A 144,179-nucleotide genomic window follows, 5' to 3' on the forward strand; every position below is an offset into this window, starting at 1 on the left:
GGGCTAGTTAAGCAGAGAATCCAGTTAAGCCATGGAGAACTTCCATAATGATATTTCTCAACCCATTTCAGACCCCGGACAATCTGAGAATTAGTGGTTTTACCTGGGAAGAGGAAATCCTGGTTCTAGACTCCCAGAAGGGATGTTTCTCAAGGAGATGAGCAAGGCCTACTGAGATCTGCAGAGGAGAGAGGAGATCTGCTGAAGCAGAGATGAGGATCAGGAATCTTGTGAGTGGCCATAATCCCATGAAGAAAAACCATACGCTCATTAAAGAGAACATTCCTTAATGCTCACATGAGTGAATTGGGAAGCATCATTTAGAATTAATAGCTTGAAGCTAGAGCAAACTTTTGAGAAGATAGAGGGGACTGGATGGGAGAAGAAGGCAGAAAAGTTAGGGGTGGTACAGTATTCCAGTTGGGAGGTGGTTGTGGCCTGGAATGGCGGTGGAAAACCAAAAAAAAAAAAGAAGGAGAAGGAGAAGGAGAGGGGGAAGGAGAGGGAGAGGGAAAGGGAGAGGGAGAGAGAGAGGAAGAAGAAGAAGAAGCAGAAGGAAGAGGAGGAGGAGGAGGAGGGACTACAGTTAAGATAAAAAATAATTAATTGGAAACTTCATAATCTGAAGAGCTCAGTGTCTAATAGAGATGGAAATAGTGTGGCAGATTGAAATGTCAGCTTCAGCATCTAGAGTCAGCCAGGTCTTACATAACATCTTTGATTTCTGTTAGCCTTGTAGGCTTGGGTGAGTCACCATATCTCCTTAAGCCTCAGAGTCCGCATATCTAAAATGAAATTAACAAAAATACATCTATCATGATGGCTGTTGGCATCCTTACACAATAACCCAAGCAAGTTATTTCACACAGTAAACAACATTTATAATTCTAATTATACTTCATATATCTAATATACAATATAATGCTTTATATACCTAGTATAGTACTATGCAAGGGGAATACAGTAGTTGTTACTTTGTTTCTAACAAAGTTTGAACCAAGAAGGTCTTGAAGTCACCCCTAATTAACTGTATAGTACACCTAATCCCTAATTGAAGATTGCCAGCCCCAGATCTCATGCGGCATACCCAAAAGTTGAGAAAAATAGGTACCCATGACTCATCATGCGTCAAAGAGAATTAGATTAATATCTGCAAGGAAAGAAAGAAGGCACATGGTATGGATCTGAAATGCCAGTAATCAACTAATAATTACAACCCTACTGACAATGAAAACCAAAGGAGTTTTCCTTGATACCTTCTGATTTCACCTAGTAGAAATCAGGAAGTAGAGATGCACTGTGGCCTGGCTGCAGGGGCTGGCATGGAACAAGATTGTCTAGGCCCCAGAGAATCTTCTGTCAACAATTTCAGAGAATTCACAGCACTGCTGAACACACCCAAGGGAACAGGGCTCTCTGAGCATCTGTAGAGTCCCTGCAGGGTCTTACCGCCTGTCAGTTTCCGGGGTTAAATATACTTAATTGGCCCTTCTTGACCCTCCGTGGAGACAAAAATCGGTCCTCTCTGTTCACTCTTGCTTAAGATTCAAGTAAACCCCTGCCTACTTCAAGGAGTTGCAGATGTTGAGAGATGGTCTGGCATAACCTTCCCGATTTACAGAGAATAACTTTTTCCCGAGGCTCACAGTTTGCAAAGTCCTTGCCATATATAACATCTCATTTGTTCCTTGTATGGATTCTGGCTGGCAAATGTAATCGGTCAAAAAGGTGGGGAGGGAGTTTGCACAGTACTGCTATGTGTCCCATTCTTGTGTCACCACTTTGAAGATGTGTGCCCCAGGGTGAATTAATTCATTTCTCCTAGCCTCAGTTCCCATATCACTGCCCTAGGCACTGGGTGTGTGATGGAGAGTGAAACAGCCATGGTTCTTTCCCACATGAAGTTTATAATCTCATGAGGGCCACTGAGCATAAATAAGTAAAACAATGCATATATATGTAACTACAAACTGCCAAAGCCCTAAAAATATAATCAACACATTGCTCTGACGGAGTATAAAGGGGAAACATCTATTTTGTTAAGGCCTCCCAGCATAAAGGGCAATATTAATGCTGAGGCTTGAGGAGGAAACAGAGCCTGTCAGAGAAACTGTTCAGTGATCCTAGCTGGCCACAGGTCAGAGGGGAGAATGGCCTTACACAGGGTAATACACAAACCAGGGACCCAGGAGGGGTCCTGAGCACCCCTCCTGACATGTGGGATCTGCTCAATAAATGGAGGCTTAGATCTGGAATTTGTTTTACAGCGGATCAAACTGAGATTCAAAACCAACTGAGAAAATCGTCCAGGCCCAATAGCTCATAGAGGGGGTGGAGAAAGGGTGCCAGCCTCCTTCTCCTCCAGTCCTATCCCAACTTCTTGCTGTCAGAGCCAGATGCCAGTGAAAATGTTACCATGATTGACAAAGGCAGAGTCACAAAGGGGATGGGAGGAATGGGACCCCACCCTGCCTGCATTTTTTTCCAGCTGCTGTGTCCCAGGGAATAAATCTGTGAGGCAGCTTACCTTCCTGGAGCAGATGCCCTCACCCGTTCTAAAAATAAGGCTTCTTTTTATTTATTATCTTTGACTCTTTCAACCTAAATTTAATTTGGCTTGACTAAGTCCACGCTGCCCTGAAGACCTCTGAGCTGGGTTTGGTTTAGGGCCTGTGCAGTGGAATGTGGGAGAGGAAGGCTTTCTAGTGCAGGAGTAGGAGGCCCTCCAGGGTGCCAGGCCTGGGGGTCTGGTATGTGGGGGGGCAGCTACATTGCAGATGTCTGGGTGCCCAGTGCGATGCTGAGTCAACCAGAAAGAAGTTTCTGCAGGAATGAAATATGTGTCTGTGATTTCATGAAGGCACTGTAAACCGAACAACACCCAACGGTGTTATGGAGCCCCTTTAAATTTACAGCCGGCGCTCTGTGGAGGGGTCCACCAGGTCAGGATGCAGGAAGGGAAAGAGTGGAAAGTGTGTGTGTGTGTGTGTGTGTGTGTGTGTGTGTGTGATGTGTTTTCTGAGAGGGGAGAGAAAAATGAGACATAGTAAAACCGTGAGAAACATAAGGAACCAGAGAGAGAGGCAGAGGAAGAGAGAAAAAAAGAAAAACATACAGTGAGCAAGGGACAAGGGGGAGAGAGAGAGTGAAAAGGAAAAAAAGCCTGAAACAGAAATAGAAACACAGAAAGAGGAAAGTAGAAAGAACGAGATGTTGAAAGAAATGAAGACGGAGGGTTGAAGACAGAAAGAGAACAGATAAATGAGGAAGAAACAAAAACCAGCAAGTACAGTTAAAGAGAAAAAAAGAGAAAGGTTGAAAAGCAGAAAGGAAAATGACATTGGCAGAGAAAGAACAGGGGAGAGAAAGAAAACAGGAGAAAAAAGAAAGACGACACCCAGGAGAGACAGAGAAACAGAATGGTTAACAGAGAAACAGAATGAGGTAGAGACGTGGAGCCTGTCAGAGACTGGGATGGAAGCAACGGAAGCAGAGACGCTCAAGGAGAGAGGGAAGGGCAGGTGGACGACAGTGAGACAGATAGGAACAGAAAAGTCAGAGACAACGGGAAACAGGCAGGGCAGGGGGACAGAGACACACAGCAGAGCCACGTGCAGGGAGGGACCCCTGATCACCCCGCGTGCCTGGGGTAGCCAGTGATGACAGCAGGCCCTCTGGGCGGGCAGCCGCTGAGACCCCGAGTCTGTTCTGGTTTCTGCTCCGGCTAGGAATGACCCGGTGTGGGTTTGTAGTAACAGGATTCACTTAATGAAAAATCTCCAACCCATAAATGATAGCTGCTAAAAGGGTCTCTTTTGCTTTCTTGGAAATGGAAGTGGGAGTTACTTAATATTGCTTTTCTGAGAAACAGGTATATATGTCAAAAAATGGCCCTTTCTATCCTCTCAAAGAAAACCCCCAACATCTCCAACCTCAGTTGGGGATTTTTATTACAACTTGCTACTCTCTGAGTGGACGTGTTCCGAATGTCTGCTGCAATCCTTTTCCCATTAGATTTTTGGATGACACTTACCGCAAGGGAAATACAATTTCTTGGTCTGTGAATTGTTTATGTCCTCATCAAAATATATCTTTAACGACACCCTGGGAGATGATTTTCAAAAGAACTTTCCAGTCTGCAGACTTTTAAAAATCCCCTTCTAAACTTTCCACAGTCCATAGAGGGGGCAAATAACGCTGACTGTGGAGCATTTAGCTTATAGCATTTTATGTTTTGTTTAATACTTAAAATTATCTTTACTATTTATTGAACTCCAGTTGTGGCTAGATGCCTTACAGAGAGTACCAAATTTAATCTTTCTCACAACCCTGCAGGAGGGATTATTATCCCCACTTCACAGATAAGGAGATTGAGGTTCAGAGAGGTTAAATAACTTGCTTGAGGTGATGTTGTTAATAATAATGACATTGTACTTTATGCAACACATACTATGAGGCAGATACTGTGCATCAGCTTATTGCCTAAAACAGCTCACATACCTTTCCTAATAGCCTTTTTTGAGAGGTCTGAGACTCAGAGAATGAAGGTAAGTTAACCAAGACCAGTGAGCAAATAACTGGCAGATCCAAGCTTAAACCATGTCTGTTTAATTCCAAAACCAGTGCCCTCGATCAAGATCATTCCTGTCTCTCCTTGTTCTTGCTAGAAAACTCAACATCTCTGAAGCTTTGAACTCAAGGAAGGCAAGGACTACGTTTTTTGAAGTTTATTTCTTTGTTTATTTTGAGACAGAGAGAGAGGGAGGGAGGGAGAGAGAGACAGAGAGAGAGAGAGAGAAAGAGAGAGAGAAAGAGAGAGAGAGAGAGAACAAGCAGAAGATGGGCAGAGAGAGAGGGAGAGAGAGAATCCCAAACAGGTTCTGCACTGTCCACACAGAGCCCAATGCAGGGCTCGAACTCACAAACTGTGAGATCATGACCTGAGCTGAAATCAAGAGTCAGATGCTTAACCAACTGAGCCACCCAAGCACCCCAAGGGCTACATTTTAATCACTAGTATGTTTCCCCCAAAGAATGGAAGTTCCATGAGAGCAAAGATCTGCATCCCACTATGGGTATCAATGCCTGGCATCTTGAAGAGGACCAATAAATAGGTTTTGAATCACTGAATCGTTGAACCCAGCACCTGCTATGTTTGACACACTATTAGTGTTCCTGGCCTGTTAGCCCACCATCCTTCAAATCCAACAGTTGCCCTAAAGATGCAAATCAATTGCCTTTCTGGAACAATGGCCAAGACAGAAGCCCTTAAGAAGACCCTCACTTGAGAAATTCCTGATTTAGAAAAATGGTTCTGTGCTTCCTCATCCATTCCTTCAGCCCGCTCAGACTTCAGCATCACTTTTAAGTTTTGATACGAAGAAAGGTCTTTGATTCATGTTCACCACTACACAAAGGAGGCAGGGACACAATTGTTGTTTTCATTAGAAGGCAGCTCTGATCAAGCCTTTGACCTTGTTCTTTCTTTGATTTGCAGGGCAAGAGTCAATCTCATTTAATTATATGAGGGCTTTTGCAAACTGGTACCTAAGAACTTTATAGTGAATTTTGGTTCAGTATTAAATATGAACACTGAGTCTAAGGCTCTGGGAACAGAGTGTGTGGTGTGGTAGACTTGTTGAACCACAGGTACTTTCTCCTGAGTCTCTAATTCTTAGAGCAACTTCTCCCATAGCTGGGCGCCAGATTCTCATTGTTCACAGTCTTCTGTGAAAATGTATGTAGTCTTCTAACCACGAGTCACCTAAACGTAGGGTCTCCGATACAAGATTAATGGAGAAGAGGGTTCTTCTAGTAACTGAGGCTGCAGGCATCCTGATAGTGTAATGGGGACAATACTAACTACCAGTTATTATGCATTTACTCTGTGTCAGGCCCTTTACTTAGTGCATGACCTATATAACCTCATTTTGCAACAACAGAACCCTGTGGGAAAGGCACTTTCATTATCTGGACTTTACACATAAGAGAACTAAGCCTTGGAGGGGTTGAGTAAATCTAATGTCAACAAGTTGGTATGTAATAGCAGCAAGATTTAACCTGGTCTGGTAACCAATGCCCTTGACCACTCTCCTACTCTGCTTCAAAATATACTAACCCTATGACCAAAATAAGCAAGTTCATTTTCTGAGCCTCAGTTTCTTCATTTTTAAGATGGTCTTTATAAAATTTATTTTGGGCATTATTTGCTGGGATTAAATGAACTAATGGCCATAAAAGTCATTGCATTGGGTCATGCACATAGCATGAATTAAAAAAAAAAAATGGAGATCATTGGAAATACTTTACCTTTCCCCTAAAAGGAAGATTTGACTCCAGCTGCTCAGGTAGGAAAAACTTATTTATTGAATATCTGTATGTGTTACACATTGTCATATACATGCAGAAAGATCCTGGGGTAAATGCTGTATTCATCAAAGGAAATTGAGATTCAAAACCACATTTCTTGACTCTGCTCTTCCCCCCACAAAATATGGCTTTTGTACGTTAAAAAGAAAAATGACCAACAAAAGCTGTCTATGAAAAATCTCTCTCTCTATCATCTCTCCAATCATCCCATTTATCCTAATGCCTTTGCTCAAATTTTCCTGCCCAGTGCCTACAATGCAAAGTAACCAGCCTTCTTTGTTCTAACACCATATCTAGATGTTGGGGTTTCTTTTGGGCAATTTGAAGATGGCAAATGATGATGGAATGTTCAATCACACACTGAACTGCCCTCCTGGAGTGAAATACACCACAGAATGCTTAACTGTTTCCCTGCTGGTGTTTACTGGGGAGGCATTATTACCTTAGGTATAGAACAAGCAACAGAAGGCAGGCTGCAAAGACTAAGGTTTCCTGCTGCCTCAGGAAGCAGTGCGATCACTTTACCTTTTGATGGGTTGTTTTGTGCATCAATTAACAGGGTCACCATAAACCCCTGCAACCCAGAGCAATCAGCCAGCTGTTGTAGTGGAAAGAAAGGTGAATATAATATAGGCTCCTGGTTCACCTGGACTAGGTCCAGCTGTCTCTTCAGAGAACTGGAAACAAGTGTTGGAGGAAAAGGGGAGGGAGACAGAAATGTGCCCTGTTGCCTTTCAGAATTTCTGGCAAAGGAGTATGATTGCAGCCACCCTGAATGCCACCAGCAGTCAAGAGGCCTTGCACCTCTTAATTCTGACCTTCCTGGCCTTGCATCTGTTCCCCCAAATTTCCCATCTGTTCACTTGTAAGACCCTCAATCTGTTATTTGTCCCTAAAGGATGACACTCACTGGTCTCCCCCGAAGCTGAGCAGACCACTTTAGCACAGACTCTGTATGCAGGCATTCATTTATAGTTCATTCATTTGTTCACTAAACCATTTATTTACAGTGAGTGTATTGTTCGAATGGGGAAAGGGACATTACCAGGGAGGAACCCTTCATTAAAGCTCTTAGTGTTGAAGACTACTTGTGAAACCTCAGACAACAACCAAACATCCAGGAGTTTTTTAATCATCTCAGGCTACCTTAGGAATAGATCATCAGGTCAGCTTATGGAGGCAGCCCCCTTTACCAAAGAGATTGGCAGAACCATGGAAAAATGGGGAACCAAGATCCCAGTAGGTCACGGGCACTGTCCTTAGTGCAGGAGATGCAATGATGAGTCTGTCAATGTTCCTGCCCTTAAGTAGTTCTCAGTCCAACCTATGCTATTCTTTGAACAATTTGAGCACAGAGATGTCGACAGGGAGGAGGAAGAGACTAGATCCTTGAAGACACTCAACATACATTAATGCATTTCACCTTCCCATCTCAAATCAACTTTTGAACATGGAAGGAGAGCTAATGAGGACCCAGAATTTGAGGAGTGAAGTGGTGGGAACCAACAAAGACATAGCATGGAGGGATTGACCCAGGGCCAAGTATGGATGCTTCTATTTAAAGTAGTAGCTTATTCCCACTGGCATGAAAATGACAAAGTAAGTGGGGGGGGGGGGCATCCTCCATGGTGAAATCTTAGAAAATCAGTCTGGGTGAGGAGGATGTGGATGTGGACTACAGTGAGACATCTTGAAAGAGAACAAACTAAGCCAGACAAAAACTAGATAGAGGAAAATCAGGCCTCATTTAAGAGTGAATTCTTTGTCACTCAATAAGTATTGCTTCTTCCTCATCCAGATCTGAATAAAACAGAGAGGAAGCAAGTGAGTTTGTCTGCTGTTTGATGTGGGGCTACATTGACACTGAAGTCGGAAGCTGTACAGTGAGGGGCCACAATAGGCCCTGTTTATGGTGGCCCATGAAGCTTGGTGATCTTGGGCCCTATTCTTGGGCCCTATCAGGCCATTCCCCATCCAGGGGGCTCCAGTGCAGTACATGTAGGGACAAGTAACAAGACAGATGCTAGTGCTGTAACTTCAGGCCATTGGAAACAAGATCCAAGACATAAATTTGGCTTTGATATATAAGGCCAAGAATCCTACCATCACAGCGAGGGGGCTAAGATCTGAAACAGATCTAAGCTAAAGAGGGAAACTGAGGCAGAAGGCCAGAGATGATGCCAGCTCTGAGGAGCAAGGAGAAGGATAAGAGATAATTTGATGTCCAGAGTTCTCCCAAGGCCAAGGAGAGCTAGGACCCTTAGCAATAATATACATCTTGGTGTGGCAGTGATAATGGATCTGGTCAGGATTATCTCAGGGTAAGAGCATAATTGAGGGCTGAGGTAAATATCATCAGTGGTGGCAGTGGACACAAAAAAAGGACATGGTGGAAGGAAGGCTAGCATAAGTGGCTATAATAATAACTTCTGGCTGTCTTACTGGCCTAAATGGAATACTTGAAATGGGCAGCAGAGATTAGTATGGGAGAAAGAGCAAATGCAGGCTCTGCAATCAGTCAGACCTGGGTTTGCTTTCTACCTCTCAGAATGAGGTAGGTGGTGGTAATGATGTTAGTGGTGGTGGTGGTGATATCTGTATCTTTGGTTACTCTGAGTGTCAAATGAGATAATGAACAACAGATCCTTTGAACATGGTAAGCAGTCAATACATGTCAACTCCTATGAGTAAAAAGACCTGGAATGTTCCTGCAATCAACCACATTCCTACCTCTTCACATGGCAGCTATTACATAACACTTCAGTCCAAGCCCCAGCTTCCTCCAAAATCACCACCACCACCACCACAATAACAACAATAAAAATAGCTAAATATTATAGTGCTAATTATATGTCCATCATTCTAAGTTTTTTTTTTTCATTCTAAGTATCTTAAAATATTATCTCATTATATTCCCAAAAATAATCCTGTGAGGCTGGTACTAGTATTATCTCTATTATATAGGTTTGGAAATCCAAAGAACAGAGAGGTTCACTGACTTATCCAAAGTCACAAATCCAGCTCTCCACCGTTTCTGAAGCTTCCTCTGAGGAAATCTTATCTTCTAGTCTGTCACGGTTTGAAGCTCCAAAAGAGCCCCTCTGTGTGGGCCAGCAAGTCATATGATTCATCTCAATGGCTCTGCCTTAGAATGGGTAGGGAATGCTGCATAAATCTCAACCTCATAATTGGGAGCCTCTTGTCCAAAGCCATCACTCCACATCCGTCAGGCTGAGGCCTGGGTGTGTTAGTAGGGAAAGCACTGGGGACAATTCCTTCCAGAAAAGGGCTCTTTGCTCTGAGATTCATTAAGACTTCCCCCTCTCAAAGCTGCCTCTTGCTGAGGTGCCAGCGGCTCATTTTCACAGCAGTGTGAGAACATTTCTTTGTCCTCCAACAACAGGGAGGCCAATGAAGATTTTGATTTCCATTTTCCCCTCAAGAGAAAGGCTCAGAAGCAAAATTCTCATTAAATATTTATTTCTTTCTCCACACCCTTTTCTCAGTATGTTAGACCCCAACAAACCTCCTTAATCACAGGGCAATCAAACTCTTAACAGCTGGAAGTGCTGACTGAGAAGGAAGGGTACCAGACCTACTTCGGAGAAGGGTGGAAGATAAAGAGTTTCCTCTGGAATGGGAAAGAATTGTACACTGGCCAAGTGACCATGAATGCTGCTTGGAATTGAGCAGGTGACAAATTCGGGGGAGTAGAACAAAATTCCCTTCCAATAGTTGGAGCCTACCAATGCCATGTTAATGTATATGCTACCTCTCCCTGCATGACTCCCTTGAGTCATTTGCACATTTTATTCCATGGTTCTGCTTGATCACATCTCTCATGGGGTTATCCAAGTTCCAGTTCTTGACTACCCAGACAGTCCTACCAGTGTCTGTTCCATATTAGGTTCTGGGAGCTCAGTGACCCATCCACGTCTACTACGCTGACCACAACAGAAACAACATCATCAGCGCACAAGAATGTTCTAAAGGTTGCTCCCTCCTGATACTAATTGGGTGTGCCTACTCTCTTCACCTTGGACATCCTCACTGTGGCCTTTGAAGTCTATACATTACTTTAGCCTCTGTGGTGTGATGGTCTGTGTAAATGCTGGGTCTTTTACCTATTTGATTCTGGCTTCCCAATTGAACCTAAAATCTGTATCTTCTCTACCTCCCTTAATTATAGGGAAAAGATATCTCCTCTGCCAGTAGAGGATTCATTCAATTCCCCCAATATATATGTACCTGAAACAATATGAGAAACGATCCCAACCATTGGGTCTGAGAAAAAGTTGATTTTTGTTGAGGGAGTTGGAGGTCTGGGGCTATATCCCCAAGGTTGAGGAGACAGTGATTAGACCAGGAAACCCATATCCCTTGATTAGGACTTTCATCATCTCTTACTCTTCCTAGCTGACACTTGATCCTGCTCCCAAGGGCCTCATCTCTACATTGAGCCCTTTACGAGTGAACTGGTCTTCCACTGTTGCTGAGCCCTCCCAGGACACATTTTGCCTAGCCTCTTTGGAATTATATTGAGAAATGGGCACTTATAAGATTGTATTTTGGTTTGGAGTATGGAGTTTAATGTTCTTTTTGGCTCTAAAAGTTAATTATTTTAACCTTAACAAAAGCCTGTCAAGAATCTCCAATATTGACAGAAACATGGAAACTCAGAGAGGCCACTTTTCTTATCCATTGAAACAGCCAGTCAGCACAAGCCTAGAAATGGACTGAAGCCTTCTGTAGCCCTGAAAAGTCTTTTAAAAATTATTCTGTCTTGCGTTTCTCTCCCATATCCTGTGTTTTTGTCTCGTATCAACACTTTTGGAAAGGGTATCTAGAAGAAGCTATTTAAGGTTGTGAAATTCATCATGACTGCACCCACCCTGGTCAGATGGGGATGGAGGAGACTTAGAGGAAAAAAGAGGCCTAGACACCAATTTATCACTTGTCTTGGAATTTAGGGCTACTGGAACCTCAGTGATTTAGGAATTAGTTCCCCAGAAGAGCATCACTAGGCAAAGTTAAATGTTAAATAAATAAAATTTGCACATCAAATGATCACCTGTGACTTCTCCCATTCTGTGTGTGTGTTTTTAACCAGTCTCAACCTTAACTAGGTAAATGAAGGACACAAAAGCTACAGCATTTGGGATATAGCACTAATATTTACAATCTTGGAATTTAAGGCAGCAGCAAGACAGAATGGAGAAATTTAGCAAGACAGAATGGAACAGCACTAGAGAATATCCCCCAGAGTGCCTCTTTAGTATGGGTAGCACTGGCTGGAAAGCCCCACTATATTTCAGTCTGATGAATCACAACAGACTAGTTGTGTGGGCTGGCAAATTCTGCCCCAAAGTGTTGTTAGTTTGTTGGGGCTATCTCATTCCAAACAGTGCTCACAAAGGCAGAAGAATAAAAGGTGGTTATAATGTTTAATGGCTAAGTCTTATTTCAAAGGGTTGTAATAAGAGGTGATAATACTCCTAGACCAATAACCCAAGACAGTGACACTAAACTGTGCAGCTGCATTTGCAGAAGCCAATGGAGATTCTCTCTTTACCAAATTAACAAAAGAGTATGTAAGAGATAGAAAGACAAAATTACCCTAGATCTACCACAGACTCCCTGTGTGTGCCCTTGAGGAACTCACCTTCTTATTTGGGAACCCCAGCTCCCACCTCTGAACAGTGAGAATAGTTGATTAATAGTATTCTTTCATCTCTCTCACCTGGAAAATTTTATCAGTTTGTGAGAATGTAAGCTACCCCTTGTTGACATGTGCAGTCAAGTTCTCTCTCCTTGGAACATCTTCTAATAAGTTCTTCTGAGTTATGTAACTAGTGAAGCTTTCCAGCTTTTACTGAAAATTAAAGTTCCCACAGTCAACAGTAAGCCATGGTACCAGAAACCAGAAAGCCCCTGAGGTTTGGATCATGTGCTGGAAACTGTTCCAGAAGAGCCCCGTTGAATGATGTCAAGACAAACCTGAGGTACCCAGGGGTTGACTCCATTCATAACCAACTGCCTAAAAAATGCCTAGATCTTGCCAAAGACATAAGGAAATTATTGGGTTTCCCTTTAAAATTCTTTCTCCAACTGGGGTGCCTTGGTGGCTCAGGCGGTTAAGCGTCTGACTTTGACTCAGGCCATGATCTCGCAGTTTGTGAGTTCGAGCCCCGTGTCGGGCTCTGTGCTGACAACTCAGAGCCTGGAGCCTGCTTCAGATTCTGTCTCCTCCTCTCTCTGCCCCTTCCCTGCTCATGCTCTGTCTCTCTCTGTCTCTCAATAATAAATAAACATTAAAAAAAATTTTAATTCTTTCTCCAACTCATGGTGAGCCCGTAAAGGTAGATGAATTGGGTTCTGAGTGGATACAAGAATTTATAATTTTTTTAAATAAAACTTTCTGATTATATAAAAAGATTCTGAAAAAACTCAAAATACTGTGTTTCCAATAATTGTAATGTGTGTGGTACATTTTCTGGATGTATGGAGTCTTCAGCAGTGACCATTTTGCATTCTGAATAACACAGAAATAATTAGAAAATACTTCCCATACAACTATTACTCTTTTCTTAAAATACAAGGGGAATATGACATTTGATAAGAACATTATACTGGAAAGAAGGAGACTGCATCCTGGTTCTGTCTCTACGTTGACTTTGGCCAAGCCAGTGATTTGCATATTCCTAGATATAAAATGAAGAAATTGAAAGTCAATGTATCTTAACTTTATTTCCTTCATGTATCTTAGATTAGTTAGGGCTCTTCTGATGGTGAATGACAGAACCCAACCCACTTAGTGAAACATAAAATCATTGGTTTAATGAACTGAAGGGTTCAGGGTAGATTTATATTCAGGCAGGGCTGATCCAGGGAACAAAGATGATGTCATCAGAACCCAGCATCTCCCACTCACCCGTAAGTCCTTTGTTAAGGTGTGTAAATTTATTTTCTAAATGCCATAAAAGGGTCAAATGAACATATAAAGTCAAGAGCTTCCATCTAGGAAAACAGGCTTGTCTCTCAACAGTTTAACAGGGATTTTGTGCATGAATCTCATTATCTTGAATTGGGTCACATGGCCAGTCTGATCCAATTACTGGGTCTAGGAATATCTAAAAAACCAATAGTCTTGTGCCAATCAGGAGAGGTCAACTCCATTCAAACCAAAGTGCTAAGTGTAGGGAATGGTCATTTCTCAAGGAAGATTGAGTACGCTTTTACTAGAAGAATGTTGAATCATAGACAGCAAAAGCAACAATGGTTTAACCACAGATATTCCCAAGAATCTGATGAAACTCTGAGCATTTCCTGGGAAAGCAGCAAATCAGCACAAAACCAAAACCAAATGTTATACAAGGAATCAGAGGAGTCAAAGTCTCCATGAAACTTGTCCATGAATCCCATTGCTGTTATAAAATACTTCCTTTAGGAATTATTCTAAAATAATGCTTGTTTTGCTGAGAACTCACCTGGCTTGAAAATGGAAATTCTGGTGTTGTGTTTGGGGCAAGACCTGTGAGGAGCCCTTCATATAATCCCCTTTAACTGTGATGTCCTCCATTGTATGTTTTCACGTGTTCTGTAGGCACTTCCTTACATTGTAGCAAGCATAGAAATAGCTATGGTCTTTTTGGAAGACAGATTTGCTATATATATTAGGAGCATTAAGCTGCCCTTTGACCCAAAAAGTCCACTTCTGGGAATCTAGCCTAAGGAAATCACCAAAAATACAAAACAGCTTTATGCACAAATATGCTAGTTGCCTCATTTGTATAAAAACATGAAAGTGTACATACTCAGCAATGGTTAGTGGTTAAATCAGTGGTTAAATAAATTGTGCAATACACATTTGCTGAGCTATCATACAATTATCAAGAACAGTGTTTAAAGAGTTTGATAGACCATAGAAAATAATAATATTCCAGTGTTGAGAGATAAAATTAAGATATGAGGTTAAATAAACAATATATGTAATATTATATTTGTATAGTATTGTGCAATATAGTGGCTTATAAAGATATATTAAAATATTTATTAGAAAGAATGGAATTAAACTATTCTTGAGCTAAGGTACCGAGGTCATGCTTCTTTTCCATCTCTATTTTCTCATAATTGTGTGAGCACAATTTACTTTATAATGAAAAATACTTTCTTGAAATTAACAAATTAATGATAAATGAGTACATAAATTAATATATAAATGAAGGTCTATGGATCCAGGACCTGCCAGGTATTGGGGAAGAAGGCATGTAAATGAGATTATCAGGGCCATTGGTGACATTTGAATATGGACTTCAGGTTAGAGAATAGTATCACATCAGTGTTGAATGTCATTGTTATTAGGAAATCCCCATTAAATGTTTAAACATAAAAAAAGCAGGTTGTCTCCAAGTGACTCAAAATATTTACTGGAAAATATATACATTATAACTTAGAAAGAGGGAGGCAAGGTGGTAGTCAGGGGAGAGGGAGAGAGAGAGTGTACAAGTGGAACAATATAAGGTAAAGATAACCCTTCATTGAGTTGTTCAGTGTTGAGTAAAGACAAAAGATCTATCACATTTGGTACTTCCACAACAGTAATTATCGATGAAATAAATGAATTAAATGTCCCCTTCTAAATGTCCTCATCTGATACTAGCTAGGGACTGGACTGAGGCAGTCATGATAGAGTTTAATGAAATCATGAGGTGGGGTGTAATTTGTATCAGATGGAAGAATTTCGTCCATTAAAGGTCCAGGTCTCAGATTTTTTTTTTTTTTTTGAGAGATCCTGCCTTTGGAGACATGCCTCTAGGCTTAGAGGAGGCAGAATATGAGAGCTAAGAGGGGACTTGAAGGACATTTTGTCCAGCAGGCTACATCTAACATGTGGGTTCATCATACATGCTTTTCTATATAAAACACTTAACTTCGCAAACTACAGAGTATTCAGAATGATCCTTCTGTACCCAGAAACACAAATATCATCACTGACGTTTTCCTCTAGGATGACCAACCATCACAGTTTCCTAGGACTAAAGGGTTTTCCAGGATGCAGGACCTTCAGTGCTAAGACTGGGACTATTGGTTGGTCACCCTACTTGTCAGTCCGTCACCTGGTGCTTCTATCCTTATGGTGCATCTCCCTATCTGCCTTACCACTCACTGTCTTAGTCACCTCTTCTCTGCTCTACTTGACAGACCATTCTCCCCACACCCTCTAATATATGCTCACACCTTCACTGCAGAGCTGGTTTTGGAAAGCATGTCTGATCATGACAAAACTTTGCTTCAACCTCCTGAAAAACTTCACACTACTTGTAGGAAAAAAGCACATATCAATTACATGGCCCATAAGGCCCTGTATGGCCATCCCCCTGTCTGCTCTAGCTCTCATCTCCCATCATCCTTGCTTCAAGCATTGCCCACAGCTACCCTGGCCTTCTTTTCCCCCCTTTCCTGTGTGCTCTGTAATGATTCATTTTATATACCAACTTAGTGAGGGCGTGGTTCTCAAATATTTGGTCAATACCAGTTGTGATGTTACTGTGAAGGTACTTTTTAAATGAGATTAACATTTAAATTACTAGACATCTGGGTAAAGCAGATTGCTCTTCATAATGTAGGTGGGCCTCACCCAATCAGTTGAAGGCTTTAAGATAAAAGATTAAAGCCTCCTGAGGAAGAGAGAATTCTGTCTCCAGACTGCCAGAACTCATCAGTTCTCTGGGTCTCTAGCCTACCAGCCTGCCCTTCAGATTTTGGACTTGCCAGCCCCCACAATCTCATGAGCCATTTCCTTAAATAAGTCTCTTTTTCTCACACAACCATTTGGTTCTGTTTCTTTGGAGAACCCTGACTAATAACATTACCATTCTCCAGGAAAAGGTTTTTCCATTTTGTTAGTAATTCCTGACTTCTCTGACTAGCTCAAACTTTAATATTATACTCTGTTAAAAACTTTTATCTCTTTGACATAGAAATAGTACAGATATTTATACGATTATTGACAAATGCCTATCTCCTCCACTAGAAAATGTTTTTGGCTTATCATAATAGATGATCATTAAATATTCACCTCATGAATGTGTGAACTTTGAATGAGTTATGTGTGTCTTAGGGGAATAAACACTGAGAAACACTGATCTATTCCTTTTATTTTAAGGATGGAGAAACTGAGGCCCATAAACTTGAGAATGTGCTGAGACTATATTAATTGGTTTTGCAGTTATATCCAATTATTATTTCTGTGTTGTGAATTATTTTGAAAATACACACTACCTTGGTTAATCAGTAGTTGTCAATCCTAACCACTAAGCAATGTGAAAAATGTTAATTATCCAAATTCATCCAGAATCACTGTCTTATTTCCATTCTCTCTTCTAGTAAAAGGAAAAAAAAAAAATTAGAGTGTGGTCTAAAAAGGAAAAGAGAAAAGAAGGCTGATTAGTAATTTTTTTTTCTAGACTAAGTCCTTGGAATACATATGAGCCTAAAAATCTATGTGATTGTCCTTTTGCTTGAGTTTGAAAAATGAATGCAGAAGTCTATTGCCCATTTACCCATGATATTTGCTCATTCATTCAGACAGGCATTAAAGCAAATAATTATAGAATACCCACTATGTGTCAGGCACTTCACTGGGCACTGAGCAGGGAAGGGCAAACATGAATTAGGCAGTTACTACCTCTAAATTGCTTATAATCCTTTGAAAGTGGAAAATATTACCCAAAACAGTATAGAGTGGCATGCCAATTAGGATTCCAAGTTTGTAGAGAAGAGGGAATTCACTTCCTGTGGGATGATTTGGGAAAGCATGATGCAGAGGGAGGTTTTGGAATGAGGCTTTGAAAGATGAGTGGGGTTTTGAAATGCAGATATGGGAGAGGCTATTTAATATTGAAATGCTGAGAAAACAGAAACAAAAGCCTGGAGGCTAGAAAAAAAAAAACAACAAAAATGACTAGATTTGACCAGGTTTTGTTTTGTGGCTTGGAGTGTAATCCCTTCCCTTCCTTATTCATTCATTTATCCATTCATTCATCAATTCATTCATTCAACAAATATCTATTGACTGCTCCCTCTGTGCTAGTCACTGAGCTAGGTCCTGATTATGGACAGAGGAAATCACCATTGTTATGGTCCCTGTTTCTGGAAGTTTTCAGTCTAGTGGGAAAAATGGACTTCATTCAATATTTTACCCTCTTGGTTTCTGTACAATTACAGGCTGAGGTAAAGGCTGTGAAGTAAAGAAACATGTCCTTTGAGGACAGATGACAAAGGAACTTGGCTGATAGCTTCCATTGGGGAAAGGATCCCAAAGGTAGCAGAATGAAGGGTTAATTAAATGGGGAAGGATGGTGTTTGCCAGAGGGCAGGTGGGTGGGGGGATGGATGAAATAAAAAGGATTAAGAGTGCACTCATCTCGATGAGCACTGAGAAATGCATGGAATTATTGAATATTTATGGTGTACACCTGAAACTAATATAATACTGTATGCTGATTGTACTACAGTTTAAATAAATAAATGGAAAAGGATGGGTGGAAATGGTGAATGATGAGCCAATCAGAACTAAGAGGTTGCACAAAGGCCCCATGGAGAAAGAGGTGGCCAAACAATGGTCATTACCTACCTCATTTATCTTAGGGACTTTTTTTAGGCCTATCTATGGCTTTAGGGCTGCCAAAACTGGGTGTTTTTGCACCCAGTATATTCTTTCTAAAGCTACCAATGTGTGACTCCTATCCAAACAATTCTGATTTAATTGGTGGTCTGAAGTGTGGCCTGAGTATTGCTATTTTTTAGAAGCTCCCCAGAAGCTTCCAGCATAGAGCTAAGTTTGAACCTACTCAGCTACTAGGTGATCAGTCCATGTGGCCTCTGAATAGTTTAGCTGCTGAAAATTAGGGGAGAGCTCTTGAAAATGTAGAGGCTGCCAACAGTCACTTATTAAAACTCACCAGTTGGACCCTGCTTTGCATATCCTGATTCTGTGTTCACCAGGAGGACTTGATTACTATTCTGAAGTTAAATCTGTAAAAGTTGGCCATTTACAAATAAGCAGTCATGATAGGATTTGCCTCCCAGACCTATCTAAGAAAAGTGCCTCACTTCCTTTTATATTTCCCACAGTACTTTGGGGTATCTCTCTTGGTATATCTGCCTTTTAATTGTTCTGTCTCTCCCGCTCTTCTCCCTCGCCTTTTCCCTCGCCTTCTCCCTCTCTTTCTTAGGACTGTTGGCCCGTTATCAATTAGAGACCTTCTTGGTGTCCTTCATATCTATTTCTAGAGCCCAGCACCAATTTGTACACATGTCTGATGCTCAGTAACTATGGGAAAGGCAGATATTTTGGTGAAATATGTGAATGGCAATTCTTCCACACCTAGAGCACATTTTCAAAATAACCCATGATAGACTGGGAGGTGCAGAGTTATACAGAGAGCAGACCTAGGTCCATAATCTGACTTTACCCTTTCCTAGCTGAGGGACTTTATTATTACTTATCTGCCTCGAGCCTCAGTCTTGTCATCTGTTAAATGGGATTGATCAAACTTAACTTTCAGAGAAACTGGGGGGATTTAAAAAGACAAAGTATATAAAACACTCTGTATAGGCCTGGTAGTTAATATGTCCTAGCGAGTGAGTAGGAAGAAATAGTCATTACTAAATCCAGGAGGGGGTCACACTAATGGAAATTGTGAATCCCCCACAGCCTGAATCTCCCCCCAGGAAAACATCGATTCCCCAGCTCCAGGTTCAGTGACCCTCCTTCATACATATATTTTGGTTTATTCAGCTGTCTCCCCTCCTACCCAGACTGTAAACACTGGAGCACAGGGATCTTGTTTGTTTTCTTTCCCACTGGATCCCAGTGGGATCCAACATAAGGGCCTGGCCCATCATAGACACTCAGTAATATACTTGCTTCAAATAATGGTGGCAACACTACCATCCTGATTGATGGCATTGGACTAGGCTGATGCCTACTTGAAAATCTTTCATCCCGGAGATGAATGGTAATTGGAGAGTCACCTGACCTCCCCAAACCTCATTTTCCCGGGTGGACAATGTAGAATTGGATCATCTCTGTGGACCCTCCTAGACTCATGGTTATATAAGAGCTATTCTATCTGTACCTGATACCATGGATCCAGCCCACAGAGGAAACATAAAAGACGAATTATTTTTGGCTCCATCTACTAGACCAGAATTTCTTTTATGAAATTAATTTGAGCTCATCAGTTTATTCATTTCTACATTCATATATTCATTCATGCAGTATTTATTGAGAATGTAATGTTTATTTTACTACATCTTGTAAATACAGCATATTCCTGCTTTCCAAAAGGCAGCAGGCTACAGAGGAACACAAAAACATGAACTTGCAATTTTCATATAATATGGGAAGTGTTCTGATACAGATATTCCCAAGGTACTATGACAGCCCTTAAGAGGAACTCAGTTATTCTCATTTGAAATGAGGGGAGTGTTATTGATCATGGAATATGGAGGACTTCCTAGATAAGGTGCCATATTGAATCAATCTTGGAGAATGAATAGACATTTTCAAATTTAAAAACCGGAAAGAGAAGATAGCAATAGAAAGACACATATCCAGTACCATAAAGCTAATAAATGGCACAGGGTATTCTGGCGCCTACAAATACAGCTCTTTGTGGCTGAAAATAGAATGAACATTTTGGAAGAACAAGATTTAAGTGAGAGAGTCAGCCAGGGGCCAAATCCAAAAGGGCTCCTGGCCACTCCTAACCCTGAGTGGTTGGCTTTACAAAGACCAAGCCTCCATCAGGAATCAGGAGCCCTTTGGAAAGGAAAACATAATTTGCACCCTGGGATCTGTGCCTGCTCTCCCATACTGTGTGAGTTCCAGGGCTGATTTTGGTCTGTGTCCACAGTCTAATTTGGGTGTAGCCTTCTTTGTAACAGATTTTCCCAGCTCCTTATCATAGCTCCTGCTTTTGTTATGGCAACGGCTGTGAATGTCTCCAGTGGGGTGGGTCATGCCCCTAGATTAGTTATCACTGCTCCATTTCTCAGTATTGTTTCAGTTGGCTGGACAGTGCTGTCATCACAGGGAGAAGAGAATGGGAATGCTATTGAGTATCAGCTAACCTTGTTCTCCCCTTACTAAGACTCCCTATGAACGAACATTAGCCAGCTTTAAGCTGAGGTCCAAGACTTGTGTTTGATTCCTCCTATCCTGGGTATCCAGGACAAATCAACAGGCAGACTAGAAGGATTTGAGAATCGGACAGACCTGAGTTCATATCCTGCCTCTGCTACTTCCTAGCTTTGTGTCTTTACAAAGTAATTATAATTGACCCTTGAACAGCATGAGCACTGGGTGCATATAAGTTTTGACACCCCCAAAACGTAACTACTATATAGCCTACTGTTGGCTGGAAGTCTTATCATAATGTGAACAGTGAATTAACATATATTTTGCATATGTATTATGTACTGTATTCTTACAATGAAGTAAATTAGAGAAAATAGAATGTTAGGAAAAGCATAAGGATGAGACAATACATTTACAGTACTGTACTGTAAAAAATATGCATATAAGTGGACCTGCACTATTCCAACGCATGTTGATTAAAGCTCAACTGTAATTTATTTGTTCTTTAGTTTCCTTAACTATAAAATGAAGACCATAACACCTATCTCCTAAGCTTATTTTGCAGATGCAACAGGGCAAGCACTTAAAGCATTTTGAAAGTAGGTTGATTAGTACAAAGTGATTAGTGAAAGTGATTAGTGCATATATGCTCATCATCATCATCACCATCACCATCATCATCATCATCATCATCTAAAATGAAGCACATTAAATCAAGCTGACATGATCCAAGCCTGACCAACCCAAGCAGTTGATTCCAGCCTTGGGTCCCAAAAAATCACAGTGAGACTTTAAACAGATTACTAGAGTTCCTCTGGCCTCAGTTTTTCACTGTGATACAGGAGGGGAGTATATTTGATGATCTATGAACATTTTTAGTTCTGATAACCTATTTTTTTAATAAGACTGATGCCCACATATACATTTGGAAACCACCCAAAGACCGTTCTATAGAAACACAAAAATACTGTGTAGAAACATGGTAGCAATGAACTTTATTAAATATTTGGAAGGTTTCAATTAGATAGCAAATGCTTTTTCTTAAATTACATTTTTGGAAACCTTTACCACTAGCAACTTTTCTCTCCATCTGGCAGAGTGCATATATATGTGGGTTCTTAGCTATTAGAGCACTTGTTGTATCATGCCATTGAGTATCCCTATGACCTCTTCGAGGGAGGGAGGATAATTTTTTTTCTTTTTTTTCTCACCCCTATCACATGGCATGGCCCATGGTGAATTATGTGCACATATTTATTATTTGAATAAATAAAAGGGTGAGTGAAAAAGTCAATGAATGAATGAAAACATACCTCTAATTTCTTCCAAGTTTAAATGGACTCAAAGAATACCAAGGTAAAAATTTTCAGGACTCTATAGGATCTCAGAGACAAAAAGGATTTACAGTCTATCCCTCTTAATGATGTGGAAAATATTTCTAGAGAATTATTTTTTGTTGTTGTTAAAGTTTTATTTATTTATTTATTTATTTATTCACTCATTCATTCATTCATTCATTCAGAGAGAATCCCAAGCTTACAGGGCAGAGCCCAATGTGGGGCTTGAACTCACAAACTGTGAGGTCATGACCTGAGCTGAAATGAGGAATGGGTTGCTCCACCATCTGAGGCACCCAGGCGCCCCTCTACCGTATTCTAACACTGCATGTCTGTGTGAAGGGGATGGAGAACCCAGTACCTCCCAAGACAATGCATTTCACTTTGGGGACAACTATGACTGTGAGAATATTCTTCATTCTATTATTGAGCCTGAATCTGTCTGCTGCTCAAATTAGAAGAAGCAACACGCATACAGACCTATTATCTAGGGAGATTAATTGACCATACAGACAAAACCACTGAGTGCGTGTGTGTGTATGCACACACACACACACACACACACGCATGAGATGTCATAGGATGAGGTCAGCAAGATCCAAGGAACTGTGTTTAGCCTTCTGATGGCATTCAGAGCTGGCCAGACCTAGGAAAAAAATTCATACCAACCAAATTTATAGGATATCAATGTATAAATTTGATTACAGTTTATTCACTTTAACTATAAAATCTTCCTTTTACATTGCCAAAATGCACCTGTCTGCTATTCCAGGCTTGTGAGATTTCAACTTGAACTTCAGAAGATAGCTAAGTGTGATGATTTTGAGATCTGTTTATCCTAGGCTCTTGAGAGAGGTAGATGAAATAACCTTCTACCACATCAGGGGATACCTCTCAGAAGAAGGAATAAGATGGGAGCTTTGGATCAACTTCATTTCTGAAAAGGAAACCTACTGCATAAACTGCCTTTAGTGTCCCTTTGCTGTTCTTAGTGCAGACCCCATGTTGTCTGTTGTAGAATACAGGAATTTTGTGCATTCAGTGTAACCGGGAATAAACCAGGTCAATGTTTTCTGCCCCTTATTGTCAGTGATTGAGTTAGGCATCTGTTTCCAGTGGCTTGTATTAAGGTTTTGAATGTGCCAACACAATTATGTCATTCTCAGATACACCCTAGTCGTCTTGATAAAGTCATATCTTCCCACATTCCCTTAGCTTCCCACTTCCTGCCTTTTCCTTGGGTTGGACATAATATGCATGATACCATTCATTATTTGATGATTTTATCAGGATAACTGTCAAAGAGAGGGCAGGAACTGTAGGATGGTTCTTTCAATACTCTTTCTGGCTCCCTTCTTTCTATTGACTTTGTCTACTGCAGAGACATTTCTCAGCCTCTACTGGAGCTAGGGATGGCCAATGACTCATGAGTGGAAATCTTCCACCCTTCCTCCTTGTCCTCCTCTTAATTGTGTAGGCTGATATGGTACTAGATCCATTAATAAATCAAGCCTCTATGATTTGGATCCATTTTGTGACCTGGGACATTCCAGGCTTATCCCTTCTACCTTTGGGATCCTCCTGGCCTCTCAGCTGTGTCTCAGCCTCTTGAAGCTCTGAGCTTCTGCCTCACCAGCTGCTGAAGTTGTCATCCTGGATGATCTGGCCCCACCCTCTGAGAGACTAACTTGGCAGGTATTTCTCTTGCTTAGTTAGTGTTGGAAGAGGCAGATACGTAAAGTCACAGATCAGGAAATATGATGGCTTGCCAACTTGGCCAAAGCAAGTGGAAAGACTCAAAAGATAATTCTGTTCCAATAAGAATAGGCATACCAAAGAGGAGAATACCTTTTTCATCCTAAAGGCATGCAACTTTTAAGGTTGTTTTAAAAGACAGAATGGTTTGGAGAGTGGTCTTTGGAGTCAGGTCAATTCAAGTTTGAATCTTGGCTCTAGCACATCCTAACTGTACTACTCTGGGCTGATTACTTACCTCCTTCAGACTTAGTTTCCTCATATATTGAAGGTGAATCATAAAAGAACCTAATTTCTAAGGTTGGAAAGGACTTAATGAAACAATATGTAAAACATTTGTCTGATATCTAGTAAAGTGCTTAATAAATAATATCTGGTGTTATGATTAGTGAGCTATTAATGATTGTTAAGCAATTTTGATTAGATATTCATGTTTATTAAGCTTTATTTTTTTATTTAGTAGAAAGAGGTAAAATTTGTATCTAGTACTTGATAAATAATGGTGTCAGTGCCCAATAAGGTTAGACCTAGAAGGTTGGTTTATTCATTAATATGTTTTTGTTACAAAACTATAATGGGTAATTTAGTTGTCATTGTAAGTTAATTGGGCAACAATGTCAGGGGCTGCTTTTATTCTTTACCTCAGATCCATAACACTTGGCTATGTCCCCTTGGCTAAAGAGAAAGCACATGACCTGGGTAAAGAAGGAGAGGGAAATGTTCTAGAAATTCAGTGGACAGGCCCCTTATTCTCAGAGGTGCCAAGTGTCCACAGCCACCTAAGTTCCTGGCTACCCCACTGAGATGCTATGGAGCTCATCCTTTCCTGTTCTCAGTCATAGAGAGGATTCAAGATGGCTGGAAACAGAAAGATCCTTAGACATCATCGCATCAAACTTCCCCTTCTTCTACATGGGTAGACTGTCACCCAGAGAGGAGACATGATGAATAAAGGCCATCCAGTTACTCTATTTGTGTTCTATTTTTTTAAATTTTCTGAGTATTTTTTATCTCACATACTAAATGCTTACCTACTGATATGACCATTATCTGCTATCAAATGAGAAAATAGCTATTCCCAGGTAGGGGATGATTAAACTTGAGCCCCAATATCCCGATAAAAGAATCAAAACAGTATAGGGAACTGGGTGTCTACACCAAAAATCACTCACTCATATACTAGGACCAGAGATCCTAGAATTTCCCATCACTCACTCATATACTAGGACCAGAGATCCTAGAATTTCCCATATGGTCCCTCAATACCAGAGAGGTAAAGAGCTACACTTGTATGAGGAGAAAATCTATGGCAACAATAAATGAGATCTGTCCCCAGTCTAAGAAGGGCAGAGGTATCAGGCAGACATTCTTATAGTACCCATCACTGGAGAGATGCATCACACAGTAAGAACACAGATTTTGGAGTCAGAATGACCAGGGTTTGGATACTTCCTCCTGGCTCTGTGAACTTGGATATGTTATCTCACCTTCCTGTGCTTTGATTTTGAGAAATGAGTGTGTAGTTCCAGCTGTTTCCTAAGATAGCTTGTTGCTCATGGGACCTGATTCTGGTGTTTTGTTTTTGTTGTTATTGTTGTTAGTGAGTGATCCTTTTTCTTCAAAGAGCAGCCATGTTAATGTAAAGGGAGGGATCTTGCCCCAACATTCTACCCTTGTGACCACAAACTCTTGGGTGGATCCTGGCTCAGTCTTAGTAGGAAGAGGTGTGCCTGAGGCCTGGTTTCTATCCCATTTGCTTCTGGAGAAAATTCAGCTCTTATTTTTGGCATTCCTTGGGCAAGTGTAGAGAAAACTCAGAGGGTGGGGAAAAACCCAAGTTTCTTAATCACTGGTTTCCCAGGCAATGCATCCAAACATTCCTTTTCAGTACTAGTGTTTTTTTCTCAAATTGTCTACTGCATGTTGTTCTCTGATGTCTCTAGTTCATCTCGAGATCTTGTCTTTTTTTTTTTAATTTTTTTTAACGTTTATTTATTTTTGAGACAAAGATAGACAGAGCATGAATGGGGGAGGGTCAGAGAGAGGGAGACACAGAATCTGAAACAGGCTCCAGGCTCTGAGCTGTCAGCACAGAGCCCGACGCGGGGCTCAAACTCATGGACCGCGAAATCATGACCTGAGCCGAAGTCGGCCGCTTACCCGACTGAGCCACCCAGGCGCCCCGAGATCTTGTCTTCTCAACAACATGGAAATGATTTTATCATTTCTTTTTTTTTATTTTTTATTTATTTTTGAGAGAAAGACAGCACAAGCAGGGGAGGGACAGAGAGAGAGCGAAACACAGAATCCAAAACAGGCTCTAGGCTCTGAGCTAGCTGTCAGCACGGAGTCCGATGCAGGGCTCAAATCCACAAACCGTGAGATTGTGACCTGAGCTGAAGTTGGACGCTTAACCAACTGAGCCACCCAGGTGGCCCCGATTTTATCATTGCTTTATGGAACACAAGAAGTGCACAGAGATCAGTATCCAAAACCTAACATTACAGATGAGGCAACCAAGTTATGGAGGCCTGGCTTATCTTAAAACTCACAGTTCATTTCATAGCAGAGGTAGACCTGACTTCTGGGAGTCCTACCTAGACCTGTTTTCTCCATGCACAGATGAAGAGACGTCTCTGTTCTTGATATCACTTATACTTTACCAGGCTTCCTGAGAAGTGACTTTGTGTGACACAAAAAGAATAATCTGTGGATTTGTGACTGAGCCATGATTGAGGTTGCAGCCTTGGCCACATTAAATTCTTTGCCCATGTTTCTATCTGTACCTTATCTAGGGCTAGAGTGAGTCAGTAAGGTGACATGGGTCATATGGCAAACATTTATCCATGGAGTGTTTTAAGGAGAATAGGTCTAACTGATTATTCGGGCTATAGCGGAAAATGCATCAGAGAAGGCAAGGAGAGAAGGCCTACAGAAAGATGCTGAACTAGTCCAGGTGAGAGGTAATGGTCTGGACCATTGCAGGTTCTCAGGACTTGAACAGTAGAGAGGCCTAGATAGGAACCAAGGGAGAATGATTATGGTGGTTGGTGAGTTCCTTCAGGGCTGATCTCAGTGAACTTTCTGCAAACTGCCTTTTGTTCCCTGAACTATAACATCTTAGCATAATTTTTGTTCTTCCTTCTAATGCACAGTGAAGCCCATCTCTTCTGTTGCTAATAAGCGTATCAGTTCTACTTCCACAAAGTTCATAAGTTCTTATTGGGGAATCTATGTGTTAAGCACAGTGTGAGAAGATGAAGTCCAATAAACAAGATTTCATGATGGATTAGATTTGAAGGATGAGGCAGGGTGTTGTTACCAAAAAAATTTTTAAAAAGGCTCTTTAGATTCTGGCTTATAAATGTTTGGTGGAGAAAAACTTCAGGTGGCAAAACTGGGTCTGCTGAATGGACCTTGAGTTTGGTTTTGTCATGTTCCAATGTTCAAAGGGAGATTTCAAGCAGGTAGTTACACAGTCTGATTAGAACCATGTACTCTCAGCATGGCTTTGAATGGGTTTTTAAATCTTTCTAAAACTCAGTATCTCCACCTATACAATATGTAGACTAATACTTCTTTTTAATTAATTAATTAATTAAGTTGAAGTATGGTTAGCATACAATGTTGTATTAGTTTCAAGTGTACAACATAGTGATTTGACAATTATATACATGAAGCTGTGTTTATCAGGGTAAGTGTTGTTACCATCTATTACCATATAATATTATTACAATATTATTGACCATATTTCCCATGCCATACTCTTCATACCCATTATCATACCTCTTAGCACTGCAATTGGACTTAAATGATCTCTCTATAAAAGCATTTAGAACAATGACTAGAATCCTATAAATGCTCCATAGTTGGTACTACAGTATTAGTTTGCTAAAGCTGCCATACCAAGGTACCATAGATTGGGTATCAACAACATAGTTGGGTTTAAACAACAGAGATTTATTTCCTCATACTTATGGGGGCTGGAAGTCCAATATCAAGGTATTGGCAACCCTTGTTTCTTCTGCAGCCTCTCTTCATGGCTTACAGATGACCACCTTACCATGTGTCTTCTCATGGTCTTTTCTCTGCTCACAGGCCCCTAGTGTCCCTTTTTTGTCCAGATTTCCTCTTCTTATAAGGACACCAGTCAGACTGGATTAGGGCCTACTCTAACAGTCACATTTTAACTTGATTGTCTCTTCAAAGGCCTTATCTCCAAATACAGTTACATTCTGAAGTACTGGGGCTTAGGGCTTCAACGTATGAATTTGGAAGGTAAGGAGACACAGTTCAGCCCATCACAGCTGTTTTTTTACACTTGAGCCTTCAACAACAGGAGTTTGAACTGCACAGGTCCACTTCTATGTGGAATTTTTTCAGTAAAGTACAATATTATACATGAATTTTCTCTTCCTTTTTATTTTCTTTTTTTAAAATGTTTATTCATTTTTGAGAGACAGAGTGCATGTGCAGGGAAGAGGCAGGGAGATATGGGGACAGAGGATCTGAAGCAGGCTCTGTGCTGACAGCTGTGAGCCCAATGTGGGGCTCGAACTCATGAACTGTGAGATCACGACCTGAGCCAAAGTCAGATGCTCAACCAACTGAGCCACCCAGGCACCCCCTTTTGATTTTCTTAACATTTTTTTCGAGCTTATTTTATTGTAAGAATACAGTATATAATACATACAACATACAAAATCCACGTTAAGGCTTCTGGTCATCAATAAGGCTTCTGGTCAACATTAGGCTATTTAGAAGATAAGTTTTGATGGCACAGGGGTTCAGCAGCCCGTAACCTCCACATTGTTCAAGGGTCTGGTGTATTTTACTTTTTATTAAGTTACAATAATAAGATTTTGTGCTTGTTTTTGTCTGTCTCCTAAACTTTTAATCACATCACACTTTCCTTGTTTCTCTAATTGAAGAAGTGTGTGTGAAACACAATACCATGTGGTCAGAATGATGTGGCATTGAACTCAGAATCAAGAGGAATCATCACAACCAAGAAAGTCTGCCATATGCCCTGAGTCATTTCTTCAAGTGTTCCTCCATTTCTTCCTTCCTTCTTTGCATGAAGCAATAAGGCTAAGTGATTTTGTCACTCATAGAACTTGCTCTGCCTACCATTTGTTCACTCTTCTTCTGGTAACGGAGCTCCTTTTTTTCCAGTCAGAAACCTCTTCTCCCTCATTATTAATCTATGTGATTTCTGTGGGGCTAACATCACTGCAGCCTGCATGAGTAGAGATGTGATCCAGACATGACCTAAAATGTACAACATCTACCTGGATCCCATACTCAGGGTTTCTCCATGTAACTCAAAACTTTGCTAACACAGGGGAGAGATGCTGTGTCTCTTAAAGAATAGTTAGGGCATGTCCCATCTTGACTGCTTTATAAACAGAGTCCAGCTGGAAATGGAGCTGACAAAGAGGATATCAGAACCAAAAGATGAGTGAGAAATATCACTGAGTGGCTACACCAAACCCTATCTGATACCATATGAAGCCCCTTGACTTCCTAGGTATGTGAGTAAATAAATCCACTTTTTAGTTGAAAACAGTTTGAGTTGTATGGTAATCACTCATAGTAGAAAGATACCTGACTATAGAAATTGGACTATAATCTATTTGTTTGACCCAAAGGCTCAAGCTTCTTCAAATAAGTTGCAAGTGATGAACAAATGCCTCTGCCTCTAGATGTAGGTTATCTTAAGTTAGTTACTCCAGAAACAAACCCTGATGGATAGACTTGGGTACATTCCATGTCAGATGACATGTTTCATATAGGCTTGCAGATATTCAGCCCTACCTCTACAAGAGCTTCCACATCACTAAGGTGCTGGGCAACGATGGTCATGACCACAGTGCCCCAGCTCATCAAAGACATTATTGCTTCCAAGGTCTCATTACAGCCTGAGAGCTTCTTGGCCCCTGGACCTTGGCTTCTGGGTTATATTGTTGAGGATCTCTGTTACCAGAAGAAATTTGTGGCTCTGGGTACATGCTCTGAGTCCTTGAATGAGACTTGGAAGGAGCATCTCTAGCTTCCTCATTTTGTGGTTACCACCTTCTGCTCATCCTCTTAATTTTCCCGACAGTCAAGTCCAGTCTTACATTGTCTCTCTGCAAGTGGTCGACTTGGTGGATGATTCAGGAAGCACTGTTAGAGGAGAAATAACTCAGGAAATGAAAGGAAGACAATAAAGACTAGGTTATCCCCCAGCTTACTGCTGAGAGAAATCAGGACTCATTCTCTCTGGAGAACTTTCAGATACAGTGTTAAATAGCCTTTTGTGTTATGTTCTTAAAGAGCAAGGACGTTGAGATATTTTCCACCATCTCCTATTAGCCATTGGTGTATGGCTGTTCCCTTGGGCCCTTAACTCCCTAGCGCTTCTGGCTTGCTGATCAGGCTTTGTTGGCTGGAGGTAATCTTTGGGCAAAGAGTCGCAACTGCTTGCAGTGGAAGCCATCAAAATGGGGGTCGTGAGTGTTGAGGGGATCTAGGCAGGATAGAGACCATATTAAATAAAGGTAGAGCCCGGTAGTTCTAGCTGCCTTAGACCATGGTGGATCTGTGGGGTTATGGTGGGCATTGGTGGATGGGGGATGTAAAATATAATGAAAGAACAATGAGGCCATGTATGAAATTGCCTGGTGGTAGGATCTGGGAATCATTCTGTAAAAGTGGCCCAAACCAAGTTGCAAAGTGCACAGATACAGCTCAAATCACAGTTTGATTCATACTTACATTACAAGAGATAATTCTGTACACTGATTTGGTGAAAGTTTTACTCTGGAAAAACCCAAAGGAAAATCTCCCCAAAATTTGCCTGTAAGTTTGTATAAAACATACTATGTTTCAATGTAATCTTATAGTGTGGATTGTAGACTTTCTGAAAACAGTGATCCTGACCAAATTCATGTGTGTATACATGGAACCTATTTCAATATCTATTTAACAGACAATGCTTGAAGAACATTTGTGAAATAAAGTAAAGGAACTTGGGTAGGTGATTTACGAGACCCACAATTGTAATCAAAGCAGCCTTTCCTGGAAAGAAACTCCTTTAGACCCTCAGTATGGTGTCTCCATCCACTCACCCGGAGGGAGCTAAGAGAAATTCTCCACAGATTTTGCTCTCAGCCACAATTCTCTTGCAGTTTGAGTAGTCACACTCAGAGTACCTTAGAGTAGGAATAAAGGGTGATGCAGATTTTTTATAGACATATGATGTCGCAAATGAGGAAGAGTTTTGAGGCTGTGATGCTGAAAAAAAAAACCCACAAAGAACACAAAAGGAGGTTTTCAGACATCTTATCTCTGGTAATACTCCTTGTCTTAACGTTTACTTTGACTGGTATTAACACAGTCTGTAATTCAGCTTTTTTAGGATTAGGATTTCTTTCAGCTATTTCTTTTCCATCCTTTTATTTTCAACCTGTCTGGGTTTGTGAGCCCACACAATTCATAGTTGGTTGAGCTGGTGTTTTCCCCAGGTCTGTTACATTCCCAAACCTGGGCTCTTCATTTCTATACACTGTCTTCTGTAACTCTCACATGGATTAGTGGGGATTATGTCAGGCCATATGTAAGAATGGACCCTTCCTGGTGTGAGCCCATCCTCTTCCTGTGTTATTAACCCCTTTCTTCCCACCTGTGCAGAGTTTAGCACAAGAAGACACCCCAAGTTGTGCACGTCATTCTTGTTAATGAATCAGACCTTCAGATGATGGCTTTTGGTCCATTATTACTTTCTCTAATAATGTCTAATTTATAAATTTCTCACAGGTCCTGTAGGTTAATTTACCAGGGGGGAAAAAGTGAGTAAAAACCTATTAGTCTTTTTTTCTGCCTCAGAAATTATAGACTTGGATGTTTCTATGAGGCAACATTAATAATGCATTTATCATTTCAAGCCCTTAACCTCTTAAGTTCTTCAAACAGAATTAAAAGAATCCCGAACTACTAAATAATTGCATTATGTGGCTGAATGGAGAGAGCGAACACCTCTAAAATGACACTAATCTATTTATTCTCCTCCTCAGAGCCTCCCACTCAGAGTGGGGTGGATACTGTCACACACTTTGTGTCTGCCTCACAGCTTTTTTGGAACTTCTTCCCAGTTGGACACGGATGCCTCTTCCCCTAGCCATCCCTGACTACCATCCCACTCCCCATCCCCACCTCCCCCAAGCAGAAGCCTACACAAACTAGTGCAGCTTCTCTTTGTAAACACATCACCCTGGCTTGTTTGTTTTGTTTTTCTGCTTTTCTGGTAGTTGTTTGGGGGTATGAGGACATAGTCATACGGCTTATGCTTCAATATGTATCATGGCACCAATGACTTTGTGGCCCAACCTAGGCCAGCCTACATTCAGGGGCTAAAGACTTTCACCTTGAGGTTCTGTCCCACCCACTGTTTGGACCAGTGCTGACCAAGGATGAGACTGGTCACCACCTTCATGGCAGTCTGGAATTAGTCTTGCTACCCTAGAGTGTGTGGCTGGGGCAGGGTGAGAGAGCATCTTAGCAATCACTCACATGTACTCTAACAAACATTTGTTAGACATTGTCACTCAAAAATTGGTTAAGTAATTGAATGGATGAATGTATGGATGAATGTATGAATGAATGTCACCGTATCCAGATTCCCCACCCAAGGGTGGCTAGGTTCAACTTAAAAAGATAAGTACAACTTTTCCTGAGGTACCCCACTCCAAGAACAGAGCCCTTCCCCATCACCAATATTTAGTTTTATTTTGCTCATCACTTTCTTTTTTTTTAATGTTTCTTTATTTTTGAGAGACAGAGCATGAGTAGGGGAGGGGCAGAGAAAGAGGGAGACACAGGATCCAAAGCAGGCTCCAGGTTCTAAGCTGTCAGCACAGAGCCTGACACGGAGCTCAAACCCACAAACTGTGAGATCATCATGTGAGCTGAAGTCAGATGCTTAACCCACTGAGCCACCCAGGCGCCCCTGCCCATCACTTTCTGAGGAGTCTGCCTTACATTGACCGAGCTCCATGCATCTGCCCTCTCCTGTTCCCCAGGTGTCCACCTGTTTGACTGGTGAGCCAACAGTGGTCATGATAAATCCTGATGAATCCTTTCACAATGACCAAACATTTGGGTGGATGTTCCTGGCATGTTTCATTAGTACAGTGAAAATCTAATGAATAGCTGAAATACATTTTTTTATCCCCTAAGGATCCAAGGAACATCTACAAAATATACCCTTTCATATTTCCCATAAATTAACCTCTCAGTCCATACAAGTTCTCCAAGAAATAAACCCCAAACTCTGTTTCTTTCTCTGAATTTACTCTTTCTTACTCTGCCATTGTTACTCTGGGTATAATTCTGTGCCTCAGTCTAGATCCCAGGCTTATTTTCTCAAGGCCTTCATTCATGCTTCAGGGGCTAAGTCTTTCATAAACTTCAGAATAGCTCCTTGACAGACTCACCTTTCTCTTTTTAATGGTAATGGCCTCTTTGTTTTTTTGGTTTTTTTTTTATCATAACAGTTTCTGCCACTTTATTCTTGCTCACCAACTACTGTCTTCACACATGGCTTGGGAGAGTAAGGATAAAGGCATGGGTAAGGTGTATAAGTAGTCCTATTTTGTTTCCTAGGAATCTCCGCCAGGGGACTTTATGAAATTTGCTTTGAAACGTATTCAAGAATCATAATGCTTTCTGTACATATTTTTCTCATCTTATTTTAGAAAAGCCAAAGTAGGTAGTTGGGAAGGACACAGAGACAGGGACAAAATTCATCTGTGTCCCATAAAAATTTTGTGATTTCAGAATGCCACGATTTCTCTCCCTTTTTTGTGATTTCTCTTTTTCTCTAATAAGCAACCTCTACCTTGGGGCAAAAATGGAGTCCAGTATAATCTTCTCAAGTACTTCTTTCATGGTAGTCTCGAATTGGTGCACACACCTGCACACACACACAGAACTTCTCTTTTATTTTGGTCTCCGGAAGAGTGTTTCATGACCACAAAGCTGAGATCTATCCCACCTTCGCTATTCCTGATTCTTTATCAAGGAGATGAGAAGTTCTAAAATGCATGCTGTTCAGTTCTCGGAGGTCTTACAATCTGAAAATGAACTTTGTTTTAGTTAAGCCTCACATTGTCTGATGCCCTTTCATTCAGTTTAACTGCAAAGTAGTGAAGTCCATATATTTCTTCAGGATCTCTCCAACATTTCCCATCATGTTTGTGATACTGTTTATTCATTATTCTAGTTGTTTCTTGCAAAAACTCTCAGAAGTATCTTCATTTGATGCATGAGGACACTAAGGGCTAGGTACATTTATTGACTAGTTCAAAGTTGTATGTCTAATAAATAATAAATTAGCAATTTAGAATCCAGGCTTATTATTGGACTTCAAAGCCAGCATGTTTCACTGAAATTCTTTAGAAAACAATGCTTTAGTTTTACATATTTCTATTTTTATGTTCTACCTTAATTTCTTGTCATCATTGTGCTACATAAAGAACATGTAGAAAAAAATAGAAGGGGGAAGGAGCAGGTAGAGAGAGAGAGAGAGACAGAGAGAGAGAGAGAGAGAGAGAGAGAGTAGAAGAATTTACCATAGTCTCAACTTCTAAACCAAACCACATTATTATTTTTAGGATAAATTAGAACTGCATGATCGGTGCTAAGTGGGACCACTTCCATTAGAAACCCAAGAGCAGTGATTGCAGGTGATTGGAGAACATTTTCATTGGTTGCTGTGTTTGGATTGCTCTTCTGTCTTAATCATAAAAGATCTGACCATTGAGTGGTGAAATTCTACTCCTAATGTGAGCCGAGTGCCTCTCATATTGGCATATCTTGTGAAGCGAATTAGCCAGCTAATAGCTAACACGATGACATGAAGAGAAGTCAAATGTAGCATTGATTTCCCAGGAGACTTCAAAGTAGATCAAGTAACACTAAAATAAAATTGTCAAACTAGAAAATGGTTCTCATCAGAATATTTTTTCTTCTCTATAAATAAATGGCTTAGACCAGTTCAAGAACTTCACCGGCTGTGCAAGACACAGCTTAGTGGTTTCACAAAGTGCTTGTTACCATTTTTTATGCTTGTCTGTAATATGAGATCAGTCATTTGAAGACTTGGAACTGGTTTCAGCTCAAGAATTTTCCCCAGTCCCTGTCTCTTGCCCTTTCCCTTTGAGAAAGACAGAAATAACATGATAAAATTGATTCCCAGCTTCCTGCGATTCTCCTTCCTGGAAAACGTTTAAGTAGCTTGTCCCCAAAACTTGCAAGGTTCTTTTTGCTTCGCTATTGGAGTTACCATCTGGTTCAGGGATTCCCAATCATAAATAAATGGGAGGAAGAGCAATTGTAATAATTATTAAGAATACACGCTCCTCTATTTCCTATGAGAGAGCTTTTCTAAAACATAATGTTATCACAAAGAATAGACCATTTGGAGTCAGATAGACCTGGGGCTTGAATCCGATGGGCAAGCCATTTCTCCTTTCAAATATCTGTGTCCTCATCCATGTCACGGGACCACAGATCCTTTGTGTTATTACTAAATATTTAGGATTTAAAAATCAATGTTTAGCAAGTGTTCACTCTGCTCAGGCATGAAACTAACTAAGCACTGTATATGTATTATCTCATTTAATCTTCACAAAACTATAGTGTACACATCCTTTCTTTTTGTTGTTATTTTTCCTTTTGCAGATGAGAAACTGAGACTTGGAGTTGTTAAGTCCATTTTCTAAGGTTACTGTCCCATTATATGGCAGAGCCAAGGTTCAAATTTTCATGTTCTTGCTGTGGAATTCTTACTTTACACTATTTCGCTATTAGTTCAATATCATTATTTTGCAAATGGAGGTGCAGTTGTTTAGAGAATTTAGGAGAGGTGTAAGAGACTAGCTAGCAAGTAAGTGACAGAATCATGACTTCTGAAAAGGCTGAGACCAACCAGGGGGGTCTGACCTTTGGGGATCCTTAAAACTAAGTTTTTCCTCTCAGTCTCAAAATAATTGCACACCATCATGACAGACAGGAGTCTGGTGTCATTAACTGGAATGCTGAGCTTTTCAATTTGGGAAAGAAGGATCTGCAACTCTGAATTTCCTAAGATGGTTGGAACATCTGTTCTAAATGCATGTTGACATCACAAGGCATAAAACCTGAAACACAACAGAAATTATTCCCTTTGCAAAACAAATGCTAGAGGGAGAAATAACAGAGTAATTCCGCCAAATTTCTCAGCAATTCTCCCAAGATTGTGCATGTTAATTGCTTGTAGCTGCAGGTTAGTACTGCTAGTCCCTGTGTAGCAGCTAAGTACCAAATGGCAGGCCCTTCAGTCACAGAATTACAGACATTAGGGGCTAGAGACATTAGGAGCAGGTCAGGCTGCCCATTCTCTACCCACATAGGCTATTCCCAAAGACAGTCTTCACCTCTTTTAGTCTAGTTGAGTTTGGGTGACTGAGTGATGGGGCTTCTCTGGGGAAGTCATTATAACAGTGTAGATTTAACTGTGGGACAATGTTTTATTTGGTTCAAATTATCATGTTATTTGTTCAGTTATACTCATCAGTTCTAGCTCTTCTCTGGTATGCTTGGACTCCCATTACATATATTAAAACTCTTGGCTTGTCCCAAGTCTATGACTGATTTTAGGGGTGACTACAGGATGCTTATTTCTCCTCTCTGGTCTTCAGTTTCCCTTTATGCAAAATGGAAGAATTGGAAGCAATGGTATTGAAGGTCTGTGTTTCTTCCTTTTCCTTTCTGTTCTTCCCTGCTTTCTTTCTTTTCTTTTGTTTCGTTTGTTTCCACTTTAACTCTGTTCTTCCCTCCTTCTTGCCTTTCCCCATAAGTGTTTTGAAATGATCACTTCTTTATCTCAGGACCTCTTGGCATACTGAAGCTAGGCCTCACTAGCTTGGGAGAGCCAGATGTGCTTATTTCTTCCCAACTCTGTGATCAATGATATCTCCTTGCTTGCTTGAAATTGGCCATGGTGGAAGTATTTACACTATGAAATTCAGCAGAAGTGACAGATCACCCCTTCCCTCCACAGAGAGCCAATTGTCAAATGTATACCAGCACATCATTGCTGTGATCACTTTATAAATAGAGCATTAGCATAAATAACCTTCTCTTATTGAAAAAAGAATCAGATCATCTAGCTTTCAAAGAGTGCACCTATACTCAGTACTTGGAAAAGAACTCATATTCAAGGAAGCTGTGGGTGTGGGGGGATGAAGATTGGCAGATGTAGGTTATAGAGTAGGTTTTGGGCATCTTCTATTTACCGGAAATATGTTTTCTTAAAGCAATCCTTACCACAACTTTAAAAGATCGAAATTATCCCCATTTTACATATAGGGAAACTGAAGCTCAGCAAGATTAAGTAATTTACCCAAACTCATGGAAATAGTAAGTGGCAGAATCTCACTGCTGCATAACAGTCTGAAACGTCAGCACCATTTGTGTTTTTGCCCTATTCAGCTAATGTTGAAGGTGTAGAATGAAACCAAAAGTCCTTGAATTCAAGCAAAATCCACCAAGAACCCTTCAGATGGAAATAACTCAGAATACACATAGATATAGCTTCAGAGAGGATTTCAAGTAAGCCTCCTTGGGATTTGGATATAACCGTTTTACAGATGAATGTGAAGATTAGAAAAGAAAATTGTGTGGTTTACCTTTGAAGTGTCCAAGCCTGTATGTCTAGAATGGTCAGTTGGTTTTAATATTTTAAAGGAAACTAGACTTGTTTTCTTAATTATTCCTTTCTGTTTTTAAAAATAATGTGAAGTTTACTTAGGGTAGAGATTTTCGCAAATGTCTCTGTGGACCTTGATGTAACTTCTTCACCAGTCCTGAGGCTTAGGGTCACTGACACTTGGTAGAGCTTGAATTCAGACCCTACTCTCTGACTCAAGATCACATGGTTTTGTATCCATCACTCTGGCCTGCTCTGCAGTGATGGAAGAGACATGAGTGCCGTTCTGTATGCAGCCTCAGTACTGTGTCCAACACACTGTTGTCTGCAGCAGCCCTCTCCATACTAGTGTGCTTTAGCACATCTCAGATTAGGATGTTCATTGGCTTCCCCTCTTTAATAGATTGATGTTCTCCCCACTGTTAATAGAGAACAGAGGTGCTGGCCACAATGGGAGACCTCCAGGCAGAACACGGGTGGATTCTTCAAAGGCCTGAAGAAGGGGGGCCTCCGGAACCCAGCTGCCTCACAGATGGGGCTCGTTATCCACACCACTCTCCCACATTGAAGGGAGGCCAGCAGAGAGCCACAGAAAATTAGAGGCTTCTGTTGGAGAGGCCAGATGTCGAGACAACAGGGACATCCTGTCTCCACTGGCCGGGCCAGTGGCTTTGAGTGCTCTTTGCTGTGGTGGACCTGTGGGCTTCTGAAGGTCATGTTAAGAAGTTCTGTTAAGTAAAAAGTCAGGAGAAGTGGTTGTGAAATGAAGTGAGAGCATCATTTCATTGAGCCCTACCTGTGCACGTATGGAGGGATACAAAGAGCCCAGACATGTAGTTTGTGTGCAACTCTACTTTGATACACATTATCTTCTCAATCCCTAAGGACAGAATTTTGAAATAAGGACTCTGTTCAACATTTTATAAACAGCGGTAGCAGCAGTAGCAACAAAAATTCCCTGTAGCGCAAACAGATGAAGTGACTTGACCAAGACCACATGATTATAAGTGGCAACAGTGGGACTTGAGCTTATGCAATCTTGATTCTGAACCTTTTCTTCCCTTAACACCAGTGCTTCTCAGTATGGTCCTTAGACCAGATGTATCAGCCTCTCCTGAGAATTTGTTATAAATGCAGATCCCTGGGTCTCACTCCAGACTTAACTAAATACCCTGGGATTTGAGCTTTAATATGTCCTCCTGTTGATTTGGATGCACACTGAAGTTTGGGAACCATGGCCCTACACCATGCTATTTTTCTTTGAAGTACCTCCTGAGACTATGCTCTGGAGGTTTTTGTAGTCTCTTCTAGTCCCTTTCAATTAAAGCTCTAGATTTAGGAACAGAGGAACAGATCTCTAGGAGTCTTCTGAGCTAGACATTGTGAGATTGGTCTATCTTCAGTGAAAACAAGTACCAGTGAAATAATTTTTTGCATGGCTCAGCTTGACTCTCTCTAGTTCGGTGACTGCAGGTGGTGAGATGCAAAGAGGCAAGAGAGCAAAACATGGCAAAACACTCTGAGGCAACCAAAATCCTGTCTTGACTTGAGAGTTCCTTACCCACTGACCAGGATTCACATACTGGCTTCTCAGCAGGCACCATGGATGACCCTAGGGCTTAAAGAAACCAACCCACCAGTAACCTTTTGCCATTCGAATGCATGTTCTCCCTCCTGGGCGATGATCAGTGAACAAGCACTCACCCACTGGTGGCCCAGGCCATTCCTATCTCTGTGATAGGCCCAGCTTCTGCCAAGGAGTCCTATTTAGGTTGGCGACTTACTTCCTTATAGTTTTGTTAGGCCTTCATTAAAATGCCAACTTCAGGACTTGGAAACTGGCACTTTTCATAACCAAACATGGCAAATTTGACATTAAAAAGGTAATCTCTTCCAGAGTGTTGCAAAAAAAAAAAAAAAAAGGCATCAAATTAGGAAACTAGAAATTTGGGTTAAAAACAGCTCAGGAAGAACCAGGATACTAGCTAGTATCCAAGCAATAACCAGTACCAATTCCTGTGAAAAGCATAAGTTACAATATCATCAAACAGACTGAGGTGTAGGGAGATGATTTAAGGAAGATATGTCATGAGGATAACGAGGCCTTATGGGCGCACTCACAAGAGATGAAGTTACTTTTTTGCCATTGGCATAGGCTTCCAGGGTGGTTGTTACAATAAAGGCTTTATACAGTTTTTACAAGTTATTTATCTGTTGGTTCAACCCATTGGAGTCACAGGATAAGAGAGTTAGGTTGGGGGAAGTATACTCTCCCATATCCTCCTGATTTAGTGCAACGTAGGTAGAAAAATAAAAGTGATAACCTCGGTCAGCTCACAGTTTGACTGTGATGCTGTTTCTGAATTCTGTGTTTTAAAAAGATGTTGATAAGCTGGATGAAATCCAAAGACGGAAATTCTATCTCATGAGAGACAATGGCAGGACTTGGACATGTTTTGACTGAGAAATAAATAGCATAAGAAAGATACGGTGTGAAAAAACCCTATCTTGAAACGCTTCAATCTAAAAAGTATGAGACATTTTGACCAGTTTGAAACATTTGAAAATGGATAACATAAGTCTTCATGGTTTCACCATTTCAACATGAGATCTATTTATGTATTTGCATATTCCCCTTTAGTACTCCAGTACATGTGCTTGCAATAAGAAACTAAGCTTAGTTGCAACCCACATGTACTTCCTTTTCCATGGTTCCAAAACTCAATCTGTAAAAATTACAGGGAGACCATGTGTACCACATTACTAATAAGAAGGTTCGCAATATGTAGCACATTACAATTAAGAGGGACCTGTCAATCAAAGCCATGTAACAGTGGAGTCAGACACCATTCTGGGGAACAGCTTTTTTTTTTCCCCATGGAATTATCTAAGTATGAACTGTAAAGTAATCTATTAATAAGACTGCCAGAGGACTTTTAAGATCAAGTCACTGGTTGGTCAGGATACCTTTCACACTCTCTTCCTGTTCATAAGTGTGCAATGGATCCATGATTCCAATATAGCTGTTGCACTTCCTGTCTTGAAAACAGATTTTTAAATCACCATTTTAGAAAGTAAATGGCAAGAATGGAACTAACATTTTTTTCCCATGCATTCCATGTGTTGGATCTGTGCTTTTGGTCCCTTTATATTAACTCTCATCCGGACAAACTTTGTACCAGTTTATCAAAGTATGTACAAAGTATGTACCAGTTATCTTTGTATTACAGATGGGGAGTCTTAGGATACATTTTCTCTGAAAAATAGATTTATAACCAAACTCATCCAAAACATAAATGATTCCAAAACTGAAGAAAAAGTAAACTACAGAAGTCTTTGACATGGACAGGAGCCAGTGTGCCTTCAGGGACTTCAGAATGAGGAGTTGCTGGGTCCTTACACTTCTATCCCCCATTAGTAGGATTCACCTAGCAACTCTAAGGATGCCCCCTGAGTGCAAGTTTTTGGGAGAGAGAAACTTACTGATTTAGCTTAGAGTGGTTGGCCTTAGATCAAGTCCAGTGAACTGTGATGAAGTTCATCACAGTGATGAAGTGAAGTGTGAAGTGAGTCCCGTGAGGTGCTTTGTTCTACAGTGTGTGCCAGTTGTGCGTGGTGGTGAGCATTGGAGTTATTTTAGGAAAATGTGAGTAGGGGGCAATGGTTGGCATCTCTAGGAGAGTGTGACATTGCTCAAGATCTCACATCTATAGATCCCAGAGCCAACAATTGGAGCAAGGTCTATCTGGATAGAGTCAGTGATCATCCTAACACACCTGGTAACAATAGGATAATGCTGACTCTCAGAGAAGCTAATCCCTTGTCCAAGGTCACAAGGTTAGCAGGAAGAGGACAAGAGTGTGGGTCACAATAAAGAACTCTATCTACCATTGGAACACACTAGAGAAGTGTCCGTTCAGGCACTCCTTTCAGTTTGTAGTATTAGTAGAATCCAGTAGGCAATGGATAAGGGTTTCATGGTTAGACTGATGTGGGTTCAAGTCCAGAATCTGCCTCTTGGCAACTGTGGAGTCTTGGGAAAGCTTACTCGCGGATGAACAAAGTACTGGCTCTGACATCAAAATCCTCAGATTCTAGGAACCTCAATGTAGTAATCCATAAATGAGGGCTTTGAATCGTGTGTTCTCTCAAAGCCTCTCCATATTTCAATTTCTGATGATGGCCTAAAACAGGGATTGGTAGACTCTATCCCATGGGTCAGATTCATCTATTTTTGCAAATAAATTTCGTGGAACACAGCCATGCACATCCATTTACATATTATCCATGGCTGCTTTTATGCTAAAACTACAGAGTAGAGTAGTTGCAGCAGACCCCATATGGCCTGCAAAATATAAAATATTTACTCTCTGACCCTTTACAGAACCAGTTTGCTGACCTCTTGCCCAGAGGAAAGTAATTTTTTTCTGCCTCCAGCATCCATCCTCTTTTGCCAAATTCTTGCCTTCCTCTGATACTGTTCTTCTTCAGTTCTTTTCATGTGAACTTAGAGACCAATCTCTGAACATACTCTTCCTGGGATCAAATCCCAGCTCTTCCACTCACTGCTGGTGTGAGCTTGGGCACATTCCATAAATTATATGAGCTTCAGTTTTCTTCTCTGGAAAAGAAGATTGGATAGAACTACCTCACAGTGTTCTCCTAGGACTTTAATGGGATACTCCATGGAAACTGCTTAGAAAGTGCCCAATGGATGTTAGCTGTTGTTACAATGACTGTTATTTTCTTCATTCATCCGTCTGGGCAAATGTCCATCTCCATGTTTCTTCATTTAGGAATTTGGCACTTAATAGCTGGTAGCTCATACTGCAATAAATGGTCTGGTCCATGGCAAACAAATTAAAGTACAGGAAGATGTCTGGGAAGTGAGAAGGTTGGCAAAATTATACGTGTAGCTCACCCCCTGTTTACATGGTGAAAGCCAGCCATGTGTCACACCCTACTTGGGGCAGGGGCCTGATGGCTGCAAATGCCAGGGAAGATGCCTGAGATGCTTTTGCCCAGTCTTTTCTCATGACAATGAGACCCAGACAATGTACAGAGGTCCAGATTCCTGAGACAGCACAGCCCAGGCAGGGAGTCAGGTTGCCTGGCTGTCCTCCTTCTGTTAATCAGAAACAGATGTATTCTGCTGAATGGGCTGCTCCGGAGGGAATACAAATGCCTGAGCCTGGGGGTTAGAGAGTGGCCTCTGCCAAAATCACACATCCCCTTTCCTTCCATTTCCCCATCACTGGAAGCCTGAGGCTAAAGGCTTAAAAGCCTATAATACATCCATTCCCAGGATCCCCACCCCCTTCCCCAGCCATAGGGGTCTAAGTTTCATTACATATCTCAGGAGGGGTCTTCATTCTTCTTTGAACATCTGGCCCAAGAGATCTCCTAATTAAAACCACAAGCTAATTATTGTCACCTCCTCTTTCCTCTTATTGTTTATGGTCTCTGTACATTCTCTACCCTGCCCCCAATATACATGGATCCTACAGGAATGGCTAGTCTCTCCTAGTTTTCTTTCTCCTTTAATGAATCTTAGGCCCCAGCTATGTTTCTCAGTGGAGTTGGAGGTCTGGGACCCTGATTACTACCAGGGTTTCCAATTGCCTATTCTCCCCCTGGCCTTTCTGAAAGGATCCATTGAGAAAGAGGTCATGATTAAAGCCCTTGGAACAGGCAAAGTGTAATTGAAGCAGTGCCTGGCGCCTCTCGGCTTAACCTCCCTCCCCATAAACCACAGCCAAGCTCAGCAGGCTGCATAGCAAAATGTGAAGTGTGAAGGGGGGTGGGGGACATCTGAAGTCTAGGAAAGCCAGAAATGCAGGGTGCTAAGAGGAAACATCCTTGACGTGTGATGAAGATGTATACGAAAAGCCATACAGAAAGAATTATGTCAGACTTGTCAAAAAGAGAGTGAAACATATATTTATATTACATCAACTACAGATTCTTACATGCGGCACACACATTAGCTGTTTGTTATGGGGGGATTCTCTCAGAAGGATGCTATGATGTCGTGGAAAAAAAGTGGGCTTCTGATACCTGTGTTTGAATTCAGCTTAATACTTCCTGGCTGTATCATCTTTGGGCAATCACTTCATTCTGAGCTCCATTTTCTTCTAAAGCTCTTCCTTGCAAAGTAGTGGTGAGGAGTCAAGAAGTTGATGGGTGCAGTGTCTGATATAGAGGCTGTGCATAAAAGGTGCTTACTCATTGTAAATGTCTATCTTTTCTATCAAGTACTAGGACAAGAGGAATGGAGAGTGGGGAGGCAGGGAGAGCCAGGAGGAGCTTGCTACCTGACTCAGAAAACCATGATCAACGTTGTCATCACAGCAAATGCCAATATTATTATGTGTCAGATGCACACACACACACACGTATGCACACACACATGTGCACACTAGTCCTCCAGCAATTATAAAACATATTAGCTAGGTACTAGTATTTTTCACACTTAAGGAAAAATTACTAAAGATGTGGCTTTTACTAAGAAGGGGATCGGGGGCATCTGTGTGGCTCAGTCGGTTAAGCATCGACTCCTGATTTTGGCTCAGGTCACGATCTCATGCTTTCATGGGTTTGAACCCCATGTCGGGCTCTGCACTGACAGTGTGGAGCCTTCTTGGGATTCTCTGTCTCCCTCTCTTTCTGCCCCTCCACCTATCATGCTATCTCTGTGTCTTTCAAAATAAACTTGAAAGAAAGAAAGAAAGAAAGAAAGAAAGGGATCAGGTCCTGCTTCAAAGTCACTTCAAGGCATTTAACATGTTACTATTTTTGGACTCTGATCAGTGAACTATATTGTATATAAAAAGAAGCTTATTGCCACATTACTTATACCCCCGAAGCAATACAAACAATAAAGGAAATCACCCAAACATGTACCCAAAGCTTATTGGTGTGAATAAACTATGGTATACATATCCATACTATTTATCAATACTATGCACACTGTAAAACCATTTATAGTTGTGGTTACCAGGAGTTTATGATGCTAATATGTTCATGAGACTACATTTTTTAGAAAAAAGTAAGATGTAAAATTCTACTCATGCACAACGTATCAACTATGTAAACACGAATTATGCAAAAAGGAAAAAAAAGATTGGAAAGAAATGCATCACTGTGTTAAGAGTAAATCTCTAGATTATTTCTTCACATCTTCCTTTGCAAACTTTGGCATTTCATTGTAGTGGAGAGCATGGAGTTGACTGAGTTCTGATACCCGATGACCGGGGATGTTGGACAAGGAACTCACTTTCCTAACTCTGATTTTCTTCTTGTATAAAATACAGTGATAATGTCTCCAATGTAAGAAATGCCTTGAAGGGTAAAAGAGAAAACGTGTGTAACCTTTAATATGGTACATAATGTTATAGTGTATTGTGTCTTGATATTAAAAAACAAACAAACAAACAAACAAACAAACAAACAAAAAACAGTGGAATTGGTGGGAGCAAAAGCCCAGAAGACACAAAGAGAGATGGGCTTTCTGGACAAAGCCCCATCTGGTGCTGAATAGGGGGCTGGCAGTCGTGGACGGCCCCTATCTCTTTTCACAAACAAACAGAACAGTCCTGGAGGGAAACTCCCCACTGACCATCTGCGTTCACTCAACATCCACATTCATCCTTTCTACTTCACTAGTTTCCATTTTCAGCTTTTCCTTCTCTTTGATGTAGATAACAATCTAGCTGGAGCAGTCAAATGTTTCTAAGTGTGGGATTTCGACAACAGAAGTGAGGTCAGGGACACCTGGATGAAGGGGCCTCGTTCTGCCCTATGCTAAGCAAACAGCTAAGCAGGACCCTGGCTGGGGAATTTACAATGAAGTAGGGGCTGTGTTCTGGCTTTACTCAAACCCATGTGCTCTCTCTGTCTCTCTTTCTCTCTCTCTCTGTCTCTCTCTGTCTCCATCTCTCTCTCTCTCTCTCTCTCTCTCTCTCTCTCTCTCTCTCTCACACACACACACACACACACACACACACACACACACATACCATTGGAGTAGCAGGTTAAACATCACTCACTCAGAGATCTTTTCCTGGGCCCCAGATAATCGCAAGAATTCACATTACCCCTTACCATTCCCACAACACCATGCATTTCTGGAGAGCAAGATGTGTCTTATTTTACAATTACTACTATAATACCAGCCAAGACAAGGGTTCTATCTGACTTATTTGACATTGTGTCCCCAGCACAATGTCTGGCATGGTAGTTTGATACCCAACTGAATGAAAAAGTGAATATACCAGCATGCAAGCCCTAACTGAGTGTAAGAGGCCCCAGCTAGATACAGTTTTGAGAGTTACAGGTTGAAGGGCACTAACAAAGACAATGCCACTGGGTGGGACCAGATGGGCTAAGGGTTCCAATGCCCATGCACCACTTAGTCTTTCCATCTTGTAAAGAAGTGTGCCAACTCAGGGCTCTGACTTGTTATCATCTTGGGGTATAGGTATGTATGTATGTGTGCTGAGGGAGACCTTTGAGCTTACTACTAAGTATGATGGTGGTAGCTATTGTGATGCTATCAATGAAGCTATTCCCTCTTCCCCAGCACGTAATATGTGTTTCAGCTGTGCTTTGACCAATGCCTGGCATGCAGTATGTGCTCACTTATGTTTGTTGCCTCTTAAAATATCTGAGCATGCAAAGAAAACTTGGAAACTTCAAAACCGAGATTAATTTACTTCCTACTTTTATGAGTTTGGCTGCTTCAGATACTTCATGTAAGTGGAATCATGCCAGGAGCTAGGGGGAGAAAGACGTAGTGAGTTGCTGTTCAAAGGGTATAAAGTTTCAGTCATGCAAGATGAAAAAAGTTCCAGAGATACTGCTGTACAAAATTGTGCTTGTAATTAATAGTACTGTACACATAAAATTTTGCTAAAGAGGGCAGATCTCATGTTGTTTTTTTACCACAATTAAAAAAAAAAAGCAACTAGGTTTTCTTTTTTTTAATTAAAAGAAAAGTCTTGTTTTGTGTGGACCTAGAGAGGTTTAGTGAAGGTACTGTCTATCTACGTGGTCTGCATGGGGAAGACCAGATGGCTCCTTGGTGTGTTATGAGAATACCAGACAACCTTTCAGGTCTCCTGGGGGTTACCATCGTCTTTGACCATGGAGATTAGCTCCATTGCCCTCCAAGATTGGGTTGTCATTATGAAACCAATCAGCATCTCGGAATGTGATCTTGCAGGCTCCAGACACAGCTCTGGGCTCCAGCCACAGCTATGTGACATGAATTCCCATTTCTTTTCTTGCGCTTTTGGCTTTCATTCTCCAGTTTCATGCTAGGAATTGGGATTTTTGTGGAGCTGACTCCCTAGCCCTTCAGAGACTCCTTAGCTTTGCAGTAATGCCTTGGGATTCTGTTGGCTGTGTTTGTAATCAGAGTTACACAATCAAGGAAAAAATTGAACAGAGGAACCGTTGCTTCATATGGAAGAGCAGGAAAGTTATTTGTTGTGCCCAAGAAATGACATTGAACCCTCCAAGAGGGCAGTGGCTTTTCTGCCACCACCTCTTTCTCTGCTGTGCCCCCTTTGGGTTTCCTGCAGAAGCAGCTGCGGTCATTTACAACTCCTCCCCAAAGTTCCGTGCCTAACTATGGGTGTCTATTCAGTTCAACAGGAGGTAACCGTGAAGACAGTGTTAATAATGGATTTGCACAATTTCACTTCTGACTTCTGAATGCATTTTGGCTGCATGACACCGTGGGAGAGGTGAGGTGTGGCGGTGGTCGGCAGCCCCTGAGCTCTCTCTCCCTGTCTTCATTTAAAGAGCACTAGCCTAGTTGCACAGGAGAATGTTAACACTTAGCGGTCTTGCACACACTGGAGGGAGAGATAGGATCACATAATAAGCAATAATGCCTGCGTCCCCCACTCTGAAACCCTTACTCTGAAACCCCCTCCTTTATTTCTCTTCCTAGCCCTTATCCTCTTAACACAACACACATCTTTTCTTGTTGCCTGTCCTCTGCCCCCTCTAAAATGTAAGGCAATACCTTCTCTCTATTGTGTCCTGCTGTATCCCCAGTGCCAGGAACAGTGCTTGGCATGTAACAGGTCCTCAGTAAATATTTACTGAATGAATGAACTGGCAGTGAAGTTTGACATTAAGTACACTACAGCGACAACTCTGTTGCTGCTGGCCGACAACTCTCTAGTCCCAGCACCAGCCCCTCTCTTGGAGCCTCAGTTTCTACATCTATGTAAGGAGGGTTGTACTTAGCAGACTTCGCAGATAGCTGGTGAAGTTTCAAAAGGAGGATGCAGGTGACAGTGCTTATTAAACTGTGATATTCCTCTGACATGTGTGAAGCATGATTTGTTTGGCTTGATTTTCATGTTTTGATTGCACCTTTGTCTTTTGCTGTAAGTTACTTACAATCCTTTTGAAAGCAGATAAAATAAAAATGATATGGGCAGAAAAAGAAAGTGAATGAAGGTATTCCACAAACAAGCATGGAGTATGAACAGGAAATTTACAAAACAAAAAGAAACTGTGCAAGTGGTAAGAATATGTAAGAACAATGAGAATTAGCCCACTGATAAGATATATTAGTGGAAGAACCAAATTAGTAACGTTCTACGGACATGTGCATGCGCGCACGCACACACACACACACACACACACACACACCCAGGATAGGCAAGGGTCCCATGAGATGATACTCATATGTTTCTGATAGAAATTTAAATTTTTGCAAAAAATAATTTAACATTAAGTATCAAGAGCCTTGAAATATCCATACTTTTTGATTGACTAATCTGTTTGGAATTTATCCAAAGAATGAATTGCAGGAAGTCACATGCACAAGACTGTTCAACACGGTGTTGCTGATAGTAAAGAATTGTTGGTAATAATCTAAATCCTTGACAACAGGGAAAAATGTTTCAATAAAGAATAATACATCTAAATTCATCAATTAAAGATATTATGCTCTAAGAATGGTTAATGTCAGAGGAAAATACTCTCAGTATAATGTCAACTGGAAAAAGAAGAAATAAACCATATATATATGACATCCCAAGTTTGCAAATAAAATCATATCTATATATAATAACAATATCAAAAATATAAAAACATGGAAGTAAAATTGTCAGTACCCCATCACATGATAAATATTGTAAATGTCTTATATATGTATACATAGTATATATGTAATTCATTTTTCTGTTAATGTGTTTATGACTTCTTCATGTTGTTCCTGGTAATAATGTATTACTTTTCAAGTAGGAAATGATTGCTATTTTTTCAAAGGTAAAGTTCAATTTAAACTCTGATTTCCAATTTTCATATTATATGCCAGTAAACACATATACTAGTTGTATTATTATTAAGCCTCAGAAGCTAATTATGGGATTTACTGTCAATGAATAAAATAGTTCTCAACTGGAGAAAGACCTGAAATAGGCCAGTGAGGCCCCAGTGAGGCCCCAGTTATCCCAAGGATTCAGGCCAGCTCTGCAGACCCTGCTTTTCACACTCACCTCCAGCCCTGAAGCTGTCTTTCCCCATTTCCTGATAGTGCTGTGTGGCTCTGCCTTTCCCCACCTAGGTCTGTCTCTCTTGGGCTTTTGCTTGCTTCCCCCTACCTCTTCCTTATAAAAGGCAAGTCCTCCCTCTCCCTACTTCAGAAAGCAAATGCATAATCAGGATCAATTTAGAGCTGAAATCACAGACCCCATTTGTGCCCTTTTGTCTGTGTCTGTGTCCTTCCTGTAGAACTGAGACCTCCCTTAGGGTGCCTTCCCCTTTTATGCACCTCAGGCATCCAGGCAGAGCCCTGGCCACCATCTGGGCTTTCTAAGGACATGTCCTAGGTAATTCAGTGTCTCAGCATTCCAGGGACGCACATGTGGATTCTGGAATTGTTTTTCCTGTACCAAAATGAGAATTTTGGAAAGGCTCAAAGGTCACACGGACTAATGCCTAGTATGTTGAGATTATACTCCAGATATCTATGCAAGGGTGTTCCACATCTGTGAAGATGGGAAGCAAAGAAGTAAGAATAACAATGGATTCATGAGAGAGATGAGATTGTGCATTCCCTTGCTATTTTTCAGAATTCTATTTGAAGTTGCTTTTATGTGGCTTACACAATAAAATTCTTTTATTAAAAAAGTAATTCTAAATAAGGAGATGGATGCAGAGAGATTTAGCAGTTTCCCCAAAAGCACACAGGAGGTAAGAGACAGAGCTAGGATTCAAACGAAGGCCCAGGTCCACTGCGCTTTCTAATCTCTACCTCATGGCATTTCTATGAAATGAGATCAACCATCAACAATGTTTGGCACAAATGGTAAAAACAAGCAAACAAATCAAAAACAAACAAACAAACAAAAAAATTACTCAGAACCAGAAGACCAGATCAGGTGAATGGGGATACAATGATATAAAGGGGAAAATATAAAGAAAATGGAGACCATGCAGTGGACTATCAATTTTGCCAAACTATGCCCTAGAAATAGTTCAAAGTTTGGGATCAGAAAATTTACCTCCTTCCACTGCTGTCTCCTCTGGCTAATTTAGAGCCACTCATCCTCTTAATAGTTTAAAAATTAATTTTAGGGCATTTGTCTTAGTTGGAATTTTACATTTAGTTCATTTAGTGCCTGTTTCCCCCACTAGATCAAAAATTGCTAATTGCAAGGGCTATGTCTGCCTTTCTTCACTCTGTACCCCTAGAATCTGGAACCAAGTTTGGCATATAGTAGATGTTCAACTAATGTTTATTGGATGAATGGATGGTTGATGAATTTTCATCTGTCTTGGTGTTTGAAGCGCCTGTTCCATTGTCCATATTTCTCCTTCTCCCATGAGCTGCCAGATGGAGAGAACACCACTCCTCTCCCATCATCCCTTCAACATCCCCGGAGGAGACCTTACAGGAATGATTCAGTCCCTCATCAGCCAAGTGCAGGAATCATCGTCAGGGCTCCCTCTGTACCAAAGCCCTAGATTGAGAGCCAGGATTGAACCCTGAGAACCAACGCAAGGAGAAATGAGAAGGCTTCACAAACCTGCAAGCTCTTTCCAGGGAGGCCTCACCTTTGCCTACCTTGTCTTTGCCTCATTTTTAAAAGCTGCCTTCTCTTTTCCTTTAGACCCAAGGTTCTTCAATTCATGGTCTTTTTGTATACATCACTCCATGCCCAGCATAGACAGAGATCCAGTCACCCATCCATTCTTTAATTTATCCATTTCTTTGACAACTTTTTATCATAGTTTTCCTGGCACTGCGAAACACAGATAACAGTGCCCAGTTTAGTCAGAAAGACAGAGAACACTAAAATTATGTTCCCAAGAACGAATGCCATGTCCTTGAAACCCTCCATGATTCATGCTTGAGGAATATACCAATAGATTAATTTATAGTGTTTTCTTGTGTAAAATCTCATACTTAAGGCAGAAAAGTAAATATAGGTGGCATTAATGATATTTTCCCATTCTGGGTATTTAATTGACATTTATTCTCCATTTATAATCCCTTCCATACGATGTTACTGAGATGCTTTTAAATTTATGTTGCTTTGTTGATAATGGCATGCTTGTTAAAAGGATTAAAGAGTGTGTCTGGTCCATCAGGCAAATATCTATTTTCCTTTGATTGGATGGAACATGCTTGACTACCATAGCCTCGACCAATTACAGAATAATTAGAATACTTTGTAATGTATATTTAACAAATTTCTAGAAGTATTTCTCAAACCTCTTTGCAGAGTTTTATTCATTTAGAACCCCACTCTCCTGATTTCTTTTTCTTTCAGTATGATTACCAGTGAAGGGAATTAAGTCTTGTATTCTCCAGTTTGAGAAATAAGAGAGCGGTGTACGAAGTGCAAGTCCATATGCAGCAGTCCCTTAAAATAGTCCCCATTGGCACGGAGCTATTCCGAATAATCGATGATTATGGTAACATGGAATGTCAAAATAGGAACTTCAGCTGAAATCTCAAGACAAGAGACCTCTTAGAATTGGCAAATTGGGATGATAGTTTTTAAATGGTTCAATTACAGTGAAAGTGATGAGAAATGAAAGGAGGCAGCTCTTGCAGAGAGCTGTTGGTTTACTTTGAGTCTCCCTGGCTTTCCTCAATGAAAAGGGGAGAAGGGTATTTCCTTCCTTCACATCTCCACACTAGGGGGATTTGACAGTGGTAGGCCTCGGCAGGACCACCCTGACATTTTAATATACTGTCTCTTGATTTTTTTTTTTTTTTTTTTGAGAGAGAGCACGAGCTAGGGAAAGGGGCAGTGAGGGAAAGAGAGAGAATTTTAAGCAGGGCCACACCCAGCTCAGAGCCCATCTCAGGGCTTAATCCCAAGGCCCTAGGATCACGACTTGAGCCAATATCAAGAGCCAGGTGCTCAACCGACTGAGCCAACCAGGAACCCCTGTCTCTTGAAATTCTGATGGCATGGCAGCCTGGTGTTTGACACCTGACTTGAAAACAACAGCAACAACAGTAATAATAAAGAAGTGCTCACTATGGAACGAAGATGTGTTGAGGTGTATCGAACCATGTGTTGAGTGGCCTGCACTCTTGAAGCTGACCTCACAAATGCTGTATGAGCATTTACCATGATCTACAAAAGTTGTCCTATGTCCCCCTCATGTGAACACACAAAGGGAGAGAGATCTGGCCTGGGATCTTCTTAGGTTGCTTGCAAACGGGATTGCCCGTAGGGTTGAACAGATCCCAGCAGAGAACCTGGGTACCTAGCGACTGAAAACGAGTCTGAGACCATCCAAAACAGAGATGGATTAGCCATGGCAAGGGAAGGTGGATGAGAGAAGACCACTAATGGAGGCTGTGGGTCTTTCAAGGATCCAAAAAATGCTATTGGAGAGTCTGTTTTAAATAGGATAATCACAGGGGCACCTGGGTGGTTCTGTCAGGCGTCCAACTTCTGCTCAGGTCACGATCTCACAGTTAGTGAGTTCATGCCCTACATCAGGCTCTGTGCTGTCAGCACAGAGCCTGCTTTTGATCCTCTGTCTTCCTCTATCTCTGCCCCTCCCCCACTTGCACTCTCCCTTTCTCTGTCAAAAATAAGTAAACATTAATAAAATGTAAATAGGACATCTCAGGCATGCCACACAAGTACAAGACCACCAACCAGATAACAACTATGCTATGCCCCTTTCCCTTACTACAGTTCCTTCCACCATAGTAAGGCTCAGGAACTTCGATGGATAATTAAGAGTCCAATCCCTGGGTAAGAAGAGAAAGAAGAAACTGGGCACCTGTGCTCCTTCTGAAAGTGCAGTTCTTATGTCTGCACTAGGGCCTGGCTGGGGAGGGAGGAGAAATCCCAACTTTAAAACACAGTTGACATTTGATTATTCCATGGTGCTGGATATTATAATTGCATTGCTGGAGAATGCTTTTTGGGGAATCCAATTGACCTGAGAACTGTTTGCATGACCTAAGACTGACAAAAAAGGTTTGGGTGCTCCTGCTGTATTTATCCAGTGGCAGAGAAAGAGATTGCACTTGGCGGGCAGATTTGGAGAGGGCATGAGAGACAAAGACGGAGGTCCTCTCTAAATTCATCTCATTCAATGTGATGGCTGCAAAGGACACAGAATCAGTACTGGGTCAGCAGGGGTAGGGAAAGAGCTGACCTAAGGGATCAGAGAAAGCATTCTAGAGAGGGAGATGTCTGGGATGATGAGTGAAAATTGATAGATTGTTGAGGCCTGATTGTTCTCAATATAGAAGCATCTAGAGCCCAAGTGTCCCTCTCTCAGAAATCTGAACCTAGAAATTTACAAATTTACTTGGACCCCTGATAGTTACACTCTTGTCATCTCTGCTGGATTCTCTCTCTTTCTGCGTGAAAACACTTCATGTTCTCCATGCCATTCAGCCCTTCTCCATTTTCCCCAAAGGGTCAAGGTGGTCCATTCAAGCTATTAGAGGTAATAAACAAGGCCTGCCACACTGCCTCTGCTAGGCCCTGGTGTGAGACCTAGCAGGAATCTGCATGCATCTAATCTCTCCCAGGTTCACCATTGCTGTTTTCCCCTGCAAACCCCCCATGGCATTCTGTAATTTCCTGATATTACAAGGAAACTGATATTGCAGGAGCCTGTGAGGATTGCCTTGGGACAAACACATCAAAGAGACAACACTCAGCTGTCTTACCTTGCCCCTTAGTGTAGTTATGCAAACCATTCCCCTCAGAAATATGAATCCGTTAAAAGCATGCTCTCTGACCTGCCAGTCACTGAAATGGAGCATAGGAAGAATGGTTACATCCAGATACAATTTATTGAGCACCTGTGAGTCCGATCTTTTGACAAGAAGTACTTTGTGTGTAGTATTTATTTGCCAATCCCACCCTAACATGGCAAAGGAGGGGCTATTAAGTTCCATTTTATGGATGAGGAAGGTGATCCTAGAGAGTTAAGTGGAAATCTGCTGTCAGTGAATGAGAAGTGGAGTATGATTTCCACTAAGTGTTTTCTGGCCCCAGAGCTGGTGTCTGCTGTTCTGTCTATGGTAGGTGAGTTCATCCTTTAACTCAGTTCTCAAAGCATCCCTGTCAGTAGAGCTATCTTTGACTCCTCCAAACAGTACCCTGAAGTTGCTTCCTTCGGTTGTTCCCCAAATCCTTTATCCAAACCTTGAAAATGGCACTTACCTTATTACTGTGAAGATTTATTCATATGCCTATTTCCTGTTAAACTGGAAGGTTCCCAAGTGCTGAGTTGGAGCCTTATATTTTCACTAGGTTTCTACCTTAGCGTTGCACACAATAGGACTTATTCAAGTCATTGAGAGAGGAATGTGTCATCGTTTATAAATGAGAATTAGCAACTCAGAGCAATAATGTAATAAACAGAGGTCATACAACTAGTCAATTTGGAGCCAGAATTTAAAATCCCTATCTCCTGATAGGGCTTTTTTCCTGTATTCAAGTCAGAATTAAAAACATGTTTGTGGTGCCTCTGGATATATTATACTAAGCTACCAAGGCAGAATTAGGAAGGTGTATGCACACATACACATCAATTTATTTGACTCTCAGAAATATAGATCAATTTATTTGACTCTTAGTTGAGATATTGGGACCATTAACATGGCAGTTCTCCAACTAGCCTCACTGGTATCCCTGATTCTATTTTCTTTCTCTTTTCTTTTTCTTTTTCTTTTTTTTTTGAGATAACATTCCATTTCACAACTTTTATTGAACAAATAGTTATTGAATACTTACCATGTTGCAAGCAATGTGACTGAGGTAGAGGTTGCAAAAGCATGTATAGACTTACAACTTACTCATCTGAGTTTCAGTGATATGAAAGAAAAGCTCAGGGAGCTTTGAGGGTGTATAATAGAGAGACAGCCTTGACTGGGACTGATTCTTCAGAGCAAATGTCCCTGGAGGAGTGAAGACAGATTTGAGTCTAAAGGACAGATGATATTTGTGTCAAGAGTAAGTAGATGAAAAGATAGGGTTCCATGAAGTGCTTGAGAAAGTAAAGAGAAGCTGATGTAACTGGAACCCAGAGATCAAAAGGAAGAGTTGTGTGGGCACTCTGGAGACATGGACAGTGGCCAGGTCATGCAGGACCCTGCTACAATTGTTGATATTCTGTTATTTACTCTAAAAAACTATAGGGGTGCCTGAGTGGCTCAGCTGGTTAAGGGTCCAACTCTTGGTTTCAGCTTAGATCATGATCCCAGGGTTTGTGAGTTCAAGCTCTGTGCTTGGCTCTGTACTGACAGTGCACGGAGCCTGCTTGGGATTCTCTCTCTCCCCCCGCAATCCCCCCCCTCAATAAATAAATGTTTAAAATAAATTAAAACACTATAAAGGCAAACACTATAAAGGCACTGAAGTGTTTCAGCTTGAGAATAATATAGTCAGTCTTGAATTTCTCTCCTTGGTGTGAGGGGAATGAGTTGGAAGGAGATAAGAATGAATGTTGGGAGACCCATTATGAAGCACCGCGGTGGTCAGGGAAAAAGTGACCATGGTATGTCTCCAGAGTCTGTAAATCTCCAGAGCTAGCTCTTTTGGACTCTCTTTGTAGACAAGGGAAAGTTCAGTCCTCTGGTTTTTGCCCTAAACCGTTAAAAAATTTCTCCCCAAGAATGTAGCCCTAATGATACCATACCATCCTCCCTCATTTCTCCACAAATGGAGAAAATGTGGAGAAAATGTGTGCTGGATTTTTTGGGTCTGTGTTTGTCGAAGGCGTTTGAGATGCTGCAAATTTCCCTTGTCTACTGATCTTATATTCTGTGTGTGGCTGAGCCTTTCCTCCCTAAAGCTGGTGAAAATCTGATTTGAGAGGCCCACATCTGGGTATAGCCTGAGTGGCCAGTTGAATTAGCTGACCTGATGGAACCTGTCTGGGACCTGATGGAAACTGGCTCTCCACCTTGTTTGTACCTCAGGTGGAGGGCAAGGGTGTCTTCAATTGCAATCTTTCCCTGCTTTGTCTTGCCAGCACTCACACTCATACCTGTAGAGGCTCATCATCATCATTTTTCCCCCTCCTACTCCCCCCTCCAGTCTCCACTACTTCTCCTTCTTCACAATGCTATGGGGGTGGAAGGGTGGGGATTGAAGTTGTGATTAGTGTAGTTGACCTTGCTCTGTAATATTCGAATTGAAGAAAAGGGAAAAAGAAACTAGAGCATCCTCTGGGTTCTTTCCTAAGCAGTAGTTTTGCCTCTCATTTGAAAAGATGAAGATAATGCCAAATTAATGGCTCAGCCAGCCGATTAAGCTTTTTTTTTTTAATCTTCTCCAAAACTTCATAGGAGCAAAAATCACCTCAGCCATCACTGCTCTGAATCAGACCTAATAACAATGGATTCTCATACCCTTTTATCATGTGAGATCTGGAGCTGTTCCCTGGGGCTCACCTAACATACTTCCTTGCATTTCACAGTTGAGAAAATTAATAAATAAAGAACAAATTTTTAAAAAAGAACAAATTCATTCATTCCTCCAAAAATTCATCCAGCATCCATTGTGTGGTAGGCTTTGTGCTAAAATAGGGAATAAGAAAAAAGTGAGTAAATGTCTTTGCTGTTCAGGAGCTCACTGCCTGGTAAACAAGTGAGTTAACCATGACCTGGTGAGGGCTCTAACCTTGCAAGAGACTGATAGTTCATAGTGAGGTAGAACAGAGTGGCGTGGCCCTGAGCCCAAGGCTCCTACAGAGTCTAAATCAAGAGTTCTATCCCTAGTGGAAAGGATTTTTTGTCTGTTTTTTTTTTTTTTTAACACAAAACATCTAACTTGGTCAGTCTTGGAGTAAAACACATGTTTTTCACCGTATCTTGTGTTTTTCAAGCTGGGAGTGTTTCAGCTACTACCTTACCAGACAGATAAATGTATATTTTAATGCTTTGATTTGGGTCCAGGAAAAGATTCAGAATCTTGTAAAATTTATCCAAAGGCCACCAGTATTGCAACCATTTAAGTATTGCAATGTATTAGTGCTGACTATGTGCTGGGATATAATAGACTCTACCCTCTCATTTCTTAGCTAGTTGGGATGTCTTATTAGCTGTATACTAATAAGCATAATGAAACTCAGAATATGCTGTCATAAGAGATACACCAATAATGAGGATTTGGGGTAGTTTAAATGAAGGACAGAACCTTTGCATCAGTCCCACAAGAAGGGGCACAATGTTAACAAGCAGCTGTGTACTGGGGATTGTCCTGCCATGTATGATCCCTGATAAACTATTTCACCCATTTGAGTCTGAATTGCCACAACTATAAAGAAAGGAATGTTAATGACTAAGACCACCTACCTCATGCTGTGAGTGCTGAATGAAATATTTAATGAAAACCCAGTTCCTGATGCGTAGCAATAATGATGGCAGTGGTGGTGGGTCGTGATCATGATCATGATGGTGGCGATGAAGATGATGGGTGGTGATGGGTTATGATGATGGTGATAATGTTGATGGTGGTGGTGGTGGCCGTGGTGTTGGTGATGAAGACAAGGATAATGATTTGGGGTGATGGCAGTGGTGGTAGTGGCAATGGTGGTGGTGATGGTGATGGTAAACTGCACCATTTCCATAAATGTCACTGACAAACTTCAAATATGTTTCTGAGTTCTATAATAACTCTTCCTTTTGGAGACTGATGCACACTAGTTAGAATGGCAGTTTGCCCACGGAATTTTCCAGTCATTTATGAGGCCCCAAATGATGGAATGGCATCTCCCAAATGGCAAACGAAGCTACAAGCCACGTCTACCCAGGGGTATTGCTGCCCAATCACCCGCAGGCAGAAAACAACTAACAGAAGGATTTGACATCTAACACAGGAGTTTCCTCTTATCTTTCAACAGAAAGTTTACTTTCTATGTGGGAGAGTTTGATGGATATTTCTTATTTCTCTGTTTTCTGTACTAGGCAGTAAACAACACATTCCATTTCATTCTTTACAATGTTTTATCAATAACAAGATTGCCTCTATCTGCCTTTCTTGTAAGTACCTGGATTCAGGATCCTGTTGATAGCTTCTCTAATCAGGGAACTCCTTTTAGTCAGAGGAAAATAGCAGAAGGCTTGAGAGGAAGGATTTCTGGGCTTTTAATTTTGGTTTCTCCATATATTTGCAGTGTGGCCTTGAGCAAATTCCTTGAACCCTGAGTTCTTCAATACCTAGTTCATGCTTTCTATCTCCCTTCTTCCACCCTCACCCATTTCCTCCCGCTAGCCCAGTCAGTCTTCCTCATGCTTGATGACAGTGATTTTAAGTCACCCAAGAGGTTTGCAGTGAGCTCCCTCAGACTGCCTGATTCTCTCCTTAGCTGGGTAATGACGGCTGTGGGAAGAAGGCAAAGCCCCAATCCTACATGCTAGATGTATCCTAGCTGTAGAGATGCTGCTCTACTATGTAGAGAGGACCAGGACTCTCCAGGAGCTTTGGGTTCTCTCAGGAAGATACTGAAGATACCATATTGAAAGGGTTTGTGGAGTTGTGCATAGAAGAGTGTTTCTTCCAAAAATAGCCCACAGCTTCCTCCTGCAGCTTGGCCCTTTCCTTATTCTGATTCTGCTGCAGTCTGCAATCAAACGTGAGTGAAAGCAGGTCTACCTAACCTTGAGATAAAAGCTTTCTTAAAAAAATGAAGGTAGTATTAAAAACTGAGTGCTTTCCAGAAAATGGAAATAAGTCATGAAGTAATAATAACAGCAGTGAAAATAAGAATAACAGTGAAGTGGTTGAACATTTACCCTTCACTAAACTGTCTCACTAAACTCTTCATGCAAATTCTCTCACTTAATCCTTTGAAGAACCCCATGCATGAGGTTTGTGCTAGTATTTCCCTAATTCGCGGATGAGGAAACTCGGTCATCAAGAGGGTAAGTCATTCCCCCATGAGGTACAAGCTGTAGGTAGCAGAGTCAGGGTTTGCATTTTGTCCCCCTACCCCATGCTTCTTTCCAATGCACATGCTAACATTACATTTGTCTCCCAGATCGTGGTTAGAATGCTGATCTATATAAAATGACAGGAGTGATAAAATACAGAGGAACATCGGGGTCTTAGATGGAGGAGGGCTTTCTCAGCCTCAGCACTGTTGACAAAAAAGCCAGATGCTTTTTTGTTGGGGAGGGCTCGCTTATAGCATCCCTGGCCTCTACCTGCTATATGCCAGTAGCACCCCACCTCCAGTGTGACAACCAGAAATGTCTCTAGACATGGCCGAGTGTCCCCTGGGAGGGCAAAATGCTCCAGCTGACAACCACTGTTCTAATATAGTTTGTTACTCCAGGCCTTGATTCCAGGGCAAGACTGAACTTAGCATTTTTTTAAAACAATTTTTTAATGCTTATTTATTTTTGAGAAAGAGAGAGACACAGTGTGAGTGGGAGAGGAGCAGAGAGACGGAGACACAGAATCTGAAGCAGACTCCAGGCTCCAAGCTGTCAGCACAGAGCCTGACCCGGGGCTCAGACTCACAAACCATGAGATCATGACCTGAGCCGAAGTCAGACGCCCAACTGACCGAGCCACCTGGGTGCCCCTGAGCTTAGCTTTCGTAATCTACCAGACAACTGGGCCTTTCATGTTTGGGGCCTTGTCTATCTGAGCTTTGCTAGTTGGCAACAGTCACATTTGATTCTCAGCTCCACCAACACATAAAGTGAAAATACTACTTCATAGAAGTGATGTATATTTTAAAGAATGACCTTCTTCATAGAGGACAATGTCAAATAATATTTATAAAAGACCTAGGACATGTAATATCCAATGAATGCTAGTTAACTTCATTTTACCCATCTCACCTAAAATGCTATCGAAAACAAAAGTGAATGTCTTCTTCTGACCCTCCCATAAAATAATCTAAACAAATGCCACTTTCAAGAATCGATGAAATCTTTTGAAACATAAGTTCCCAAATTTGACTCTTTTGTGTTTTTACATTAAGTAGACATTTGGAAACATCTGAATAAAGAATGACTTTCCTTAGTTTTTATCCATATGATTGTGCCTCTCAGATACAACACATACAACAATGATTTTAGTTAACCGTGAAAGCTTAAATGGGCTACCTATGGGAGAGACTCAGTCCATCATGCCTTTTATTTAAAACAAGACCGTGGTGTCATAGATTTACATAACAATGCTTCAGATTTTGATGTGGTGTAGAATGCATTTCACATCCCTGGCACAGACTTTTCATTTTGATTGAAAAAGCAGATTTTCTCCTGAAACGAATACTACACTATATCTTAACTAAGTTGAATTTAAATTAAAAAAAAAGACAAAGCAGATTTTCTGTGTGTATGTATGAATGTTTGTGTATATACACATGTGTGTGAGTGTTTATATGTGTATGTGAATATGTGCGTGTGCATCTACATACACATATATGTACACACGTACATATGTGTATAATTATATACATAAGTATATATGTATATAATTCCATGCATAAGTGAGAAAAATCATGTGGCTGACATTAAGCCATCTGTATCAGAGAAAGAAGTAAAAAAGAAAGTTTAACATATTGGCCAATCTGCATAGAACACACATACACAAATGCAACCCATCTTGGAAGGCAAAAACGGTACTTTTCTGCCTCTAATGGCTTGATAATAGCCATTATCAGCAACAATGCAAATGAAAAGAAAATAAAAAGAGGCATTTTTATGCACTGCCCATTAAGAGCAGCATACATATAAACTCATGAACTTGGAAAATAAATAAACAGACTGGTTGCTAAACAAAAGCTTGATTTCATTTCCAGTCCTGTCGATGGATAGTTTGTCATTAAAAAGATAGAGCTGTTTAAGCGGTCCCAAGGGAAACACTTAAAGTGGGATAAAAAGGAATCCAGTGGAGTATGCAGACCTGAGCCAATTTTAAATAATTGCCATTCCATCGTGAATCTAAAGAGATTGTGTTGAGACATGGCCTGTCAGCCACAAGGAGCAGGGCCTTCCTTTGGAAGAGGGCCATATGCCCGAGTTGCCACATTGTGGAGCCCCACGGAGACAACCCTTAGGCAAAGATGGAGGAGTCCCTGCCTTCATTATGTAATAAAATTGTGCTTAAAGACTTGTAAGTTTTCCTTGATATTTTGCTCATAAATCTTCAGAATACTGTCTGTTACTCAAGAGGTCGTTAGGTATAGCTGCTTGCCTTAACCTCTCCAAATCATCTTAGCTCCATAAGTTCCTCGTATATCAATCCATAAAGAGGTACTAACTTTATTTCTGGGTGCATTAACTCATTACATGACTTATATACATGAAGTATAAAGCACACAGGAGATGCTCAGTGTATGACCATTGCAGTTATTCATATTAGAAAGGCAGCTGATGTAAGAGAAACCTTATTGACTTCCGAATTAGATAGAAGTACTTACAAATTATTGTCGTGTGTTCTTGGTTAAGGATTTAGCATCTATGAGCCTCGCTTATGAAAGCGGATGATGATACTTCGTAGGGTTTCATGACCATTGGAAGAATTAAATGAGGAAATACTTGCAAAAGGAAAGGGGCAGGCTAAATACTCAGGGAAAATCAGCTGTTATGGTCAACCCTGCTGTTATCATTTGCATCTCAATAAACGACAGTTATTTCTGTTACTCAAAGGCAGACATCACTGGGATGGAAAATGAATGGCCCTCTCTTCTATTATTTTTGCCTTGTAGCGAAGTCATGTACTGAGTAATTTTCTTGACTTGCAGCTGACAGGGTTTTATGAGGTAATAGAGAGGAAGGAGGATGAAGAGGAAGAGGATAGACATAAAAACCCAGAGTGTGGACCTTGGGTAAGAAGGAGAGTAAGAGAGATCCAAGATGGTTCATTCAAAACCTCACTTTCATACTGCACATGGACTGTGCTGGGGGCTAGGGGTGACACAGTAAATAAACCTGGCAGCTGGCTAGTTTAGGGAGCCTAAGGTCTAGTGGAGGAGATAGAGATCTCAAGACCCTTAGAATACAAATGGCAGGTACTGGGATAGAGTAGAAACACAGCCATGGTGGCACTTAACCCACACCTGAAGCAATAAGGAGGACTTCCTGGAGAAAAATGCATCTCGGCGGCTCCTAAATGGTTCAAAAGACTAAGGAAAAGATGGCGATTGGTCTGCCATTTATGAATTACCTTGTTTAAACTTTCTGAACTTTAGTCTGTTTTCTATAAAATATGGATACAAGAATAGAAACAGTGATGATCCTTTGCATTATATATTATACATATAAAATGTGCGTTAAAATTATGTGGACATGTTTCACCGATATTTCTTGCTTATTCATTTTTTTCGGCCAATGCCAGTCTTTATTGCCAAGGAACGAGGAGCTCGGACCAGTTCCTCGCTCACTGCGGTCCTCCCTTTGTAAGCAGCATCTGTAAAATCCCATTCGTTTGCTGTACCATTTGATGACCAGAGCAAGACTTCTCCTTGGCAGATGTTTCAGAACCCCTCCCACCTCTGCTCTCTCTTACTCTCACTCTTTTCCACCCCTCCCTCTCCTACTATCCAGTCCCTCCTTAAAAGAGCTCAAGCCCTGCTGAGTGCAAGAACACATATTTAATGCTGGGTGCACACCCATTGGGGACCACTTCCCAGACCTCCGCGGCTCCCTCCATAATTGAAGTGAAGGCTTTGAAATGTTCAGTGCACTTTTCTCTGAAGTTGTAGCTGACCAGTTTCTCCTGCTGCTTCCCAAACCTTTAATTTGTCAGTAAAATTGTTCAGTTTTCTTATGACCACGTGGGGTTTTACATCCTTCTGGGGCTGCAGAAATGGAGCCCAGTGAGCGGTGCCTATTTTTACAAGAACTCCCTTGCACAACACTCTGGCTATCTCTGGAAGCTGCTTCAAAGGGAAATGGATGAGTGCTTTCCTTCAAGGGCATGTAGATACCCAGGGAATTTGAGTTTGTCTTTTTAATTCCTTGAGGACTAAGCATATATGCTGCATTTTCCTAAACAGCTGCAGCTGAGGCACAGATACCAAGAAATGCATTTTTTTTTCTCTAAATTATGGTGAAATCCCAACTATGCCTTTTATCAGCTATATACATTGAGCAAGTTACCTGACTTCTTTCCAAGCCTCATTTTTTGCATCTATACAAATGTGACCTAAAAGGGCAGATTTGAACATGAAAATTGCCAGCACACTCCATTGGAATCACTAACATAGCTGTGGTACAATTGTCAGCACTTGCCCTTCCTTCAAGGGGAATGTAATCTAGTGAGAGTAGCTGGAAATTTGGATGGGGTTTCAGTGCCCATGTTCCCTCTTCCATTCTGGGTTCGTGGACCTAGGAGAGTATATACACAATAGCAATGATTATGGAGAAATATAGCATCAATTATATTCTTAGCTCAGATATCATTACTCTGTGGTTCCCAGTTTAGAACCTCTTAGGAAATCGTATTGGAGTGAGGGCTGCCTTTCTTTTTCCTCTTTGAATCTATAACAGTTGGGCTCCTGGAGTGGGTGTTGTATCCTTTTCCCAGATCAACTGCATGGTTGAGGTGGGCTGGTCTCGTGCCTCATTCTGGACAGTGCGCTAATAGATGCTCATTACTTTTCAGAACAGTGTGACCCCGTCCAGCAGTGAATCATGGCCACCTGAATGTCAAACAACTCCATCCTGTCTCTTGAAAAGGAGCTAAGCATGCGGTGGGTGGAGAGGGCAAGGGCATAGAGGGTAAGAGCGCTGGTCTGTCTGTTTCTCCCATCGCTTGTGTGAAATGCTAAAATATGAGGTGAAGGGCACATGTGTAACACCCCCTCCTCAACCAAGCAGGGAAGACTGAAATGGATAAGCATAAGTGCAACTTGAAATGTTCCGTAGTGAAGGGATAGAAAAGGGCTGCGTTTCTATCAGCTCAATCGCAGACACTGTAAACAACATGAAGAATGAGGCAAAGAAATAGGAAACCTCAGGAATCAACCACCTCTTTGGGAGATGGCTTCGTGCGCTGCAGTTTCACATCCCTGCTCATGTGTAGGAATCCCTTTTCAGACAGCAGTCCTCAAAGACATATTCCATGTTCACTTCTCAAAAATTAAAATTTGGTCAGGCTTGCCTGAGCACCTATTATATACAGAACTATGGAAGTAGAGTGGGAAAGGTAAAACTGCCGCTGATGTAATCCTGAGCTACAGAGGACAGAGAAAGAGTTCTGTAGCCAGACACCTGGGAGATGGTGTCTCCTCTCTGGTACTTGCAAGCTGAGTGTTCCTAGACAAGTTACTTCCCCTCTCTGAGCATCAGTTTCTTCACCTGCAAATTGGGGTTGTTAAAACCTACTTCTCAGGGCCATTGATATAATTTCATATAATCATCTGGCACACAGAAGTTACTAAGCAAATGTTAGTTTACTCTTCCTACTCTACCCACAGGATAAGCCTGATACTGGACACCATCCTTAGAGAAATATGAAATAGGAAATGTGAGGATAATAAATCCCAACATCTGCCTGCTGGACCTTTTATCTGTACTTGGAGACAGGGTGTTTATTGAGACAAGGTAGATTTGCAATGATACATTATTAATAGCTTGTGATACGTTCTGGGTGATGGATATCTTCCCCCCAGACATACAGCAACAGCTGCATTCTCTCTTGGGAAAAACAATAGCATCAAGCCGGAGCAGATAGCTCCCGGGGAGAAAAAGAACAAAAAACCTCCAGACTCAAATTATAGTACTTCTTGTTTTACTTCGGATTAGTAGAAGGGTTTTCCTCACCTCCCACCTCCCCAATATCATGAATCTTTTGCTTGGAATTCACAACACTTCTGTTTAGAAGTTCTTCTTGGTATAGACACGACGTTGACAGGATTTACAAAAGATCTCCCTCTTTTTGGTTGTTCTATGATAAAGCTTAAAGACCCACAGTACATCACTCTACTGTCTTCTCTGTTCTCTGTGTAATGTGGTAAGATATTTGTCCTGAGTAGAGAATGACTATCTCTGCAGCCTTTCAGGTAGAAGTGATGCCGGAAGATAAAGATGTGGAGGTATGCTGTAGAATCAGAACATTTTAAAGTTGGCTAAGAGATTGCAGAGATCCTTGATTCCCCCAGCCCCTATTTTATAGATGGGACAAAGATCAGGTGTCATGGTCAAAGTCACACAGAAAATCAGTTGAAGAAGGGAGAAGAGCATTTCTGACATCACGCAGTCATATTTATTTGGGCATGACTATCAATTAATCTTTTTTATGAATATGCAAATTTTGTATGATCTTGAGGGTGTAAGCAAGGACACATTGCTTTTCCACTCAATTGCTCTCTGATCTGTGCAGCAACCAGGGCAGACAGGATGCCTTTCACTTGTTCACGTTGGGACAGACTAATGTAACACTATACTTGGAGCCCTGCTGGCTGTGCTCTTGCCGACATCTTGGGGAATATACTTAACCTCTTTAAGCTTTGGTTTCTTCACAGGTAAAGCACTTAATCATAATAGTTTTCCCCAACCTAAGAGTTAATTTCACTTCTGAGACTCATTCAACCACTATTTATAGAGCACCTACTAAATGTCTGATAATATCAATGTGCTGTCACATATATAAAGTGGGATAAAACATTGTCCTGCAGCTTTAGGGCTTTGAATTCTAATGCTGGCTCTGCTCTGAGCAGATTGCAGGATCCTGGTTATGTGTTTTCTGATGAACTGAGATTCTGTCAGTAGAGCAAAGAAGAGCTTATCACCTGTTGAGATGACCCTAGTAAGGGTGGTATGCCCAGTGCGCCTTGAAAAATTAAACGTCTCTGGGAGGCCTTGGCTTGGCTTTGTAGCAGATATTAATAGAAATGGGATTATTGGAGAGGGCTTCCCAGTCATATCTGTGCAACTATTAGGATTAAGGTATGCAGGTGTCTCCCTCCCTCCATTAATTTCCCTTTCTCTTTCTTCTGGTCTTCCCTCCCTTCCACTCAAACATTTGCTAATGTCTACTCTGTGGGATGCCTCCATCTAGGCACTGTAAGAACTACCAAGATGAATTGGCCTCTCTGCTCATGAAGCTCATGATCTACGTGGAAAAAGATAGGAATTTCCTAGGGAGAATTAGAGAGGTTGGGGTGGGGGGGCATGGGGAATATTAACATAATCTGAAATGTTGGCATCTTCAAAAACACGATAAGAGGGGCATCACCCTTTTTAAGACAACAATCTAAGAGAGTAGCTTATAACTGATTTGGTTGAAGTTAGACTGTGATGTTGAGGACATTTCTTATTTATGGAGGTATTTAGCTGGATGAGTAAAATTTACTTGTCCAGAAACCCATGTCTTATTTTTTAAAATTTTTTGTTTTTTTAACGTTTTATTTATTTTTGAGACAGAGAGAGCATGAACGGGGCAGGAGCAGAGAGAGAGGGAGACACAGAATCGGAAGCAGGCTCCAGGCTCTGAGCCATCAGCCCAGAGCCCGACGCGGAGCTTGAACTCACAGACCGCGAGATCGTGACCTGAGCCGAAGTCCGACGCCCAACTGACTGAGCCACCCAGGCGCCCCCAGAAACCCCATGTTTTAGATAAACTCTCTTCCAAATGGTCCGGTGTTAGATAAGCAGTTCCTGCACGTGTTGTGTGCCTGTGCATGTGTGTATATGTCGATGCATGAGGCATGGATTCATGGGGAATTACCCTTCTGTCTGGAGCCGGTTCCTAAAAACTACCCCTTTCACCTATCAGTCAGAACATGGTGCTCTCTTGTGAGGTAACATTATCAAATGTTTGCTCATGACAAGGAAAATGTCCTCTGGGAAGAATGTGTATTGAATAGTGAAGACCGTGAAGTTCACAAAGAGTTTGGTTAAAACATCCTTTGGTGTTTTGGATGATGGTCATTCTGAAGAGAACATGGTCTAACATCTCTATATGGGGAATTTGCATCACTGGGAGGGGTCATTTAGGGCCCGGTGTCTTGCCACAGGGTCATGCATAGGGGTCTTTTCCATCTCTCTAGGAGGTGTCCTCATCCTCTGCTTCCTTCTTGCAAATCCAGAGCGCCAGCCCTCAGACTCTCCCACTTTCCCCACTTCCCAGTTGTCCATGGCCAAATCCACCACCACCTCCTTATTCTACTTCTTCCCCTGGTTAAGCTCATGGACTCTTTTTTTTTTCTATATTTGTTTTTAAAGTTGCAAATCTGAAGGAAGAAGGAACTTTACTACTAATTGATTTTAACTCCTTTTCAAATATGACTTTAAAGAAAGACTCATTGCTAAGTTATTTTTATGGAATACTTATAATATTAATATTGTCAATATTTATTTAATATCCCTAATAACTCTACAAGTTAGCATTATTTTATTCCCAAATGACTGCTTAAGAAACTGAGGTACCAAAAGATGAAAAGACTTGCCTAATAGTACACAAGTAGCAACAAGCTTTTATAGACTTTTTGCTTATGTGCATGGGGAAATGGAGATGAATTAGCAAAACGGCAAAAGTTGGGACTTAATGAAAGTTATGGAACTCTTAAAAGATCCTCATTGAACTTTTTTGTTTTTGGTTGGTCCCTTTGGAATAAAGCTCTTCCATTCTTCTCTTCTTCATTATCTTTATGTCCCTATCCTTTACGCAAAGAAGGTCAAATTATGTCATTCTTTGGCAAAAGCTATGCTGCTAAAATTGTTTAAGAATGCATGATATAGTTAACTTCTCAAAATAGTGCAAAGTTTTGAAAATGAATCATGCTTCAAACAGTCAACAGCAGGCCAATTTGCCTGGCATTAAGTGGTTTCCTAGATGCAAAATCTACCAAATGATTTCACTTTGTTCCATCACTTATCCCTGACAGCATTTAAGAATCACAAAGGAACTGAACATTTCTTAAGGAACTCATAATGGTAGTAATCATGGTTGTCATTTTTCAACCCCCTTTATGCACCTTTATGTACTCTCTTCAGGTCTTTGTACACACTATGTTATTTGACCATGATGGCAACTCTGTGAAGTTGGGATTACTATCTCAGGCTTTCCCAATGAGGATACTAAGGCTCAGGAAGATTGTGTAATGTTTCCAAAGTAACAAAGCTGGTAATTAGCAGAGCTGAAATAAGAACAGAAGTGTCCCTGCTTTTAAAAACTACACTGATAGAAGCAGCTGAGCCAGTCTTACATTTAGTGACTATATCTTCCTGATGGAACAGGCAGATGTCATAGGATTAAGAAGACAGAGTACCTTTGATGACTTCCTAACTATAATTCAGACAAGATCTCATCATCTATCAAGGTCTTAAGGGGAGATTTTGCTTCCAAAGCCCTAGCAAGTATTGTACAACCTCAGACAACTGGGACTGTTTTCCATCATCATAAGCAAAATATTGACACAAGTTAGTACACATATGGCTCAGTCAACACTGGGTACTAACTGGACTGCACACTTTGGGATAGTTTCAAAGACCATTAGGCACACACTCACATTAGACATATAGCAATAGTATAACTGTCAGAAAATTGCCTCATTTAACACAAACAGCAAGTTACCAAGTATTTCTGGCAACAGTCGCATAGTTCTCTCTGACGTAGTCGGGATACTTTTATTTTTTGCATCCCTTTCTTCTTCTGTAAAAATAGGTATGCAGTTTAAGGAGGTCCTTGGAACATGTAGGTTTTTGGATTTTTTGTTTCATACCTTTTATCTAAAATAAGGGTTGCACTTGGGTGGCTTAGTCAGTTGAGCATCTGACTCTTGATTTAGGCTCAGGTCATGATCTCACAGTTGGTATGATCAAGCCCTGCATGGGGCTCTCTCTGTGCTGACAGCACGGAGCCTGCTTGGGATTCTCTCTCTTTCATGCTCTCTCCCCAAAAAATAAATAAATTTTATATATATATATATATATATATATATATATATATAACATTATATATATATATAATTTAATATAATTAAGATAAAAATATATATATTAAATAAGATTTATTCCCCTCACAATTTTAAAATATAAAACCAGTTGTAAAATTGTGTGTGGGTAAGTGTAGTTAAATTGAGGATATGAAGAAGGAATGTTAGAGGATTCTCAAAACCTGAAATATTTATAATAGTCATGTGCTGAGAGCTGAACACATTGTGTAAAGCATTTTATATACATTATTTCTAATAAAAATGTGATAGGATTATATCCCCACTTTATAGTTGAGCAGACTGAGGCTTAGTGAGGCTGAGTAACTTGCTCAGATCCCCCTCTCTCAGAAGTCCACATTGGTCTGATGCTGAATGATTCCCTTTCCCCCTGGTGCACTGCAGTCCACCCTGCAGAGCATACATGTAGCTCACATGGTATGTCACTGTCTTTTGGTGATGTGATCCAATATCAAGCACATGTTCCCTCCAGCCTGAAGAAGCTGCTTTGAGTAGATAACCCTTACATTCCAGTGAGGGGCATGAAGGAACTGCTCCTACTCTCAGAACCAGAGAAAGGGGCATGCTGGCATGCACTGGGTCCTTATACACATTAAATACATCTCAGAGCAGCTTAATACCACAAAAAGTCTCCCCATTTTACAGATGGGCAAAGTGAGGATTTTAGAGGTGGTAATGCTTCCATACGGTTCTAGGCTACATCTAATATTCTGAAGCTGCTCTGTCTGATTCCAAAGCCGGTATTCTCCCAACACCATTCCTCACGGTTTCCTCTAAGCACTTAGTATCTTTTTGTTGTCTCAAACCAGTACAGAGTGGCTCTCCTCTGGCTAGGTAACCGTAAACTCTGAAGAGATTATTTTTGCCCTCTGGGAGGAGTCCTGTCTTGGATCTCAGATGCAGAGTTTGGTTGCAAAGCTGGATCCATGTGTGACGAAGGCAATAACACTGCTGGGAGTGGTGGGGAGCTCACTGGTCAGACGCCAGCTGGCTCAGGAGACCGTCTCTCTTCCCTTTCCTGGAGCAAGCAACGATCCGTCTGGCCATGCTTGTCTGCTGTGGTGCCCAATTCCACAGCCATTTCAAGTTTTTCCTCTCCCCAAAATGAGCATTTACACTCCCATGGATCACCCCTTTGATATTTCTAACCACGTAGCTCCAGCTCAGAAAACAAATCAGGAGTGACATTCTGTTACAGTATTTTCAGCTATAGCTCATAATTTGGTGTAAGGCTTGTCATTGTCTAAGAAACATATCCCTGTGCAGAGAACCCATTGGACACCAGAATGAAATTGACTAAATAAAAGCAGTTTCACTGAACGATTTGCAAATATCACTGCTTCTTGCCAAGCCTTTTTGGCAAAACCATCTACAGTGACTTGAGAGCTTTTCCAGCCAGAAAGAGATTTGGGTTACCTTATGCTTTCCTCTCTCATTTTTCTGATATAAATACTTTCATTAAAGCCACATAAGTCACAGACAATAGAAATGTCATTCAGGGAAACATTTGCATTTATTTTTCAGGAAACATTATTCAGTTTTTCCTTTTTACAGGGAGGGGAGGGACCTTATTTTAGAGCCCAAAGTAATATTTGCTAGAGACAGTTCTGAATTATATGTTGAAGGAGTGTTGGGGGTGGGGGGTAAGGGGCAGGAAGCTGTTACTGGAGCTGTATTTCTTAGGGGAAAATGTATCAGGTTCTCTGTCTCTCATGAGCTTAAAATTGAGGAAAGGATGACTTTGGGATAGGAAAGAAGTATGGTCTGAGGGATAATTGTGAAAACCCTGATGTAGACATCAATGGCTAACATGGATTCTAGTCCAAATCTAACCAGCAACTGGTAGCATGTTCTTATAAATTAAGTAAGTGTGTATATATACATGTTTATATTATTTATATAATATATATATATTGCATGCTTATATATATTATATATATAATATATATTATATATATGGCAAAAATAAGGGGTTTTTTTTGCAAAATTAAGTTTAAAGATTGATTTAAGTTTAAAGATTCCTTTTAAAAAGAAAAGGAAAAATAGGCAAAATCACAACCCACTTTGATGCTTAGACATGTGATGTAGCTTCTTTAAGCCTTAGAGTTTTCGTCTATAAAATTGGGTAAAAAAAAAAAAAAAAAGCAGCAACCCAAATTGATACTTATGCAATCATGTGCCAGACTCCACATGAAACTTAAGACAACATGTCATTAGCCCAATTTTCCACTTGGCAAAATCAATGCTATTCCAGTTAATCATTTTTTGAGACATATTTTAGGGGCACTTTCTAAAGGAAGATGTCATTATGAGTAGAACAAGCCCTTCCCCTTTCTTCACGGAGCTTATAGTCTAGTGACCAAGGTCACACAACCAAAATGTGAGTATCTGGACTAGGAAGCCAGGACCCCTGGACTGAAGCCTGGGTTCTTTCCAGTGTCCAGCTGCTCCCAGGATAACCGCCAGTGGATGGCTGATCTTCAAACATAATTATTAATGGCCAGTGTACTGGTTTGAATGTTAAATTAAATTATATGCTTGCACTATCAATGATGCCCAGGGTTCCTCTTAAGACTTCTAGCTGGACAATTTTTTTTTCCCTGAAGATACACAGGTGAAACTAGGGCAGAGCAGCAGCCAAAAGTGTCAGTCCAACAGAGCTTCCAGAAGTTTCTGGAATAAGCAATTTGCTGAGACATGGAAGCTTTGAGCTTTTAAAGGGCTCTTAAGAGAAGATCTAAGCCAGGATAGTTTACAGAGAAGCAAGGCCCAGAAATGGAGACTGACTTAGAGAAGGTTCAACTCAACGTGAACAAAAACAGATCGAGGACATAACCAAGTGTTCTGGACTCTGGTCCATTTTTCTCTCACTCTCCGTACTGTCTCTGAGTCTGGCCCTCAAATGATGTGATTGCATAATAAAGAAAGGAAGGAGAAGCCAGAGTAAGAGAGGGACTCTCCCCAGATGGAGCTGCTGGTGCCTTAAAGGTATCTGCAGGGACAGTAGAAACCAAACCTGCAGAGGAAGAGGACACAGGACAGTTTGGCCGGTTTTTCTTCATTCTTTGAGGTGACTTTTAAATTCGTATTCTTTTTTCCCTTTTCTTTTTTTTTTTTTTTTTAATTTTTTTTCAACGTTTTTTATTTATTTTTGGGACAGAGAGAGACAGAGCATGAACGGGGGAGGGGCAGAGAGAGAGGGAGACACAGAATCGGAAACAGGCTCCAGGCTCCGAGCCATCAGCCCAGAGCCTGACGCGGGGCTCGAACTCACGGACCGCGAGATCGTGACCTGGCTGAAGTCGGACGCTTAACCGACTGCGCCACCCAGGCGCCCCTCTTTTTTCCCTTTTCAAAAGCACAGTAGGACATTTTGATAGTATGATATGTACAAATATGTAATTATATAAATATATAATACATAGCAAAGCCCTAATTCCACCACTAACAGATAAGCCTGATTAACTCCCAGGGATATATCCTTCGGACATTATCTATGCCTATTATTATGTTACAATAATAAGATCATACTGTTCATGTTAGCTGATGGTTTGTCTTATGGGGTTGTTTTGTTTTGTTTTGTTTTTTGTTTTTTAACCCACATAACCGTATCTCTAACCTTGTTTTGGTAAAAGTCTTTGAGTCTTGAGAGGTCAGAAAAGCCTTTCTTCCCACCTCCATCCCTGGAATATCCCTCCCCAGTCTCCTATGATGCCAGGAACTTCATTAGAGAGCCACTGTGTTAGTGTTGATGCATGGATTACCGTGTAGATACCCGCAGGACAGGCATGGCACCAGGAGCATATCAGTAATTGAAATCATAGCCCGAGCCAGCTGATTGCATCCTTCTCAGCCTGCTTCCGGAGTGGAGATTTCTGTCAGAGAAGAGAAAGGATTGGGGATGGTGAGTTGCAGGATCTGTGTCACAAGGAGGGAGGTGAGGAGCACAGAGCTCCAGACACCACTCCCCAGAAGGCCAAGCGGGGAAAGGCGAATGACTTGTAGGAAAGACTTGAGTTCAGAGATCTGAGAGGAGAGAAAACAGAAGACTGACCCTGCCAAAAATGCTACCTTCTAGAGTGTCATTATCCTCAGTATTAAAGTATAGTGATAATATTGCCTCCCTCCCCTCCTCCCTCCCTTTCTTCCTTCCCTCCTTCCTCCCTTCTTCCCTCCCTCCCTTCCATCCTCTTTTTCTCCCTTCCTCCCATCCTCCTTTCCTTCCTTCCTCTCTCCCTTCCCTCCTTCCTGCCTTTCTCCCCTCTTTCCATCCTCCCCTCCTTCCTTTCTCCCTTCCTGCCTCTCTTCATTCCTCCCTCCCTTTCTTCCTTTTGCTTCCCTCCCTCCTCTCTCCCCCCTTCCCTCCCTCCTCTCTCCCCCTTCCCTCCCTCCACCTTCTTTTCCTTTTCTCCCCTTCCTCCCTCCTTCCTCCCTCCTTTCCTTCCTTCCTTCCTCCCTCCCTTCCATAAAATCATTCTTTTTCCAGTATTTATCCAAAGCCTGCCATGTGCCAGGCACTTCCCTGTGTGCTGGGTTGTGATGATGAGCACAGCAGACATGGTCTTGCCCCCATGAAGTTGACAAACCAGTGGCAGAGTCAGGCTGTTAACACAGGGATAATTACATAATTAAATCTTGTTATAAGTGCTAAGTGTAAAGGAGGAAAATGACAGTGTTCTATAAGAGAGAATAACAGAGCAGGATGAAAATTGGTCTACAGGGTCAGGGATGGCCCACTGACACTGTGGTATTTAAAGGAAATCTGAAGAATGAATAGGAATCTGGCAGTCAAGAGACAAGGAAAAGGCTCTCCAGGGGGGCAGGGGTGGGGGACAGCAGGAACAAAGGCCTGGAGGTTAGAAAGAGTAGAGTACTTTGGAAGATCAGAAAGTCTGGTCACTGTGGCTGCAGTTCCTCCCACAATTAGAGGGGTCTGCAGAGGTGAAGGCCCTTTACCATCTGCTAGGGATTTTAGATGTTCAAAGAATTTTATGCAGAAAAGTGACATTTTCATATTTATTTTTCAAATTATTCTGGCTACTCTGTGGAGAATGTTATTCAATATATTTTTAAACTTGTTTTCTTTATTACCATTCTGTAAGCAAGATAAGAAAATAAACACCCATTAAAAAAAAAAAAAAAAAAAGCCGAGACTATGAGTGTTGTCTCTCTGAGGTGAGAGGAGTCTGTGCTCATTCGAAATTTTCCTGAAGTTCTGAAAGCTAGATCCATTCTTAGCCCAAAGCTGTATTTCTGTCTAATAATGGCTCATGGTTTTTTGAGTACTTATTATGTTATGCATTTCATTAAGAAATTTGTATTAATATCTCTTTTTGGTAATAAAAAATCATTATAGCAACTTTATGCAGGAAATGTTATTATTCCTACTCGAGACTCACTCGAACCCCCCAAATAAACTAGAATTGGATCTTTTTGCCTGGAATCTCTACTGGTGCTGACTTTGTCGTCTAGGCCACTGCCCCAAGGGGTCTGTTGGCTATATAAGTCTCCTTCATTCCCTAAAATGGCTTACATCTGGACCAAAATTTGTATTTGGGGATACAGATCAAATTGTGGACATTTAAATACAGCTTTTCTCTTGTATTTAGAAAAAGTACTTCACTGTTGTAGGAGAAATTTTTGAGTGTCTAGAAAACATTATCAGGATGAGGGGGAAAAAAAGGAACTCTTATCAGCTGCTTCTGACTACTGCTACCTGGGCTCTGGTGACAAGTGATGTCTTAAAAAGGGATAATGTCTGTTGGTGATTCTTACTGACAGCATCAAGATTGGCTGAGCTGAGATCTCAACCCTTGAGCTGAAGGGCCCCTCGCAGAGTGTCTGGTCCAGCCCTTTGCCTTCAGACTGGGGCAAACCTAATCAATCAACCCATCCATCAGTGTATGGGTCCCCTCTTAAGACTTGCAGGATTCCATTGTGAGGTAACATTTAAGTTCAAGAAACAATGTGAGAATGCTCTACCATTTATTCAGTTGCAAAGCAAGACATTCTTCTGAGTCCCCCAAGCACAAGAAACATAAATTTACCATTTTAAACTTTAGAATAATTAGGGAAAAAAAATATGGACTGCAAACAGTGAATTAAAAAGCAACATAAGAACTTACAGAAAGACAATTTTTAAGAAATAGCTTTTTTTTTTGTGGCTCCCACAAGATCTTTTTCTATTCATTGTGTGTGTTCATGCTGATTTAAAGATGCGCTAACTGGATTTCAAGCTGACAGATGGCCATTTCTTTTCACTTCCATAAACTTTTCCCTTTTTTGTACACATCCGGGCTGGTGGACACATTAACCATATCAGTCCTTCAGGTGCTAACTTTTATGGATAATATTTCAATTATAGTGTAATATCTACTCACTAAAGAAAATAGGGAAACTGTAGATAAGCAGAATGAAACATCTCAAAGCCCTATGTGCCAAATACAACAGATTTTGCCACTATGGGAAATTGCAATTTCTTCTTTTAAGAAACAAAAATTCAGCTGGGTAAATTTGAAGATCCAATTGGCTTTATTTAATGCTTCATGAATCAGGCAGCATCCCGTGTAGCCAGTAGAAAGGAACAATGCTTCAAGGAACCTTGGAAGACTTTTGTAGGCAAAAACGGGGTGGGACAAGGAAGTTATTAGTAAAAGAAAAGAAAGGATTATTTTGGGCATGGTCACCTTCCTTTGAGGGAACTCAGGGAGTCAATCATGTCAGTTATCTCAAAAGTGCTAATAGGGAAATTCCAGATTGACAGGGAAAATTCACATTGCTACAATTAAGTCTTGGTTTGCTGTTTGGAGGCAAGTGACTCCATTTTCGCCCTGTTGCTTCTTCTTTTCATTTCTTTTAACATTTCCTTATTTTTCTTTGTAATCTTTGTTTTGTTGTTCAAATAAAATACTTGTTCATAAACTGAAATTTAGGACAGTTAAAAATAAAAGCAGCAACTGGGTTCTAAAATGCAAATAAAGCTATGGTAAGTATCGATACATTTATCCTCTATGGCTGTGCATTGTTTAATGTAAGCATTAAAATACTTTATAGATAAACTTAATATTTGGCCACTTCTTTTTTTTTTTTTTTTTTTTTTTTTTACAGAGACACTATTCTATCTCATTACATTGCTTTTTTAAATGTCATTTTAATTACCTCCTGTCTTTTCATCAGGTAGATGAAACTAAGGACTATTTAACCACTCTTATTGCTGAGAGTTAAGGCAGTTTCTAAGTTTGCATCTTTATAAATAATTCTGTAATGGTGATCTTGTAATGGCAAATATGCTACACATACATTACTTTCCAAGAGAAGTTTAGCTGAAATGAGATTACCATGACAAAAAGAATAAGCATATTTATATTATGGAAAAAGTTTTTCAGATTAATTTGCAAGTAGATGTTACAACTTTGTGAAAGAGTGACTCTTGTTAGACTTCCTAATAAGCACATGATATTATCATTTTTTTTTAATTTTTTTTAACGTTTATTTATTTTTGAGACAGAGAGAGACAGAGCATGAACAGGGGAGGGTCGGAGAGAGAGACACACAGAATCTGAAACAGGCTCCAGGCTCTGAGCTGTCAGCACAGAGCCCGACGCGGGGCTCCAACTCACGGACCGCGAGATCATGACCTAAGCCGAAGTCGGCCGCCCAACCGACTGAGCCACCCAGGCGCCCCGATATTATCATTTTTAAAATAGTTTTTAGAAGGTTTAAAATGATTCACATTTCATTAACTATTTTTGATTATTAGTTGTTAAACTTTGCTTTTCTTGTGCCTCTTTACTCCCATAAATTATCTGTGTTCCTTGCCCATTTGTGTATTAGGCTCCTATTGTTTACTATATCAGCTTGCTTTAAGATCTTTTTGTGCTAAAAATAATCAGCTTTTTGTCTTCTATCTCTATAGAAAAGGCCTTACTAGCCTGTTTCTTGCTTTTTAAAAAATTATTAGTAAACCTTTTTCACAATAGTTTTAGATTTACAGAAAAATTACAAAAATTGTACAGAGTTCTTGTATTCAGAAGTCCCCCATTATGTGTGGGAGATATATTCAAAGACCCCCAGTGGGTGCCTGAAACTGCAGATGGTACAGAACCATGGATAGACTACATTTTTTCCTACACATTACATACCTTTTATAAAGTTTAATTCATAAATTCATCAGAGTAAGAGATTAACAACAATAACTAGGGGCACCTGGGTGGCTCAGTGAAGCATCCAACTTCAGCTCAGGTCATGATCTCACTGTTTGTGAGTTCGAGCCGTGTTCTGGGTTCTGAGCTGACAGCTCGGAGCCTGGAGCCTACTTCGGATTCTGTGTCTCCCTCTTTCTCTGCCCCTCCCCAACTTGTGCTCTCTCTATGTCTCTCAAAAAATAAGTAAACGTAAAAAAAAAAAAACACAATAACTAATAATAAACTAAAGTTATAACAATATGCTGTAATAAAATTTATGTGAATGTGGTTTTTCTCTCAAAATATCTTACTGGACTATACTCTCCCTTCTTCTTGTGATGATATAAAATGACAAAATGCCCGTGTGATTGTGAGGTGAGCTGAATGTGTAGGCGCTGTGACATAGCGTTAGGCTACTATTGACCTTCTGACAGTACATCACAAGGGGAGGATCATCTGCTTCTGGACTGTGGTTGATGAAGAGTAACTGAAACAGTGGAAAGTGAAGTGCAGGCGAAGGGGAACTATGGTATCCTTAAATAGGTTTTTAGCCCAATTCTAGTGTGTGGGTGTGGGCTTTGGGGGATTTCCAAGCAATTCTCTGACCTGCTGAGTATCCTCTAGTTCAGTTCAATTCTGACGCTGTCTACCCAGAGATAGCATCAGATGCTGCAAGTTAAGGGCTGAATCCTATAGGAGTGCCCCCCTTCCCCTTAAGATGCCAATCATAAGACCAGGTTATCACCTGTGCTTCTGAATCTCCAGTTATAAATCAGAGGTTCTGACAGCCTTCCCCTTGGGTTGGAATTGCTAGAGCAGCTCATAGAGCTCAGAGAAATATTTTACTTACTGGATCATTGGTTTGTGATAAAAAGATACAATTCAAGGAAAGCCAGATGGAAGACATACATAGAGCAAGGTATGGGGAAGGGGCATAGACCTACCATGCTGTGTCTCTGAGTGGCTACTCTCCCCAGGTCTCTTTGTGTCCATTAACGCAGAAGCTTTTTGAACCCTGTCCTTTGGGTTTTTGTGGAGGCTTCATTACATAGGCACAGTTAGCTAAATCATTGGTCATTAGTGATTCATTCAACCTCCAGCCACTTTCCCCAAACCAGAAATCAGGGTGGGAATAAAAGTCCCCTGCTCTATTCAGGGTTGATTCCCCTGATCACCAGTGCCCATCGTTAGGTATTTTCCAAATGTCACCTCATTAACATACACCTAGTTGTGGTGGAAAGAGGTTTTTTGTAAGTAACAAGACACCTATTTCACCTTAATGGCTCTGAAGTGATTTCCATAACTGAGGACAAGACCAAATATTGTGTCAAAAGATGTTCCTATTGCTCTTTTTTGCTTAGGAAATTTCAAGGACTCTGGGAGATGTGATCCGGGAACTGTGGATAAATATATATATATATATATATATATATATATGAGAACTATATTGTGGTCACCTGAATGACCAAATATATATTTCTTATAAATCATAATATCCATTATCTAGGATTTCCTATAATTAATATCTTACATTAGTATGGTATATTTATTACACATAATGAATCAATATTGATATATTATTATTAACCAATGTCCATATTTTATTCCGAGTCCCTAAGTGTTTACTTAGGCAAAGACTACTGTTCTTTCTGTCTTCCACAGTCCCATCCAGGATACCACATTGCTGTAGGTCATGGTGGCTTCTTAGGTTCCTCTTGGCTGTGATAATTGCTCAGACTTTCCTAGATTCTGATGAATTTGAGAATATTGAGAAGTACTTTCAGATATTTTTAACAATGTTACTCAATTGGGATTTGCCTGAGTTTTTTCCCATTATCCAACTGGAGTTATGGGTTGGGGAGGAAGAACACAGAGGAAAAGTGCCATTTTCATCATATCCTATTAAGGTACATACTGTTAACATGACAACTTATCACTGTGGATGCTAATCTTGGCATCGAACGAGGTGGTATTTGTCAGGTTTCTCCCTTACCCCTTTTATACTCCTTACAGTGAAGTCACTACTCAGCCCACACTTAAGATTTGGGGAGTTATGCTTCATTCATTGCCTTGAGAGTGGAGTATCTATATAAATTATTTGGAATTTGTAAGCATGGGATACTTATCTCTTCTTTCCCACTTATTTGTGTATTCAATCATTTATTTATGTCAGTATGGACTCATGGATATTTATTTCATACTTTAGGTTATACTCTTTTTTTTCTTCCAAATTGTGATTTAAATTATAGTTAGTTACATACAGTGCAATACTGGCTTTAGGAGTAGAATTCAGTGATTCATCAATAACATACAACACCCAGTGTTCATCATAACAAGTGACCTCCTTGATACTCATCACCCATCTAGCCCATCCTCCACTGACTTCCCTCCATCAACCTTCAGTTTGTTCTCTATCTTTGAGTGTCTCTCATGATTTGGGGCACATGGGTGGCTCCGTCAGTTAAGCATTCAACTTCGTCCCAGGTCATGATCTCTCAGTTTGCAGTTTGAGCTTCTTGTTGGGCTCTGCTTCAGATTCTCTCTCTCTCTCTGCCCCTCCCCTGATTGTACTCTCTCTCTCTCTCAAATATAAATAAACTTTAAAAAAAAAGAGTCTGGGGCACCTGGGTGGCTCAGTCGGTTAAGCGCCCGACTTCGGCTCAGGTCATGATCTCACAGTTTGTGAGTTCGAGCCCCGCATCGGGCTCTGCGCTGACAGCTCAGAGCCTGCAGCCTGCTTCTGATTCTGTGTCTCATTCTCTCTCTGCTCCTCCCCCACTTGTGCTCTGTCTCTCAAAAATAAATAAAAATGTAAAACAATATATTAAAAAAAATTAAAAACAAGAGTCTCTCATGGTTTGTTTTCCTCTCCCCCCTCCCCCATATGTTCATCTGTTTTGTTTCTTAAATTCCACATTTGGGTGAAATTATATGGTATTTGTCTTTCTCTGACTGACTTATTTCACCTAGCATAATATACTCTAGCTCGATCTACATCACTGCAAATGGCAAGATTCTTTTTGATGCCTGAGTAATATTCCATTGTATATATATGCTTTGGGTTATAATCTAATACTACTTTGTTTATTTTGTTGATGAGATTCTTCCAGCTTTGGTCATTGGTAGCTCTTTCAGTTGGCTTCTGTATCCTTTTGACACATTCTCATTATTGTGAGCTTTCTTGCTTTTTAACTCTGGCTGTCTGTACATGCTTATGAATGCAACTGTTGTATATGGAAATTTTGTGTGTGGGTGTGTGGGTGTTTCAAGTTGTCATCCAACTAATGTTGATTATGGTTTAGACAGAAAAATCATATAAGAAAACTTGAAGCAATAAGTCCTCAACTTTATTTTATGGGCAGAGTCCTTCCCTGGAATCGGACAGACCTAGGTTTCAAAATCGCTATGAGAGATTATTACATGAACAGCCCTCAACAAATCTTGTTTCCTAAAATCTCTGCATTCTGACGATCACTCTCCTGCACAGATTGACTCTAGGACTGACAGCTGATTTTCTTTGGCTAATGGGGTATAAGCTAATTCGACACAAGAGAGGCTGGATAAGCACTTGCATACAAGTGTGCACTCTTGCAATTCTGTGACCATTACATAAGAAATGAGGGCCATCCTGCTATAAAGGACATATGGAAGACACCACTACCCCAGCTGACAGCCCTAACTGGGCATGTAAATGCACCCACCTTGCCACAGCTCACCTCACTTAGGCCACCTGATAACTGCACACACGTGCATGACCTGGGGAGAGTATCACAAGAACTGTTCAGCTAAGCTCACCCCAGAATGTAAAACCATGAACAAATAATCTGCTGTTTATAACCTAACATATTTTGGGTAGTCTGTTATGTTGTAAATAACAGATACAACATCTATACCAGAAGTGGGCTTCAAACTCATGTGGACAGTGAGTATTAAGGTTTATTTTTTTCCTAATTTTTTCTAGTTTTATTGAGAAATAATTGACATATATCACTGTATAAATTTAAGGTATACAACATGATAGTTTGATTTACATGATTACCACGATAGGTTCAGCTAACATGTATAATTTCATCTGGTACAGTAAAAAGAAAAGAAAAAAGAAAAAAAGTTTTTCTTATGATGAGATAAGGATTTACTCTCTTGACAACTTCCCCGTATATCACATAGCATCCCCATATATCATACAACAGTGTTAGCTTTAGTCATCATGTCGTGTGTTACATCCCAACTACTTATTTATCTTATAAGTGGAAGTTTAACCTTTTGACCACCTGCATCCAGTTTTCCTCCCCTACCTTCTGTCTCTAGTAAACACAAATCAGATCTCATTTTCTATGAGTTTGTTTTCTGTTGTTGTTGGTTGTTGGGTGTTTGTTTGTTTGTTTGTTTGTTTTAGACTCCACATGTAAGTGAGATCATATAGTATTTGTGTTTCTTTTTTTTATTTTTTTAATGTTTTTATTTTTGAGAGACAGAAGGTGAGTGGGGGAGGGGAAGAGAGAGAGGAGACACAGAATCTGAAGCAGACTCTAGGCTCCAAGCTGTCAGCCCAGAGTCCAATGCTGGGCTTGAACTCATAAACTGTGAGATCATGACCTGAGCCAAAGTTGGACGCTTCACCAACTGAGCCACCCAGGTTCCCCTAGTATTTGTCTTTCTTTATCTTATTAATTTCATTCAGCATAATGCCTCCCAGGTCCATCTGTTTCCAAAAATGGTATGATTTACTCACTGTTTTAAGTTTATTATTTATTTTGAGAGTTTGGGTGAGGGACAGAGAGAGAGGAAATGAATCCTAAGCAGGGTCTGCACTATTATTAGTGCACAGCCCGACCTGGGGCTTGATCTCACAGATTGTGAGATCTAAAATCAAGAGTGTGTGAGCTAAAATCAAGAGTCAGACACTTAACCAACTGAGTCACCCAGGTGCCCCTGGATTTATTCATTTTTAATGGCTGAATAATATTCCACTTTGTGTGTATGCATGTGTGTGTATGTGTACATACATATGTGTGTGTTTGTATGTGTGTGTATACGTATCCTAACTTTTTTGTCTATTTATCCATTGATGGATGTTTAGATTGTTCAGACAACCTAAGGTCTTGGATATTATAGGTAATACTGCTATGAACATGGGGTTGTAGGTGTTGATTCAAGTTAATGTTTTCATTTCCTTTGGATATACTTCCAGAAATGGAATGTTGGATCATATGGTGGTTCTACTTTTAATTTTTGGAGGATTCTCCATAGTCTTGTAGGTTCCCTTTTCTCCATATCCATGTCAACACTTGTTACCTCTTGTCTCTTTGATAATATAACAGGTGTGAGGTGATATCTCATAGTGATTTAAATTTGCCTTTTCTAAAAACCAGCGGTGTTGAACAACTTTTTATTTTGGCTTTTGGAGTATCTTCTTTGGAAAAAGGTCTATTCCAGTCCTTTGCCCATTTTTTAATTGGATTATTTATTTATTTATTTATTTTGCTGTTGAGTTGTATGAGTTCTTTATATATTTTGGATATCAATCCTTTACCAGATATATGGCTTAAAAATATTTTTTCCTGTTCTGTAGGCTGTCTTTTCACTTTGTTTGATGGTTTCTTTTGCTGTGCAGAAATTTTTAGTTTGATAGAGTATCACCTATATATTTTTTATTTTGTTGCTACTCTTTCTGTGTCACATTCAAAATATCATTAACAAGGAGCTTTATTTCTCTGTTTTTTTCTAGGAGTTTCATGGTTTCAGGCTTTACATTTAAGTCTGAATCCACTTTGAGTTAATTTTGTGAGAGGTGTAAGATAGGGGTCTTGTTTCATGAATATTAGTTTTTGTAATTTCAGCTTATTGTTTTAAGAGCCTGAACTTCAGTTATCCATCCCTGGATGGAAATAATAATAACACCTACACTCCTGCTCCCCAAATTGAGCATACACCAAATGAAATCCTGCTTATTGAATGTCCCATCCAGGGCTGGAATATAGAACTGGCTCTTGCCGAAGCTTCTTCTGCTGCAGCCATTTTACTAAAGCAGAGTCATTAGAATAGTCCTTCCTTTCTCGAACACAGTGTTAGCTAAGTCAGAGTCTCTTTGCAATAAGGAACATTGCAAATCAGGCTCATCCAATGCAGCAAAATGGGGATTTTGAACTAATGCCTCATCCATAAAAACTGCAGCCTGAAGGTGTGCTCCCTGAGTGGTAATTGGGACATTTTAACATAGTTTTCCAATGCCATTTATATTTGGACCAATAAAAGTATTTGATTCCAAAGATCTATATGAAGCCAAACACAGGTTTTCCTCCTTATTCCCCAGTACTTAGAAGAAATCCTGAGTGCTAGGCTGTGTTTTGTAGATTTAATGCCAGAATATAAGTATGTGCCTTGGAAACAGGGATCTGTGAGCATGGCATGGGAAAATCAGACATTCCAGAAGAGCACATATGGCTGATAAATACAGACAGGACAGCACTCCTTTCTTTCTGGGGGGAGGACAAGTTGTGCAGAAACTGTCTGGTTTTGTTGTGGTTGAGTAAGAGCATTTAAGACTGGAGTGGTACACCGTCGTCATTGATTTACCTTAAATCCTTTCTCTCTATCACCTTGTTAGATGTCATTGTCTCTAAATTTATTAAGTGACTGCAATTGGTTATATATTGTAACATGTTGGGAAAATGGCGTTCAAGTTCTGACCCATTAACAAAGTGATTATGAATTATCTGCATTTCACTGTTTCTTCATCTGCCAAGTTAGGTTTAGGCAACTTCATTTCCATTCAAGGTCTTTTTTTTGGCTCAAACACTCACTTTATGGCTAATAAGCAATTACTAATACACAGGAGAATGGGCTGAAGTGCACATGAACTTGGGTGAAGTCTTGCAGGCAAACAGAATTGTTATCAGTATGCTTAATATACTTTAAGCAAGAGAAGAATTCTAAGTTCCAAAATATGTGCCCATCTGCCCCATGCCCCATGACATCTGTCAGTGATGTTTACTGCCCAACAGAAATGACAAAATTGAAATGAAGTCTAGCAGGGATCACAAAGAACAAGTCAGTTTTAACCAAGCTCCATGTCTTGTCTAACAGACTGGTCTGCTGTGACAAGGATTCAATAGACAGTGCTGAATTCCAGTGAGGCTGTGTAGTAGTCCCTTGTGACAGTCTTATCTGTAACTGAAAGGTGGTTAGGTAGAATAGAATCCAATCCAATAACCATTCAAATGGTACTGGTTAACAGAACACTGTCAATCTGAGTGATATTTCTGAACTTTTGTCTCAGGGTTGCAACCTCCACCCTATCTTGTCCACGTCAATTATTTATTTATTTATTTGTTTGTGGGGGCATAATAGTATTTATTTATTTTTTAATATGAAATTTATTTTCAAATTGGTTTCCATACAACACCCAGTGCTCATCCCAACAGGTGCCCTCCTCAATGCCTATCACCCACTTTCCCCTCTGTCCCACCCCCCATCGACCCTCAGTTTATTCTCAGTTTTTTAAGAGTCTCTTATGGTTTAGCTCCCTCCCTCTCTAACTTTTTTTTTTCCTTCCCCTCCTCCATGGTCTTCTGTTAAGTTTCTCAGGATCCACATAAGAGTGAAAACATATGGTATCTGTCTCTCTCTGTATGACTCATTTCACTTAGCATAACACTCTCCACTTCCATCCACGTAGCTACAAAAGGCCATATTTCATTCTTTCTTATTGCCACATAGTACTCCATTGTGTATATAAACCACAATTTCTTTATCCATTCATCACTTGATGGACATTTAGGCTCTTTCCATACTTTGGCTATTGTTGAAAGTGCTGCTATAAACATTGGGAATCAAGTGCCCCTGTACATCAGCACTCCTGTATCCCTTGGGTAAATTCCTAGCAGTGCTATTGCTGGGTCATAGGGTAGATCTATTTTTAGTTTTTTTGAGGACCATTCCACACTATTTTCCAGAGTGGCTGCCCCATTTTGCATTCCCACCAACAGTGCAAGAGGGTTCCTGTTTCTCCACATCCTCGCCAGCATCTATAGTCTCCTGATTTGTTCATTTTAGCTGCTCTGACCGGTGTGAGGTGGTATCTCAGTGTGGTTTTGATTTGTATTTCCCTGATGAGGAGTGACATTGAGCATCTTTTCATGTGCCTATTGGCCATCTGGATGTCTTCTTTAGAGAAATGTCTATTCATGTTTTCTGCCCATTTCTTCACTGGATTATTTGTTTTTCAGGTGTGGAGTCTGGTGAGTTCTTTATAGATTTTGGATACTAGCCCTCTGTCTGATACGTCATTTGCAAATATCTTTTCCCATTCTGTCGGTTGCCTTTTAGTATTTCTGATTGTTTCCTTTGCAGTGCAGAAGCTTTTTATCTTCATGAGGTCCCAATAGTTCATTTTGCTTTTAATTCCCTTGCCTTTGGAGATGTGTCAAGTAAGAAATTGCTGCAGCTGAGGTCAGAGAGGTTTTTTTTCCTGTTCTCTCCTCTAGGGTTTTGATAGTTTCCTGTCTCACATTCAGGTCCTTTATCCATTTTGAGTTTATTTTTGTGAATGGTGTAAGAAAATGGTCTAGTTTCACTCTTTTGCATGTTGCTGTCCAGTTCTCCCAGCACCATTTGTTAAAGAAACTGTCTTTTTTCCATTGGGTATTCTTTCCTGCTTTGTCAAAGATTAGTTGGACCCCAAATAGCCAAAGTAATATTGAAGAAGAAGACCAAGGCGGGAGGCATCATAATTCCAGACTTTAACCTCTACTACAGAGCTGTAATCTTCAAGACAGCATGGTTTTGGCACAAAAACAGACACATAGACTGATGGAATAGAATAGAGACTCCAGAATTGGACCCACAAAAGTATGGCCATTCAGGGTCTTTACATACACATGTGGCACACACACATATAAAGAAACATAAACATGTATGTATAGATAACCACATACAAATATACACCCAGATACACATATAAACATGTATGCATACATGCCCTTACACTTACAAACACTTGTTCTCCCCTATCAATATCAGTACTGTTATTGACTGAATGGGTGAGTTTTTATCTAACCTTCTCATATCATTTTTAGCAGGACTTAGCCCAGGGGTAAGGCAAGCTAATATGGTGCTGTCAGAGCACCCAGTGGGTACCCAGAATTAAGAGTGAGGGTGGGGAGCATCATAGGAAATCTTTGAGGAGGTTAGTTCCATATGCGTTGAGACCCACATGTCTTTCCATTTTTCCTAAGTAAGCATTGCTACATTTACTCTCAGAAGGGGGTGTTCAAAAAGATTCAGAAGTGCTAGGTTCTGCTTCTGTGTCTTCCACTGTCTTCCTTTGTGACCTTGTGTGAATCACTTTCCTTCCTGGACTGGGTAGAGACTTCCAGTCTTAGCCAAGATGAAGTAAGCTCATTATATCCCCTCCAACTGATTATAACTGAAATTCAAAACCTGAATGCAAAAAGCAACTGCCTGAAGTCTTCGAAAAGTAAAACCTTGTAGGTTGATTGGGCAGGGAAGTGTGAATTTGAAGAATGAGCAGTATGGAAGAGGGATTCTTTTCTTCTTTTATCTCCCAGCATTGACCTAAGGACAGAAGAGTACAGCCAAGTATGGACAGCAAAAACTCAGATAAATTCTCTCTAGTTAGAAGAGAGACCACTATAAACCAGAGAGTATGGGGTCACACTGTAAGTCAGAGAGCCACCTTTTTTTTCTTTCTTATTGTAGTGGACATACAATGTTACATTAGTTTCAGATGTACAGTGCAGTGATTTGATGAGTCTTTATGTTATGAGGGTGACATTTTGCCCATCCTTTTTTCCTCAGTTTTTCAGAGATATCATTGACATATAACATAAATAAGTTTAAGGTATATACATTATATATATATATATATATATATATATGCAATGCGATGATTCGATACATATATGTGTGTGTGTGTGTATATGTGTGTATACATACACACACACACACACACACACATATATATATATATATTGCAAAATAATTACCACAGTAAGGTTAAACACCTCCATCCCCTCACACAATTACCATTTTTATTGTGATGATACTATTTAAGATTTACTCTCTTGAAAACTTGCAAGTATATACTTTTTCTCTCCCTTTTCTCTCTCCTGGCTGTGCCCAGAGGCCAGCTTGTGTGGCTACATGGTGGTAGCAGAAGTGCAGAGGTGCGGGCAGTTAAACCCTGTGAGGAAAACCCATCTCTGTGGTCAGATAATGTGAGCTGTGAAGAGCATATGTGTGAGGGGAAGCCAAACTGTTTATTATTTTTCTCTCACTACTTTGCTGAGAGGGTACCCCCGGCTATGTGAAAATGGCCAAGAACAAATAAACTCTGAGAAAAAGCACTTGTTTTTTTCTTGGTCAGAGCAATAGGAACAGGGAAAGGGGCTCTTGAGAGCTGGAGGGTATAGGGGAATCATGGAGAAAAGAGGGCTGGAAAAGGAGATCTCCTAACTCTGTGTATGTGCATCAGAAACTCCGAGGTCACCCTGAAAGGCACATGTACAGAAGAGACCCAAGAAAGCCTAGAAGAGGTTTTGAGAATTGAACTAGAATATCAACTACGATCCACATTTGGTGAGGGTATATGGCCACACTTACTTCTTAGTGGTGCATGTGTAGATGACATACATCCAAAGACCATAGCAAAGACTGGCAACAGAACCAAAATTGGAACCTCTGCCCGCAGAAGACAGCACTTGTGACCTGTACCCCAGCCAAATCTGCCACAAGCAAAATAACATCAATGTTCTCCAGAAGATTATAATTTCAGAGTCTCACAACATATTTAACTTGTCCAGGATACAATTTGAGATGAGTTACATAAAAGGAACCAGAAAATTGTGACTACTTCTCAAAATAGGCATTGGTGCACTATAGTCCATGGGCCAAATCTGCCCCGACACCCATTCTAGTATGACTTATAAAGTCAGAAGAGATTTTATATATATGTAAACATTTGAAAAAAGAATCAGAAGAATATTTGAAAATGTGAACATAGTATGTAATTCAAATTTTAGTGTCCATCAATAAAGTTTTATTGGAATATAGCTGTACTCATTAATTTCTCTATTGTCTATGCTGGCTTTCATGCTACAGTGTTAGATGAGCCATTGCAACAGAAATCATATGGCTAAGCCACAAAAGCCTGAAATAATTAGTATCTGATCCTTACAGAAAAAAAAAAGTTGGCTCCTGCTAAGGGAAAACACAATTCAAACAAGTAGCATTTAAATTTTTTTTTAATTTTTATTTATTTTTGAGAGAAAGAGACAGAGTATGGGCAGGGGAGGAGCAGAGAGAGACAGGGACACACAGTCTGAATCAGGTTCCAGGCTCTGAGCACAGAGCTAGACACGGGGCTTGAACTCACAAATCGCAAGATCATGACATGAACTGAAGTTTGATGCTTAACCAACTGAGCCACTGAGATGCCCCCAATTTTTGATATAGCCTACATGTTGGAATTATCAGGCAAAGGCTTTAATGAAGATATTACTGTGGTCAAAAAGGTAAGGATTAGTACTCTCAAAATGAATTGAAAGAGAGAGAGAAGAGAGAGAAACTATAAAAACAAAACCAAATGGAAATCTTAGAACTGAAAAAAATACATCTGACATTAGAAATTCACTAGATGGACTCAATAGCACAACTGAGACAACAGAGGAAATGTCAGTGAACCTAAAGATATGTCAATAAAATTATGCAAATTGAAAAACATGGAGGAAAAGATTGGGAAGGGGGGAAATAGAGTTCCTGAAACCTATGAGACAATACAGAAAGATCTGATACTTATGCCATTGATGTCCCTGAAAACAAGAGAAAGATTGGGTACCGGAAGAAATATTTGAGGGGCACCTGGGTTTCTCAGTTGGTTAAGTGTCCACCTCTTGATCTAGCTCAGGTCGTGATCTCATGGTTTGTGAGATCGAGCCCCGCATCTGTCTCTAAACTGACAAGGTGGATGGAACCATTTGGGATCCTCTGTCTCCCTCTCTCTCTACCCCTCCTGTGCTCTCTCTCCTTCTCTTTCTCTTTTTTTCTCTATCAAAATCTATAAATAAACTTTAAAAAATATTTGAAGAAATAATGCTGAAAATTTCCCAATTTTGGTGAAAGATATAAATTTATAGGTTCAAGAAGCTCAGGAAAGTCCAAATGAGATAAAGTCAAAATTATGTCCAGATACATCATAATAAAACCCCTGAAAACAAAAAGAAAAGGAAGGGGTAGTAGCAAATAGTTATAAAAAACCTCAGTAAAGTCTACATTAAACTGATAAAGAGGTCAGTTACAGAAAGAGAAATATGAAATAAACATGGAACTTTGTGGTTATAAGAAAAAGTAAGTACTGTGGCACTCTCAATGTTTTCTCACACATGCTGTTTCTATCTGAGTAAAATGAAGGCCGAAGGATTGAACAACATGGCCAAAGTAACTCTTAAGCAAGTGTTTTCAAAAAAGTAAGACCAAAAGACCAAAATAAAGGAAGGAAAGAAGGGAGAGAGGGAGGGAGGGAGGGAAGGAGGAAGTAAATAAAGAAAAGAAAGAAAAAAATAGTGATCTGTGCTGAGTGGGTGGAGTTAATAAGGATCATAACAGTAACTCTGATTACCATATGTTTTTCCTTAGGGAAGAAAACAAAATGGTGATTTTTTATGAAATGAAGTATTTTAGGGCACCTAGGTGGCTCAATCATTAAGCATCTGACTTTGGCTTATGTCATGATCTCACTGTTCATGAGTTCTAGTCCCTCACTGGGTAAGCTCAAGCCCTGCCTCAGGTGAACATGAGCCCTGCTTCTCTCTCTCTCTCTTTTCCTGTCTCTCTCTCTCTCTCTCTCTCTCACACACACACACACACACACACACACACACAAATGAAGTATTTTAGGAGAAAGCAGTGCAGTTGGGAGTTTGGGACATCCAGGTTTCTACTGGGTGGTGGTAGAGATTACAGAGATGCAGCAAATGCTTGAACGTGAAGGTGGAAAGGAGCCGGGGAGTTATTTTGCTTACTTGGAGATATTTGCTGAAGTCATGTTTAAAAGGTCAGGGGAGCAGGGGCAGTGCTTTATTTTACGCAGGGCAAAACCTTGGAAAACTCAATCACAAAAGATAACTCATTTCTGTGCCAAAAAAATTAGATGAATTATCTGTTGATATTCTGTAGACAGAAAAAGAAAAGTGACACAGTAGATTCTTGGCTACACTCACAAATGCTTTGGCAGAGTATAGACATGGCTTCTCTTTCTCCTGCTTCACTTCTTCCTTCTTCTCCTTCTCCTCCTCTTCCTCCTCCTCATCTCTGTCTTACTTCCTTATGTCTCTCTCAAACCCACACACACACACTCCTGAATGAGGATCCAAATTCCAACAGGACCTACTCCCTCATCTTGAAGATATATTGAAGAAGCTCTTAAAAGTACTGTTTAGGACCTAAACCTTTGGGCTTAAGATAATGAAATGAACAGAGAGGAGAAATTCTATTTGGAAAAAGTGTTCTGAGACTCTGAGATTCATTCTAACATGTAGAGGGTTGAAATCTTGTCAAAGTTTCTGGCTATGGGTCAAGATACAGAGACTCAATTAACTTCCAAATAACACCCAGAGTAATTTATCTAATTTCTAAGACATATCCAACAATACTGGCACTTATTGATAAGACTACACTCCAATGCTAGTGAGGAACACTAGCAGCCAGATCAGCATTAAAAACCATGGGTGCAACAAGATGGGCATCATCAGCCACCAGAATCACATCTTCCACCTGAGATGTCAGGTGACCGACACCACTCTGAGCAGGGAGAGCAAAGGTAGAATGAATGGTAGCTAGAGGACATCTTTGAATTCTGCCTAATAGGGTGCCCCAGGATTCTGAGAATTCTTCCGGGACAGTGGACGGGACTTGAGATCCTTGAGACCCCTGAGATGGACGTCATATAAACTACCATTTGTAGCCCTGTTGTAAATCATAGACATATCCTTTATGCTGCTGGGGTCTAGAAAAGGAAGGATCACATCTATGTCAGTGTTCCTTGCGAAGAATAACTAAAACAAAATACTTTATGGAACATGAAGATATTTTGCACAAGACCAGCATTTCAGAATAACCCCTGCAACCTCTGCTGCTTTCTGAGCCTAGGCTGATCTGGTCTAATCTTTCTGCATCTGACATTTTCCTTTGTTCTGTCTTTTTTGTCTGTAGACTCAATATTAAAAAAAATGTTGTTTTAAAAAATGAAATGGATGGCTGACATCTAAAGGAAAGACTCCAGGGGTTTTCTTGCAAAGGACGATAGAGGCCCAAGGATTGTTTTGAAAGCTCAGCTGCTTGGGCCCTTCAGGACACCAGTTGGGAAGGGGAGAGGTGATATAAACTGATTAGAATTCGGCAAGAGGAAAAAATTCCTGGCAGATAGTCAGATACATCCTGTTTGTATAGACTTGGCTAAAAAGTACTGTTTCTCTAGTTTCATTCACATCTCCAATTTTGTTTTATTTATTATTATAATTACCTTTATTATTATTATTATTATTATTATCATTATTGCTGCAGAGAGTTGAGCTGCAAAGACTTGCCTTGAGTAATAGTTATAAGCCTATAACAAGACACTCCTCCAGGTGAGTTCTAGTGAGAAGAGCCTGTATAATTGTTCTATTGACAGTATTTTGAGAGATGTGACTCTGAAAAATAAACAAATCTAAAAATTATTGGGCATGATTGCTTGCCAATTAGATGTTAATTCGTTCTAAATGGGGCGATCAGCTTCCAAGGAAGTTTGCACATGCACAGTGCCATTTCCTTGGCTTTGTGCTCAGTATTGATTAAGGAGGGCGGAGCTCAATGCCCTTGAGTGAAGACAGATTCAGGACTCTTGCAGCAGCAGTTGGGAATGAAGAGGCCCCAGTGGGAAGGGGAAAGGGAGGATTCTAGGAACCCATCGGTGAATCTGCAACATGTCCACAGGCAGCAAGGCTGGTGATGAGTGGAGGGGAAATAGGAATCCTGTGTTAAGTCCCAACTCATAAAAATGTGAACAGCAGTAGTTCTTTTTGTAAAATAAATGAGGTGCCAGGGCTCTCATCTTAATAAATTATGAAATGCTTCCCTCTGTCCACCTCTCCTCATACCCTCCTTCCATTCTTTATTCCTGTTAACTTGCAAGCTTGTTTCTGCCAGAGGAATCAGGAGAGATGGGAATGTTAATTTGCAAAAGGCCACTCCGTGCACATTGTTTGTAAGCTCTGGTGTGTTGGTGAGCTGAACGGGTGTGCATAGCACAAGTAACCTTCTAGAGCCTGGTGGGCATCACCGGTGGGAATATTTCAGAGGCTTAATTCATCTCAGTAGCAGGTTTTTGTTGTTGTTTTTGTTTTTTTTACATTAATAATTGGAGTCACAAATCCTGACTTCTTTCTTTTCAATTTAAACCAATCTACTGAGTATTAATTAGCTACTACTCTGTGTCAAGTAATAGTTACTGCTAAAAGACAAGCAAATAAAGCAGACTGTGCTCTCAAGAAATGTAGTCTAAGACAGAAGACAAACATACAGACAGATATTGTCAGACCAAGTGGTAAGTATAGACCTGAAACATTGCTAGTCACAGAAAAGAGAAAAATTAACTATATATAGTGATGAGATTACTCAGGGAAGGCTTTTTTAAATGTTTAAATTTGGGGGCTTCTGGGTGGCTAAGTCAGTTGAGCATCCAGCTTCAGCTCAGGTCATGATCTCCCAGTTCGTGGGTTCAAGCCCTGCATCGGGCTCTGTGACAGCTCGGAGCCTGGAGCCTGCTTTGGATTCTGTGTCTCCCTCTCTCTGCCCCTCCCCTGCTCATTCTCTCTCTCTCTCTCTCTCTCTCTCTCTCTCAAAAATAAATAGAACTTTAAAAATGTTTAAATGCTTAAATTTTGAGCTCATTTTTGAAGAAGCTAATAAAATGAGTCTACATTTTGAACAAGGAGAACGGTATGGCATTCTAGGAAGTGACAGCCACATTTGCAAGGCATGGTAGGAAATGTTTGGTGTTATAAAAATCTAAGTCATTTGGTATTGATGGAGCATCCTAGTTGTGTGTAAGCAAGTGAGGAAGCGCAGCTCTGCAGAAAGCCAGCAGCCAGCAGGGTCTTCTCCAAAGAGAGAAGAAACAGTGGTGGCGTTTGGTGAACTGCATCCTCAGCTAGCAGGGGGGGCAGAAGCTCAACACAGCCTCCAGTTCCATCTCGGAGATTATCAAAGGCTAAGAACCAAGGTGGGTAAAGAAATTGTCAAATGCCAGAACTTCTGTTACTTTCCCATGTATGTCAGTCCCTGTTTGTTTCCTTAAAACAGTCATCAGTGAAACCTTCAAAAGAATATGGGTCTTGGGGCACTTGGGTGGCTCAGACTTTAAGCGGCCAACTCTTGATTTCAGCTCAGGTCATGATCTCACGGTTGTGAGCCCTGCGGGAGGCTCCATGCTGAGTATGAAGCCTGCTTAAGATTCTCTCTCTCCCTCTCCTCCTGCCCCTCCTCCACTTGCTCTCTTTCTCTCAGTAAATAAATAAATAAATAAATAAATACAATAAAAGTAAAGTAAAGTAAAATAAAATAAAATAAAAAGAATATAGATCTCCAACCTTTTTTTTTTTCTTCAAAAGAAGGAAAAAATAAAGGAATTGGGGAGAGACTACACAGATTGAGGTATAGATGTCCCTAGGGAAGAATGGGTCAGTGCAGCTATAGAAAACAGTCTGCAGGCAGGCTCTAATGGTGAGACTTTATCAGAGAGAGAATAAAGGTTGGAGTGTAGGAAATATTTGTATGAATCTGAGAAAAGGCCCGGTGTTGAGGGACTGAAGTGTTCTCAAGGAAGGGTATTTTCTCTCATATATAATTGGGCCAAAGCATGCCTCTTTTAGTTGGAGGAAGAGGTCTCCTATCCCCAGGAAAGGACATGAGGGTGGACCCAGTATTCCATCTCAAGGTCTGGAAGCATTAATGGGCATGTGATTCTCTGCTCTTGGTGATAAACATTCCTGACTTGGGAATCTTAGATTGTGTGCATCTGTTCATTTTGATAGCTAGGAAAATCAGCCATTTTGGAAGCAAAGTAAAATATACAACTTATTTTTTGGAAGGCAAAGTGAATCTCTCAGAAATGGGAAAAAAGGAACACCAAATACAACACCAAAACATATACTCAGAATCGCTGGATTGGATCCTGGAGACAAGATACAGTGCAGAAGTCAAAATCTAAATGATGCTCAAGGAATTGAATCCTCTCCAGCATCTCCCTAAAAAATGGAGTCAATAGAGTATGGCAGGTTCATGTAGAGGATGGAGAGATGGAATGCTTTGTCTGCAAATGGAGATAACAATACTGTATCACATGGGAATCTATTTACTGAAAATGTCTTCCTTCTCAAATACCTGACATCCAGTAACTTCTCCATATGTATACCCTCTGAGTAACAGCTGAACAATGTACAATGGCTAATGGGCTCCCTAGGGGTGTGAGATGGGAGTATCAGATTCATGAAATCGGTCTCTATTTAAACTCACAGTGTTGGAAGTAATTATTTCATTTCAGTAACATGTTGTGGAGGTGTGGGATGTTGGATGTATGTTTAATGGTGACTACATGTAGGAGATGGTACAAAGGACCCGATATGGAGATTCAGATTCTTATCTCTTCTTCACATTAACATCGACATGTAGGCACATTACTAGACTGATAGATGAAGAGACAGGTTGAGCAATTTGTTCAAGTTCCCACTGCTGCTAAGTGGGAAAAGAAAAATAATAATCAGTACTATGTCTTCTCAAAAATCATGCTCTTTTCAACAAATGGTGCTGGGGCAACTGGATATCCATATGCAAAAGAATCAAGTGAGACCCCTGCTTCACACCATGCACAAAAGTTAACCTAAAATGGATCATAGCTTTAATGTAAGAGCTAAAAGTATAAACATCTTAGAAGAAAACATAAAAGTTTCATTACCTTGAGTTTAGCCATGGTTTCCTAGATATGATACTAAAACACAAGTGACAAAAGAATAAAAAGTAAATAAATAGGATGACATCAAAGTAAATATTTTTTTGTACTGCAAAAGATACCATTGAGTGAAAAGACAACTATGACTCAATAATAAAAAGACAGCCCAATGAAAAGTTGGACAAAGGATTTGAATAGACATTTGTCCAAAAAGGTATATAAGTGACAAACAAGCACGTGAAAAGATGTTCCACATTCTTATTTATGAGGGAAATGGAAATCAAAATCACACTGAAACACCATTTTAGACCACTAGGATAGCTAAAACCATAAGGATAGACAGTAATAAGTTGGCAAAAATGTGGAAAAATTAGAACCCTCATAAAATCTTGGTGGGAGTGCAAAATGGTGCAGTCACTTTGGGAAATAGTTTGAAAGTTCCTCAAAGTACCAAACATAGAGTTGCCATATGACCCAGCAATTCCACTCTTAGGTGTATACCTAAAAGAACTGAGAACATATATCTGTACAATATAAGTAAAACCTTATGCATAGAGCAGTGTTATTTATAATTGTCAAAAAGTGTAAATAACCCCAATGTCTATCAATGGATGATGAAATAAATAAAATGTGGCATATCCATACAATGGACTATTATTTGACAATAAAAAGTAATGGAATACTGACACACTTGACAACAAGGATTAATCTTAAAAACATCCTAAGACCCCGTCACAGAATACCAAACATTGTATGATCCCATTTATCTGAAGTGTCTAGAATAGGCTAGTCAATAGAGACAGAAAGTAGACTAGTGCTTGTCTAGCAGTGGGGATTAGGAGCAGAATGGGGAGTACTGCTAATGGGTGTGGGGTTTCCTTTCAGAGAATACAAATGCTTTAAGATTAGATTGTGGTCATTCACAGGGTTGCACAACCCTTTGAATTTACTAAGAACATTACATTTTATACTTTAAATGGTTCATGTATGACAAGCGAATTATACTTCAATAAAACTGTTTAAAAGTATAAGTAAGCAAAAATAAGCAAATAATAAAAAAAGGAAAACAAACACATAACACTCATGCTGTTTTGCTCTATAGCATTTAAACAGTACACTGTGCTCCTGGAGGTGCTCGGGATTCACACAACCTAGATCTTAGTTCTATCACTCATTATCTCTGTGGCTTTTGGAAGTTCATCTCTCTGCAAGCCTCAGTTTTTTTTCATCTGTAAAGTATAAATAGCAGTGACCATCTCATGAGATTGTCATGAGGATTACATGAGATAATGTATGTTAAGATGCTTAACACAGTGCCTGATATGCCTAAGTTCTTTGTTACTTTTTTTTCCTGCATTCTTCTTCCATTTTGCAAAAGAGATCCAGGCTTAGTCACTAGGGCCATTTTTTAACACCTACCAACAAGGCTCCTACCTAAACGGCAGCCCGGGTGTTTTATGACTGTTTATTGGTACTTTGTGTTGGCACAAGTGTGACCCTCGGTGAAACAGCTGAAAATAGTGGGAAGAGAATGGACCTACTCAGGATACAAATAGGTTCAAGATCTGATTCTACCCTGATAGCCCATCAACTGATCTCTTCAAGCTTCAGTTTTATTAGTTGATAAATGACTCAATAGTGTCTGCCTGGACAGGTTTTTGTGAGGGTTAAATGTCATGACCTGTGGTAATGCAGAGAACGCCAAGCACAGTACTTGTCACTGAACAGATGCTCAAGCGATATGAGCTCCCTTCTCTTCCCTTTGCTTTCTTGCATTCAGCCTCAATAAAATGAAATGATCTAATAAGAGAACAAGAATGCACTTGATATGAAGGAGTGAAAAACCCACCTTGGCTGATGGTTTTCTCTGCCAAAAAAGATCTTACCTGGAGCTTCCTAAATGACTCCAATTAAGAGGTATTTTTGAAGGCACACACATGTATGCTGTTTTTATTCCCTTTCTCTTCAGTGATCAGGTTAGAGAGAAAGAAATAGACAGACTACTTCAATTTCACATAGAATTTCATGAAAAATTTAAAGCTCTAACCACTCCTGCTCCCCAAATTGGCATTTATTAGAGTTATGAAGAGAGTTTGCAAGCAAGAACTACATCAAAAAATATGCACAGGGCTCTTGGAGAGTTACTTTCTGCAAGTGATGATGTCTTACTGTCAGTCTTTGAAAGAAATATCAAAAAGGTAATGTGAGCTGAAGCTTAAGATTTCTCAATATGTCCATTTGAGTTACAAAGGATTTTTATGCTCCATTTCAGACATTATTTAAACATTGTTATTCCTGCAAACATGCCACACAGAGATAAGGTTTTGCTCTGAACCACATCGAAATGCAGATTGGTCTAGAAAGTCAGTTTCAAAGTGCCTTCTTGGAGGTAACTGTTTATTAAGCCTTGGAGGAATTTCAATTGCAAACCCTTAGTGGAAGAAGGGGGAGTAGTAAGATTTGTAATATTCTCCTTAATCATGTGATTTGCACAACACTGGTACAGTTATAATCTAAATAAAGTTCCTGGAGCCATCAGGGCATTATGCTGTAGCTGCTTCATTTAATCTAATGGTCCACATTTAGGTAATTTCCATGCATTTTAATCTATTTAATGATCACCTTTCTTGGGTGATTTACAGCAGCTGGATGTCTGGGGCTCTGGTACCCAGGAGCCATGCACTGCACAATAGACTGGGAGAAAGTACTACTGGAAAATGCATGTTTTGTGTAGATCTGCCTTCACTAAACACCACGATAATATTTGCTGAGGATGTCTCTCTGCCTCTCAAGATTTGGCAATGGGCATTATATAGACACCCAAAGGACAGAGTTGGCTGTAGGTTACTTTGCCCAATAATATAGAATATATTGAAATACTGGACCTTTTAGCAGAACAGATGGACAAGTACTTACTGATCATTTCCCTAGAACTCAGTCTCCTAGGATGTCTTATGGAAGATGATTATGTATAGTAGCTCCCTCACACTGTACCAGACTTGGGGTGTGCTGTATTTGCTTATTCAAGACTCAGAGAAGTCCAGCCAAAGGAGGATATATTTTTATTTGTTTGTATAATCAACGGTTCCCAAACTGAGCTACTCATAGAAATTATTGTACCTTGTTACCCCTTTTGACATCATGCAGAACATACTTCAGGAGAGAGAACCTCAGTCTATACTCAATATCCATTTTTCTTGGGAAAAATAAAACATAAATTTACATACAGAAACATCTGGGCTTTCATCTGGCATATACAAGCACTGAGATCTCACATCATAAGCTGTTTCAGCAATCAGAGCCTTTTGAAAAGTGTGGATGATAACAGCTACCTTGTAGGAGAACTGTGGAGTTTAAGTGGGAAGGTATATGGAAAATGATTAGAGAAGAATCTGGCGCATAGTAGGCCATAGTAGCTCCTTTCTTCTCTTCACTGTAGGTCTTGTAGTCTCTAAGAAGCTGAAATACAACCATTGGTTCCTGTTTTGTAGTATCTTAGAATTTTTTTCAAATGAAAGTCTGGTCTTTGTTTTAAATGACCCTTTGCACAGATATTTCAGGAAACCAATAATGGAGATTTTACCTTACATGAGCACTAACTACATGTTAAATATTGCACATTGTCATACTTCATTTAATCATTGGAGCACTCCCATGAAGGGAGCATTTCAAGTGAGAAAACTAAGTCTGCTGGATGATTGTGACTGTCTGAAATCAATCAGTGCTGGAGAAGAGGGAAATAAACCCAGTATTATCTCATTCAAAAGAACTTGTTATTGATAACCACTAGATTGTTAGTTATCACAAAGAACTTGTTCTTTGTCTCGCCATTAGGGAATCAATGACCAGTCATGAGGGTCTTGAAGAGAGAGAAGGAGGAAAGAAGACAAGTAGGTAGATAATTAAAAGGCACAATTCAGAGAGCCAGAATGTGAATGAGACTCGGGATGGTTGGCCTGTGTTTGACAGCCAGAGAGGCCCTCAGGTGGTTCTGTTATGTCATTGGCAGAATTCTGCAAAATATTGTGAATTTGTCAGAGCCTGGCAGATGACATGCCTCATTAGCCCATGTAAAGTTCAAAGTGATTAATATAGATTAAAATACTGTTCCATTTGCCAAGATTTTGTCTATCAAGTATATACAAGAAATGGTAGAGATTCCCCTAGACTTCCATCCCAATGACCTCAAATGGCCCTGTCATTTCTCTAGGAGTTTGTGGGCCATAGTTTAGACTTCTGGGAAGCACTATCAGTAAAGGTAAGAGAGTTACAAGAGCTTAATTAACTCTGAAGCTGTTGAAGGTGATGAGGACATAATGTTTTGGTGGCATAAGTTTGAAATTGAGAATGATTTTGAGTAGATAAAGAAAATCCTTTCAGGACCCTGAGTTCAAATAATTTTGAAAAGTGATGAAGTAGTTATCTTTGAATATTTAGGGTTGTGTCTTATTAAATGGGCAAGAAATTTATACTTCTGAATATCTTTATCCATGTCTGTAACAGTTAGGAAACAATCTGGAGAACTTCTCTGCACAAATATAACTATGTTTATTTTATTTATTTAATTAATTAACTTATGTTCATTAAAGTTTTATCTGTCATGTACTTAATGCATGGAACTGGGATGGAAAAGGAGATATGGAGATGAAGGAGACCTGGACTTCTATGATCTGGAGCTCACTGAAAGAAAGAGATGAGCTCTAAGTATAGACTATTTGTGTTGGGAGACTAGAGAGGGCAAGAATTAATTTTCATAGAGGAAGACACTTTCGATTAAAAGAGTATTTCCTAAAGGAGAGGATATTTAAATTAAATGTTGAGGAAGGGTGGGGTTTTGGCTGGGAGATGGTGGGCAAAAAGAACCCAAAGCAGAGGGAGCCTTGACAGTGAAGCCAAGAAGGTGTGAGGTAGCTTGATGTGCTCCTTGAAGTATAGCCAACTTGGGATGCTCAAAGCCATACTCCAGATGGGCGCATAATGTGAGCTGAAACTGCTGGGTGAGGAGGGACCTGGTCCTCGAAGGCTTTGATGGCCATGTCTAGAACTTCAGACATTATCCAAGTGAGGACCAGAAAGCCACAGAACAACTTCAGCAAGGCAAGAAGGAATGCACAGTACACAGAAAACCACCTCAGTATCTCTATGGGGAAGCCTCTGTGATTAAGTAAACCATCTCATGAGGTTGATAGACATTACAGAATTGTCACAAAGGTTCCCTCAGGCATCCAGATAGATATGCAGCCATCTTGCTGAAAACCTGTCCTGTAGGAAGGGCTTAGTCCCTCCATTCAGTAAGGGACAAAATCCTCCTATGTAAGCTTCGCTCAACATCTCACGTCCTTTAGTAGAGTTTTGAATCCCACTGCATAAAATAGCATGGTTTAGGCAAACTTGGATTTCTTCATATTTTACATGGTATATTTTATATAGTCAGAAGTTAAAGATTAAAAGAAGCATCAAAGATAATTTAATTTGTTCTTTCAGCTGATGCTTGAATCACTCTTGTCACAGGTTGTTCAGGCTCTGAATATGTATAGTGATAAGGAACTGACTATTGGACCCAGTAAAAGAACCAATCGGGCCAGTGGGGACAAAGGGAAGACTGGAACAGAGCAGGGGGCAAGTGGGTATTCAGCTCTTAGGTGGCTGGATGCAGGGCAAGTATGCCCAAGTAGTGAGTGACTATTGCACTTGGAGCTTGGGAAACTGGTGGAAATCTCAGTGTATCAGGGAGGGTTGTGTCTACACCACAGGAGCCGCATTCTGAGAAGTCAGCGTCCATATCCCTGGGATTCAGGTGCAGAAGCTGGAAAGTGATGAAGTCAGATTAAGTATTAGGACAAATAGGCTGGTTGAATCAAGATATCTGAAGGTCCAGACTGAGAGTGGAGGACTATGGCTGCATGTTGATGGCAGGTGGAGATCGCAAGCACAGGATTGGTTTAGCAAAAGCCTAGGAGAAAGACCATCAAGTGTGAGAATCTGCAAGCCTGGTTTATGACTGAAGTCTGTAGAGTGAAGGTGTAAGACTTAAAGAAGCAGGTGAGCCTAGACAGAGCTTAGAGGAATCCAGCACAGGAAGGAGTATTTGGGACCAGGTAGAACTTCATTCCCATTTTCATATGTGGCCGATTGTGATGAGTGGCCGATTGTGCAATGCCATGTGCCAGGTACTGCTGCCATAGCAGTGAGCAGGACCAGGCTTCACCTCCACGAGCTTGGGGGCGGGGGGGGGGTACCTTGCCTACTAATAGCATCTATGGATGATATTGGCAACATGCAGTCTTGGTTTCACTTTAACCCCCCTGGAGAATTCTTTCAATGTGGAGGGTCCTCTCATTTCCTGCTGCTGCTTCACTTTTGAACGTATTATATATGCTGGGCAAAACTAAGTTGTCTGACAACACGAAGAAATGGCATTTTAGCGGGGGTGGGCAGGTAGGCTTATTGTGCGCTGCAGCGAGGGTAAGGGGCAAAGGATGTCCTTGAACTGATCTTTGTAGGAAATTGCAGAATGAAAAACAAAGGACAGATTTTCAAACTAGATTTCCTCTCTGAGAGAACATCCTGAGACATCGCTATTAGTCATAGATACATAATTTAAGGGTTCAAAAGAAGTGTCAGAAAACAATTTTCATGCTAATTTTTCAAACTCAAAATGGAGGGATGAAAAATATGGAAGGCACTGAGGTCGTGGACATGCATATTTTTCAGGCTTAATGCCCTGATGTAGCAATTATAAAAATCTGGTAATTGGGCAGTTACTTTGTCAAGATACCTGACTGGTTAAATCAATTTGGCAGGTGAGGGTCTGTGAGCTTGGTGTTGAGCATTAACTCATTAAATAAGATTTTTTAAGGCATATTTAACACAGGAACACCAGATTCTTGTGTCGCTTATAGGAAAACTTCATGAAAGAAAACCTCAGAGAAAACCAAGATTAATTTAAATCAACTTAAATTCTCTCTCTCTTCCCCCTCCTCTCCCCACCTCCACCCCCCACACGCACAATACATGAACACACACACTATTAGGAGAACTATTTTAGCTTTACTGGAATAGCTAGTCATTGAAATCAGGACCACGATGAAACACAAAGTGTAATAGCTTATTTGCAGGTAGAAGGAATCTAAAAAGACAATGAATATCCAGCTCTAGGTATCCACTTGAATAGTGAGCACTTTACCCTCAATACCTCTCAAACTAAGCCCACATTCTCCTAACACAACTCTTGTCACTTCATGTTTTCCCAAACTTGTAAATAGTACTAACATCCACATAGCAGATCAGAGATCTGGGTATCATCCTTTATACCTTACCCTTTCTCCTCTCTTTTCAAAGCAATGTCTATGTTCTATACAGTCCAGTTCCTGACATGGACTTCTGAGTCTGTCTACACCTGTCACCACTCATGACCAAGGTACCATTATCACTCAATCAGACTGTCGCTACAATTATCAGCTACTGCGTTTCCTTCTTTTTCTCCCTTATTTTCAAATCCTCACGCTATAGCTGCCCAATGAGCCTTTTTAAATGTAAACTTGGTCATGTCCCCCACCTGGCCCCATTGCTTAAAAACACTTAGTAACTTCCCATTACTCTTAAGAAAACAACCAAAATACTTAATGGACCTACATATCCCTTCACAATAAGACACTAACTTATCTCTAGACTTAGTGAGGACTCTCTTTTCTTCCTACCTGCATTAGTACCCATTCTCCCTGTAAATCCTTTGATTTCCCTGGTCCTCTGTCTTTAAGACCACCCCACGTGTCTTTCCCATTGCATGGAATGCTCCTATTCATTCCTTAAAGTTCAAAGTGATTTCTGTATACTTAGAAATCAAAATTATGTCTATAGGAAGTTTTCCCAGAAACCCTAGTCTAAAGCAAGCTCCTATTATAAGCCTCCTTTTATCATTTTTGTTGAAATTATTTAATGACTGTTTACCATGCTATGACTGTAAGTTCCATTCACTCAAGAAAAGATGTGTCCTCTTAACCAGTGCATCCTCAGAGCCTGAAGTAGCCTCTCAAACTGAGTACTAAAAAGGCATTTGTAAAATGGGCCAATGAATTCTTTGTGTGGCCTTTGATCTCTTGGAATCACAATGGATTGTACCCATAAATCAGATGGACTCAAGGTAAATGTGAGTTTCTGAGCCTGGATCCTAAAGATCAACTTTCCAATTGTAGATAGAAGAAAAGAAACTGAAGATTTTGGCTGAATATAGACATAATTAAAATGGATTGTTGCTGGTATAGCTGCTAAAGAAGTGATTTTTGTTCTTGGCATTTGTAAAGAGAAGTAGGCTATCCAGAACAAGAAATGTGGCACTTCTGTTCCATTCTGTACTGACTGAAATATCTCAGTCATATCTGAGATCTTACACATTTGAACAGTCCAGAGGTTGGAGAAGAGGATGCTGAGGGGGTCTGGAAACCATGGAAACCATGAGGTATTGTTGAAGTTTCTGGGGAAATTCTTGGGAACTCTGTTCAAAAATCTGGAGAATTCTCATGCTTGTAATGAAAGTGTCCTAAGTGTCCTAAAAGAGAAAAGGAGGCATGAGCCTCTGGGTGAATTTTGGATGGAGCCAGATGATGACTCTCTCTATAGGAGAACAGTTTTGAGTAAACTTCCTGAAATGTTAAAATGGGCTGTGCCCAAAACCAAAAGAACACTCTGGGAATCAGTATTGTCAGGTGGTAGAGTGGGCAAACCTAGAAATTTGTGAGGTTTCTGCCACTTGGTCTAACCAATGTAGACTGCCTGTCCACATAATGCTCACATTCCAGGCTTGTTGGGGATCAGCAGTATGGGGGCACTAGTGTCCTATTTCACTGGCATTTATTTGGGAAGACAGTATGTTTCTGGACTTCTGCTGGACTCGTTCACAAATGTGGACTGATCTGTACCACACCACAGCTCCATAAAGTAGATATCTATCTCTATAGTCCCTATGTAGTAGAGGATGAAAGGGAAATTTAGCAAAGTTAGGGGACATCTTCAGAATAGCAGGGATGGCTAATGAGCATTCTCAGGTCCATTTTTTCTTTTTATTTCACGATCCTATGCCACTTTTTCAGAATGATACTTCAAGGCCCTTAGGACTTATCTTCTCCAATTCTACATACTGGGCTTGACAGCAAACATGGCCAGCACAACTGAGAAACCTAACCGCAGTGAAAATCCATTTTCACAATTGCACCAAAAAACAAGGGTCTTCAGACTGGGCCATTTCTAATCACCAAATGTAGCTGATATTGCAGAGAATGAAAAATAAGTAATAGTGGCAGAATACTTGTGATATACAGGATGGCATTCTAATTTAATATTGTATTCATGTTTCTAAGAGGTAACAGTACCAGATTTGGCAACTAGGGAGGTTGTGACTCAAGTCATTGAAGGGGAAACCTGGAAAATCATGATCAAACCTTCATTATGCTCATAATTAGGCTAAAAACAAGAGCATACGGCAGCTATGGGAACACGTGCACTGCAGATATTGGATTTCCAGTAGATAAAGTTAAAGCAGAATGAGTATGTGAAGTCATATTATTGTAGGTGGAGACAGGGAAGAAATAGATGGAGTTAATAACTTAATGCATCTGAAAGAGTAGGGAAGCTTTGCAGTGATAAATAGAAGTAGAAGTAGAAGAAAATAAATGAATAAATAAAGCAAAGAATAAATGGCCAATAATGCCAGATACTAAAATCCTAACCCGCCATCAAACATAATAAAAATACGGGAATGGATATGTAAGAAATAAAAAAGGCAGGAATGGAACGCATATGGCAAAAATGAGGATAAGAAATATCTCGGAACTGTGTAAGAAATCTCTAATTAATTGGTGAGAGACATGTAGCTCATAAAACCCTATGAAATTAGAGTGCAATAGGGTAGCCCCCAAGGCATTGATTAGACATTCAGAGCAACCTGAGAGAGTGCCATAATATAGCAGAAAAAGAATGGAGATGTTATAGTATAGAGAATTTTTTCTTCCTGCAGGATGAGAAATGGAGAGGGGTATTTGAAAGAACAGAGATGGATTTGGGGACCATGCTATTGGGGTTAGAATCCTGGCACTCTGATGTGAGGAAGGTGTGTGCCTTTTGTCAATTTTCCTAACCTCTGTAACCTCAGGATTTCCTCTGCTGAGTGGGAATACTAATGCTCACTGTGGTGTCCTGTTGTGAGCATCAGATATGAAAACTGTGTCTAAATGGCCTGCCAAACAGCTCCCCACACGAAAGCTATTTTGATTGCAAAGTAGGGTGGTGTAATGGAAAGAGCCATTACAAAAGTGAACTTAAAGGGAAGGGAGGAAATTCACTTTGGTTGAGCCCTTGTGGTGTTCTGGACACAGGTACAAATGAATTCTTTTAAGCCTCGCAATAACTCTATGACAGTGACACTAATGTCCCCAAATTTCAGAAGAGCAGAAGGAAGTGTAGAACGCTTAAGTGAAATGTCTTTGGTCTCTCCACTAATAATTGGTAAATCTGGAAATCAAGCCCCAGTACCTGAACATGAAAGTCCTGTTCTTTGCGTCATGCCAGCCAATTAAAATGGACGAACCATTTTCATCTGTCTGGTTCAGATGCCTGAAGGCTGTAACCCAACTTTAACTATTTGGAGTCCCATGTTCTTCTCTTAAATTTGAAGAGCTTTGTTTTTACCTCCAGTCCGTTCAGTGGGGAAAGACCTTCAATTCATAAGGTGTCTTGGGGGTCTATGAAGTTGAAAAACGACCCCAGCTCCAGCTTCTCCATCCCACTAAATATGCCAGGGGCAGAAGGTACCAGGAGGAGTTACCAAGACTTCAGACACCATGTCAGCAGAGGAGGGAAGCAAAAGACTAGAATAAAGAGCCCTGAGCAGGCTCCAGTGCCCCATAGTCTATCCCGTTCAGCGAAGAGATCTTTAATTTAGCTAGAAGACTTCTGCCCCAGAAGGACATGGGCGGCCCTTAGAAATGTATTCTCAGCAAGGGAGGTGTCAGAATGGATTCACGAGAGGCATTCATGCCTCACAAATCACCCTGAATATTTCATGTACATTAAAAAATTAGTAGACAAAACTGGAGCGGTGGTGTATAATTTACCTAGGCTTGTGAGATGTTTTGATATGGAGCAGGGCGGAAGATTTATCTGTGGGCACATGAAGCTGCACTTGGAGCAAAATGCACGGGTCCTGCGTTAGTGCCCATCGGAGAGGGTAGCAGAAAGAGCCGCATTGTGGTGAGGCAGTAAATACGGGCTCAGCAAAGGGAAATATTATCTTCATTTTTCTTTATTTTCTGCAGCGTGGATTGGTGAGTTTCTGCTCTCTGAAGGACGAGATAGCATTGCCCCTGTATGAATGAGTTTAAAAGGCATAAACAAGGGAGTCTGATGGCCTAATTTGGAGGGGTCCAGCGGGAATCTGCCTCCTTGTAGATAATGAGATCGTATTTGGAATAGATATGCCACCAAGTGAGAAAATGAATTTAATAGAAATATCACTGCTATTTACAACTAAAGGAACATTGGTGAAATATGCTGAAAAGAGAATGAATTCGTGGCCTGGGACCTTTTTTATGTTTGGAAAAGCACGTAATATGTGACCCTCATCCTTTGGATAAATGTAACATGAGTTTATAGTAATTCAAACCTCTGAGTTATATTTAGCTAAGGTTGAAAGAGTTTGAAAATTCAGCCTTGAGCTACATTTACTGGCAGTAGAATCAGTGTCTTGCATTCACTTTCTACCTTTCTAGGTTCTAAAATTCTCAGAACTTGGCACCAGTCTCTTTTTCTCAACAGAGGATGTGCCCTAGAGTTGGTGCTACAAGGACACTGGTTTGTCTGCAACTCTAAACAGTGACTGTGTCTTGATCAGTGATGAACAGAAGTACTTTACTATGCCTTCTGCTAACAGAAAATCACACAACTATGTAGAACTTTAGTTTTTTTCTTCCTTTTGGCCCTTTGGCTTTCCTACACACAGGCAGAGTCTTCCTCGGAGACCTCACGTTGATGATGAATTAAGAATTTATTGGCATATACTTGCAGCACACACAGATTAATGTCTACTCATGAACACTAAAGTAGGCGTGTTTATGGAACAGCGCTGAACTGGAGACTGTGTGCTCCCAGCTAAGTGAATGCTGGTCTCCCTGGAATCTATTTACTTTGTAAACTTTAGGAACCAGAATATATAGCAGCCAGTTCTTTCTTATGATTGTAGATAGGAGAGAAAATAGACACGGTGGACCAGAAAGAAAAGTTGGATGGGAAAGACTGAAGATGGTCATTTGGGGCATGTAATGATCAATGCTCAAGAAATAGTCTGTGTTTTTGAGCTACCCACCTTCCTAGGGCACATTCCCTGCTGCTCCATTTGAATCAAACAACATACCTATAACACTTATTTCCATCTTGCAGGTGAGCAAATGATTCTTGGTGTTTTAATGATTTCTCGAGGTCACAGTGTCATCAAAAAGCAGAATTAGGTTACGCATATAGAGTTGACTAGCCCCAAGCCCAGAATGCTGAGGCTCAGCGGCCTCAAAGAGGTGGTACCCTAGGAAGAGTCACAACCAACCAACCAAACAGGCTTAGGAATTTGCCCCTCCATTCCAGGTACCTGATTTCCTCTCTCTTCCCCAGTGAGAACCCCAGCCTCCTTTTATGGATATAGGAAATAAAATGAGATGAATGAGCTGGAGATTTAAATTGTTATAAAACTATTAAAGAGAAATCTGTCTTAAGTTATCACCTAAGGGGCCCGTAAAAATTGGTCGTCATAGAGGTGGATTTTTAAATAAAGTTTGAACAAAATTACCCTCAGATCCCTAGGGATGCTGCTAAATAATCTTTTCAACGTTTTTTTTTTTTGTTTTGTTTTGTTTTTTATTTATTTTTGGGACAGAGAGAGACAGAGCATGAATGGGGGAGGGGCAGAGAGAGAGGGAGACACAGAATCGGAAACAGGCTCCAGGCTCCGAGCCATCAGCCCAGAGCCTGACGCGGGGCTCGAACTCACGGACCGTGAGATCGTGACCTGGCTGAAGTCGGACGCTTAACCGACTGCGCCACCCAGGCGCCCCAATAATCTTTTCAAACAGAGGGTTACACAGCGAGGTGACCTTCTTGCCTCACTGCCTGCAAGTTTTATACCAAGATATCCTGTGTCGAGCAAGGCTCTGAAGAATTCTCATTCCCTCTGTGGATACTTACGTCTCCTGGGTCTTCTATTATTTTGCCCAAAGCAACACATTAATCTTGGGGGAGGAGGAGTCAGTGCTTCCTGCAAATCTGGGGACTCACCTGAAATTTCCATCCTTGAAAATCCAGTATCCTTTGAAGAATCTTTACCTCAGCACATGTCTGCATAATAATCTCTTAACCTCCCATCTCTAATATATCATCAGTCCCTTGCGTGAAAACCTGTCATGCTGGCCCTGGCATTCATACTACCCTGTCCTGTCTTCTGCACCATTTCCTGACTGTCTGTATTATTTTGTACTGGCCCCCACGTACACTCATGGTAGAAACCGCCTCAAAATTTACCTCCTATGGTAAGATTTGCTTTTATTTATTTTTTTTTTATTTTGAGGGAGAGAGAGAGAGAGACAGGAATATAAGTGGGGGGGGGGGGTGCTGTCAGAGAGAGGGGAAGAGAGAGAATCCCAAGCATGCTCTGCAATGCCAGCACGGAGCCCAATGTGGGGCCTTGATCTCACAAACTGTGAGATCATGACCTGAATGGAAACCAAGAGTCGAATGCTCAACCGCCTGAGCCACCCAGGTGCCCTTCTATGTTAAGATTTTCTAAACCTAGTGCAGAGACAGATTTTTGCCTCCTTATGCCCTGTACCTGCCCTGCCATCTACACAACGTGCAGGTCTGTAATTGCCCATGACTGAGTGTTTAAGTCTGGGAGAATCTTGAAGGCAGGCTGTGGCTGAAATATCATTCCCCCCTCCCACACTTAGAGGAGTTTTGATGCACCATAAGGAGAAAGTAAATGTTTACTGAACAAAATACAAAGGAGTGGCAGAATGGAAGGAAGGTTTATTCTGGAAAGGCACTTGGAGACTTCCCTATCCCCAGAGCACACCTGGCAGTTCCCACTTTGCCAGGCTGTGGGACATACTTCTCCAGTGGTCCCAATCTTCCCAGCCCATCAAGACTCATCTGCATTGTGCTTCCCTTCTGAGCCCATCTCGTCTATCGACTCTAACTTAGAGCATCTCAGTCACTGAGTCAACATGTATGGACTGTTGATGGGCGTGGACACTGATAGGAAAGAGAAGCTTCAGGAAGATTTGCATTAGGTGAGGCAGTTTAAATGGAAAACATCTCTCCTTCTTGACCTAATTTTTAGTCATCCTGAGCACAGTTATAAGATGGAATAGAGTGGGGATCTAATGATGTCAGCAAGAAGGTGCAGATTGGCAAGCATCATCTCCCAGGTGTGGCATGGGGCGGAATTGGTGGGTCCCAGCTAACTCCATGACAAATGTGTTTCCCTACTGAGGGCCCTGGAGCAGTAACCCCATGTGCCCATTTCAGAGAGTGCCTATTCTCAAGTATGTCTTTTTTCAAAGTGAGACATTCGAGATTTACCTGAAAGGTGAGATTTACATCCTCAGAGACAACCACAGAGATTAGCCCATCATCTGCCATTGTCCTTCTGGAGGGAGATATTTCACATCCTAGAGAGTTCACGCTGGATGAAAACCACTTTCCAAAGTAGTCAGTCCAGGTATGCAAAGATGAAGAATACCCAATGCATCATTCTGTCTACACTTGCCTAAGAAGAAAATTGTTTCTAGGCTGCAGGAAGCATAATTGTTCTTAGTCTCGATACCACATTCTATCAGGATGGGGCTTTTGTCAAGAGCTCTTTATGACCGTGATTCCATTAAGCTTCCCTCACACCCTGTTATAGAGGAAATATCTTGCTTCCGTCACAGATGGGCAAAATGAGGCTTAGAGAAATGTGATGCTTCTACAGAGGAAGTAGGGGGTGGGGGTTGATCATGACCTCTGATTACTAGCTTACCTGGCAACCCGAGCTCAGCTTCTCTCCCTGCATCGTTTAAAAATCTCCACAATCAGCCAAAAGATTTATATTTTCTTATTACCTTAGCAGCTTCTTCTGAATAAATCTTTTTTTCCCGGCACAAGGAATGAATTTAAAGGAATATATTAAATATAAAAAAAAAAAGGGCTTGCAAAGCAAGGTTCTACTTTGACCCTAATATCTCCCTCAGATTTCCTCTTGCACACACACGTCCTTATCAAACACAATTCACCTTCTCCGGAAACAGGCTGAGATTGGAGTCATGGCCAAAGGCGGGAACAGAGGTGTGAGCATTATCATAGCAAATAACAAGCAAGTGAATGATGGCTGTGAGGGATTTCAGATGCCAGACCACTAATTGCTGAGAGTTTTCCAAGAGTAGAGGAATTTGGGTAAATTATAATTTTTAATACAATTACATTAAGAAATACGTTTTGAAGAATGAATTTTAAAAATTGAGGTCACTGATGTTTTTGCATTTCTCTCCCATTAGAGGGAATAAAAACAAGCTTATTAATATCATAGCCTCATGCCAGATCATCCTCTTGGCTCCTGAGATTTCATACATAAGCTCATTGGACATCTGGAAATCAGCTCCATGAGCAACTTTAAAATAAGTACCTACATATTTAAACACACACTTGTGATGGGCACACTGCTTTTCCTAAAAAGTGGAACACAGTTCTTACACGAACTTAATCTCAAAAGAATGACATAGAAAAGCTAAAATAGTAGGCTTTTTTTTTTGTGATATTCTAATTTGATTTAAAATCACTCCCAATTCAAATGAAAAATAACTTCTTTGAAAAAAGTGCTTTTGTCTCCCTGATGAGAATACACAATCACTTTGAGGAATTTGAGAGCTGCTGCAAAAGTAAAGAAAACAAAAAGCACACATCATCTCACATCTTAGAAGTAGGTGTTAATCGTTTGGTAAATTCTCTCTTTCTGTCTTGACTTCATTTATCATTTTTCCCCACTTAACAGGTATCATAGTGCACATAGAACTTCATATATTTTCTTATATTCCTTTTAAGATTCTCTGATACTGATTTCCCCATGTTGATAGAAATCTTCAAAAATGTTTCTAATAGCTAGTCAAAGTTTTATCATATAGATACTTCTGTTCCCTTACATTATCAGTTTAGGCTCTTAAAGAACATTTAAAATGCATTTCTTAATGACAGAAGGGTATGAGCAAAGTGGGTTTGAATTCCATTTGGAAGAAGAGCATATGGAATCACAGAATTTTCAAGCCAGAAGACGACCACCTGGCCATATTCAGAGATCTGAAAATCCCAGCCTAGGGGAAGGAGACTTTTGTAGGGTTACACTGTGAAGGAGCAATGGAAGAATTGGAACTGGAAATCTGTTGATCTTTTTCCCAGCTCCTCATCCTCCCTGTGCAAGGCATTTTCCTTCAAGAAGGATGATGGCTTGTTCTGCTCTTTGAGAAAAATTGCTTATGAAACCAGCACCTGGGGCCCCACAGGACATAAAGAGACTGAATAACGAGTCTATATAGGAAGGACACCTGTTGTTATTTCAGGCTTAAACAAGGTCTTCCACCAAACCAAATCGGAATGATGCTCAGAGAACACCTGGACTAATGGGCTTCAAAAAGTTTCCGGTGCCAGGAAAAAAAAAAAAAAGTTTCAGGTATCAACATCAGAAAGATTACTGACGATGCGATGTTCTGAAACTCCCCAAATCTCACATGCTTCATACCTAAATGTCTTCGTTACGATGTTTGGGCACACATACTTAACAGTCTTAGAACCTTTGTTGAGAGCGTATCTGTTGTACCTCCCAATTAGGTAAGCAGCGGACAGGAAGAGTTCCATCCTCCTGGTGCTATGCAATCAGAGAACAGGTAGGAGAGAGCTGAAAAGACCCTTCCCACTCAGAAGCCTGGGACAGGGAGAGGAAACACAAGAGCTGCAGGTTTGTGTTTTTCTTAAAGTTAATCGCTAAACAACCAAGAAAGAGATGGAATGGATGGAGTGAGGGAAAGAGAGAGGGGTGGATGAGAAAGAGAAAAGAAGGAAAGAGCCATGGAGGGGGAAAAGGATGAGAGAAAAAAGGATGGAATGTCTTTGTATGCTGATCATGCTAAGTACGTCAAATATACGTGCAAAGGAATGCTGGCTTTCTTAGCCTGTCGTTCCCTACGTTCCCTATGGGTCTTCCTGAAAGATCAGTTCAGAGCTTAGTCTACCACCAACCCCCAACCCAGCCCTATTCTCCCTGATTGTAGGAAAGGAAAACTAAATGCAGGTTTGAGGGGTAGGGGCGAGGTGGAGTGCAGTGTTCTTGGATGTTATTCTGTCCTCTTTGGTGGAAAAAGGGGAGAGGGTTCTACCTCTCTGTGAAGCCAGAGAAAAGATGGGGTGGACCAAGACAGTCACCTGTGAAGACTGGGAAGGCTACAACAAAAATCTCCATATTGAAGTCTTAGTAGATTTGCCGACCCGCCCTTCAGTTACCAAGGCAGGAAGGCAGGCAAACACAGAGGGTCCATGATGTGCTGATACTTTCAGGTAGATGAGTATGGATACCCCTAAACCTCCTCCTGAGTTCTTTTGTCCTGAAAGTTTTAGCAGGTAGATTCTACATTTGGTTGCAGCCTGAGGGTTAGTTGAAGTAGTTGAGATGGATGAGTGGCCAGGCACCGGGGGAATGTACCAAAAACATGTCAGTTTCCGCATCTGTAAAATAGGAATATTTTACCCTTCTCTTAATGTGATTTAAGTATTCAATTGAGCTAAATAAAATATTTAGCTTAAATTTAATATTATGATAAGTGTATGTATTAGGCAGTGTTCTAAAGAGATTTATTATAGGGGACTGGCTAACATGGTTATGGAGGAGGGCAGGTCCTAAGATCTGCAGGGTGATTCAGCAAGCTGGAGACCAAGGAGACTGATCGTTTAGTTCTAGTCCCAGTCTTAAGACCAAGACCAAGGAGAACCGATGGTGTAGTTCCCATCTAAAAGCCAGCAGACTTGAGATCTAGAAAGAGCTGATGTTTCAGCTCAAATCCCAGGCAAGAAAAAAACCAGTGTCCCAGTACAAATCCAGTGAAGCATAAAGATTTTTCTTATTAAAGAGAGGGTCAACCTTTGCTTTAGCTGGCCTTCAACTGATTGGATAAGGCCCACCCTCATTAGGGAAAGTATCTGCTTTTTTCAGTCAACTGATTTAAGTGTTAATTGTATTGAAAAGCATCCTCACAGACACTGCCAGAATAATGTCTGACCAAATACTTGGGCACCTGGTAGCCCAGTCAAGCTGACATAAAATTAACCATCACAATATAGTACCTGGCATATAATAAGCATTCCAAAATGGCAAATATTGATTATTTTTATTATTTTTAATATTTTGGATCATTTCATTTTGTGTTATACTTCCTTTAATGAAAATGCAAATATATACTAAGCAAACGGATGACGATAGAAAGGCGTGGTTTTAATAGCACCTTAATTATAACCTACAGTCCGGCTAGATCAAGTTTTGCAGGTTACAACCATGAAAGGTTAAGCATTTTGTCTACTAAAATATCATACATGAAAGATTTAGAGAACTTTTATAATAAGTTTCATCCATGACTCATACACACAGAATCCTAAAAGTTTTTGGTAAGTTTGGAATAATTTAACCAACTTATGAATGTAATTAAACGTTTCTCCACATAGTGTGTTGGAAGAGACGGCGGTTTATACAAAGACCATAATCTAGAAAAAAAAAATCATTTTTCAGAATGGAAACCAGGTCCTCAGGGCAAATGGGACATTTTGCTTGTCAGCAAAATAAATTTATTCTGAATTTATGAATCGATAATAAGCCACCTTCTCATAATGATTAATGGTAATTAACCTTTTAAGGTTCCATCACTTCCTGGCCATCTCTGGCTGACAGGCCTTGGAGACAGGACAGAATGCTGATGGTGGAAGAGAACTTTCTCTGGACTTCCAAGGTCCTGTGAGGTAGAAAACACCATTTCTGTGTGGATTTGTGACAAATGTAATGCAGCCTCAGAGAATTTCAAACATGGGGAAAATATACGCATGACCCATAAGGGTGAGTTGTTTTCTCCTGGAAGGACTTGGAAGTTACAGTCAGCTGTACTGCTGAAACCTGTGGGACGTTGGTAAAGTCTTTTCACCTGTGTGCAACCAACTTCATCTGTAAAGTGGATGACTATTGAATTCATTAACAATCAACCTCTGTTTTTTTAAGAAAAGAAAGGTTTATTTATTTTGAGAGAGAGAAATAGAGATTGAGGGGCAGAGTGAGAGGGGGAGAGATAGAGAGAGAGAGAGAGAGAGAGAGAGAGAGAGAGAGAGAGAGAGAATCCCTAGCAGGCTCTGTGCCGTCAGCACAGAGCCCGATGCAGGGCTCAAAATCATGAACCGTGAGATCATGACCTGAGCTGAAATTAAGAGTTAGTCGCTCAACCGACTGAGCCGCCCACGCGCCCGACAGTTAACTTTTTAAATGAAGAGTCCAGGGGCTCGCACAGGACCAAAGGCCAGCCCTCTTCTCAAGCAGGCAGCACCACATGAAATCTGTCTTCCAGCAAGTGAGCACTTGTCATACATGCTGACAGTAACCTAGATCCACGACATGCTCCACATCTTTGCCTGTTCTAGGACATTGGCAGTATGAACATCGAAGATAGCTGGGAAGTAGATTCTGGATTGGGGTTTAGCAGGTAAGAGGTTTATCAAGGGGAGCCCTGGGGAAGAGTGGAGAAGGAAGCAGGGTTCAGCAGAGTGAGAAAATTTGAGGCACGATGATAGATGTGGTTGAGTCCTGGAGCTTGAATGGCCCCATTGGAATTGTTATTATTTTTTTTTACATTGAGGTATAACTAACATAGAGCATTATATTAGTTTTAGGCATGCAATATAATGATTCGGTATTTGTGTCCAGCAGAGTCATTCTGAAACAGCATCAGTGGCCAAGACTGTATAGTCCTGCAACAATCAGTCATTGGATGCAGGCTGCCCCAGAAAGAGTTATGACCTTGATCAAGGTGGCATGCTATACCTGACCGAATCCCTCTCAAGGGGCTGAGGGTTGAAGGTGATTTGCAGGTAGCACTCCAAGCTTCTGCAGCCACCAGCCCTTCGTGGAAGGGGACATTGGGTGGCCTAGCACATTGCTCTCCACACCAGTATTCAATAAGCATTTACTATATCCCAGACAGACTCTTCTGGGCTGGTACCTGCTGTATCACATTTCACTCTTGCTGTAACCCTTTGAGGTAGGTATTAGTGTGCACATTTGCCACATGATGAAATTGAGGCTAAAGGTCTAAGAGCCAGTAACTTTTGTGCACCTAGAATTCAAACCAGGTCATTAGGTCTACTTAATATTAACTTGCATGAGTCCAAAGGTTTGCAGTAAGTTGAGAGTCACCTCACACTAATCACCAATTCTTACTAGTACTTCTGATTTTTACTTGGGGACTGGTTTCACTCCCCGCCCCTCCTTTTCAATTCCATATCTCTGTATAATTCATTCCAGACCATGATTCCATATTTCCCAGGTAGCCAGAAACTCATTACCTGCTCTTTGTCCTTCAAGTATTTGGCTAGCTCTGTGAACTTGCAGAAGGTACTTGTCTCTCTGAGCCTCTGTTTTCCTCATCTGTAGTATGGGAATCATCGTGGCCCTATCACATCAAATTTCCAAGAAGATATTAAAAATAAATGCATAGGTATGACACTGAAAAACATGCCTGGTGTAGGAAGGGCTATCTTAAGTATTTACTAGTGTTTTTATTTGCATTTTCCTCTAATAATGTATGTCAGTAATATTGTCATTAATGGTCATGTGTCTGGATTTTCTTGTTTATTAGCTTCTTTTTTATAAGGATAAAGTAGTGTGATATTTACCATTATATACTTAGGTCTTAGCATAATGCCTTCTAGCAGTAGGTGCCCAGTAAAAGGCTATTGCATCGAATTACATTTTAACAAAATACAACCAAGTTTTATCAATTATAAACCTTATTATCTTTCAAAATGGTCTACTTGGCTCCATGCATCACCCTGCCCAAGTCTGTATCATTTCTTCCTTCTGATTTGAAGCCAGTCAGATTTGGGGGATCAAAGTCTGGCTGAACATTTGTTACTTAACCAGTTTAATCCTGTATTTCTACACTGTAAAATGGAAATGGAGTGCCGAGTCACGGGGTTTGTAAAGAGAATTAAATGAGATATGTAAATAGAGTGGTTAGTCCAGGACATGGCACATAGCAAACCCTCAGCAAATGCTTGTTCACTAACAGTAACAGCTCCAATTACCATCACAGTCTTGTTGAACTTATTTAGTGCTTCTTAGCCTTCTGTGGGATAAAAGCACCAAATTAGAAGTACAGTAGAAAGAGCATATCCATTGGAGTCTGGTTGCATCAGAAAGCATGTCTTTTTTTAATTTTTTTTAATGTTTTTTTTTTTGAGAGAGAGAGAGACAGAGTATGATTGGGGAAGGGGCAGAGAGAGAGAGGGAGACACAGAATCCAAAGCAGGCTCTAGGCTCTAGGCTCTAAGCTCTCAGCACAGAGCCTGACACGGGGCTTGAACTTACAAACTGGGAGATCATGACCTGAGCCAAAGTCAGCCACCTAACCAACTGAGCCACCCAGGCGCCCCCAAAAAGTATCTCTTAACCTTTGAACAAATTAATTAGTCTGCCTTAGTCTTGGCAGGGTTTTTTTTGGTTGTTTTTTGTTTGTTTTGTTTTGTTTCGTTTTGCTTTGTTTTTGTTTTTGTGTTTGCAGTTGGGAACAGTATAATGCCTATATCATAGAGTTTTTGGGGTTAAGTGGGGAAATACATCTGAAGCATTTTATTTAGCTATTGAGACCCAGCAAGCACACATGAAATGTTAGCTTTGTGTGTGACGTGACACACAGTAAATACTGCAGAGTTGCTCAGAGAGCATGGGAGATGCTGGCACAGAGTGGGTCCTCCACACACACGGAAGCCTTTCTGTTACAGATACCATTCTACGCCAGGGGAGACTGGCCACTCCCAGCCCCACATCCTGCACAGTGCCCAGGAGAATGTTAAATGGTGGGGAAACGTGACAAAGTCTGTTCTAATGAGATGTCCCGTTGACTCTGGCTGCTCCTAGGTCAAGCTGCCTGTGTCAGAGCAAGAACACTAATAGACTAGGTGGTCGTGTCTCTCCATCTGACTGAGCTCTGGGTTTTTAATGAAGCAAGTGGCCCACATGCCCAGACGGTTTTGGTATGTGTGTGTGTGCCTGTGTCTCCAATGACAAATGATTTTTGTCCTAAAAAGAGAATGGAGAAAAACGACAGGACATGAAGGCTCAGAATGTCCTCTTATTTGCATCCATCAGAGAAAAGCTGACCAAGACCTTCCCACACATGCAGATGACCCTTGCACCAGGCAGAAAGAAATAAAAAACACTGCTTTTCCAGAGTGGCCATAATACCTTCAATAGCTTTAACAAAGGCTAGTGTCAGCCGCTTGACTTCTTAATGATGAATAATTCATATACATCAAAGCAGCCCTCACAAAGTTTTTTTTCTACAGGCTCAAAGACAATGAAACAACAGCAAAAAGGCCAGAAGGGGAAAGGTTTTTTTTTTGAAATCACAGCATCTCTACTATCTGTCCTCCCTACTTTATACTATCCATGCTCTGGTCTTGATTGAAATCAACTGCAATATAATTTTACAAAAACATTTTTTTAATACTCTGATGTGCTTCTTAGCTCACATAATGGCAAACTCCTCTGCAGCCTTCAAAGCCCAGCTTAAAAGTCACCATGTTTTGAGGTCAACTCTGCTACCCACCTTCCCAACAGGGTCCGTCTAACCTTTTCCAATTATATGAAACACAGTCCTACTGCAAGCATTATTAAGCTCTTATTCCTTTAAATCTCTGACTCAGACTTCGAAATTCTTAAGCTTAGACACCCAGTCTTAGGCATTTCAGAATCACAGCACCCAACACGGAGCTTAAGACACAACAGGAACTGAATGAATGTTCATGGATTTGAAATGATTGAATTCTTGAAATAAACAAAGAACATACTTCAAGTGTAGAATTGGAATGCTAATATATATTAAGTCTATAAAAACCAAAAGTAGATGAAAAAGTATTTTCAGAACCTCAAAAACATCATCGAGCATTATTTTTATCATTTAGAATTTACTAAGAACCCAGATCAAATGCTTAGAAAGGCAAGGAGTTGGGGGATCCATTTGGAAGGCTTATCAGCACTCTTTAAGGGGGCAAGCATTTTAAAGTGAAATATTTGTCAGAGCTAAGATAAAATTAAAATGGCAGGCTCACAATCTAGGTTATTTTTATAGTCTGTCTTAAAACATAAACTCCTTAAACTCCCTTCCTTTTTGATCATCGTAAATGAAAATTTACTACAGACGTACACACATCAAAATGCAGACGTTACCCACTTTTCATATTTCTCAAGTGGCTGCTGCTTCAACGAAATACCACTTCAATGTCAAGGGAGAACACGTTTCTTTTGTGGGGTAAATGCTTGTTATCAAAGGGAAAAGATATATTTTTAAACTGAACTATTTATTCACTGAATATATGATAATGCTTACTGTGTGCCAGATATTGGGCTAATCACCAAGGGGACATTTGGATGAGAAAACGTCATCTTCGCCTCATGGACATCACAATGTAGCAAAGGACAAAGATGCAATGAGATGATTGTTTTAAAATATGTTTTCCTACTTAATGTATGAACAGAGTTATGGTTTTTGCAGAAGGTGCAGTGACTGATTCTTTCTGGAGAGTTAGAAACGGTTTCAGAAAGATGATTTTTTAATCTGATTCTTCAGGGGTGAGTGAAGGGATATTTTCCAGTGGAAGAAAGGCAGCTGGAGCTTGTCAGAAGAAGCGAGCAGTGCTTTCAAAGATCTGGGGTTATGGAAGGTATTGATGGAAAGTTCCATATGGCTGGGTGCCTAATTTATGGTAAGAGATGAAGCAGACAAAGCTGGAGAAGCCAGAAGACACCTCTTGCTAAGAGCCTTAATTCTAGGTTCCTAAGCACAGTGTTTATGATTAAAGACGACCCTATCTGCCTCTTGGGTGGTAGAATGGGGAGAAAAGAGGATGGGAGCACCAATTAGCCACTTCTTGGCAATGAGTAAAGTGATGACAGTTTGACCTGAGACTATGGAAGAGGATACAGAAAGAAAGCCTAGGCTATTAAAGGTTACTGAGATCTTTCTGAAGATGGCAAATACATAAGAAGATCAGACATGCAAGTGAAGGTGAGGAGGAGCAGAGAAGGACTGAGTGGGGGGAGGTTTACAGTTTTTCATGAAATTAGTTGAATGAAAGAAAGAAAGAGAGAAAGTGAGAAAGAAAGAAAGAAAGAAAAAGAAAGAAAAAGAAAAAGAAAGAAAAAAGAAAGAAAGAAAGGGGGGAGGAAGGAAGGAAGAAAGGAAAGAGGCAGGGGGAAGGAGGAAAGAAAGAAAAAAAAGAAAAGAAAAAGGAAGAAAGAAAGAAAGAAAAGTAAAGTAAAAGAAGGAGGAAGGGAGGAAGGAGGAAAGAAAAAAGGAAGGAAGGAAGTTGTGTAACTTCCAGAAAGCTGGGAACGTAGCCCAGTTCATTTTAAATCATTGGAACCAAAGATAAAATGACAATTGCAAATTGAGGCACAGTGAGTTTTGGGTGAGGGGGTGATGGCTGGAGCTGCAGGGCCTGGACCAAGAATTGAGGTGGTATTAGGAAAGGTTGCACTATGGCAGGACTGTCACCTGTTACGAGCTTCAGGATCATGCGTCTGGGTTTTCAGGGATGGTCCTTACAGGATCGTGGGTGCAGGTATGAAGCAACCATCTCAGGTCTACTGGTGAAGACAGTAGGAGAGCACATCCTACTTCTCTTCTCCCGCCCTCCCCTGAAAACCTTGCTTCCTTACTCAGTACTGAAGATTTTGCCACTCATGATTCTCTCTTTTGTGACTGTCGAAGGTGTCCAAAGGATGACTCCAGGACCTGGGTCTCACCAGTCTGGATATCCCTTAAAATCAGGAAACATATGCCATTGTAAGCAGACAGCAGAGTGGGTATGGAAGGACAGATAGATTAGTATCATGCATGGAGGTACCAGGGCTATGACCAGAAAGAAGACACAGACATAGTCAAACTATGATGCCTTACACCAAGGCATATCAGGAGAACCAACAAGCAATAAGTGGCCAAAAAGTTGTTGTTGTTGTTGTTGTTGTTTTTAAAGAAAAAACAATAGATAAAATGCAAGGTGAAGTGGGCAGCTCAGAAACCAGTTCTCCATTAATCTGGATTTCTCTTAGGTAAAGGTTGGTCTATCTCTGTTGCTAATTTAAGTCTTTCCCAGCGTTTGCAGGAAAGGTACAATACAGCTTCTTAATCCTTGAATGATGAGGAAGATAAAGCCCTGCCTTTTAATAGACATATATAAAAGGCAGCCATTTGGTTCAACCTAACTAATAAATAATTCTAGTTCCTTATCAGGCAACTAAAATTGTTTTGCATGTCCTTCTGAAAGGCAGGTTGCCAGATCTTCACTCATTGTTAGCCGATCTTTACTGAGTACCTCCTGTGAGGCCCTGTCTGTGAATGAGACAGTGCATGAATACGTGACAGAGAGCAAAATCGGGCATGATCCCTGTTCCCATGGAATTTTCAGTCTACTGAGGAGTGACAGACATTAATTACATAGTCACAAAACTAAATAATTGTAATTGAGATTAAATCTCAAAAGGGATGGAATAAATTTTTGTAAGTGCAGGCATGACCTTGATTCAGGGGTAGGTTAAGAGTTCTCCAAAAGATGAGACTTGAGCAGTGATCTTAAGGATGAGTACGGTTTAAACAGAGGGAGCAAGCAGCCTGTGCAAAGGTCCTGTGTCTAGGTTCTGAAAAATTTCTATTGTGGCTTGGGGTACAGAGAACCGGTAGAAGGGAAGAGGGTAAAGCATTCTGGAAAAAAGTTAAAAGTCAAGGGAGGGCCACACAGATGCTTCACTAAGGTTTTGGATTCTTTTCTTACTGTTCTAAGAGCAGTGAGTTTCTGGGCACCAGTAAGTTCCATAATTTTGTTGCTTCAATATGCATGTGGCTTTCATTTCCTTAACTCTTCGCAACAGTATAATCAGAGCTATGTACCTTGATGTAAGAAATAAACCAGAGATGAACCAAAGTAGACAGGTTTGCAAGTCTCAAGAAACCCACAGTTTACAAGAGAGAAAAGTAAACATAATTATGAACAGTGTAAACAGTGGTAGGAAAAGGATGAGCTGGGTGGGGGGGCGGCTAATAGGGGTGGGCTCCTCACTAAACTTCCAGAGTAAGGACAGATTTCAGGTGGGTAACATTTGAGCCCAAAGAACAAGTAGAATTTTCCTCAAATATTTAGAGCAACAGCTAATATACATTAAATGCTTACTATGTGCCAGGCACTAAGTGGTTTTCACCTGTATTTAAGGTAGGAAAGACCATATGACATATGTTCTATTATTATCCTCCTTTTAAAGACGCAGAAACCGAGGATCAGAAACGCTAAGCAATTTGTTCAAGATCACACAGCTAGGACATGGGAGAGCCATGCTTTGAACAAATATTATGTGTGCTTAACATAAGGGCCAGAGTGCAGGGAGATTAAATTGAAGATCTCACATCAAAATATTAAAAATTGAGATGTGTTGATTTAGAATGATTACAGCTTCTTTGAGATTGTAAGTGCAGCATCTTTGCCCAAATTTGTGAATAACAGCTTGAGCCAAAATAACACTAATCTCCACCCTTAAAATAGTGCAATCTTTTGTGCGATGGGCATATTAAAAACGAATAATGCATATGCATCAGAGAACACATCAGTACTTAGACAATCCAAAAGGACCTGTTTTTATTTCATTTGACTTTTCTTCTCTCCCCCTATAATTACTTCATTTCAGCTAAATCACACTGTATTATGATTTAACAACTGGAACAGTCACTTTAGCATTAATGTTTTGCAAGCACCTTTCCAGCATTCCCAGCAGCTATCCGGGCTTAAAAGGGACAACAACGAGGGATCAATCTCTTAGTGGCCCAGATAAACCATGTAGATGTGCCCAGTGTTCAGTTTTGCTGCTTGAATGCTGCCCTGCCTGGCCAACAGCTGCCAGAATTCTTATTATTAAACTCTCAGGTAGAATAATCATGGAGTGAAGCAGGAAAAAGATTGCAGCTCTTAGAGCAAAGTGAAGTTGGCAATGGGCGGGGAAAGGCAGGGATATTCTGACTACAGGTTGCAACTTTACCTACCCTTTCAAAATTCACCCCTCCCCTCCGTAGCCCACTCTAAAACACTGTAAATTTCTTTCTTTACCCAGTCACCTCCAAATGAAGAGGCAATATGCATCCTGAAGCTCTAAGATGAAATGCAGAACCCTAATTGTTCCCATGCTTCCTGCAGACTTGAAATTCCAGCCTGTTTCATTCCCATGCATTTCTTGGTAACTCCACACATATGTGAATAATCAGACACATCTAGTGGTCAGGGGTTGTTTTCTCTGTAAAATGCGTATGGAGTAGGAGTAGGCAGAGCCCTCAGTACAAATAGTGACTTGTACTTGCAGATTTACGGACTTTTAGTACTGAAAAGAATCTTGAAGACTGCCTTCCAGGCCTTGTGTGACAAATAAATAAGGGGCCTCGGGCACAGATGGGGAATGTGAACTGCCCAAGTTTGCAGGATGAAAACATTGGCTTCCTGATCTTAAGCGGCTGTTTTTCCAACTACCCTGCATGGACCTAAAATAGCTTTGCATTTCGTGCTAAGCTCTATGTCCCCTTACTTCCTAATCAAAGGCATAATCAATCATCATTTGTAAGGCACTCGTTTTAAAAAGTAGGAAATGAAATTTCCCGATGTAGTTACCTTTTAATTTGCAGAGAACCACCAACTCCGGAAGCAGAAGCTCTTAAGGGGAAGGTCACCAAAATGCATGCTGGTATCAGCCTTGCTACTCGGACTCACTGTGAGTCACAAGCAGTGGTCGGCAAACTTTTTCTTGTACAGGTCCAGCTAGTCAATGTCTTTAGGCTTTGTGGGCCAGTATAGCAACTACTCAACTCTGCTCTTGTATCAAGAAAGAGGCCCCAGATGATACATAAACGAATAGGTTTGATTTAATTCCAATAAAACCTGAGTTATGGATGCTGAAATTGGAATTTGATATACATTTCACACAAACCAAAATCTTATTCTTATTTTTTTTTTATTTTTTCAAAATGATTTTAAAATGTAAGAACTATCCTTAGCTCACAGTTCTACAAAACCAGATGGCAGGCTGGATGTGTCCCTCATGCCATAGCTTGCTGTTCCCTGGTGCAGAGTACAACACATGTAGCTGCTTCTCAGTGTGGTTTGTACTATTAGCAAATATTCATTTGGCTGCAGAATTATTTTTCAGCGCAGGTCCTATTTTCCATTGTATTCCAAAACACAGCTAGATATTTCCCTATAGAGAAGTCTGCAAAATACTTAAAGGTATAAAGTAAATATTCTTTCTCCCCTAGATTATAATCCTCTCCAAAAGAGACACACTATATTTTATTTGCCTTAAAATTATGGATATGTAGCAAACCACTAAGCCCATATAATCAGCACTTAATAAAGAATTATTTGGGTAGAATTAACCATATTAATGCCCTCATTAGAACGCTTCAAGGTTTCACTCTCACTGTAAACATTATGATTCCTAGTTTCAAGTTGTTTTTTTTTTTAACTTTATTTCATTCATTCATTTTTGAGTATCTCATGAGCACCTACACGGTGGCATTCAAGTCTCCCTATGATGTGACACGGATGGAATTCTGACATCATCTCATGATATGCCTCCATGCACATTCATTCATTTATTCAACCCACAGATGCTGACTATCGGTGTCCCAGCTACTGTTCTAGCTCTTGAGAGTAAGCAGTGACCAAGCCAGTCATAATTCCTGTTCTCACAGAGCTTTCAGTCTGGTAAGGGTCTTCAGCAGATAAGGGATACTGAACTGTATGAATAAATGATTAGAAACACGGATACATCATGGCGGCAGGCCAGGTTTGTGATGCATGGAGAGTTACTCGTGGGGACGGTTATCTGGCACCGAAAACAAGTCAGCCCTTTTCAGATACTTTCCGGTCCTCTGCCTCACCTCCACCCCCAACACACACACCTGAATTTCAAAGCAACATCATTTGCAATTGCTCTTTTATTCCCCCCCCCTCCAAAATCACCACTGGGGAGGAAGGTCATGTTGCTTTGCTGTTGTTTTTTTAAGGAATCTGTCACCCCACCCCCTTTCTTCAGTCTGACTCTGCATTCAGCAGTTCCAGAAGATAAGTCCCTTCTTGTTTGAATGGGGCTTGGAAAGCAGCCACATTTTACAGAGTCCAGTAGAAACAGCCAAAAACATTACTCTTCATCAAGAGGTGACACCATTTAATCCCAATTAACTCTCACATCTTACGTTCAAGGCTTCTAGTTTACTAACATGAATCAATACCTTACTTTATCAGTTATGTAAATGCAAACCAGTAACATTCCTTAGCAGTTTTTTGGAATTAGTATCAAAGTCCTGCCAAATGGGGCATCGCTGCAAGCCAGATTATGCTCCTGTCTGGAAGTGTTGCAAGTCAATCTTATTTTGCATTTTTGTTGTTGAACAAAATAACAAGAAGTATATGGGGGTAAACTTGGTGCCAGGAGCATAGTAAGTACTCAATAAATATTAGTTAACATTAGTGTCACATCCCCAACTAGATATTCCAATGTTTCATAATTCTCAGTCCAATTTCAATGTTCTTTTGAATTTTCTTTTGTTCATTCATTCTTTTGTTCAGTAAATATCTATGAGGCATCTATGAGGTGTTTGTAGCTGTGTTACGTCTCTGGGGAGGAAGTAATGAATGGGCAAGACACAGACCCCTTCTCATGAAGCACATGGTGTTCCCTAACCTACCACAAATATGTCGCTTTTCTGTCCAGACAGTGAATCAATGTCAAGCTTTCTCTTGCAGAAAGAGTTAGTCTGCCAAGAACTATCCTTCTGTGCTTGGCACATAGTAGTTGCTCAGTAAATCCCAGTGGAATGAATAAATGTGAGCTGAATGAATAGATGGTTAATGGCAATGAATGTCTCATATTCTTGAATACTGAGGCATGAGTGAGAGGATGTAGACTCTTTTTCAGTGTTTTCAGTCAGAGAGACTATGTTGTGTGTGCATGCACGTGGTTTGCTTAATTTACTCTCAGTCAAAGAGAGTATCCTGTGGAGGTTTTAGCATGTTTACATTAAAATTCTGGTATTAACTTTATATCCAGTTGTCATGACAACCGTGTTATTGAGATAATTAGATACTAACCTGAGTGTCTGGAAGGGCCAGTCATTTTTGGCATGGAATTTGATTGGAGAATGACAGCCCTGTTGAACTTCGGGTCCTGCCCCTCACAGTCACTTCCCTCAGAAGACCTAGGATCCATCAGGCCTACTGTGTCAGTGTGTTAGCTCTGCCTTAACAAACTACCACAAATTGGGTTTATTAAGCAACAGAAATTCATCGTCTCCTTATTCTGGAGGCTCCATGTCTAAAATCAAGATGTTGACAGGATTCCTTCCCTTCAAGAGCTGTGAGGGAAGTTCTGTTCCAGGCCTCTTTCCTTGGTTTGTGGATGCTGTCTTCATATTCACAAGGTGCTCTCCCTGTATCTTGACGTCTTCCCTCGATATGTCTCTGTCCAAATCTCCCCTTTTTATAAGGACACCCTAAGGACCTCCTCATAACTTGATGGCATCTGTAAAGATCCTACCTCCAAATAAGATCACATTTCGAGGTACTGGCAGTTAAGACGTCAACATATGAATTTTAGGGGGACACAATCCAATCCATAACACCTTCTCACTGGCATTGACATTGGATCATGCTCTCTGTGACCTCCCAAGGTATTACAAAGATGCAGTCAACAGTCCCGTTTCATTTAGAGGAAAAGGGAGACCCAGGAGGGTGCAGCTACATGCATCAGATTATAGAGCTAAGAGAACTGGGACAGTTGCCTCATATATGATACTCCCAAATGCTAATACCCATTTTTTATCTGGTCATGTCCAGAAATTTTGTGTTTCCTTTATTAAACAGAAGCAGAAGGAGAGCTATTGTGATTTTTAGTGCTCAGCTCCATCAGAGGAAGGGCAGAGTCTTCTGGATCCTCCAATATTAACTCCTAATCAGTTTTGTGTGGCTCTGGCAGGCCTGGCAATTAAAGAGATCCAAGGTGCATTTACCTTCCAGGCAGTGAACCTAGATGGCCTCCGAAGCTGTCATATTTTTGCCTTCCCCAAAATGAAATGTTAATTTACCCACTAGACCCTCCACAGATTTAGTTTGTAGGCTAGTAACACTTCACATAAAAACAAGGGAAATGCCACCCTTGCTTTGATGTATAGTCAGAAAAAGGAATGATCTTTAAAATTCCCTTCAAAGGGGGCAATGTTTATGCATCCACTTTCAGTGGAGGATATAAAGGGATCTGTCTAGCCCTGGTGTGATTTTACTCGTGCAGAACAGCAGCCCCTTCACTGAGCCCGCCCAAGTAGGAGCTCGCAAATAGGGCCGACTTTCTTCCACAACACCAGCCCCGGGGCTTGAAGCTGCCTCAGCCTCCTGGGCCACTCAGGGCCTCTGGGGCATTATTTCTTTTTCTTCTTGCTTATTAATTAATGTGTTTCCTTTTCTTCCTGCTTATTAATTAATTTGTTTCTTTTTCTTCTTGCTTATTATTTATATTAATTTGTTTGTCCCTTGTGCTCTTGATGTGAGAAGTGAAGAATATAATGGAAGACTTTTTTTTCTCTTAATGTTTATTTATTTTTTTATTTTGAGAGAGAGAGAGGCAGAGAAAGAGGGGGAGAGAGAGAATCCTAAGCAGTCTCCACGCCCCATGGAGAGTCTCAGTGTGGGATTCGATCCCACGACCATGAAGTCATGACCTAAGCCAAAATCAACAGTTGGACGCTTAACCAACTGAGCCACCCAGGTGCCCCTATCATAGGAGAATTTTTACCCACACTACCGAACACAGCCCTGGCTGTGCCTTGATAACAAAAATGCCAAAGATGTTGAGTCTCTTTGGTTGCTTTCCTTTCCAAGTTTATGCACCAAAGGTTGTGAGCAATGGATTTCCTAGTGAGATCATTCAAAGGCAGGAAGGTAACAAAATGTCTTTATTTTTATGTGCTGGTAACTGGTTACCTGATATGTAATTCCCATTGTTTCATATTGCATCCAAATTTTAAACTAAGTTTTATATACCCATTTTGCTGATGAGGAAAGTGAGGCCGAGGCAACTCAACTAATTTTGCCAAATTTATGCAGCTCATTTAGATTCCATAGGGGGTTGACCTGACTCTTCCTACTACACTATGATCCCATAAGCTTTAAAATTTCCATATTAACCATACATCTGCTCATTCATAGGCATGCTGGCTTGTTGCTGCCTTTATGGCTCTAAAATAATTAATTTCATAAATGATGAAATAGATCAGTTCTCTCAAGAACACCATAAGAGGTGTAGTCCTAGAAGTTTGTTAGATTGACCCTTGTTTAAGATGACTGTTATTCACTTTAGACTCTTCAGGAAGTTCTTGAAGACTCTTCAAGAAGGTAATTCTCTCATTGAAGAAAACTAGAAGAGCCAACATCCAGATTGCCATGGCCTTGGCTGCCATTTAGTTTCTGGAGGAGGGGACTAGGGTGGAAAAGTATAGTCCTGTCAGTCATGAACCTTAGCTCTTTGTTCTTATTCTGTCTCTGGCTGCTTGCATGACCTTTGTTAAGTCACCCAAACCATAAGATGTCATGTGTGAAATGACTAAAAATGGGTATGTTGTTTAAATACACATATGTCTGTGCACACATAAACACACACACATGCACACTGTATACATATGTTTAATTATAAATGCTCAATAATTACTGGAACCCTACCAAAAATCAGCTTTTGTACTAGAGCTCTTATATGCTTTTTAAGTATTAAAGGTATTCCTGTTTATCGGAGGAGGTGATTGAGGGTCACAGAGATTGAAAGAATTTCCGTAGTCACACGGTGATGGAGTTGCAAGTCAAACTCAGGACTGTCTGTCTTCAAACCCATGTCTTTCTACAATATATATTTCCCTATCTAGGATTATCTGAAAGAGTTTACTATAGTTTATACAGATGCAACTTTGAACATGATGTTGAATCTAAAGAAAGCTCAGTATATGATCTGACATTCTAATGGGGTGTCCGACAAGGACAACTAAATTTCAGAGGTGTTTCTCTGGGCTGCAGGAAACCATCGGTGTGCACAGCCAGGCAAATAACAGAGGGCTTAATCTACCAGAGATTCCCTGACCTTGAAGGTGCCCAAAGACAGGGGTGCAGGCAAATGCCAGATTCATGTATAGTATTTGTGTCTATTCTCATGAGTACAAGATATTTCATCCCTAACCACCCCACCTGCTTTGAAAATTTGGCGTGTTAGCCATACACCTGCTACACAAATTTTCCAGTGCTCGTTTGACTACAGTTCCATTTTTCTGGCTATGATTTCCTGCCAAGGGAAATTTATGACCTGACCTAAACAAACAACTGTGACCACAGCCTACCTTTCCTATGCAGCTGGGGAGAACCCATCTTTAAAGTGAGGAGGGGGCTATTTTTGGCATCGTCACTCATTATCATTTTCTATTTCTGCTCCATTTTGGGCATGTCGTTTGTTGTAAAACAAAACCAAAACACCTCACATCCTTTCTGGCAAGAGGGGGGTTCAAATTGTTTAGGCCCACAAAAAAATGCGGGTTAAAGATGGAGGGAGGTCCCATCCCTAGACTGGAATTGCCAACACAAACCTCTTCAAATGGTATATTTCCACAGTTCCAAGATTATTTCTCTATGAAATATTTCCAATGAAAATTTGTTCTAGACTTTGCCAGATGTATAGGCTCTCCTCACTTCACATGGCAACTGGAGTATTTATTTAATAATCATAAATTCAGCACCTATAAAGGGCTGGATAGAGTCATAAGTAGAATAGGGACCCTGCTAACCTCAGCTCATGGTGTGAGAGACAGACAGGAAAAAGGGCGAATGCAATATATTATGAGTCCTGACCCCTTCTCTTGGTGGGATGGAGATATGAATCTTAGAAGTGCTTCATTTCACTTAATTTAACATTTTCTCATTTTTTATGTCACACTTAACATTTCAATTCATTCTGCAACTTAGACCATCACTCTTAGATACTATACCAAATATTTATTTTCTCCAACCTCTCCCAATCTACTAATTTGCAGTTGTCAAGGGCTTTCTTTTATTACCTATAGAATCAAGAGTAAATTCTAAACATGCCATTGATGCTTCAGGCCCATGTTACACATCAAGACTTATCCTCTAGAGTCCCCTCCGTGAACTTCACACTCCACACAAGCTGCTTTCATCCTCCTCCTTATGCTCATATGAAAACCCATTTGTAATGATAACCTTTTCTTTTCCTGCTCCTCTCACCTCTCATGTCCTCTACCCGTAAGTCTCAAATCATCACGGAAGCCTCAGATCTGAACTCCACTCTCTCTCCAGATCTTCCCCAGCTAGGGCCATGGAATCTTGGAATTGACTGAATCATCTGTGGTCACACTTAAAACAAGTCAGTAATTCCTACTCAGTAGGAGTAGGTAACTCCTACCTCCAAAATGATGGCTAACACCATCCCTGCTCGACATTCAGTAAATAGAGTGATCCCAAGATTTTAAGGAAGATGTACTCATCATCGAATTGTTCTTATCTCTAGGAATTTCTTTTGATGCAGCCAGACTTTACTTCTCTGGAACAATCTCGACCTGGTTTCTGCTCTGCCTTTTGATTTTTTTTTTAACGTTTTTATTTTTTATTTTTTTATTTTTGAGAAAGAGGGAGTCAGAGCATGAATGGGGGAGGGTCAGAGAGAGGGAGACACAGAATCTGAAACAGGCTCCAGGCTCTGAGCTGTCAGCACAGAGCCCGACGCGGGGCTCGAACTCACGGACCGTAAGATCGTGACCTGAGCCGAAGTCGGCCGCTTAACCGACTGAGCCACCCAGATGCCCCTCTGCTCTGCCTTTTGAAAGAAAAGAACAAGTCTGTCATCTTTTTCACATGCCTACCTTTCACATGAGTGAAGGCAGTCATGTTTCTGACTTCATCATCCTGCTTAGATCTCTTCTCCTGCAGTCCAAATATCCTAATGGCCTCACCTCTCCTGGGGGAATGCTGTGTTCTCTCAATGCCCCATTCAAATGCAATACCCCAATGCAGCATATACCTCAGCTGCAGTCTTTTATAGAAGAAGATGGTTCACCTATTTCTTCTCTTCTTCATTGATTTTATTACTCAAACTAAGTTCATAATTGTTTTTTTTTCCAGCACCTATTTCATGCTGGTAGTCATCGTGAGAACAAGGTCAACTGAAACAACCCACTTTGTCTGCAGACACTGCTATTTAGACAGGCCCTCTCCATCTGGTGCTTGGAGAGTGCAATTTAAAACTTGGTCTAGACAAGCCCATGCAGTTTCCACCCACCATGCTCTGCATCCACAGAACAGTTTGCCTGCCTCACCAGGGTTCTAAAGCTTGAAACCTTCAAAAGCATGAGCACAGTATCATGGGTATTGAGAGCTGGACTGAAATATTTCAACGTCCTCTCATTCCAGCAGACCAAACTGTCAGGAGTAATAGTTATGTTTTACATGTCAACGTAATAATAGTTAATAATGATGCTTTGTATTTATCCACTGCCTTTCCTCTGGAGACATTGGCAGAGTAAAGCAAATCTAACATCGATATTAAAAAATAAACCCCTGAATTAACACCAGCATGACACCCCCCCCCATAAAAAAACCAGAATGCATAATATATGGTTCTCTGACAGACTGGAAATGAATGGTTTTTCAAAGCCTGAAAACCTGGCCTGTAGGGTGACAAGAAAGTAACGTGTCACCTGTGACTAGTCCTAACTCCTACCTTCGGAGTGGGTGTTGATTTAATTTCCACTCTGGAGAATAGCAGAGAGGTGAAAGGCAAAGAAAATGCAGCGAGGTTGGGGCAAGGCTACCATCTTGGAGAGGAGAAGCTGAACATAACAGCTTGGCTGCCTGGACGGTGGAGAAGCGACCCATTGAGAGGGAAGTTTTGAAAGCTGCTCTGTGAGGGGCATGAAGCAGTTTCACACCCCTCCCTTCTAAGGGATGCTAAGTAAAACAGACATTAGTCTCCGAGGCTTTGAACATAAAGTAATGACTTCTGGGAAATGTAAACAGATGCCAAGTCCTCTAGGTATCAGTGGACTCACAGCAAAGACTGAGAGAAGGAGCAGGATTAAGAGAAGAGCTGACATCTGCATAAGAGAGTTATTAGGCATAAATTAGTATATGTAAACACCTCCTCGGAAACACTGCATCAATTATCATGAAAGTAATTTATACATGAGCCATTTTAAGCAGTAATAATGCCTTAAGCATAAGGAAGAAAGTTCTAATGGTAAAAACCTAAACATAAACTGTAGACCAAAAGGAGGGAAAATAAAGTATAGGAGTTAATTATAAGTCTTTCTATATCTGCAAGTAAGCCATGGAGTTATCAGTGCAAAAAATATTTAATAGATTAATAGATTAGCCAATACTCCTTAAACCAGGAAGTAAAATACAATTTAATTTTCTCTCTCACCCTCTCTTCCTGACCCCAGCTCCCAAATACCCATATTTATTGAGTATTTAGGTGTAGAGGGAAATAGAACATGATTCCTAAACAGCCCTTTCTCTCAAGGAGCCAGTACAACCATCAGGGAGATGATGTATCAAAACAAATAGCCAAAATCTAAGGAAGAAGGTGCCAATTAACACACATGAAGATAAAGGGCTCTGTAGGGTCGTTGGGAAGGTGATCTCACTGGGGAGTGGGAACAATCTGGAACAACACCTTAAAGTTGCAGAAAGGGCATCCTAAGCTATGTAAACACTCATAGCAAAGACATCTGAAAAGAACAAAAGATATAGTATTGATGGTCTAGAACACAGGGGCTATCAGCTGCCATTATTTAATAGGAACCTGTTCCATGGTAGATAATGTCAGTGTTCTCATGGTCATCTTTTGGGATTTTTAAATAGTGAAACTATTGGGCAATATCCAATCTGTCATGACAGCTAACTTTTATTAAGCAGTTACTATATGACCAACTTTATGGTCAGTGCTTTGCATTTGGTGCTTGATTGATTGTACTCTTGGCCCTAATTATTGGCCTCCATGTACTCATGTCCCTGTCCCTTTTTGAAACTTTGAAACTCTTTCTTTCTGGCTTTGAGTTTGCTTTGTGGCAGAACTGATGATATACTAGATCTGAGCCTAAGCCCCAATAGGTTTAGGATCTCTCTCTCTCTCTCTCTCTCTCTCTCTCTCTCTCTCTCATTCTCTGTGTGTGTGTGTGTCTTTGTCTCAGTCTCTCTCTTTCTCAACTCTGCCCAAACCACAAGAACAAGTCCAGGATAGCCTGCTAGAGAATAAAACACCATCTAGTAGAGAATCTAGTTATTGTGGCCAAGACCATTTTAGACTAATGCTGAGCTATCCAACTCCCAAACATTTCAGAGAACACAGCCAAGATCAGCAAAGCTTTCTACCCATCTTATAGTTAATCATACATGCGTGAGTCCAGCTAAGACAGAACTGTCCAGCTAATACATAGATTCATGAGCAATAATAAATGTGTTTTTTATTTTGAGACATTGACTTAAACAATTGAGTTTTGTTAGTTTGTCGTGCATGCTCGCTGATACATATATACTCCTCATAACAAACTGTGAAGTAGACGCTGCTATTCATCCCCATCTTACAGATAAGATAATTGAAGCTGAGAAAATTACATCACTTTTGCTGTGTCACACATAACAAGAAAGTATTAGAGCCAGTGTTTTAATTCAGACAGTCTTTTTCTAGAGCCAGAGCTCTTAGCCACTTTGCTGTACTGACTGCCCATTATGGTCCAAATATCTCGGTTAAATTTGAAATAGGCAGAGTCAGGCACGTACTAAGTAGCAGAATTGAGCTGCCAAACCAGGTCTATGCGACTTCAAACCTTCATGTGTTTTCTGCTGCGCTAGCCCCTCCCTCCCCCCCCCCACCCCCCACCCCCCCACCCCCGCGGAAAGGAAGCACTAAGAACTGAATGCCATGGTAAAGCCACATTGAGGTCAGAGCATATGGGCTTCTGGACACCAGGCTGAAAGAGCTGTGCCCATGTTTGTAGATGTCAGGCAGCCCTAAAATTATCTGAACAGGGGCAGTGAAAGAACAGGGATCTTCTCAGGAAGTTTACGAAGCAGCAGGGCACTTTGAAACAAGCCTTAACCCAAGACTGAATTTGGTACTTGTGTTTCCTGCCAAGAAAAATATCTCTCTGTAGAAAGTGTTCCTCTCTTTAGCTTAAAAATAAATTCAGGATGGATAAACCTCCAAAACTTCAGGGGCTGGTCAGAAAGGTCTCTTCCACGCAGAACATAAACGCCAACTTTGTGGAAACTTGAAGTGTCCGTATTTTCTTAAATCATAAAATATGTTGGCAAACTTTACTTCCACAAGAACCCCTACCATGAGGATAATCTTAATCCAGCACAAAAGAAAAATAGTTACAGGAACTGAAGCCGGCAAGTTTCTCTCCCCTGTGCTATATGATATACTGACTACCCTGATTATGTGACAGTTTGATGGGCATGGTAGGGAAAAAAATGCTCCAGAGTATAAATATTAATGCTTAGGCAGTGATTTGTGTAAACTGCATAGCAAAAACAAAAGTACAGATATAAGTTTTTTCACATATTTTGCCTTGTCCACAGCATGTACTATTCACCCCACATGCTTTCCATCTTTACAGCTCGTCTGTGTGACGGGGGGCCACATTTCTCAAATACTGAATTCTCATATAAGTTTTATTTTAATCAGAACAGAATCGAAGCCGGTTTGCAAACTGGCATTTCAGACATTAAAATTGAGCTTTAAAAGTCTTCTGTGAGTATTATGTGGTATCAAAAGGAATTCGGTGTGGCAATATTACACAGCATCAGTGTATTTCTAAAAATATTTTTAAATACCATTCCAGATGATGCAGTCTTCAAAGAAGAAAAATGTCCAAATACCCTGCTGGGCATCATCTGTCAGGGGACCAGGGGCCTTATTCTACTCTTTGAATCCTACAAAATGGCCCTCAGTGGTGACAGGAGAAAAGAAATTCCTTGATTCTTTGCTAGAGGTAGAAAAGAAGCTGAATTCTTCTGTACCCTGCATGCCACACTCTTCACTAATACTACCACAGCTCATATTTTTTGTTCTTGAGCAACACTGATGTACACATTCTCTCTGTCTTTCTACCAACTATTTATTCCTAAGCTGCAACATGTAGCCAAACTGAGGACAAACTTACTGTGGCTCAATAGAGCCATCCCTTATCTGGATGCTTCTAGTTATCCCCTTAGGTCAGGTGGGAACACCTGACCAGGCTACAGCATTGACATTGTAGGGTTAATGGCAAGTGAGGTCAGGGATGTCATGTTCTACCCTTAGAGTCTTCAGCCAACTAGTCAACAGATAATTCTGGAGTACCTACTTACTGCCAGACCTTGTGCTTGGTGCTAAGCACATAGCATTGTGGAGGGCAGCAAGATAGACATGCTCCTGGTGACAATGGGAAAGAGATCACAAACTGTAAAGAAATATGCAGACAAAGAGGTTTGGGGTTGTAATATGTGCTCTGAAGGGAATAAATGTGGTGATATAGTAGAGGGTAAGTCTATAGTGAAGGGCATCTGTAAGGCGAAGGTGGAGTTCAGATCTGAGGGAGAAAGCAAAGCCAGTCATATGGGGATGCACAGAGGTACCTTCCAGTGAAAAGAAAAAAGGAAGTGCAAAGGCACCAAGGTGAGAGAGAGCTGGCATGTTTGAGGAACTGGAGCAGGTGGGAGAAGATAGGGCTGGGAGTAGGCAGGATTCATATGATTTAGGCATTTACCAACTGTAGCAAGGAGTTGGGATTTCATATTACATGCAGTGGAATGTTTTTGGAGTGTTGCAATCAGAGGTGAAACATGCAAGCAGAGATTTCATAAAGAATCTCATTCCGTACTCAAGATTGGGGTTTCCCTCCAACCTCTACTTTGTAGAGAAGTTCCCCATGGAGTAGACTTGTCTGCCTCCTTGCTGGAGCTGGAGTCTCATCCTGACCCCAGGGATTCTGCTTACTGCCTGGCTCCCTAATTGGCTGCCGTCCTTCCCCTGATGACCATCACTGTCTAGATATCCCTTCTCCATTACCCTCCCATCCGTTTAACAAGCTTACATAATTACCCTGGCTATGCCTGAATTTAGTGTTCTGTCTCTTTGTAACTAGTGGTTGAAGTACTGTGAGAGTCAGCCCCAGGATCTGTATGGGTCTCTATGCTCTTCTGACCTGTCCTACTAGCATGCCTTCTCAGAGGGAGACCTGTGAGAGATATTCTGAAGCTTAAAATCCCCGAATAGAAAGAGCCCAAAGTAGAAAACTACACAAGAGATAGCTTGTATGCTTTGCCTTGTCAGGTCATCCAAATCTTAATTGGTAAATATTGACAGGATTGAATCCCAATCCTAATTAGATCATTAGTTCATTAGTTCCTTTCTCTCATTTCCTTCCATCTTTCTTCTTTTCTTTCCTTCCTCTCTTCTTTCCTTCCTTCCTTCCTTCTTTCCAGTTTTCCTTCTGTCCTTCCTTCCTTCTCTCCTACCATCACTCTTTCCATCCTTTCTAACTCAACATCTAGAAGAATGATAGAGTCCTTTAAGGTATTTATGAATATGATAATCCTGGTAATAATACTAATAATGATTATGACGATAATAAAATAATCATGGCTAGCATTTACTGAACATTTAAATGCTACAGGAATGGAACCAACGCCCTTACATACATATAATCTCATAAATCTTCACAACTCTAATGGGTAGTGTTACTATCTCTATTTTAAATGTGAAGAACTCAAAACCTTTTAAAGTGACAAGTGAAGACACTTGTCAAAGTTACGCAGAGGGCACACGACAGAACTGGATGGTCCAAATGCAGAGGCCATATTCTTCACCACACTATTTTGGATGGCTTGTGTTAAGCATGACTCAATCTATATTCTTTACTGAGAACTCTGTAAAATATACACATGTAGAGACAAAGCAACTTTAACTCTCATCTGGAACAAGATAGCTATACTTAAATAAAGGGAAATTGGATCCAGCAGACAAATTGTTCTAATCTTGCCCTCTCATAACTTTTCCCGGAAGTGCAGGTAGAAAATCTTGACCATTGTGTCTGGTGGGAAAGGTCTGGTCCATCTGGAAAGAGCCATAGTTGTGTGTGTGTGTGTGTGTGTGTGTGTGTGTGTGGAGAGAGAGACAAAGAGAGACAGAGAGAGACAGAGACAAAGAGAGAGAGAGAGACAGAGACAAAGAGAGACAGAGACAGAGAGAGAGAGAGAGAGAGAGAGAGAGACATCTCTAGATGCCATAAGTACTGAACCAGCCCAGATTCTCAATCCCTCAGTCTGAAGTCAGTTTACATCAGTAAGGATGTATCTCCATCAATTTCTGCATCCCCTCAAGGTGTCTACCTACTGAGGGCTGTACTTGTTTGATAGTTCAGAGATTGCTGTCTTTTCTGCTAACCTGAACCCTCCATTGATGGTGGTGGTGGTGGTGGTGGTGGTGTAGGTGTCGGGGGGCGGGGGCCCTTTCATTCTGACCACTGTGGCTTATGTAGGAGTATTTTAGATTCTCTTCTGAGGGAAGAGTTAATCCAGTGTGAGGCTTGTGCCAAAACCAGATTATCCATTGGACAAATACAGCCACCGTAACCCTTCTTTCCTCTTCAACCCCGTTAAATAACCCCTGTCATCAGGCTCAGCAGTACGTTGGGGGGTGTGACAGTATAATCACCGTATGCCCATTAGGGGGTTGGCTCAGCAGCAGCATTTACTTTCAGAGTAAGTACACCTTTGAGATGACTTCTTTATAAAAGAATGTAATTTAAAATAAAAAATCCAGCAGGTTTTGTATTTTAAGCTGTTGATCATTGAAGAAACCAGTCCTATTATCATTTACTTTGCTCTATCAAATAAGACATCATTGCACAGAGGTATTTATTTGACTAGGCAAAGTACACAGAAGCATACATACAAAATCATTATGCACAATGGTCTCTAGGAAATTAGAGTCTGGGATGAAATATTATTATGCTTTAGGAAGCCTCTGTAGCCTAGAGAATTATTTCTAAAGATACCACACTAAATAGCTACCAAGTCATTTTAGGTTGTCCTGTGAGTTGTTATTTTTTGAATATATTTTTAATATGGTGATATCAATATGTTTGGCCACATACTTTTCCACATAATTGAACTTTCCAGATAACTGAGACTCAGCATCCACCCTGTTGAAAATTGCTTATTTTAACTATTCTAAAAAGGAAACCATTTTTTAATGTATCACATACATCTTAGCTTTTGGAATCAGAAAATACAGAAACCAGGTTAACCTTTTCTCAATGTCACAGGCTACCATTACCAACAGTTGTGGCAGATGGAAAGTACTGTATTTGAAGTTATTTGATACTATGTACATGTTTATACTTTGCTTCTCTTCACCAAGAATTTGAAGCAGTTTACAAAATTATATGTAATGTAAAGGAAAAGGACAAATAATTGAAGGAATCAAGATAAGGGGAAAATACAACTTGCAAATACGAAAGCCAGGGAAAATATCCATGAGCAGGGAGCCTGCCTTAGTGTTCTGGCTGCAAGTGAAGGAAATCCAGCTTGGAATTGTCCAAGGACAACATGAGGAATTCATTGCTGTATCTAAAATAATGCATTAGTGAGGGATGGTGAAAATGGCCTTGTGGTTGACCAGGATTAGCTCCTGAACACTGTCAGGACCCTCTCTATAGGTTTCTTTTCTTTAAACATTTTTTCAAAGTTTATTTATTTTTGAGAAAGAAAGCATGAGCAGGGGAGGGGCAGAGAGAGAGAGAGAGAGAGAGAGAGAGAGAGAGAGAATCCCAAGCAGGCTTTGCACTGACAGCATGGAGCCCCACATGGGGCTCAAACTCATGAACCACAAGATCATGAAACCAAGAGTCAGACACTTAACCCACTGAACCACCCAGGTGCCCTCTCTATAGGTTTCTAATCTCTGTTTCTTTGTGCCCTGGTTCCTTTTTCTTCTACTACATAAAGGGGCTGAGGTGGTTTGGCTCACAGGAAAGTGCATTTCTCTACCAGGTCTGGGGTGGGAATCTTGGAGTAGGATTCTAATTGGCCCAGCTTGGATCACATGGACATCCTTGGACAAATATTTCTTGGTAGAGAGGGATTTTTATTAGGATCAAACCAGTCTCATTCCCATGCTATGTCCAGAGCTGGGTAAGTGATTCTCTTATCCGAACAGAAGGGATGATAGTCACTCAAAAGCCATAACCATTATAAAAACATTCCACATGACCTTATAAAATACTCAGTGTTGGCTAGATTTTCATTTAAGCTTCCCAGTGGGCAAAACAAAATAGGAAACATGATTGCTAAAATGATTTTCAATTTCTGTAACATGCCAGGAAAGAGGGTGGGGGGTGGGGAGACAGTAGCAAAGAAGGACCAGTTTTTTCAAGGGAAGCTCAGTATCCCTTGCGTTGATTCCAGAAGTACCTCTCACATGGTGGTGTCTGAGCTAGGGAACCATGGAAACCCAGAATTCAGAATGTAGGATAAGGAGCTCCAATCCCAAACTCTGGGGCTGGAATTGCATTCCTCTTTGCTGAGTGGTGACAAACAATTGTGTTCCCTCACCTCTTGGTCTTCAGGATCCTGCTAGGGTCTGGACAGCCTGCCTTTGCCAGCATTCCCAACGATCCCTGTTGCAAATGGCAACCAAAATAAACAAATGCAACATCCTGGATCCCTTACCCATAGCAGGAAATAGACATCCACATCCTGGACACAGAAATTTGCACAGAAGGAGCCACTCTGGAATGCTCAGATGTACAATAAAGGCCCAAGTACCCAGAGATGTGAGTAACCCCAAGGAAGCCCTGGTCCCCGCCTCAAGGTGCTATTTTTAGATGTAACAAAACAGTTGCTATCAATCCAAGTGCAAGGATACTCTCCCACGGTCATGATCATGGAGATGTAGGTTAATTTGCATTCTTCTGCCAGGGAAAACTTTAAGTGGCCTTTTGTGAAGCCCACCTTCATTATGCATGGAGGGCAGTCTGCACTTCTGTTCTTTAGTGGCTCATCTTCTCTCCTGGTAGTTCCATGCCAAGCCACAGCCTCACAGGAAGTAGATCTGAGTTCCTGAGTTAGAAATAATGCCCCAAGGTCCTGAGGGTACTGACTCAGCCAGGCTTGCATCCACTTAGCCCTCAGCCTGCCAGTTCTCTCTGTTGCCAATACTAACACCAATTAGAGTTTTCCTACCCCAGACTGCCATTTGCTTGCTTCTTTATTGCTGGTCATTTCTGTGATTGTTTTGGAGGACAGGGGTTCCTAGTTCTCTGTATTTGGATTCTTCTTTCAACTGGCAGGTAATCTGTTTTATCACCTTCAGTGTGCCAAGCAGTAAATAGCAGTTTCTAATTGTTTTATAGGTTGGAAACCACATAAGAAGGTTTATTAGAATCACGTATAAAGTTACAGCCCATGAGTACTGAGTGAGTTCTAAAGTGTGTGTGTGTGTGTGTGTGTGTGTGTGTGTGCATTTAAAGGCTTTTGGAAAGCCATTATTTCTGCCTATCTCAGTCCCTTCTCACTTATTTCTAATTTCAAGAATTAATTTGGTTAAGCTACTACAAGTCTGACATCTAAGTAAGTGACACATAACTGTTCTTACACAGATATCAAATAGCCTATGAACCATACGTTCCACACCTCTTAGAATGACTAGTCGATGTGTTTTTGTGAGTAGATTGGGGACCCAAATAAACTGTTCCTGTGTCCACAGTGAAGAACATCATTGCTCTTGTACAATATATTATTTGCAAAAAGAAATATACCTGGAGCTTCTCTTTCCGAGGGCCAAGTGTGTTCTGCGTGGATTTAGATTTCCTTACATATTATTGCTTAGATGAGCCGCCAGAACGCTCACATTTTCTGAAGGAAGTAGAGAAGCAGGAGTGGTTGCAAAGGGAAATTCATGCCCCAACCGGGCTGGGACTCATCAAAGGGCAAAGCTTTCCTGGGGCTCCAGACAGCTTCTCATCAAGATGCCCTGGAACTCTCCCAGCTTTGCTTCAGATGTTCCAAGCTCATTTTGGTATGTGCATTTACATCTTCTCTGTCTTCCTCAGGGGACATGGTTTAAAGTAAGGAGATTGTGAATTTGAAGTTTTGGAGCTCAGCTTGCCGACATTCCTCTAGAGGAAATCGTGGGGCAGAATGACAGGATCACTCCCTAGGGTTTAAGTACAAGGAAACAAACCTTCCTTCCCGCCCTACTTCCACCTCCAGTATCCATGCACTACGCACGTGCACAAACACACACACACACACACACACACACACACACACATAACTTCAGGCAAATCGCTGAAATTATCCCAGACTTATTTATTCACTGTCAAAGGCGAATAGCAATGCCCAGACTCTATTGGGATGGGGGGGGGGGTACGACAATTAAGCACAAAATACCAAACATGGTACCTGAGACATACTCAGCATTCAATCCTTTTTTTAAAAAAATAAGAAATATAATTGCATGACTGGATACTTTAGGAACCTGCTGAGATTGTCCTCTCTCCATGAAGGTCTCTGTAATTTCTCCAGCTGAAAGTTTGTGTCTTCTCTAAGGCTCACTTAGGACTCTGTTGGTTTCTGGGCAGACACAGTCACTATTTATTTCTTATTTGTGGTATTTCGTGTGTGTGTGTGTGTGTGTGTGTGTGTGTGTGTGTGTGTTTATGTCCCAGTGTCTGTGTGTGCATTGTGTTTATGTCTGTGTTTCTTGTTGGACATTTCAGTCCTTAAATTTGCTAGTCCCAGACAGGAAATGTGGCTTTGTCTCTTGATCTCTGTGCTTGTCCACAGGAAGGATTAATAATGTCGTGACAAGTTTATGTATTTATCACCATGTGAGAGCTATTATTGTGTTCCAGGCTACTTACTAAGTGAGTTACTTTATACATGGTATTTTATTTAGTCTCCATAACATCTCTAGGAGATAGGTTTCATTAACTGCATCCTTGTAACCACGATTTATATAGTCAATCAGACTGTAATGACTTCCACCCCCCTACTGAGCAGATGAGGAAACCAAGGTTCCGAGGGCTTAAGTGGCTTACCGGGTTTCACACACCTGTGGAAGTGATGGATCTGGGACTTAAACCCGCTGTCTTGTAACTAACTCAGGCTCTGAAATCTAATTAACCAATTGCTCCCATGGTGAGGCCTCCAAACCAGCAGTATCAGCAACACAAGGGAAGGTGTTAGAAATGCAAATTCTTGGGCCCCTAGCCCCAGATCTGTGGAATCAGAAATTCTGGGGGTAGGTTCCAATAGTCTTTATGTAACAAGCCTTTCAGCTTAGGTTTGGGAACTCCTGCCCTAAAGCATCAAACCAGGCCCAGGCCTAGAAGTCAGGGCCAGGAGGGTGCCATGGTGGGTCACAGCAGCTCTGGTTCTGGTTTGAATTCCAAGCCAAGCTTCTCTGCTTTCTAACCATGTGCCTCCAACTATGTTTTTCATCATTCCTGTGTTCCAATTCCCTCCTGTGTAAAGTGCCATAATGACAACAAACCCAGGTCACTGTGAAGATGAAAAATGTTGGTAAAACATTTAACCCAATACCTGACACATAGTAGGGACTTGGTAAGCGCTATTTGTCGTGATTATAATTTAAAGACCTAAGATTACTTTTCCAACATAGTTCTTCAGGATCCAACTCAGAGTCTGAATTGTTTTGTTTGCTTTTTATTTTTTATTTTTGATAGAAGACAAAATGACTTGGGGTTCGCCTTGCTTGAGCTCATAATTTTCCTACTTGTGCTGTGTCAGTCTTCTAAGGATTTCCAGTTGTTTACCCCTCTCCTGAATTGCCTACCCTTTCTTGAAGGGTGTGACTTAAGTGCTTTTCCTAGAGAAAGGTCTGCTGTAATATGATCTCAAAGTCAGCCTGGAATCTGTCTGCAAATTTGAGTCATGAACCTTAGGCATGTTTAACATGTGGAATCTTCTTTTACCTTATATGCAGAAAGGGGGAAATTATCATGGGAGGAGATGCTAACATTTATTGAGCATTTACTGTGTCCCAGACATTCTTCCAAATATTTTCTATGTTAGCTCATGCAGGCCTCAGTTTACCTGTGAGGTAGGTAGTAATACTGTCTCCTGTCACAGAGAAGTCACACAAATAAGAGTGGAATCCACAAAGTCTGACTACCAAGCAAGAATTCTTTTTTTTAAAAGAGATCCCAGTATAATTAACATACAGTGTTATGTTAGTTTTGGATGTACATTAATTAAACAATTCTATACATTACTCAGTGCTCAACATGAGAAGTGCACTCTTGATCCCCATCACCTATTTCACCCATTCCCCCACCCACCTCCTCTCTGGTCTGGTAACCATCAGTTTGTTCTCTCTACTTAAGAGTATGTTTTGAGGTTTATCTCTTTTCTTCTTTGTTTGTTTGTTTTGTTTCTTAAATTCCACATATGAGTGAAATCATATAGTATTTCTTTCTCTCACTGACTTGTTTTACTTAGCATAATACCCTCTAGATCTATTAGTGTTATTGAAAATGGCAGGATTTCATCCTTTTTTTAAAAGTTTATTTATTTATTTTGAGAGAGAGAGAGCACGCAAGCATGGGCAGGGGAGGGGCAGAGAGAGGGAGAAAGAGAGAATCCCAAGCAGGCTCTGCACCATCAGCACAGAGCCAAAAATGGGACTTGAATTCACAAACCATGAGATAATGACCTGAACAGAAACCAGGAGTCAGATATTTAACAAGCTGAGCCACCTTATCCTTTTTTATGACTGAGTAACATTCCATTGTGGTGTGTGTGTGTGTGTGTGTGTGTGTGTGTGACATCTTCTTTATCCATTCATCTATTAATGGACACTTGAGTTGCTTCCATTTCTTGACTGTTGTCAACAGTGCTGCAATAAACAACTCAATGAGTTGCTGAGTGAAATAAGTAAAACACAAAATGGTGCCTGGCACATGAAAGTGCTTATTAAATATTAGTTGAAGCAATGAATAATGATAATAGTAATAATATTAAAGACAATCATCAACAATGCTAGAGATTTTATCATTTGTTACAGGTGGGATTGAATCTCCTGAGAACCAGGTAAAGAGATCTCTGTCTTGCCCGTGAGTTCAGCCAGCACTTAGAGAAGACTTCTCTCTCTTCCCCCCTGGTGAACCACTGGTGTCATTAGGAAACAGTTAACACACATCATCTTTCTTAGCTATTTTTGCTGCCTGCCATCTGGAGTGCCTCAGCTCTCTTGGATGTGTTCACACTAAATCAGCAGATGAAAGCATTAACTAATTTCTCCATTTCAGATCTGCTCATTTGGGTTACGATGACCTTTAAAACTAGTGTCATCCACCTCATAACCATGTGCCATATGTTGGATGTCAGATAGTAAAGCATATTTAAACTTAGCAGGCTCCATAACACCTTATGGCTGACTGGCAAGTAATTAATGACTTCCTTACCAGCATCTTCTGGGCTAAGGCTGACAAGGCGTTTTGTTTGCCACTTAGTGTCCGTTTGCATTGGAACCTTTTCAAACATACTCCAGGGAGATTTCATTGTATACTGAGCTTCCCCATTCACTCTTGGCATTTGAGGCCAGGACACTTCCTCCCAAGACACTTATTGCCATGCAGAAGAATATACTAGATGTAGATCCCTAAGTGCTACATGTTTTACATGGGTTCTCATTCATTGCTTATGGTCATCTCACAGGACAAGGGTTTCTGTACCCATTTACACCCACTTAGCAGACAAAAAGAGTGAGGATCAAAGAGGCTGAGCAATTTCCCCAGTTCATGGAAGGGCTTTG

The sequence above is a fragment of the Panthera uncia genome, assembly GCF_023721935.1.
Source record: "Panthera uncia isolate 11264 chromosome E2 unlocalized genomic scaffold, Puncia_PCG_1.0 HiC_scaffold_20, whole genome shotgun sequence".
NCBI lineage: Eukaryota > Metazoa > Chordata > Mammalia > Carnivora > Felidae > Panthera > Panthera uncia.